Genomic DNA, 121,896 nt, shown 5'->3' with positions numbered 1-121,896 from the left:
TGGCTTCACCCTGCCCCAGTGCTGGCCATTCCAACCACGTGGGGAGCGGACCAGCAGATGGAAGATCGATCTCTCTCTATTTCACTCTCTCTATAGGAATCTTTTGAATAAATAAAGCTTAAAAAAAAAAAGAATGAAAATTGATTCAACTGTTTTAGAAACTATTTTGTCAATATATATCCAAAGATTAAAATGTTCATACAGCTTAAATAACTCCATTTTTGGAAATCTGTACCAGGGAAATGATCAAAAATATAGAAAAAAATTTTCACATAGACATTTAAATGTACATAGCTCTCTTTTTCTTTTTTATAAGAACAACAGTGTTGGAATGACTTAGTAAACGCTCATGCGCCTATGAAGTGAAATCTGCAGCAGATTTCAATATTATCAAGAGTGTGTAATAATGAGAAAAGGTGCATTTTATCTTACTGTATTTTCAGGAAAAAAGAGTAAATTTTATGTGTCGTGTGAACTCTATACAAAAACATATGTTAAAACAGTAAGAGAAATCAGTGTATATCAAAAAGTTTACAAAAGTATCCCAGCATCATGAGAACGTAGGTTAATTTTCACCCTTTTTTTACTTTCTATATTTCCAGGATTTTTACCAGTAAAGGTTTTGCTTTGATTTTCTTACTTTGTTTTCAACATGACTGCCCTATCTTCAGTGCACAGGAAACCCACAGAGGAAGAAAAAATAAAATTATATTTACTTATTCCATTTCTGCCAAAGTAAGCAATGATTTAACTTCATACTGTAGAATACACTGACTTTTTTTTTTTTAAGCAGAGTTACAGAGAGGGAGAGACAGATCTGTCATATGGTTCTCTCCCCAGTGGCCACAATGGTGAGGACTGGGCCAGGCTGAAGCCAGGATCTGGAGCTCCATCCGGGTCTCCCATGTTGGTGTCAGAGACTCAAGCACTTGGGCCATCTTCTGCTGCTTTCCCAGGTGCATTAGCAGGGAGCTGGATTGGCAGTGGAACAGCTGGGACCCTAGCTGGCACTCCTATAGAATGCTGGCATCACAGAAGCTTGTTATGTCGCAATGCTGGACTGAATCTTAGAAAACTGCCATTATAAAGTAAACTTTATCTGAATGGTACTTACAAAGACTCAGCAATTATCTTTTTCCTTCCCTGCTCATGGACCAAGGATAGGGGCACTTGACCAAGATGCCAAGATCTGGAAGTGGAAACCCTAAGAGCCCCAGGAAGCAGGCTGGTATTCTGTACTGACATTCACACCAGGTTCCCCTCCAATGTGTGACCTACTTCCTTAAAGACCTTGAGAAATACCTCCAGTCTGTGAGAACTGTGTCCTGAAATGTAGAACAGGTAATTATACTTGCCCTAACAATTTCACAGGGTTTCATTGAAAATCAGATGGTGTAGAAAGCACTTTGAAAATGATGCAATACAAAAATATATTTAAGAATGCATTATAAAATATCCTACCAAAGCCTTCAGTTTCTCCATTTTCCAGTGGGTCTGATAGTGTTTAAGTCCCTGCTGTTTAGGACATGGTAGCACATACACAGAAGGAACCCAGAACAGAAAACCAAACTGGCCATATGCAGAAGGAAACATAGCCAGGGAACCCAAGAAACCTGACATATATTATTTTATAGTGCTAAAATAAATAATTGGGAGGTCATTCAACTGATGCTGCTCCCAGATCCTGGGTTCCTACTTAAGCAAACCAAAATCCAATTGGGTGTAAACATAGAATGAAATTTAACCTATCAGAAATTTTGAACGAACAACTAACTGGGGGCTTTCCAGTGGAGTGATCAAAATAAAGCTATGAGCACTTCAGTCAATCAAATATTTCCCTTGTCAGGCTTCCATAGTAAGCCTACAAAAGCCTTCCTCTGGTGCCCCCTCAGAGGAGCTCCAAACTGCCAGCAGCTTCAAGCTCTCAAGTCTTGAACCAATGTCTGCTCAAACTCTTTATTACTTTAATGTGCCTTATCTTTTATTTATTTTTTTAGATTTATTTATTTGAAAGAGTTACTCAGAGAGAAGGAGAGGCAGGGAGAGGCAGAGAGAGGAGAGAGAGAGAAAGAGAGAGAGAGAGAGAGGCCTTCCATCCGAAGCCAGGAGCCAGGAGCTTCTTCTGGGTCTCCCATGTGGGTGCAGAGGCCCAAGGACTTGGGCCATCTTCTACTGCTTTCCCAGGCCACAGCAGAGAGCTGGATCATAAGTGGAGCAGCTGGGACTCAAACCAGTGCCCATATGGGATGCTGGCACTGCAGGTGGTGGCCTAACCCACTATGCCACAGCACTGGCCCCCTTAGCTTATCTTTTAACAAGGATAATGAATGAACACAAAAGCTTTGGAGAGGTATCAGTTATGATTCAACATTCACTGACAATGCTTCGGACTCAGAGCTATGGTTTTCATCAGGTTTGACGCTGTTGAAATGGCAATCCTCACAGAAGTACTAAGAGGCAGTCTGACTGTGGTCACAGCTGGAACCTGCTGCAGGTGGGGGAGGGAGAGAGACCAGACAGTTTAGACATACACATGATGCCTCCGGTCCCTTGCCATGTGATGTGCTTCATCTTCTAAGGGTCGGCCAGCAAGGAGGTGATCACCAGATGCAGGCCCTCAAACCTCCAGAACTATAAGCAAAATAAACCTTTTTTTCCTTTTTAAGATTTATTTATTTATGTGAAAGGCAGAGTTACAGAGAGATGCAGAGGAAGAGAAAAGTCTTCCATCCACTGGTTCACTCCCCAATTGTCTGCAACAGCTGGAGCTTTGCTGATCCGAAGCCAGGAGCCAGGAGCTTCTTCCAGGTCTCCCATGCGGGTGTAGGGGCCCAAAGACTTGGGCCATCCTCTACTGCTTTCCCAGACCAAAGCAGAGAGCTGGATCGAAAGTGGAGCAGTGGGGACTCAAACCGACGCCTGTATGGGATGCTGGCACTGCAGGTGGCAGCTTTACCTGCTACGCTACAGCGCCAGCCCCGAAAAATATTTTTAAAAGGCTTAGTTTATTTATTTGCAAGGCAGAGTGACAGAGTGAGACAGAGGTCTTCTATTTGCTGGTTCATTCCTCAAATGGCCACAATGGCCAGGGCTGGTCCGGGCCAAAACCAGGAGGCAAGACCTCCATCAGAATCTCCCACATGGGTGGCAGGGGCCCAAGTATGTGGGCCATCTTCTGCTGCTTTCCCAGGTGGATTAGCAGAGAGCGGGATCAGAAGTGGAGCAGCCAGGTCTCAAACTGGCACTTGATATGGGATGCTGACATCGCAACCGTATCTCAACACATTGCGCCTCAACACCAGCCTCTGAAAAATAATTATTTTTAAGAAACAAAGGATATAAACATAAAGAAGTCTAAAATTATTTCTTTAATTACAGAAGTAACTATGACCGCAAAGAATTGAAATATATTGACACAAATTTCCAATGCTTATTTCTTTAATGCAATTCATGTTCCAGCATCACACAATTTTCTAAGACAAATTTTTCATTCCTGGAATCTTGCCTTGGTACTAACAAAAATGGTGAAATGTGGCCAGCACTATCGTTTGGATGTTGACTGTCTTCCAAGAGCGCACATGAAAAAAGGCTTGGTCCCAGTGGTGGCACTGTTAATAGGTGGTGAAATCTTTAGGAGGTGGGGCCTGGGCACACATCCCTAGTTCACTGGGGTCAAGCCTTCAGGAGGCGGTTGTAATGAAAAGCAGGAGTTGGGCCCACCCACTCCTTCTCTTTGGGGCTTGAGCTGTGACCATTCGCTCCAGTACATGCTCCCACCACCATTACCACACAGCAAACCAATGGCTCACCTGATCTTGGACTTAAATCTTCAAAATTGTGAGTCAAATAAACCTTGGCTCTTCATGCTCTTCATGAAGTTAATTGCCTTGGGTATTTCATTGCAGTGATGCACAGCTGACTATATGGCCAGAACAATAAGAGATTTCAATTCTCAGAACAATTTCCCTCCCATCCTCTCTCCTTTCTATGCGAACCACTGAGCCAGCTGTATTATTTTAGTGTAGACACTAGTGTTGGGGAGAAGACTTAAGTTCTCGTCTACCCTTCTGGGACCTTTGGCTAGATCTAAGAAGTGAATCAACACAAGAGATTAATAGAAGAAAGGCGCTGAAGTTTTATTAATTTTTAAAGGTATACGGGGAGTAAAGAGCTGAGAAATGGCCAAAGCAGAAGGCTTTAAACCTCCAGACAAGGGAATTAGTGAAGTGACAAGACAAAGCGGTTTGGACTGGGGCAGTAAGTTGTGAAGTCACCAGGAGATTAATTTACTTTTCCTATTTCCCCCCAGCTCTACCAAATTCTTTCTTGTTCCTTCAACATCGTTTTCTCTTGGAATGTCAGTGCCGTTCCTCTGCTTTCTCGATCTCTCCAGCTAATTTCTGTCTGTCCTTTGAAGACAGGACATTTTGCCAATGGTGCCGAATCTCCTCAAACACCAGCCACAGTGCTGCCATCCTAGTTCTCAGAAAGCCCTCAGACTTGCAAACACAGACCTCCTTTCAAGCTGTCGCTACACGACTTTGAGTAAGGTATTACACGTTTCGTTCTTCCGCTTCCTCGTCGATAAGATGGTTGCAATGATGCGAGCTATTTCAGAGAACGACGGCAACGCGGTAAATGCGATCATCTACGGGTAAACCAGCACCTGGCACTAACACACCTGCTCCACAAACAGTGCTGCTATTGTTGGAATCCTCTTCCTCGCTCCTTCCCTCCCTGCCTCATTCTCTCCAGGAAGTTCTTTAAAAAGAGGGATGGTCTCAAGTTCATCCTTTTACTCCTAACATCTGACACACTGCCTGGCAACCTGTAGACCCCAGAATTGCGGAAAAACTAATTAACGAGATAGGTAACTTTTCCAGAATTACTGCAAAGAAAGAAGGGTATAAAACCAAGGTCCGGGACGGTACACAATGGTTCAGAGAAGAATCAGCTTTAACAACGACTGCAAGAGACTGTTACCACAACGACACAGAAGACGCACGGGAAACGCACAATCCGAGAGCTGGGGCGCCGCCAGCAGAACGGACGCGGACGCTGTACTCTCCCAGCGCGCGCGGGCCCATCGCGGCACCCAGCACCCGCCCAGCACCACAGCGCTGTGGGGTTTTTAAGGTAGCGCCCTCGTCTCGGAGGACTGAACACGCAGCTGGAGCTCAGAACAAATGAGGAGGCACCAAAGGAGGCGGAGCAGCCCGGCAGTCCTAGTGAATCTAGACGCTGTCTAGTCTCTGCGCAAAATAATGGAAACGTTCGACCCCAGGGGAGCAAGCTCGGCACCCCCAAACCTGGGCTTCCTGCCCCGCAATCGCAAACAGCAGAGGGATACGTCAAAGATTCCTTCTTCGGGTTTTGGTGATTCCCAAACCCGGCGTGATAACAGACTCTAGCTACACAGCGCCAAGAGTACACTAACGCCTCATTACAACCTCGGCTCGGAAGTGGGCGAGAAGCCACGCCCCTGACTCTAACCATCCAATGCAAGCTGCCAGACTCAGTAGCGCGATGTCTTCTGGGACTCGTAGGCGCCTGAGTTTAGGAGCTGCCAGACTCAGTGGCGCGGTGTCTTCTGGGACTCGTAGGCGCCTGAGTTTAGGCCTTCCTTCGGATGTTGACTACAATTCCCGGAGGCCACTGGGCTCCAAGGCCAGCCCTCCTTTTGGGGGAGGAGCCCCGAGAGCCCGGGGGCGGGGACGGCGGGCCGTCGCCTCTGCGCTTGGCGTGGACGGTAGTGGTGGGGGAGAACTGGCTGGCGAGTCTCACGTGGTGGGGTCTCAGCCCGGGTAGCAGGCTTCGATCGTGTTTGACTTCCCGGGCCCTTGGTTCCGATTCCTGCCGAGATGCCGAAGGTTAAAGCGGGAGCCAAGCGGCGGGAAGAGCGCCGGGAGCTGAAGAGCGCCGGAGGTGCGACTGCCGGGGGGAAGCAGGGCCGGTCGGCGTCTGCCGGCGCTCGCCGAGGTCCGAGCCGCGGCCGGGGGCTGCACGGGCTCCCGGGGCGCCGGGCCCGGCCTGCGCGCCGCAGCCGGCATGGACTGGGAGTCGTTCGCCAGCCCTGCCCCGGACCCGTCGAGCTGGCCTCTCCCGGACGGCCTAACGTGTCATCCGCGCTGGGCAGTGAAGGCTGCGTTGTGTTTTCTTCCAGGACTCATGTTCAACAAGGGGATCGGGCAGCACATTTTGAAAAATCCTCTGGTTGTTAACAGCATTATTGAGAAGGTGGGTGTAGAAGAGGAAGCGGGCAGCGTCGTTCTGTTGGTCTCATTCTTAGGAATATTTAAGCCCAGATTGTGCGCCTGGCCCGAGCTAGATGCTAAGTCTTCATTGAGTGAATTCGAGGATTGTTTAGGATTCAGACTCTTCTGCAGAGTGTGCCGTGGGTCTGGGTGTCTCCCGACCCCAGTTCTCTCTCTGAGAATTACCTGCTTCACAGCTGGACGTTTGTACTTGGTCCATTTCAGATTCTTCTGTTCCTGATCGCTTTCCTGGGCACCCTATCACTGTTAGCTTTTATTTACCCCGGAGTTTAAAACATAGGGTTAAACCATGCATTAGGAGGTTTGTTCCCCAGAAGAAACCACCCAGCTGGTAGCATGCAAGTTATTTGGAGTCTTTCTTCCTTCTTTAAAGATTTATTTTATTTATTTGAAAGATAGAGTTACAGAGAGAGGTAGAGACAGAGAGGTCTTCCATCCGCTGGTTCACTCCCCAGATGGCTGCAACGGCCAGAACTGAACCCATCCGAAGCCAGGAGCCAGGAGCCTCCTCCGGGTCTCCCACATTGGTGTAGGGGCCCAACGACTTGGGCCGTCTACTACTGCTATCCCAGGCCACATCAGAGAGCTGGATCAGAAGTGGAGCAGCCGGGTTCTCTAACTGGCGCCCATATGGATTGCCACTGCTTCAGGCCAGGGCTTTAACCCGCTGCGCCACAGCACCAGCCCCTGGAGTCTTTCTTCCCCTTGGGTTACTAATATGCTCCCCCCCCTTTTTTTTTTTTAAGATTTATTTATTTATTTGAAAGTCCAAGTCACACAGAGAGAGCAGGAGAGGCAGAGACAGGGAGAGGTCTTCTGTCTGCTGGTTCACCCCCCAGTTGGCTGCAATGGCCGGAGCTGTGCTGATCTGAGCTTCAGAGCCAGGAGCTTCTCCGGGTCTCCCATGTGGGTGCAGGGGCCCAAGGACTTGGGCCATCTTCTACTGCTTTCCCAGGCCATAGCAGAGAGCTGGATCAGAAGTGGAGCAGCTGAGTCTCGAACTGGTGCCCATATGGAATGCTGACACTGCAGGTGGAGGCTTTACCTGCTACAACATGGCACTGACCCCTCTGATATGCTCTTGTTGGTACAGATGGTTGGGTGCTGGGAAATGAAACATAGGTTGTGCACATTACTTTTATGGTTATAAAAGAAGCTTTTTGGGCCTGTAGAAAGAGCATTCCAGAAGATCTTTTAAAGATTTTTATTTGAAGCTGATGCCGTGGCTCAATAGGCTAATCCTCCGCCTTGTGGTGCCAGCACACCGGGTTCTAGTACCGGTCGGGGCATCGGATTCTGTCCTGGTTGCCCCTCTTCCAGGCCAGCTCTCTGCTGTGGCCCGGGAGTGCAGTGGAGGATGGCCCAAGTGCTTGGGCCCTGTACCCCATGGGAGACTAGGATAAGCACCTGGCTCCTGCCTTCAGATCAGCGTGGTGTGCCGGCCATTGGAGGGTGAACCAACGGCAAAGGAAGACCTTTCTCTCTCTCTCTCTCTCTCTCTCTCACTGTCCACTCTGCCTGTCAAAAAAAAAAAAAAAAAGATTTTTATTTGAAAGGCAGAGTTAGAGAGAGAGAAAGATACAGAGAGATCTTCTGTCTGCTGGTTCATTCCCCAGTGGCTGCAGCGTCCGGAGCTGCTCAGGTCCGAAGCATGTACCAGGAGCTTCACCCTGTCTCTCATATGGGTGACAGGGGCCTTAGCACTTGGGCCATCTTCCACTGCCTTCCCAGGCACATTAGCAGGGAGCTGGATTGGAAGTGGAGCAGCTGAGACTTCAACCAGCATCCATATGGGATGCCAGTATTGCAGGTGGCAGCTTAACCCCATTAAGCCACAATGCCAGCCCTCAGAAAGGATCTTGTTAGATGTAGTGTCATTTTTTTTAAAAAAAGATTTATTTATTTATTTGAAAGGCAGAGCTGCAGAGAGAGAGAGGTCTTCCATCTACTAATTCACTCCCCAATTGGCTGCAGCCACCAGAGCTGAGCCAACCTGAAGACAGGATCCAGCTTCTTCTGGGTCTTCCACTTGGGTACAGGGGCCCAAGGACTTGGGCCATCTTCTGCTGCTTTCCCAGGCCACAGCTGAGAGCTGGATCAGAAGTGGAGCAGCCAGGACTCGAACCGGCGCCCATATGGGATGCCAGCACTGCAGGCAATGACTTTACCCACTATGCCACAGTGCTGGCCCCAGACTTAGTGTCATTTGTGCAAGGAGGGTTGCTGTAGCTTTTTAACCTTTTAAGCTCATGGATTCCTTTATCTGATGAAACCTGTGGACCTACAATATCACAGTTGTGTGCACACACATACCCAGTTTTCTGTACAATTTCTCTTACCCTTGTATCCCTGAAACTGTATGGCTTGGGAATTAAGAAAATCTGGTCCAACATGCTGTGATTCTCAGAGAAGTTCATTATATATAGTTCTCCAATTGAACTTGTTGATATGAACCGATTTGGTAGCAAGAAGCTATTACAATGATTTCCAAGACAGAAAACAGTGTCAGTCCCAGAAAGAACTGCTGTTGAGAAGTATCCCCTATTTTAGGAGGGCTCTTAGGTTTTCATTTGCACCTCTTGTTATCAGGGTGATTTGGTTAGCCACATAAATCAAGATGAATTCTAAAACTGGAACCAGGTAAGGCCTCAGACCCCAGAGCTTCAGCTGTCAGTTATGTGTTCAGACGTGCCATGGGTGTTAAAATAAAGTGTGCTTGCTTTTAGGCTGCCTTAAGACCAACGGATGTGGTGCTAGAAGTTGGACCTGGAACTGGCAACATGACTGTAAAGTTGCTAGAAAAGGCAAAAAAGGTACAAAGGGATTTAATGTTTTGGTATTACATTAACTGAATAGAGGTTGAACATCCCTGATCTGAAAATTTGGCTTTCAGGGCATTTTGGATGTTGAGTTTTTTTTTTTTTTTTTTTTTTAAAGTTTATTATTAATTTTTGATTATTTGAAGTCAGAGTGATAGAGAGGTGATCTACCTGCTGATTCATTCCCCATGTGGTCACAACAGTCAGGACTGAGCTAGACTGAAGCCTGGAGCCAGGAACTCTCTCCTTGTCTCACATGTCGGTAGGAGGGACCCGAGTACTTGTAGCCAGTATCTGCTGCTTCCCTTGGTGCCCGTTAGCAGGAAGCTGGATTGGAAGTGGAGGCGGGACTTGATCCCAGGCCCTCCTGGAACAGAGGCAGGAAGTGATTCTAGGTGCTCAGGTGTGGGATGCAGGCATCCCAAGTGGTAGCTTAACCCACTGCACCGCAGTACCTGCCTCAGCATTTTGAATTTTCGATTTTCAAATTAGAGATGCTTAAAATCTGAAACACTTCTAGTTCCAAGCATTTTAGGTAAGGTACACTCAGCCTGTAGTAATTCTTGATCCCTTGCTCAGAGTTTTATGTTAGAAAGTATGAGGTGTATCAGTCAGGAAAACAGACCACATCAGGTTATTTTGATGGGGAATTTGTTATTTTTTCATAGTCTTTACAGTTTTCTTTATTTGACAGAGACAGAGAAAGAATCTTCCATTTGCTGGTTTACTCTCCAGATGCATGAAATAGCCAGGGCTGGGCCAGGCTGCAGCCAGGTGCTGAGAGTTTAATCTGGTTCTGCCACAGTAACAGGCACCCAAGTACTTGAGCCATCAGTTGCTGCCTCCTAGGGTGCACATTAGCAGGACGCTGGAGTTGGAAGTGGAGTCAGAACTTCACTCTGCTGTGAGATGCCAGCATCCCAAGCAACGTCTTTTACTCACTGTGCCGAACACGCACCCCTCAATAGGGAATTGAATACATGGGACCCGGTTACATGTTTGTTAGACAACTAAAAGGGGAAAATGGGAACATTAACAAAATAAAACTGCAAGCAGTGGCTGCCAGCTCCAGGCTGGAGGGAATAAAGCAGCCTGGAGTTACTGGAACCCCTAACTTTGGAGGAGGAGATGTTCAGGGCTGGAGCCCAGGCCTCGAGATGTGGGTGCCAGCCTGGCCACTCCTGATGTCCTTTTTGTGTCTTGGTTGACCTGGCTTCCAGTTAAATGGAGACGCTGTGTCCCTGGTGGAAGCAGGCAGCATATATAAAAGGGCTGATCTGAGAGTTTAATTATGTCTGGGGGTAGGGTTAAGGGAACCAGCATGTGTCAGTGAGTCACTGGGGACTAGTGCCAGCGGGAAACAGGAAACATCCAGGCAAAGGGAGAGAATTCTCCAGAGCCCAGTGAGCGGGAGCCCCTGAAGAGGGGCACTCATGGCAGAACGCAGCCACTATGAAAACTGCAAGGCAAAGGCTAGCCATCAGGAAATAAACGCCCAGCCTAGCACTCTGCGTCCTGCAGTGCCGGTGCCTTTCACTGGCTGATCCCAGCCAGAAGTAATGGGGCTGCCTGTGTTTTCTGTGGGGCACAGAGAAAGTAGAGCACGGATATGGAAGCCAAACAAAATAAGCAGTACGTTTACCCTGTGTCAATGAAGCCTTAGCTAATATTGCAGTAAAATCACGTTCTCTCTTTTTTTAAAAAAGACTTATTTGTATGAAAGGCAGAGCCATGGAGAGGCAGGGGCAGAGAGAGAGAGAGGTTCTTCATCCTCTGCGCCCTAAAATGGCTGCAACAGCTAGAGCTGCGCTGATCTGAAGCCAGGAGGCAGGAGCTTCTGCCGAGTCTCCCACACAGGTGCAGGGGCCCAAGGACTTGGGCCATCTTCTACTGCTTTCCCAGGCCATAGCAGAGAGCTGGATTGGAAGTGGAGCAGCCAGGACTCAAAGCGGCACCCATATGGGATGGCGGCACTGCAGGCAGAGGCTTTACCTGCTATGCCACAACACTGGCCCCATCATTTTCTCTTACTTAAGAAGTTATCCATACTGTGTGTTCTGGATCTCAGTTGATGAAAGGAGCAGTGTACCCTCCTAAGAACTGACAACACAGACACATTGTGTATTATTTTCATCATCTGTTCAGTTACAAAACATGGAGACAGATGAAGCATGGTAACTCTTGGTTATTTTGGGGGGACTCTCACATAATCTATTTTTCTGGATGGTGGTTTTCATTGTTTGAAATGGTAGAGTACAGTGGAAAAAGAAGTTTAAACCATGTAAGAGATCATATAAAGGTTTCTATTGGGATAACAAGAATAAATCTGTACTCTGTAATTAACCTAATTTTTTTTTTTTTAATTCAGGTCATCGCCTGTGAACTTGACCCAAGGCTAGTAGCCGAACTTCATAAAAGAGTTCAGGGCACGTGAGTAAACATAATAAAATTAAAGTGTATTTCAGTCTCATGAAAGAAACATTCTTAAATTTCATCCTTTTTACTTTCTTATTGTCAGGCCCTTGGCGAGCAAACTCCAGGTAATGGTGGGTGATGTGCTGAAAACAGAGTTACCATTCTTCGATACGTGTGTGGCCAATCTGCCTTATCAGGTACGTCCTCAGATTGTCAGGAAGTCAGACTGTGTTTCTGGTGTGTCTGTCTCGGTAGTAACTAGTTAATTCTCTTCCAGATCTCTTCTCCCTTTGTCTTCAAGCTGTTGTTGCACCGACCTTTTTTCAGGTTTGTGACAAGAGACCAGAGTTACTGCCAAATTTGTGAAAGACTGACAGCTTGGGGTGTGAATACAGTTGAAAATGAAAGTCAATTGGAAAAGTATTGGAAGAATTTTTGTAGAAAATATTGATTTGTTTGGACTGATGTCTCTCCCTCTCTATCCTCCCCACTCCCTGCTCCCTTCCCCCTATTCCCTGCCTTCTCCCCAGAAGTTATTTGGGGACGGTATGGTCTACGTTCTGTTTCAGAGACTAGACAGTATTTCCCTGTTTTCCAACCCTCTTGCCATTGCCTAGGTCTGGTTTTTATGACTGTATGGACAATTGCAGTGGCTTGCTAACTGGTCTCTAGTCATGCCAGTGGCTTTCTAAATGCAAGTCAAAAACACCTCAGTGGTTATAAAATATACTTAGTGAGTCATGACCATCCTATTTTTTAAAATGTTTATTTTTGTGAGTCATGACCATCCTATTTTTTTTTTTTTTGGGACAGGCAGAGTGGACAGTAGAGGGAGACAGAGAGAAAGGTCTTCCTTTTGCCGTTGGTTCACCCTCCAATGGCCACCGCGGTAGGCGCGCTGTGGCTGGCGCACCGCGCTGTTCCGATGGCAGGAGCCAGGTGCTTCTCCTGGTCTCCCATGGGGTGCAGGGCCCAAGAACTTGGGCCATCCTCCACTGCACTCCCTGGCCACAGCAGAGAGCTGGCCTGGAAGAGGGGCAACCGGGACAGGATCAGTGCCCCGACCGGGACTAGAACCCGATGTGCTGGCGCCGCAAGGCGCAGGATTAGCCTACTGAGCTGCGGTGCCGGCCTAACCATCCTATTTTTTAAAAATGTTTATTTTTATTTATTCGAAAGGTAGAGCAGGCCGGCACCGTGGCTTAACAGGCTAATCCTCCGCCTTGCGGCGCCGGCACCCCGGGTTCTAGTCCCGGTGGGGGCGTCGGATTCTATCCCAGTTGCCCCTCTTCCAGGCCAGCTCTCTGCTATAGCCCAGGAAGGCAGTGGAGGATGGCCCAAGTCCCTGGGCCCTGCACCCGCATGGGAGACCAGGAGAAGCACCTGGCTCCTGGCTTCGGATCAGCGAGATGCGCCAGCTGCAGCGGCCATTGGAGGGTGAACCAATGGCACCCTCTCTCTCTCTGTCTCTCTCTCACTATCCACTCTGCCTGTCAAAAAAAAAAAAAAAAAAAAAAGAAAGAAAGAAAGAAAGAAAGAAAGGTAGAGCAACAGAGACAGAGAAAAAAAGAGTGATCTTTCTTCTGGTCCACTCTGCAGATGCCTGCAACAACCAAGGTTGGGCCAGGCTGAAGCCAGGAGCCCAGAGATCCGTCTGGGTCGCCCACATGGGTGGCAGGGACACAGGAGGGACTCCGTTATTTGAGTTATTATCTACTGCCTCCCAGGATCAGAGCAGAAAAGGTGGACTGGAGGAAGAGTGGGTGGGACTCTAACCAGGCACTCCCATTTGCTATTCTGATGTCCCAAGCAATGACAATTCCTGCCCCCCCTCCCCTTAATGACATGGAATGGAACTTACCAGAGGGCATTACATAGGGTCCTAGTGGAATTTCTGTTTGAGGTATAGAAACATAGATACCTACAGGTATTTGTCAAATCTACATTTTGTTGTGATTCATCGTCAAAATCCTTTGAAAGTTGAAGGCATCTCTGCAGATGCTTTCCTGCTCACCAGCCTCCAGAACGCCTCCGAGTGGCACTGAGGAAGAAGTCTGTGTCCCTTACCCCGGACACCAAGCGTCACCTCCTCCTTGAGGGTGTTTGCTGCTTCGTGAATGGATTCTGCTCGAGTTAATTTTGCTTGTTTTGTTCTTGGAGGAAGGGTGATGGACTGACAAGAGCTGATGAGAAAAACTTTCTCATCTGATCTCTGAGGGCTTGTATTTGCAAGGCATCTTTCTCATGGTTATAAAACAAAACCAGCTGTCTCATTTTGTGGTGATAAAGACTGAAAGTTTTCTGCCTTCTAACCAGCTGAGTGATCATTAGTAACATGTTGAAAATTCAGTACAGATAAAATATATTTACAGTTCAAAGTGACCATTTCCCTTGCATGAAAAAAATACATATTTTTCATACTTGAAAGAGGTACAGAGAGCAAGCGAGCACTTTTCACTGACTTGCCAAATGCCGACAACAGCCAGAGGTGGAACTCCGTTCAAGTCTCCCATGGGGGTGTCAGGGGCCCTAGCACCTAAGCTGTTATGTGCTGCCTCCCAGGGCAAATTAGCAGGAAGCTGGACCAGAAGCAGAGTGGCCAGGACTTGAACTAGGCACTCTGACATGGGATGCAGGCATCCTGTGTAGCAGCTTAAACCGCGGTACTGCACCACTAACCTTTCTCTAGTTTATTTGTATTTATTCTTTTGAAAGACAGAGCCTCCCATCCACTGGTTAACTCCCCAAATGTCTGCAACAGCTGGGATTAGGTACTCAGTCTCCCATGTGGGTGGCAGGGATCCAAGTACTTGAGCCATCACCTGCTGCCTCCCGGGGTGCAAGTTAGCAGGAAATGGAATCAGAAGAGAGGAATCAGGACTCAAACCCAGGCACTGTGATATGGGATGCAGGCATACCAAGTAGTGGTTGAACTGCTGCACCAAATGTCTCTTCTGCTTTCCTTTCAGATGTGCTGTACTTATGTTTCAACGAGAATTTGCTCTCCGACTGGTTGCAAAACCTGGAGATAAGTTGTACTGCAGACTCTCAATCAATACACAGCTGTTAGCACGTGTGGATCACCTAATGAAAGTGAGTGGTTTTTACTGAAACCACCTTTTATTGAAATTCCTCTTTCCACATGTAGCTGTCCCTTCTGGGAAAAGAGCATCTTTGATTCCTAATGAAAAGCTGCTTTGAGAGGATACTTAAACATTTTCTGATCCACAGGTGGGAAAGAATAACTTCAGACCACCACCAAAGGTGGAATCCAGTGTTGTAAGGATAGAACCCAAGAATCCACCACCACCTATCAATTTTCAGGTGAGGCTAAAGTACTAGGACATTTTGTAAAGGAAAAAGCAGTCCAGACTGGAAGACACTGTGTCCATAGAAGCAGAAAAATACTGGGCCAACCTCAATGTCCAAATGTAGGAAAATGTTCATTGTAGTAAGTGTAACACGTGATGGAGCAGATGAAATAATCTGACAAAGAACAGTTATAAAGACCACAAAAAAGCATGGAAAATATTTGTAAAAAGTAGGTTAAAATGCAGTTTATTTCCTTCAAACTTACAGTCATAGAAAACAGAATAAAATTTGGAGAGCAAGGTAACATGAAAATTGTTCAGAGTAATATTGTGGGTGACAATTTTCAAACTTCATTTTGCAGTTCCCACAGAAGCAAGCCACAGAGCACTTGGTTTAAACCCTGCTGCGGTCATGTTTGAAACACTAATGACTGTGTGGCAAAGTGCTGATAAACAGCCTGTCAACCACTCCATGGAGGAGGTGTAGGTGTGTTACATGGGCTACATCCTACACCATGTGTTTTTTAAATAGAGAGGTAGAGACAGAGAGAGAGGTCTTCCATCTGCTGGTTCACTCCCCAAATGGCTGCAACAGCCAGAGCTGCACCTATCTGGAGTGGGGTGTAGGGTCCCAAGGGTTTGGGCCATCCTCTGCTGGTTTTCCAGGCACATTAGCAGGGAGCAGGATTGGAAGTGGAGCAGCCGGGACACAACTGGCGCCCATATGGGATGCCAGCATTGCAGGTTGGGGCTTTAACCCGCTGTGCCACAGCGCTGGCCCCATGTCAGTTCTGAATCTTATTATTTTTTGACAGGCAGAGTGGATAGTGAGAGAGAGAGAGAGAGAGAAGGGTCTTCCTTTCTGCCGTTGGTTCACCCTCCAATGGCCGCTGCAGCTGGCACATCACGCTGATCCGAAGCCAGGAGCCAGGTGCTTCTCCTGGTCTCCCATGCGGGTGCAGGGCCCAAGGACTTGGGCCATCCTCCACTGCCTTCCCGGGCCATAGCAGAGAGCTGGCCTGGAAGAGGGGCAACCGGGATAGGATCTGGCGCCCCAACTGGGACTAGAACCCGGTGTGCCGGCGCCGCAAGGTGGAGGATTAGCCTGTTAAGCCACGGCGCCGGCCCTGAATCTTATTTTTGAAAAACAACTTTGATTTAAATAAGTACCGTATTCTTTGGTGAGATGTAGAAATTTTTTATAATTTTTCCAATTTTTAAAAAATTAAGGATGAAATACAGCCAGCAAGGTGCCTAGAAGTACAGAAGTCAAATATGTGTACATCTTACTCATGCATGTGTGCCAACCAACTCAAGATAGAAAATTTCATTATTCCAGAAGTTTCCCTCTAAGGCTTTAAAAAAACAACACCTAACAGGCATGGACAACAAGTTTGAGATGCTCAGGAAAATACCTGTCTTCTGTTCCAGGAATGGGATGGCCTAGTAAGGATCACCTTTGTTAGGAAAAACAAGACACTGTCTGCTGCATTTAAGTAAGTGTTTGACGCACTGAAGTCCAGTGACCCAGATACTGTGCTAGCATCTGGTTCTCTTCCTAAACAGCTATCCCGAAGCATAAAGATTATCCACTTGCCGATACACTTCACCTTTTGGACTCATCTTATACTGTAGAAGGTGAAAGAATTTAGAGAAGAGTTCCTGTATTTCAGAGTCAGATGGTTTTTAGCTAAAAGGAAAACTCCGAAACTCTTTTTTCTGTATTAAAACGTTTATTAATTTTGAGAGGCAGAGAAAGGGAGAAAGAAATCTTCCATGTGCCAGTTCTAAATGCCCAGAACAGCCCAGGCTGGGCCAGACCAAAGCTAGAAGCTGGCAACTCCATTTGGATCTCTTACATGGCTGGCAGAAACCTGACTACTGAGGCTGTCACCTGCTGACGCCTTAGGATCTGCATTAGCTGGCAGCTGCAACTGACAGTGGAGCTGGGACTGGAACTGAAGCACTGGATGCTGTTGTCCTCTAAGTGGCTTAACAACCTCTGCACTCTAAGCTCTTACCTACACATCTGTTTTGGTGTTTGTTGAAAACTGGGGTGATAAAGGACCTCTTCCATACTTGTGAACAATTTGTGCCGTCTTATTAACTTGGGAAAATGTAACACAGCGGGGGTAGAAGTGTGATGGCCAGTTTAAAGGAGGACTTCTAATTTAAAGGAGGATTTCTAATACGTGGGGGAGGGTCTAGGAGTACTCTAAGAACTAAGATGCTTATTAGGACTTTACTTTTAACTATGAATGTTTGTAAGTTTAAATGTTCAGCACTTTTTAATTCTTTAATTTTACCTCAAGTATTATGGACTTAATCCTGTACAAACTCAAAGGAAATTATGTATGATCAGTGATTTTGGAATAATAGTGATGTCACTTCTTTGTGCTATAGATCAAGTGCAGTGCAACAGCTGTTGGAAAAAAACTACAGAATTCACTGTTCGGTCCATAACATTGTAAGTAGGAAATGTTTCTGTAGTTTCTGTGTTTTCTTTTAATGTTCCCCTATTTTTTATTTTTCATCTGTCATTGAGATTTCTTGTTTTGTACATCCTATAGGATACTTAAGACAGTGTATACTGCACAATTAGGTAATTCTGACAGGTCAATGTTGTGTATTCTGTGAAAGAGCTAAGAGTAATCTTTATTCCTATACTCTCCTCTTTGAGTCCTAACAAGCAGATTCAAGGGTAGTTTATGGCCTAACAGTAAGACACTGGTAAAATGCCCATGTGTCCTATTGGACTATCTGGGTTCAATGCCCATGTCCAGCTCCTGACTCCAGCTTCCTACTAATGCAGACCCTGGGAGGTAGTGGTGATGGCTCAAGGAATTCCTGCCACTCACATAGGAGACCTGGACTGGGTTCCAAGCTTTGGCACAGTCCTGGTTGTTGCAGGCATTTCAGTGCATAGGAGCTCTGTGTCTCAAACAAATAAATAACAATTTAAAAGCATTCAGCTGAGTTGTAACTTCCTCAAAGTGGTAGACATGTGGTTTGTTCAACTTAAAATAACTGTGCACAATTTGGCTGTTTTCTGAATTTTCATCCTCCCTTGTTTGTAACAATTACTAGTTAACTGTTTTCTGATGCTCAGGAATTGGAATAATTAAAAGTATAGGGAGAATGGCAGATTTCAGGTTTTGAGTCTCCTGCCTCTTATCTGTGCAGTGCTTACAGGTATGGGTGCACCATGCACGTGCACATATCTGTGTCATGAACACATGATGTTTGCTAACTTTTTGGCTCTTTCAGTTTAATTAAAACTGACACAGGCAAATTGCTTTTCTATTTTTTTTTGTGACTCTGATCTCATTATGGTTTGATGCTCCAAAATAGAATCTCCACTATTATCTTCTATGGACAAGGAGTCATTAAATAGCTGCCTAAATTTAAAAAAAAAAAAAAAAATTAGCTTGATTAAGAAAAACCTTTACATAGATGATGTGAATTAAATATGAAACAATATTTTTGAGGATTAAGAAGTTAACACTCAGAAAAATTAGCTGGTTAGGTATAATGTATAATTTTGAAAGGAGTAACAATTGCTTTAAGAGTTTACAATTTTGTGAGGTCAGAAACTAAACTATTTGAGAATTTTAAAGAAAAAGCATAATGTACATGATTACTCACTCAAGGTATTCTGAGTGTTTGTTATTCAATAAAGATTAGCCACCTGCCTAGATATGTCATATCAGAATCATCAGGCTTTTCAAACTCATTAACAGATATGCTAAGATGACTATTTTATGACTTACTGAACTTAAAAAAAGAGTCAAAGTGACTTCATTAAAGATATGTTGTTCATTTATTCTGAATCTTATATTGATAGATAATACCAGAAGATTTCAGCATAGCAGATAAAATACAGCAAATCCTAACCAGCACAGGTTTTAGTGACAAAAGGGCCCGTACCATGGACATAGATGACTTTATCAGGTAATTACATTTTTCTGTTTTCCTGTTTACATTTCTTTACTGTGACACCTTCTGATTAGAGAGTTAAAGGCTTTAAAGCGGTATAAGGTGCTACTTGGGAGAGTTATTGCATAGCACTTCCATGGCATGGAATAGTATTTGGTGTAGAAGATGGAGGCTAGTCAGCTGCAGCAAAATGAGCATTTTTTAAGAACAGTAATAAAGAACAGTCCGAGCCAGAAGTTTGCCGCTGTGTTGATGTGTATAGTGATGCATATGTTCCTCCCCTTCTGCTCCCCTACAACTCCTATTCATTGTCTTAAGTCTTAATAGCTTGTGCCTCCAGAGTGGACAACTCACACTACAGAGTAGAAAAATTTGTCATATGTATTATTCATTTAATAGAATTAGGTTCTGTAGCCTAAGGCAGGTTCTACACATATCTAGTACATGGGTATCATGATTATCTGGGCATGTCACGCCAAAATGTATCTTCTCTGAACTAAGCAAGTAAGGCTTCAATTCACTGCCCAGGTAGTTATTCACCTGTCCTGTTTTTATTGGGACACTTTAGCTTTCAGAAGCTCCTGACTATTTAGCCAATTCATATTTAGAGTTTCCATGTTCTATGAGTAAACTAGAGGGCAGATTGTATGTCATTTGCTTTGATAAGGTAGAAACACAATACTATGTAACTAAGACAAATGGAGTTAACGTTTTCTTGGCTGGCTGGCTGGCAGTACCACTGAGTCTATGTTAGATAATCCTAGGAGTAGAATACTATTCTAAGTACCTGCTTTGCTTTTTCAACACTAATCCATCTGGACTTATTTGTATGGGCCAGGCCTAAATAGGAATATTTTATCTTAGTGTCCTTCATTCTCAATATATATTTTCTCAAGGTACATATATCATATGCAGTTGGCTACCCAGAGTTGGATAAGTACTTAGGTATGCAGAGAAACCATGTGTATCCAACCTCAATAAAAGTTAGGGGAAGAATGGGCACATAAGCTTGGGTATTCATCTGATTTCTGCCTTAATTTCCTAGAGTTTCTTGTAGAGTTACCATGTTGAAATGAACAAGTGTCAGTGAGCTCACAGGCCTAAGATAGGGGAAGTCTAAGATAATCAGTGTCACATTCATTATTGTAACTTATGATATACAGGCTGTAACCAAAGAAGTATTAGTAGAACCTGGTTTTAACCAATATAAACCTTATAAATTTAGTTGGGGATGAGGTTTCCCTAATGAGTAGTGTTAGAAGTGGTTGGGCTGAATTTTAGTATATTGATAGCTTCCTGTTTTAGAATTCATGATACAAAATATACATAATTAGGTGCTACAATGTTAGCTTTTCAATACCTTCCCTTTTTGGTTTCTTTTTTTTAGACTTCTACATGGATTCAATGCAGAAGGTATCCACTTTTCCTAGCTATTTGGAAAACAGAATAATTCAAGGTCAAGAAAAGAAGCAAATTATATATTTTTAATATTTGAGAAGATGAACTATGCTATTGCTCCTCTGGGACATTATCTGCATGATAATTTTTAATACTACTGTTGTCATCTTTTACTATTCTGAATCTTTAAGGTGGTCAGTTCTAAGTTCCCAAGTGTTTTGTTGTTCTTGGTTTGCTTTTAATATACGTCATAATATACAACATAATCTTCAAGTTTAAGAGCCGCAGATACGCACAACTTTACACTGAAATTTATTATTTCTAACAGTTTATTGTATGAAGATGTTAATAACCTTTTTTACTGTGTTATAGATGAGGCCATCTTTAGGCGTTAGCTGTCCCTTTAGTAGTAAAAAAATTAAAATATGCTTAACTAAACCACATAGTCCCTAAATCATTTCTTCTTGCCATTCATATGTACAGTAAAACAATTAGGTTTTTTTTTTTTTTTTTTTTTTTTTTGCTTCTCTCAACTGTTTCTCTGTTTATCCTATACAGTTTCTATTCTCGTTGCTTGCCTCTTTAACCATCCCATAGCACATAGTCTACATGAAGGTTTGGGTAAGCCTGAGTTTGCTGCTGCCATGATGCAGTGCCAAACATATTCTGGGCAGGACTCAGGCCGTAAAATGACGAAGGTTAAGTAGAATTAAATTAATTAAATAAAGTATAGAATTACATGCTTTCTTGGGGAAATAATCATAGACATAGCAAAATTATATATCAAAGCAGGTTTTAAAGTTAAAATCTCTACCTTCAACCTCATTAAAACAAAACACCCATTTTCCAGTGTTATTGGTTCCCAGTATTCATATGACATCGGGATAATTAAAATTTCCAGTACTTTTTCATATACCTGATGCTTAGTTTAAGCTATTTTTAAATTGTCAGAGAATGTATAAACAAGGTTAATTAGCTACTATGTTTAAATCTGTGCAGTACCAAGTATTGTTAACATATTTTAATAAAGCTATAGTAGCTATTTTGTTTATATAAGAAAATCAATAAAAATATCTTAATTGATATTTGGCTTTCTGTATACATGCCAATAGGAGAGATTACACTTAATTTCGCAAAGGAACATTGAGTAAATCTAAAAGAGAAGAAAAGTTGTTTTTGCCCAACAGATTTTTCTGAATTCTAGCTTCAAAGCCATTCTCATATAGTAACAGGGACATATGCTTTCAGGTGTGAGAAAGTACTGTTTAATTCAGAACAAAAAGTTTGGCTACATTAAGCCAATTTTGTCACATGAATATTAAATATACTCAAGGGTAAATTTTTTTTTCTCTCATAAAACCGCTTCTCCAACATTCATTTGTACCATCTCTATACTTAGATAAAAATGTTAAAATTTAACTCTACTTTCTGAGGTTATTTGTCTTTCCCCTATGAAATGCTGAATTTACTCCCTTTTCTGGCCTTTACTCTCCTGTCTGTAAAGCTGAGGGAGTGGACTGCAGTACCTCCAATCTTTGCAGGTACTGGGCTTTTAAATACCTTGACTGCTGATGAGAAGGAAGTTGTCACAGTATAAGGCAGCACATTTGAGTGTAACAAAGACAGTAGCCATCAGTGCAAATACTAAAGCGCTATCTGCTGTGCTTTACAGTGAGCAAGTTCTCATGCCTGTGTTGCCCTTGGAAGACTGGTCATTCTCAAAACCCATCCTTTTAAACAGCCTCTCTACAAAATCAACAGTAACAGTTCTCCATTCCTCCTCTTCTCAGAAATAGAATGTACCTTAAAACGGAAAGAAAACCTGAGTCCCTTCCAAAACAATGGTGACTGTAGTGAAGTAAACTCTCAAACTCATTCCCTCATTTTATTAATAAGTATATTGTGAAAAATGTTTACAGAGCTTTCCAACTTGGTATTAGGATTTCCCACAAGTGCTCTGGGTTTTATGAGCAGTAACATGGAGACTCTGGCTCAGGTGACTGTCATAGCTCCCCTTTGGCCCATATGGATGAGCTTGTAGTTTCCTAAGGTAAACCAAAATGAGACACCTCTGGGAGATTTTTCATGGTCAATCTATTCCTGGACTCTATCCTGGAAACCAAGGGAAAACTAGAGAGATATAGAAATCTTTTAACAAAATATTTACAGGAAAAGTGGCCAGTTTCCTTGTTTGGAGTAGCAATCTGTAAAAATAAATGCTGCCATTTAAAAAGTAGCATACCCTACACCAATCTATTGGTGAGAATTTGGTAATTCTCACCAAATAGTTGTAAAACATCACATATCAGGTACAAGGTGGAGCTTGGAGTAGATCTACCTTTTTAGGCAAAGTCAATTATTTTTTTCAGCTTAATTCTTTCTCAAAGGAGTTTAGTACTGTCTACACTTGGCTTAAGCTAACTTCTATTATGGGCTACTTTCAATGTACATGTAAATGTTCATGCATCAGAAGCCAATTTCTTTTAACAGTACATTAAAAAGGTATGTTCTGGGGAGCTAATGGACATTTCAACTTAAGTAATGGTATTGGTAAGGATCAAATTGCACTATTAGTCTTGTTAATACCACACTGGCACACACACTGCATATATATGTATTCTCCTAAGATAAAACTCTTCTCAGAATTTTATTACTTTTTATTATACACCAACTAGTTTATATTTTAGTTCTTTACAAAGAAAAATGCTAAGAAAATTAAAATCACATGTTATATGGTTTTAAATCATAATTCCAGATTTCTTTACATATAAGATGGAATGGTCCAGCAGCTATGTCCACTGTCACAGACTTTAGTTCCGTTCAATGATATGGCACATCCTGCAAAATTAACTAGTCACACACAAAAATGTCTCAAATACAGTAAAAATGTACACACAATAAAGGTAATTTACAATGACGAGTAAGGAATGTAATTTATCTTGGCTGTGCTTCAGAAATTTAGGGTCAATAGCCTTAGTCAAGGCACAAAAGCAGGAAGAGGTGAGCACAGCTGTCTCTAGAAGTGGGCCAAATATGTACAATCACTGATGAGGTATGCATGCACGCAAAGGATTGAAAACTGCTCAGTCTTGCAACGAAAACTGAACTGAGTTAAAAGGAAATGCTGTGGCTTCCCCCTACTATCCACCTCTGGATCAAGTCCACAATTTACTTCATCATATAGAAAATAAAATTGGCAAGGATCTCCGAAAGTAAATCACTATTTGGGTAAATGAAACATAATGCTTCACTAATCCCAATTCTTGGTTGTGCCTCCTGGACTAGAAGCGTTTTGGAGACAGAGGTGTTTCACAAAATTGAAATGTCATTCAGGTGAAGGACAAGACATTTTCCACAGACACTTAAACTCTTAAACTTTCAAATGGCCCTTACAGCTAAACCATTGTACGTTACAGTAGTAAGGGTGCTGGGGGTCCTTTAGCAGCAAATGCCAATTTAAAGGGCACGGGGTCTCTTCGGGTTGATTTGCTTGCTGGCTTGTTCTTCTTCTTGTAGGGCAGCACGAAAAGATTTCACTTTATCTTGGAAAAAGAAAAGAAGAAGAAAATAAGTATTGCATTTATATGGAATACAGTGTGCAGCTAGCTTTGAGTCCTATCAAGTCAGCTTTCTTATTTCAGTAACGGTCACTCAGAAGTTTCCCTTTTGTTCTTTGTGGTCTAGAAATTCAGGAGTAAATCCAGTGCTCAATTACAGCAACAGTTTCATTACAAATTCCTGGAAAACACATTTTACAGTGTGTTTTCATTTATTTTACTTCCTTCTGGAGTACACACAGGCTTTATACATATAAAAATACACAATCATGTCCAAAGGGGAAAACACGGAGTCTCAGTGATTTTTGCCTCACAGGGGAAATGTGGGAGTGTCTAAAGACATTTTTGGTTATCACAATTGGTGTGGTGCCACTGTCACCTAGTGGATAGAGTCCAAGAATACTGGAAAACACTGTCATATACAGGACTGCATTCTCAAAAAATTGCCTGGCTCAGAACGTTAATAGTGCCAAAGCTACAAAACCCTACTCCATAATCTTCAGAAGGAAAGGAAAACAGAGCAAGAGTCTCAATTCCCTTCACCTTTTCAGAAGTGCATTGATCTTAAAAATGTAGGTGTTTAGGGACTTCTGAATTTGCTGCCTGCTAATATGACAGCTCTAAAACATCTATTAATCCAAAATTATCTCTGTATGGTAAAACATAAGTAAGGACTGAATAATGCAATATCTAGATGGCAAAGATGGGAAGTGCTTGATAAGTCTGAACTTTGAAAAAAATGGAAAAGAAATCAGGTTGAATACTATATATTACAAAAAAAAAAAAAAACAAGTGCATTACGGTCTCTTCTGAATAAAATGCACATACAAAAGCTATTTGTTGATTTTAGATTAGAAAACTGATCACTTTAAATCAAGGCTCACATATGAATATAAAAGACATATACTGCTGATTATAGGATGATTTTGTATGACCAACTTCATGAAGGGCTTAAAAACTTAAGGAGCTTATTTGCTACTAAAAACTACTCATTTAAATCTGGTTTCATGTTGCATTGTGTGTGCACATACATATGGATGCCTGCTAACACATAAATAGCCAATAATTTGCCAATGGCTAAGAAACCAGCACATATAAGAAAGAAGTATCTGAGCTAGAGAGGTAAGCCTATTAAAAACCACAAAGGCAGAGCATGCAGGTTGCCAGATGCTTCTCTTCATCTCTTTCATTTAAAAAGGAAAAAATGTAGTATAAGATGGCACAGAAGGGAGATACAGATAGAAGACATGAAAGATGACCCTGAATAGACCGGAACTGCGGGAAAAAGCCTGCCAAACCCAAGATCTAAAGGGCATATAAATACGTACAATTTGTTAAATCCCTCCTCTTTATCTTCCCAAAAGAATAAAGAAAACCTGTGATTAGAGAACTGGAAATGACACTCCATATTTTTAAAGAAAAAAACCCAAACCCAAAGAGTTGGTTTGTCTATTTGTGGAAAGGTGCTAACTGGTGTCCGTAATTTTCACTTAATATTTCCTCTTGAGATAGGAAAGCCTCCCACTAATATACATACCAATACCAATCAGATTTCAAATACTAAGAACTAAAATGAAAAGAATTACCCCGCAGCTCAGTTAAAATGTCTATTTTTTGCTCAAGAATTGCTTCAAGTTGTGTAGCATATGAATCTACATCATAATCTACTTCTTCAGTCATCTCTAGAAGAGCCTTTTCGTCTTCTAACCACCGAATAGATTCCTAAAAGAACAAAAATTCAACAATCCAGTAAACTCTTTGTAAAACAAAACAATTTATAATTGTTAAATATAACCCAATGTATTAAGATGGACTCTCTAAAATATTAATAGACAAAACATCTTTATTCAGACAGTAAAAAAAAAAATTCAAACAGGAATACATGTATAATGGTGGGTCAAGCAAGATGGGTTTCTCTATTTTGACTCTATCTCAAGTGGGAATTTGGGGAAGGGAATGAATCAAACACATAAACATCACTGAGCGGAGTAAGTTTCAAAACCTTAACGGCTATCCCTAAAAAAAGGGAAGAATAGGCATAATTAAACTACTGAGCAATCCCAACTGGGGCTATAGTAGCCTAAAATTTCTAATCTATCTGGAAATAACAAATCCACTTGGGCCTCAGAGTGGCTGGGCCAAGAGGGAACTAAATTCTTTTTTTTTTTTTTTTGACAGGCAGAGTGGACAGTGAGAGAGAGACAGAGAGAAAGGTCTTCCTTTGCCGTTGGTTCACCCTCCAATGGCCGCCGCGGTAGCACACTGCGGCCGGCGCACCGCGCTGATCCGATGGCAGTAGCCAGGTGCTTCTCCTGGTCTCCCATGGGGTGCAGGGCCCAAGCACTTGGGCCATCCTCCACTGCACTCCCTGGCCACAGCAGAGAGCTGGCCTGGAAGAGGGGCAACCGGGACAGGATCGGTGCCCCGACCGGGACTAGAACCTGGTGTGCCGGCACCGCAAGGCAGAAGATTAGCCTATTGAGCCGTGGCGCTGGCCGAGGGAACTAAATTCTAAACACTAGCTCTTTAAAATTACTGTAAGGGACCAATGAATAGCCATTATTATTTTTCATTTTTACTTCTATTTTTTTCATTTTATTTGAAAGGCCTAAGAGAGCCATACAGAGATATTCCATCTGCTGGTTTACTCGCAAAGTGCCTGCAACAGCCAGAGAAGGCCAGGCCAAAGCTAGGAGACTGGCCCAAGCTGTAACTCCATCAAGGTCTCCCATGTGGTGGGAGCCAGGTACGAGAGCTGTCATCTGCTGATTTCCACGGTATGCACTGGCAGATCGGAGTACAGTAGCTGGGATGCAATCCTGGTACTACAATATGGAATGTGGGCATCTCAAGGGGCAATTTAACCACTGCATCACACGTCTGTTCCCTAGTTGATTTTAAAAAAGATTTATTTATTGAAAGGTGGAGTGAACAAGCAAGCGACCAAGATCTTCCATCCACTGGTTCATTTTCTAAATGGCCACAAGGGCCGAGGCTGGGCCAGGCTAAAGCCAGGAGCTTCTTCTGGGTCTCCCACATGGCCTCCCACTGGAGCCCTAGCACTTGGGCCATCTCCCGCTACTTTCCCAGGTACATTAGCAAAGACCTGGATTGGAAGTGGAGCAGCCAGGACTTGGAATTGTTTCCTTATGGGATACCAATACTGCAGGCAGTGGCTTAACACACTACTCCACAGTGCCAGCCCCCAACCAGTGTCTTAACACCTACACCACTCACTTACTCCACAGGTGTCCATTCTTAATTTAAACACCTAAACCTCTAAAGAGATTCTCACCAAAAGAGTTTGACTAAAATTATTTTAATGAATGCATATCTGAATTCAAATTAAAGTGTTTGCTCTAATGTTTGAGCCCCGGAGTTTCTTAATTTTGCTTGCAAATAACAAGATTTCTTCAACGTTAGAGAAGGAATATAGACAAGTTATTGTTTATTTTTTCTCAAGAAGTATTCATAATACTATACTATAGGAAGCAGAAGGTGTGGTAAGAAAAGTAAAATAAACCAATTACACACAGTCTCCACAAAAATATCCAAATGATACCTTCACTTCCTCATGAATATCACCTAGATATTTAGGATAATATCTTGTTGAAAAATAATAAGTTGAAGACACAATGGGATGAATGCCGAAGGAGTTATTGCTACAGGCAGGAACTTTTAAACCTTTCTCCCAGTTCAGAGCAGTAACTATCTCCTGAGGAAGTCTTTTTTGCTTACTGCCATCAAATAAACAGGAGTAATGATGGGCAGAAGTTCAACTCTTCTCTAAAACTGGACAACTGACAAAAACAAAGTAGAGGGGCCGGTGCTGTGGCATAGCGGGTAAAGCTGCTGCCTGCAGTGTAGCATCCCTGGTTCAAGTTCCGGTTGCTCCACTTCTGATCCAGCTCTCTGCTATGGCCTGGGAAGGCAGTGGAAAATGGTCCAAGTCTTTGGGCCTCTGCACCCGGGAGGGAGACCCAGAAGAAGCTCCAGGCTCCTGGCTTTGGATTGGCACAGCTCCGGCCATTTGGGGAGTGAACCAAAGGATGCAAGACCTCTCTCTCTCTGCCTTTCAAATAAATAAATAAATCTTGAAAATACAAACAAACAAACAAACAACAGGGTCAGCGCTGTGGCACAGAGGGTTAACGCCCTGGCCTGAAGCATCGGAATCCCATGTGGGCGCCAGTTCTGGTCCTGGCTGCTCCACTTCCGATGCAGCTCTCTGCTGTGGCCTGGGAAAGCAGCAGAAGATGGCCCAAGTCCTTGGGCCCCTGCACCTGCGTGGGAGACCCAGAGGTAACTCCTGGCTTCAGATCAGCGCAGCTCCAGCCGTTGGGCCACCTGGGGAGTGAACCAGTAGATGGAAGACCTGTCTCTACCTCTCTCTGTAACTCTTTCAAATAAATAAAATAAATCTTAAAAAAAACAAAAAAAAAAAACAAACAAAAAAACCAAAAAACAAAGGAGAAGCGCAGCAAATAAAGCAGATGCTTTTACCATGAGGCACAGAAATGCTATCTGCATCCATCAATCATTCTATTAAAATCTATCATGCTTTTTGCCACCTAAATATAAACATGCACATATTTTTTAAAAAAAGAATAGTATGAAAGTAAAAGAATCATGAAATCAAATTCATATCCAGATTTCATCATTTTTCTCTAGATATTGGTGGAAGGGCCTTTCTTTATCTTTTTTCCTTTGTTCTTCAAAGGTGCTTTCTTACTTTACCTGGAACACTGCTCTGTGATCTTCCACAACTTGTTCTTCCATTTCTACCATTTGTGAAACAGCTTCGTGGAAAGTAAACAACTGTGGAGAAACCTCTTCTTCCTTAAAATAAAGACAGCATAAAAATTATTACATAAAGCATGCATTTTAAATGTTTTAAAATTAGTTTTTCAATGTCATTTTGAATTTGAGGAAGCCTGAATGGTAAAGACAACTAAAATACAGATGGCTTAACTTTTTTTCTTAAAAGAAATGTAAAATAAAAGTCTTTTATGATTGTGATTATCAATTAGTGTTCTGAGGGACTCAACTCTTAGTAAATCTGAATTTCCTAATTACAATTTGCTTGCCAGTTTTATGGAAATATCACCTGATAGTTCACAACTTTATGTCACTAGAAAGAAAAAACTCTACACACAATCTTGTACTTCATAATGAGGTTTGGTTGATGATCATATATGATGATGGTCCCAAAAGATAAAATGGAGCTTAAAAGTCCCTAAAGTCCCTATCATCTACTGAAGCTATAGCCATTCTCCTGGGGTAGCACAACACTTCACTCATGTGTTTGTAATAATGCTGGTATAAACAAACCTATGGTGCTTTCAGTTATATAAAAGTAAATAAAGCACTTACAATTATGTACTGTAGATAACACAATATAAACCATATTACTCATTGATAGATTATATTTTATCATTATTCAACTTCTCTATATAAGAAAGCTTATTATACACCTTTTATGATTGATGCACAACAATGAAATTGTCTGATAAATTTCTCAGAACATTTTTGACTATATATACATAACACATTCGTATTTTTGGTCCTACATTGAGTTAAAACTTCTCTGGCTTAACTTTCTTTATGAGCCACTGTGTCTAATGACTTCTTTATTTCCAAATCTTTAGTTATATAGGCAACCACGTAGGCTACGTACAATTGTTTAAAAAAAAAGCAGAAAATTATTTTTCAAATAAAATACATGATTCTAAGCATATACACATATTTTCATTAAATAATTAAGTACACATTTGACTCTTTCATCAATAAATTTTATATAGTCAAGTTAGCTGAAGAATTATTTTATATTCTTTTCAGGAAAGTATGTACTTATTAACACGATATGCTGGAATTTTCTCAAATTCTCTCTCTCCTTCTGACATACACACAAATATACACACTCATACATTCTGACCACCTCTCCCACCAAGCCCAGAATATCCTTTCTTTCCCTTGCTTCAAGATTCTAGACAAAGTTCTATTATTTCCAAAAAGTCTACTCCAAAATACGTTATTTTGCACAAATTTCTTCTATCTCTGAAATTCCAATACACTGGATTATCCTCTAATTTGTCTACCAGTATTAATTTTATCTCTACAAAGGATGTTTTAGATACTATTCTAATCTTCCCTGTTAAGACTTAATATCACAATAAGAAAATGTACACTTATACCAATTCTTAACTAAAAGCTAATATTGAACCATCTCAAGATAGTCTCCTGAGAGTAGCAAAGCTACTGTCTCAAACACAGAGCTTGCAAGAATGCATGAACTCCTTGATTAGTTTTGCACCTAGCCAACCTCTCAAAAATAAGGTGTTAACAGAGGCCCAACAGATGTTCAGAATAAAAAGGGAAGCTATACAATAGGAAGTGCCTGTCTTGCTCTGTATTTCTGTATATTTAGGAAGTACTTTATCTAGGTGCAATGGGTGGGAGGAGAGGTTTGCTTTAAAGAATCTAAGAGTTGGGAGTGGGCATCTGACAAATGCCTGCATTCCATATGGGAGTGCCTGGTTTGAGTCCAGGTAACTTAAAGTATATTTACTTATTTGAAAGGCAGAGTTATGGAGAGGCAGAGGCAGAGAGAGAGAAAGAGAAGTCTTCCATACACTGGTTCATTCCCCAAATGCCTGCAACAGTTGGAGCGGGGCCAATCCGAAGCCAGCAGTCAGAAACTTCTTCCGGTCTCCAATGTGGGTGCAGGGGCCCAAGGACTTGGTCATCTTTCACTGCTTCCCCAGGTGCATTAGCAGGAGCTGGGTAAGAAGCAGAAAAGCTGGGACTAATGCCCCTATGCTGGCGCTGAAGGCAGTGACTTTGGCTCTGGTTCCTCCACTTTTAATTTAGCTTCCTGCTAATGAATACTCTGGGAAGTAGTGGATAACAAAGTACTCGAGTCCTTGCCATCCACGGGGGCGATCCAGATGGAGTTCTGGGCTCCTGCATTTGGCCTGACCCAGTCCCAGCTGTTGTAGACATCTGGAAAGTGAACCAGTGGATAGAAGATTTCTCTGCCTCTCCAATAAAGTGAAAATAAATAACATTCGAAGAGCAACTAGTCTCCTTCAAAACTTCTGGAGACACATGACAATAACTGAGGTCAGGATCTCATTTTCAGTTCTTCATCATCTATGGTTCTCTTTATCTTATATCAGATTTTCCTAGTCTTGGAACTATGGACATTTTAGGGTGTGTGTGGATGGGAGAAGCAATGTTGTGCACTGTATGATGTTTAGCAGCATCCCTGGCCTTTATCTACTAGCTGCCAGCATGATATCTCAGTTGTGACAAATAAAAATGTATTCATGTGGGGGCCAGTGCTGTGGCACAGTGGATTAAGCCCCCGCCTGCAGTGCTGGCATCCCATATGGGTATCAGTTTGAGTCCCAGCTGTTCCACTTGCAATCCAGCTCTCTGCTGTGGCCTGGGAGAGTGGTAGAGGATGGCCCAAGTCCTTGGGCCCCTGCATCTGTATGGGAGACCTAGAGGAAGCTTCTGGCTCTTGGCTTCAGCTCCAGCCATTTGCAGCCATTTGGGGAGTGAACCAACAGATGGAAGACTCGTTTCTCTCTCTGCTTCTGCCTTTTAAATAAATGAATAAATCTTAAAGAAAAAAATGTATCCATACAGGGGTCAAATTACCCCTGGCTGAGAACCACTGCTTCAAACTCTGCTTTAGTAATAGTGATTTAGAACAAAATAACAAAAAGTAACTATGCCCATATAATGCATACCTTATTTCTTTAAAAATATATTTATTTTCATTTTATTTAATAGGCACAGAGATAAAAAGATCTGCCATTCATGAGTTCACTTCCCAAATGGTCACAAATAGCTAGGACCGCGCCAGGCTGAAGCCAGGAAACCAAACTCAATCCAGGTCCATGTGGGTAGCAGGGACCCAAGAATTTGAGCTATTAGCTGCAAGCCTGGGTGCACATGAGCAGGCAGGTGGATTCAGAAGCAGGGCGGAGACTTGAACACAGTCACTGCAATGTGGAATGTGCACAACCCAAGCGGTGTATAACTGCTGTGCCCAAGTCTACCCCTACAATATTTTAGACTTACGATCAGCTAGAAAGTATTACAGCTAAAGTTGTGCATCTGCAGGTTTCAAAGAATCTTGCATTGCAAGTAGCAATAAGTTTAGCTGACACAGATTTGGCTCTGGGTTTACAAAGATCTGGGTTTAAACCCTACCTATGTCACTCACTACTTGTAAAATAATCTTGGTCAAGTTACTTATACCTCTTAGGATAAAACAAAGAAAACCACAGCACCTACCACACTGAACTGTGAGGATTAAATCAATAAGCAAAATACTTAGCAAATGAACATCACATAGTAAGCAACTAATAAATGCTACCTTTTAAGCAACTAATAAATGCTACCTTTTAACATTTTGAGAAAATGTCATGAGGGGTGTCCTAGTGTGAAGAGTGATACGAAAGTACAAAAACATTTTAAAAATGAAGTTTAGTAGCCGGCGCCGTGGCTTAACAGGCTAATCCTCCGCCTTGTGGCGCCGGCACACCGGGTTCTAGTCCCGGTCGGGGCACCGATCCTGTCCCGGTTGCCCCTCTTCCAGGCCAGCTCTCTGCTGTGGCCAGGGAGTGCAGTGGAGGATGGCCCAAGTTCTTGGGCCCTGCACCCCATGGGAGACCAGGAGAAGCACCTGGCTCCTGCCATCGGAACAGCGCGGCGCGCCTACCGCGGCGGCCATTGGAGGGTGAACCAGCGGCAAAAAGGAAGACCTTTCTCTCTATCTCCCTCTACTGTCCACTCTGCCTGTCCAAAAAAAAAAATAATGAAGTTTAAAAAACTACATAATTTTTATATATCTCACAGAAAGGAACCCTCTCAATACATTAAAAGCAATTTTGTGAAAGTGTGTAATATATAGCTTTCTGTCCTCATAATGGGCATATGTATCATTATTATTTTTTGAGTAATTGGGGAATCAAATTTTTAAATTAGGAAATACCATTGAACATCTCAAACACACAGAAAACAACCAAATTTAACATATGTTAGTATTCTGCTGTGTTTACATAGTTTCATTCATCCTTTTAATACATATATATATAACCCAGTTTCTTTTTTGTTAAGCTTTATAAATGATATACTAGTGGATGAATAAGCAAAATTCTTAAATTTGCTTTTACCCATGCTATTTTAAAAATTCCCAAATTTTAATACTGGCATAAACTCTGGAAAAACAACAGTTTACATCAGAGGATCAGAGAACCTGATAGTATACATTTTGAGTTCATGAGTCATACATTCTGTGACTACTGTTGTGCGAAGTATCCAGACTACTATACGTGAATAATCACATCTGTGTTCTAATTAAACTTTACTAATAAAAACAACGAATGACCTACAAACTATCATTTGCTGACACTTGATTTAGATGATAATTATCAATCTAAATCAGTAGTTTTGTCACTCATGAAATGAACCCAGATTAGATCAATCACAACTATATTAAGTCACTCACGTTTTGTTCACAAAGAAGTTTTAGATCATCTCTTTGAGGGGAACTCCCCACACCCCACTGTGTCTCTAAATCATCAATCTGGTTTGGTGGATGGTGTATTATTGGACGTACATCACCAGCAGCAGTTGGATCTACAGTCAATTCTTTCACCCTATAAATATATAGGAAGTATCTAAGATTAACAAAGACTAGTGAAGAAGAGTAAGAAAATACAACATATTTAATAGAAAGCCAATTCAATTAGCATACTATGATTAATGATGTCACCTTTATAGGTCTAATTTAACATAAATCTGTGTTAAAACACTTAAGGGGATGTTGGGTTGTTTAATTTTGGGAATTTACTTCAGCAACTTTATAATTACTTCAAATATAATCACTCTACATAACAAATGATAATTAGCAAAGTACACAGAGTCAGTATTTTAAAAAAGTGTTTTTGCAATTAATGGCATTTAGGTCAACAAATGGATCACTGCTGATACACACTTTGTAAATTTCTGGTAGTAGTGATATTAATTAAGATAGTTCTATGTGAAAAAAATTTATTCCTGATATAAAGTTTTTACATTCCATCACTTAAAAAAATGTTGACTCATTATAGTTAAATTTAAACATTTGGGCAACAGTACAGTTTCTTAGTTAAAAAGATGCTTGGTTTTTCCTTGCAGACAAAGAAATTTGTAAGAGCATACATAATAAAAGTAAACTCTTCATTTTAATCAAGACAATTTATCTTTCAAAGGTAAGTATGCAAAAGTGACATCATATTTAAAAAATATGAGGGGGACAAGAAGTCTGAATTCTAACAACACTTTAAAGCAAATAAATTAATAAAGGACACAAAAATGCAGATCATGCATTAAAACCACCACCTGTCAAATGAAATGAATATGAAAAATAAAATGGCTTAGGACGAAAGTAAATGAAATGTTTATATATAGCACAATTCAAAAGAAACTATTAAAACAAACAGCTTATGTATAGAATGAAGTAGACCTGGTAATCGAAGGAGAAAAGTCGTCATACTCATAAGAAGGAGAGAGATCGGGACGACTGCCACTACCCTGTGAGAAGGGAATGTCTGATGGACTAATTCCAAACTCCTTTACTCTGCAGCACCAAAACAGCAACAAATTAAAAGAAAAATGCTCTTGTAAACACAGCAATGCACAGTTCACGTTTTCATTTAGTATTCAGTTTTGTTTAGAAAATGATAAGCGTTGTGTAACAATGAATTTAGAGTATCATTTTACAGATAATGAAGAGTTATGAACCACCTGTCCTACTCTATTAAAGCCTTCCTTTCTCGTGTACTTTCCCCTTCTCTCTCAATCTTAGAAGCTTAACTAGGCTAGCACCTCAATCTGGAATGTCCCTTATTCTAAGTATACGACCATCCAAACTATTTTCTTCACGTGGTCAATTCCATGAATATTTTGTTTATTAGCATTAATCAACACTTTTGCAGTCTCTCTCAATCAGTATTTGAGAGAATTAAGTTTCAATGTCTTAAGTCATTCAATGTACCGAATTAATTTTTTTCCTGTGCATCTAGAATAGTATTAGCTGTGAAACATCCTTGGGACAAATGAGAAAATAGTCACTCAGTTTTCTGTGGCTGCTGATTTAGATGAAGAACCTACATTGAGAACAGTCTTTGGCAATGGAATTTACTTTTGCTAATGTTTCCAATGGTTATATTTAACCAAGTTACGACTTTTCTGAACTCATCTATGTGAACTCCTTACTTCCTTTTTGGTTCAATCTCATTTCAGAGCAGTAAGTATTTATTAAGTACTTACTGTATGTCAAGATTAGTAATTTTTAGGCATTATATTATGTAGTCTTAATAACATCTTATAGTATCATCTCCATTTTAAAGACAAGAAAACTGATCCAGAGAAAGGCAGTCTTACCCAAGGCCATTCAACAAGAAATATGGCTTATGAGGTTCAAACTAAGCCCTGAGTACAAATCTTATGCTCTTTAAGCATTTCAATATACTATCCAAATTATGTTTTTCTCCTTACTTCTCTAAAGTTGACTAAATGGGATTTCCTTTCTTTTATATGTCAAAAAGTCCAACAGTAATAATTCATACACATTAAATTAAAACAAGAGTATATCTTCCACTTAAAATAGCTGACTCATTGGTAATATCTACTGTCAAAGGTTCAATATTACATCCACATATCATTTAGCCTTTAAAATAGTCAATCTAAAAAGTTTATTTTACCACATGCATTCTTAAAAAATCTAAATTTCTTTTTCTTTCTTTTTTTTTGACAGGCAGAGTGGACAGTGAGAGAGAGAGACAGAGAGAAAGGTCTTCCGTACGTTGGTTCACCCTCCAATGGCCGCTGTGGCTGGCACGCTGCGGCCGGCGCACCGCACTAATCTGAAGCCAGGAGCCAGGTACTTCTCCTGGTCTCCCATGCGGGTGCAGGGCCCAAGCACTTGGGCCATCCTCCACTGCCTTCCCGGGCCACAGCAGAGAGCTGGCCTGGAAGAGGGGCAACTGGGATAGAATCCGGCGCTCCAACCGGGACTAGAACCTGGGTGCCGGCGCCGCAGGCGGAGGATTAGCCTAGTGAGCAGTGGCGCTGGACAAAAAAATCTAAATTTCTAATACTAACTTAACTCTCAGCCCCATTTCTTATCTGCTTCAGAATCTAATTTGCATACTTTTAGTCCCATTCACATATTTTTCTTCCATCCAAAATCTTATCCAAGGTAAACTAAATTATATCCAGGAACTGTACTCCTCAAATATGCTATTAAAAAACTCAATGATTCTTCTACCTAAGACTACAACCCCTTCCGTTACAAAAGACTGCAGCCTCAGGCACGTGCTGTGGCTTAGCTGGTTAAGCTGCCACCTGCAATGCAGTGCTGGCCTCCTGTATGAGAGCACCAGTTCAAGTCCTGGTTGCTCTGCTTTCAATCCAGTTCCCTGCTCATGCACCTGGGAAGGCAGCAGAAGATGGCCCAAGTCTTTGGGCCCCGGCACCCACGTGGGAGACTGGGTTGGACTTTTAAGATTGGTCCAGTCCTGGCTGTTGCAATCATTTGCGGAATGACTGATGTAAGATCTCTTTCTGTGTGTGTGTGTGTGTGTGTCATTCTGCCTTTCGAATAAATAAATCCTTTTTTAAAATACATAATTACAAAAAAGATTGTATTCTTTGCTTCAGGACAGAAGCGACTATGTTTCTGACTTTTACTTCTTTATGGGACAACTACTACTTCTGAAGGTTTTGTGCTTTACTTCCCTCTAAAATATTTCAGTTTTCTCATCTGATTTTTGTTCAAAGATTTATTTATTTATTTATTGGAACAGAGTTACAGAGAAAGACAGAAGTAGATCTTCTATCTGCTGGTTCACTCCCCAAATGGCCCCAACAACTGCTGCTGGCCCACCTGTCAATAAGAGCCTGAAACTCCATCTGAGTCTCCCATGTGGGTGGCAGGGGCCTGAGTGCTTGGACAATCTTTTGCTATTTCCCCAAGCACATCAGCAAACTGCCTACTGAAGTAGCAACATAAATAATGATTAATGCACTTAAAATATTCCAAGCACATTATACACAAATCCATCCCTTTTCATCCTCAAAACAATGCTTTAAGATGGACATGATCATTAATCTCTGCGTTCAAACGATAAGCAAACAAGGGCACAGAAAGGGTAATTAACTTTCTTGAAGCTTTTGCTACCATTAAGTAGTGAAGGAAGTATTAAACCCATTTGGTCTTGAGAACTAAAACTCTTCAATCACTATGCTGAGTCTTAAATCCAAACTGTAAACAATTAAGAGATTTCCTAAAGAGGAATGGATTCTCATTAATTATAAAAAGAGATAAAGAAAGAGTTATTCACTCTTAATGTTATAAAACATTGCCATGAAATTATCAAGGGAAGGTGAATATCTTTATTCCTAAACATATGGAAGTAATTTTTCCTAGATGGTTAGTCATATTGAGTTACATTATGTGATAAAAGTTAAAATATTTTACTTGGACCCAAACAAACTAGACAAATATACAGCTATAGACTGATCATCCCTACTCCAAAAATATAAAACCTTAAGCTTAAAATCCAAAATTTTTTGAGTATCAACATGATGTCACAGGTGGAGAATTCCATACCTGACCTCATGTGAAGAGTGACAGTTAAAGTGCATATGCACTAAAAATACTGTATAAAATTACCTTCAAGCTACGTGTATGAGGTGTATATGGAACAGAAATGATTCTTGCCTTTATATCTGGGTTCCATTCCCAAGATACTTTACTATAAATATATATGAGCATTCCAAATCTGAAAAACACGCCTGGTTCCAAGCATTCGAAGAGATACTCAACTTGAATAATATTTTCATATTAGAGGTAATCCTCTGCAATCTGAAGTTTTAAAACACAGAGGGCTTTTGTTTTAGTTCTGTAATATATTTTACTATACTAAGCCCTTCATGTTTCCCAGGAAATATTTAAAAAATAAGCAGCATTTTACATTAATGATAAAAAAATTCCAATCATCAAAATGAACAGAACAGTTTACAGCCAGGTGCTCATAATTCAAACTTAAAGAGAATAAATTTTGAAAATGAAGTTCTATCACATTTTTAAGGAGTATTATATTTTAATATCTTTTAACAAACGGTCAATAGGTCTACACTTTTCTTCAGTATTTACTACCATTCAGAATCTCTTTAGTTGAAAACAAATGCAGCAAATATAACAAGAAAAAGGGCATTTAAAAAAAATTTATGTTAAAATCCATGTTGTTCAGGATCTGTGCTCAGGAAGGAACACAAGAGAAGTTTCAGGAGCAGGTAGGCTGGTAATGTTCTATTTCCCAATGTGATGACAGGAATTTTTTACTTTTTAACTATTCAATAAATTATTCACTATGGTTCGGGTATTTTTCTGTATGTGCATATATTTCAAATTAAAAAAAAAACAATTTGGTTATTAAAACAAAGAAATAGGAAAATATTTTTGTCTAGCAAAATTAAGAAACTCTCTATACTAGAACTGAATATTACAAAGAATTTTATCTCTAGACTAAAATCACAAATGTTAACATGGGAAAATAGAAATTTAAGATTATATAGTCACCCAAAACGAGCACTGGGGAGAACAAATCTATAGACAAAAATGCCCATAATAACCCAAGTTGTTATTTTTTTTTTTTTTGGTTAGAGGAAAGGTTTATTGTCAGGTGGGGGAAGCCTGACAGGCAATAACCCAAAGTTTTAAGGGTATTTTCTGACTATAAGGAATAAACTGCTTTAATAATGTATAAAATATTTTCTTTTGTTACATCTGTAATGTCCCAGGTATCTAATTATTAAAATTGGCAATACTATTAACATGAGAAACAAAAGTAAACCATTCAACACCACCACAAAGAACTGTGTGTGCTATTACTTCCTACTCAAACCCTAGACTCCTGATACATAGCATTTAATATTATCAGCAGTAATTTTTAGCATATACCACAACAATTAAAGGAATACAGACTGGCCCCATCACTTTCACTTTTTGCAGGGGTGGGAACCAGCCTGCTGGCCTTAAATCATTTGCTCTGGCTCTGCCAAGGCAACTGCAGGCAGGACTTGAAATTCAATCTATACCAGGCTAGCTTTTAGCTTGATAACTTTGTATGGTCTGGGAATTAGGTTATAAATATCCAAAGGGCTGTTAAAAGAAAAAATGTTTTCCCAACCCTGCTTTAGAGTATTAACATAGTAGGAAGAATCTGCATGATTTAATTATAATAAAATATTATAAAATATAACTTGGTTGAAATGGATAGAAAAAACAATTTTACTAAAGTTACCTATACCTCTCCCCAAATTATAAAGCACATTTTCACTTATTGTTAGAATCTGACAAAAATGATTCTAAATATTATCTGAAAGAATTAACATGCAAAAAATGTTTTTCAAAAATTGAAAGAGGGCTGGTGCTGTGGTTCAGTGGCTTAAAACTGCGGCCTGCAGCACTGGCATCCCTCATGGGCACCAGGTCCAGTCACAGCCGCTTCACTTCTGATCCAGCTCCCTGCTAATTCAGTGGAGGGCGGTTTAAGTCCTTGGGACCCTGCACCCACATGGGAAACAATGGAAGCTCCTGGCTTTGGCCTGGCCCAGCCCTGGCCATTATGGCCATTTGGGGAGTGAACCAGCAAATGGAAGATCTCTCTCTGTCTCCCCCTCTCTGTAACTCTGCCTCTCAAATAAATAAATAAATCTTCAAAAGCTTTAGAAAAATAAAAGACCTACAAAAAATTTGAAAGAACAATGTAGTTAAGGTTTGTTCTATGAGATATTAAATTATACTATCCATCACATTAATCCTTTCAAATCCCAAACTGAAGAATCACCACTCATACCTATTTGCATATCTTAATGTATTGAGAGTATTTTCACAGGATGCCATTCCTGGAGAGATTGTGGCAATCTAGGAAAAAAATCCAAAAATTAAGAAAGGCTATAAAAATGATCAAGAGAACAATACTAACAAAAAACTTATATAGATAATCCTACCATTGTTATTTAATAAAAATAAAGAGTAATGATGTCTAAACTCTTAAGATAATTTGCCATCTCATATCCATAACCAGATAATAAACATAATGACTGGTTGATACTTAAGAAACTATCTAAAGGCATCAGCAAATAATAAAAACCCAGCAGAAAAAGAAGAAGGGAACAGTATGAGGGACTGCCCCTCACCTATCTCTTACACTTGGAAATGTAAGAACGTATTACAGCTGCAGAATAAGCCACCCCCAGATGGACAAGGGACTACATCTTAAGTATTACTATATTTCTCACAATAGGAGTGAAACTATTGTCATTAATATACTTTATAACTATCTACAGATATTGTATAGTTCTTTCTTCAGGATTAAAATGAAACAAACTTACCATGCAGGTACGAGAATTTTCACCTATGAATGAATCTCTTAACACCTGAGTGAGTTTACTTGCTCGGAAGGGAGTATGAGGTTTATTTCTACCTAAGGCTCTGATGCACTCCTGAAAATTAAGAAAGCAAGTCACACAATTAGATTTTCTTAAAAAAGAGAATCCTAGTTAACATAGTTTAAGAAGTCTCTTAGTACAATTGTTAACACTGAAGGTATGTTCAGGTCTGAAAATATGAAAAACTGTTTTATAGCATAGTAAAGATATTTCCAGAAATGCTAATTCAATAAAATGAACAACAAAACCAGCTTTATTATTCCAAAAGATAATTCTGGAAATGACTAGTGTTTAAAAGTGGCCAGCAGTAAGATAATTGTAAAAAATTAAATTTTAAAAGTGGCACTCCAAAAGAAGAAAAAAAGAATGCATTATTGTGATTTTTTTTTTCAACTGTTTTTTTTGACAGGCAGAGTGGACAGTGAGAGAGAGAGCGACAGAGAGAAAGGTCTTCCTTTGCCGTTGGTCACCCTCTAATGGCCGCTGCGGCCGGCGCACCACACTGATCCGAAGGCAGGAGCCAGGTACTTCTCCTGGTCTCCCATGCGGGTGCAGGGCCCAAGCACTTGGGCCATCCTCCACCGCACTCCCTGGCCACAGCAGAGAGCTGGCCTGGAAGAGGGGCAACCGGGACAGAATCTGACACCCCGACCGGGACTAGAACCCGGGGTGCCGGCGCCACAAGGTGGAGGATTAGCCTGTTGAGCCACGGCGCAGGCCCCAACTTTTGTTTTTCTAGGTAAAAGAAGAGATATAATGTGTGCAAAGAAAAACTCTAGGTACAATAAAATCTATAACCACAAGAACAAATGACTAAACTTTAAAACTTCTCTTTTTAACTAGGTAAAACTACTCTTATTTTGAAAGTGAGTAAACAAAATTAAAGTCAAAAGTAAAAGACCTTTCACAATTGAATACATTTTACTTACCTTGAGTGCTAAAAGGCTTTTATTAATTTCAGCACCTTCAAGCCTCGTTTGCCTGTCTGCACTGGAAGTATCAGCTCCTCTTTCATTTCCAGCCAAATCAATGAGAGAAAATTTGCCATGTAGTTTTCCTTTCCTTCTAAGAATAATCTGAAACACCGCATGGCTCCGAGATGAATGTGCATTTGCAGATGTTTGACCAGATGTTCTACAATGCGATCAAGGACATCTGATATGTAAGAGCTTTAATTTACATGTTCAAGTCATGACAGTTTTGTTCAAATAAAAAGCAACATGCCCCCTCCCCCATCTAGCCATTATTTTTTTTTGGGGGGGGGGGGCAGGCAGAGTTAGAGAGAGAGACAGAGTGAGTGAAAGGTCTTCCTTTTCCGTTGGTTTACCCCTAAATGGCCGCTACAGCCGGTGCACTGCGCCAATCTAAATCCAGGAGCCAGGTGCTTCTTCCTGGTCTCCCCTGTGGGTGCAGGACCCAAGCACCTGGGGCATCCTCCACTGCCTTCCTGGGCCACAGCAGAGAGCTGGACTGGAAGAGGTGCAACCGGGACAGAATCTGGCACCCCAACCGAGACTAGAACCTGGGGTGCCTGCGCCATAGGCGGAGGATTAGCCAAGTGAGCCGTGGCACCGGCCCATCTAGCCATTCTTAATCATTAAATACAGAAGAGACTCTAACTTAACATTAAATACAGCGAGATCAAACAATTTAATCTGACATACTTCAAATATATTTGCAGTATATTATCAATATAATATAACCCACTCTAGTTTACATGTAAGGTAAGTTTTTAATATTTTTATTTCCAAGATGTGTTGAAGAATATATTTGCCTTGTTTTTTATGCTATACCCAAAGTATTTAAAGTGAAGTTTCTCTTTCTTAATCAAAGTGAGACCTACCTGCAGCTGTTGCCTATGTCAATGAGTTTCAGTACATCTTCAACACACTTGACCTCACGTTCCTGTAATCCCACCACTTGAACTTGCTGTTTTCCATCTTCTAGAACTCTCAATTTTGTTTTCCTATTTAGCAGGTCAAACACCTATGAAAAATCATATTCAAGTTAGGAAAAAAGAATCCGTTTCATAAAAATGAATCATCAGAATAAAAATTTCATAATGAAAATAATGGTTAGAATAATAATGAAGTTGAGTTTTAAATTCATTTAAAAAAAAAAACACAACATAAAATTCTAACATAATATTCCAGATAAACATAAAACATTTGTGTGGGACCAGTGTTGTGGCATAGCAGGTTATACTACTGTGTATAATATAGGCATTCTATTTCAGAGTGCCAGTTGAGCCTCAGCTGCTCTGCTTCCAATCCAACTTCTTGTTAGTGTTCCTGGAAAGGCAGCAGAAGATGGCCCAACTACTTGGATCCTTGCATCTATGTGGAAGACCAGGATGGTGTTCCTGACTCCTGGCTTTGGCCTACCCCCCACCCTGCTGTTGCAGCTATCTGGGGTGTGAGCCAGCAGATGGAAGCTTACTCTCCGTCTCCTCTCTGTCTCTCCCTCTGTTGTTCTGCCTTTCAAATAAATAAATAAATAAATAAATCTTAGAAACAAAAGTTTTGTAGTAAAGGCTGCACAACAATGTGAGTGAACTTAATGCAACTGAATAGTATACTTAAAATGTTAAAATGGTTAAATTTTGTATGTATATTTTACTACAAAAATTAAAAATTCCCATTTACCTTTCCACTATAAATTTCAAAAAAGGTTGCATATACTTGAAGTTCTAGCTTCTTATAGTTTGGTTTCTTTAGCATTAAAAAGACATCTCGAGCTGTTAAGAATTTCATATACAGAAAGTTGTTAAATACAGCAATATTCTTTTTAACAAAACAATTCATATTTTCTATTTTCAGAGAAGTTACTCTTTATCTAGGAATATAGCATTTATGATGAAAAACGAAGACTAAAGTGAATATTAATTTTACCAAAAAGTAGGAGTAACAGTAGCTACTCTCCCTTATACTCATAAAAGTATGCTACTATTTATTCTTACAAATAACATAAAATTATAGGTAGTAATAATTATTTTCATTACTATGCCAAACAGAATCTTTTTACATTTTAGCGTTTTGACAGTTAGTACTAATCAACAACATACCAGACAGACTACACTAACATAAACAGCATAGGACCTCAAAAACTTCATGGATAAATAGAATTAAATGTTTATTCTGGTAAAAAAAAAAAAATTGATGAGGCTGCTATTGTGGTGTAACAGGTTAAGCGTCTGCCTGCAACACCAGCACCCCATACAGGTGCCAGTTCAAGTCTCAGCTGTTCCACTTTCAATCCAGCTCCCTGAAAATGCTCCTGGGAAAGCAGCAAAAGATGGCCCAAATTCCTGGGCCCTACACCCATGTAGGAGACCCGGATGAAGATCGTAATTCTTGGCTCCTGGCTTTGGGCTGGCCCAGCTGTGGCCATTGCAACCATTTGAGGAGTGAACCAGCAGATGGAAGATCTTTCTATCTCTCCCTCTCTTTATAACTCTGCCTTTCAAATAAAGAAAGTAGGTCTTAAAAAATTTTTTTGAAACTTATGCCTAGTTTTGTTATAATATGCATTTTCCCAGGAACTCTGAAAAGCAACGTCATATAATGAAAATTTCTATCCCCCAAAATTTAATCTTACAGTTCTTTTTAAGCAATGGATGAGCTAACAGTGACATAATAAATAGTAGTAAAGTATTACAGTTGCTGGATAATATCTTAAAGTCTTTATTTCAAGCTACCTGAATAATGTCCAAGAATATTACCAATTATATAAAAAAAGGACAGTTACCTGCTAATGCATAAATTCCTTTAGAACAATCTTGATTCTTTCCTGAAAAGTCACCACCCATGGTCTGCATTTGAACAAGAGAATAAAGAATAACAGTCATTACTCAGGAGTAAGTTTTGAGAATTCAGATCTTAGAATTAAGCTGTAAGAGAGAAACTGCAGCTTCATACCAGGATGTAACATGAATGAATTACTTACATGAGTTTTTCCACTTCCAGTCTGCCCATAAGCAAAGCATGTAGCCATCCCCCTTTCAAATATAGTTTCCACTAGCGGTCTAGCAGTAAACCTTAAAAACAGAATGCAGCAGTCAGAACATGTTGCCAGTATTTAAATAAAAGATAAAAGCAATACCAAAAATATAAAGTTTATGTTATTAATACATAAAACTTACAGCAAGATTTTTTTTTCCTCTTTTTTTTTTTTTTTTTTTTTGACAGGCAGAGTGGATAGTGAGAGAGAGAGAGACAGAGAGAAAGGTCTTCCTTTTTGCCGTTGGTTCACCCTCCAATGGCCGCTGCGGCCGGCGCATCGTGCTGATCCAAAGCCAGGAGCCAGGTGCTTCTCCTGGTCTCCCATGCAGGTGCAGGGCCCAAGCACTTGGGCCATCCTCCACTGCCCTCCCGGGCCATAGCAGAGAGCTGGCCTGGAAGAGGGGCAACCGGGATAGAATCCGGCGCTCCAGCCGGGACTAGAACCCGGTGTGCCGGCACCGCAAGGCAGAGGATTAGCCTGTTAAGTCACGGCGCCGGCCAAGATTTTAAACAAATCTTTCTGAAAAATTTTAAATAACCAAATGGGGTACTTAAAAAAGTTTGTAGAAAATGGAATTTAAAAGTTTATTTTGGTGCAAAAAATTTTGAATGCACATAGGAGAGGTCTTCAAAAAGTCTAAGAAAATGCATATTAAGAAAAAAACTATGCATGGATTTCAAAACTTTTACACAAAAGTAAACATATCTTCTAATTCCATTTTTCCACCAAGTTTCTGACATACCCTCATATCTGAAAATTGCTTATAGACACTTAAAGCATTTCAAGTAATAACTTCAAAATAAAGAATGGTCATACTAATAATTTATATAAAATGAAAACAGAAAGTATCAATTACAATTCTGACAGAAAACAAAGAGTAGTTAACTTCTTCAAAAAAATTTTTTTTTCCATTTTATTTGAAAGACAGAGAGACAGAGAAAGCTCTGTTTCACTCTGATACCTGCAACAGCCAAGAGCAGACCAGGCTGAAGTTAGGAGCCCAGAACTCAATCCATGTCTCTCATGTGGGTGGCAGGGACCAAAGGACTTGAGCCATCATCTGCTGCCTTTAAGGATTCACATTAGAAAGAACTGGATGGGAAACAGAGTACCCGATACTCAAACCAAGGACTATGATATGGGATGTGGGCATACCAAGCAGTGTTGTAAGCTGCTGTGCCGAATGCCTCTCCTGGAGTGGCAGTTATTCAATGTATTCTAAACCAGTAGAAAAGTGATGATGACTTTGAATATGCATATGCACAGGTAATTTATACTTAAGGGAAAAGAATATAAATAATGCTTATAGGACACTGAATCTGAGTTGACAGTTTTGATTCAAGAAAAGGATGGCTAACTATTATCATTAAGTTTTCAAACATATTGGTGTAATCCACTAGTAGAGTTGAAATAAAAAGGTACACAGGGGAAAGAAATACGACTTCAGAATGCAGAGCACTGAAAATTATATACAAAACAAATCTACCACTCCAGTTGCCCCTCTTCCAGGCCAGCTCTCTGCTATGGCCTGGGAAGGCAGTGGAGGATGGCCCAAGTGCTTGGGCCCTGCACCTGCATGGGAGACCAGGAAGAAGCACCTGGCTCCTGGCTTCGGATCAGCGCGGTGTGCCGGCCGCAGCGCGCCTACCGCAGCAGCCATTGGAGGGTGAACCAACGGCAAAGGAAGACCTTTCTCCCTGTCTCTCTCTCTCACTGTCCACTCTGCCTGTCAAAAAAAAAAAAAAATATATATATATATATATATATATATATAAATATATATATATAACTAGTACTCCAACAGTATTTTTTCACTTTGTGTTGCTACATGGGGGCAAACTGCTGAAATCTTTACTTAATATATACTAAACTGATCTTCTGTATATAAAGAGAATTGAAAATGAATCTTGATGTGAATGGAAGGGGAGAGGAAGCGGGAAAGGGGAGGGTTGCGGGTGGGAGGGGAGTTATGGGGGGGGGGAGCCATTGTAATCCATAAGCTGTACTTTGGAAATTTATATTCATTAAATAAAAGTTTAAAAAAAAAAACAAATCTACAGATGGACCATTTTATATAACTTCACTGATTTTTTTTTTGACAGGCAGAGTGGACAGTGAGAGAGACAGGGAGAAAGGTCTTCCTTTGCCGTTGGTTCACCCTCCAATGGCCACAGCGGCCGGTGCACTGCGCTGATCCGAAGCCAGGTGCTTCTCCTGGTCTCCCACGGGGTGCAGGGCCCAGGCACTTGGGCCATCCTCCTCTGCACTCCCGGGCCACAGCAGAGAGCTGGCCTGGAAGAGGGGCAACCGGGACAGAATCCGGCACCTTGACCGGGACTAGAACCCGGTGTGCCAGCGCCGCAAGGTGGAGGATTAGCCTAGTGAGCCGCGGCGCTGGCCTAACTTCACTGATTTTTAAGACAAAACTGGAGAAGGTACAGAATAAAAGGAGAAATTAGAGAATTAGAAATGAGTTTGCAGGGCAGCTAACACCAAAGAACGTGTAACTCCTCAATCCACAAGTTAGTCTAAGAGATAAAGACAAATATTAGCAAAAAAAAAAACCCCATAAATACAGGGTGAGACACAATGCTTACTAAACCTTTCAGATATGCTGAAACTTACCCTTATTTACAATGAATTCTTGAAAACTATTATAAAAGTCAAACAGACTGATATTTTATGGGGCAGAAGTAGAAGGAGGAGGTGTGGAGGGACAGGACTCTATTCTCAATAAACTAAAAAAAATGCACAATTTACAACTGTAATCCTATTTTCCATATCATTTTTCACAGCACCTTTACGGGGCAGCCATATGCTAATTGTGCTTTTTTTTTTTTTTTCCAAACTGAACTCCCAGTTTACTGGCAAAGCCCACTGAAGTTGGTCTCAACAGCATTTCATGTGGTTGTTGCTTTTATTCAAATTAATAAAGGAACAGTGGTTTTTCTACTTATACTTGCTGAATTATTTATTTAATGGCAGGTTTAGCTTGTGATTATAAAGTAAATTTAAAGCATGTCATTGTAAAAATTAAAAGGAGTAAAGGAGGGAGGGTAGGGTAAGAAGTATCATTATGATCTTAAAACTGTATTTGTGAAATACATGAAATTTGTTATCTTTGTATAAATAATTTTTTAAAATTTCTTTGAGAGGCAGAGAAAAGAGAGAGATCTCTCCAATCTGCTGGTTCATTCCCCAAAAGTCTAAGAGCCAGAAACTCATTGTCTCCCACATGGGTGGCAGTGTCTCAACCCTTTGAGCCATGCATCACCTGCGCATTAGCAGGAAGCTAGAGCTGGAAACAGTACTGGGATCCCAAACCAGGCACTCAGATATGGGAAGCAGGCGTCCCAAGCAGCATCTGAACCACCACACCAAACACTAGCTCCAGCAATATTTCACATGTAACACCTTCAGTTACAAGGATTTTTATAAATTTTTGTAAGATTTATTTTATTTATTTGAAAGACAGTTACACGGAAAGAGGTAGAGACAGAGAGACATCTTCCATCCACTGGTTCACTCCCCAAATAGCCACAAAGGCCATAGCTGAGCCAATCTGAGGCCAGGAGCCAGGAACCTCCTCCAGATTTCCCATGTGGGTACAGGGGCCCAAGCACCTGGGCCGTCCTCCACTGCTTCCCCAGGCACATCAGCAAAGAGCTGGATTGGAAATGGAGTAGCCGGGACCCGGAATGGCACCTACATGGGATGCTGGTGTTGCAGGCTGGGGCTTTAGTCTGCTGTGCCACAGTGCTGATCCCTTTTATTAACTTTTAATGTTTGGCTTTCTAGTCATTTTTATAAAATAAAAGAGCAGTAAAACATAGCACAAGTAATTGTAAAGATACTTCTAGGTGGATTAAGATAGCAATGCTGCTAAAACAGATCTATTATAATATCAGAAATGAATATTTATAAATTGAATAAAATCTGAAAAAAAAAAATGGGATATCCATGTTTAATACATGTAAGGCTGGAATTGTTTATAAATTGAATATACAAGCATAAAAAAAAATATCACGTACTAAAACTGTCCCTAAGTTTAAGGATGATAAAAACTAGGCAAAATGCAAGAGGATTTACAGAACTTTTTTACTTTAGATGGTTGTACATGTTAAAAAGACTTAGACAAATAGTGATTAATGTGTACCAACAGGTATTTCAAATTTCTTTACTAGTAGAATGATTACAACATAAAAACTAAAATCCTCTACCTACTACATCCCAGTTATATTAACATTTTCCATAAATTTCTTATCCAAATATATGGTGCACATGTGATACATATACGTTAATCAACAACTACCAATGAAAAAACTATGATTTGGGGGTTGCACTACAAAGAATAACTATTAACATTCACTTAGCATTTACTACAATTTCTGCAATTTAAATTTACAATGAAGAAGTTTATTATATCTCCAGAGAGCCATACCAAGAAAACATTGTTTCAGTATGAGAACAAAACTCAGATTTAAAATGAATTTACCTACCTGTAAACCATTTCATTAGGAGCTGAGTCATCAAAGGCATAATCAAAACGAAATGTTTGGTTTTCTAGGTACCTTGTTAAATCTACTTTTTGTTTTGGTTCATGTACCATCACAACATCTTTACTAGGGATTGTGATTACATCAAGATCTTTCATTTGAGTTTCTGAAAGAATAAATGAAAATCAATGCTCAGTGATCTTCACAGCATTTGACTTAGTGTACAAAAATTATTTTAAGAACAATTCAAATACAAACAATATATTTTATAAATGTAAAATCCACAAAAATGCCATTCAGTAAGACAGAATATTTCAATAACAAAGTAAAAAAAAAAAAGTTTTTTTTTTTTTTTCTTCTAAGTGTTTGAAGTTGGGTCCCAGTGAACCACTCTTCCCAGTCCCCACTCACATAGACTCTGACTTATTTTAATCAACAGAAAGTACACATAACTCTGGGTCTCAAGTCTTTTTTTTTTTTTTTTTTAAATAGGCAGAGTAGACAGTGAGAGAGAGAGACAGAGAGAAAGGTCTTCCTTTTTGCCGTTGGTTCACCCTCCAATGGCCGCCGCGGCCAGCGCATCTCGCTGATCCGAAGCCAGGAGCCAGGTGCTTCTCCTGGTCTCCCACGCGGGCGCAGGGCCCAAGCACTTGGGCCATCCTCCACTGCCTTCCCGGGCCATAGCAGAGAGCTGGCCTGGAAGAGGGGCAACCGGGATAGAATCCGGTGCCCCAACCGGGACTAGAACCCGGTGTGCCGGCGCCGCAAGGCGGAGGATTAGCCTGTTAAGCCATGGCGCCGGCCAAAATCAAGATTTTTATGAAGCAAGAACCATGAGTGGAAATAATTCATAGCACTGACAAACCAACAGGTCTAGCCAAAGAAATGTGTAGAACAGTCACGTACATATGAAATGAAAGGACTTATATTTTAACTGTTCCAAACCAACTTTATTTGTGCTAATATCAAAATACATTATGAGTAAGATAAAATCAACCTTGTGTTAGAACGCACTAAGCAGCATACCTTTTTTATTGAGTGGTCGTTTTCTCACACAAACACATATCCTATGTTCATCAATCTAGGAATAAACGATATTTTATTTCAGTGATTATCAACAATTCTATTAAATCCTAACACCTGCCTAACAGAAACGTATTTTTGGTAACTGACACACATTCTTATTTTATTTCTTCTTTTTTCTTTTGCGAACAGTTTTAACAGAGTCAGAACTAAGGAAGAGAGAATAGTTTTATTGGAGTTGGCTAGAAAAATGACAGAGTCACCAATTAGACAAAACTATCAAAAGGGAATGCTGCAGGTTTTAAACAGATTCTGAAGATGATTTCAAAATATGAAAACCTCACTGCTTTAACAAAGGCTCAGATTCTACTTCTGTCACGGGAGAAAAGAGCTTTAGAAGCTGTGGGGTTCTTGTCTTCACGCAAGAAAGAATTCAGATGTGAGACAAAGAATGAAGTACTAAGGTTTTATTGGGGACAGGGCATCCGTCAGAACAAAAGGCACAGATAGAGAGCTCCCAGTCACTCAGACTGCAGGAGAGCAAGGTTACATGGTTGAATGGAGGGAATACACCTGGGGAGGCCAGGCGGCCAGCTCAGCAGAGAGCAGAGGGCTAAGTGCACTAACACACGTTCTATTTATGCTGGGTCAGATGGATTATCCATTCTGAGTACCAATTACTCACAAAAATATCCCCGGTGTAATCAATTCTCATTTTTTAATAGGAAAGGAATTGAGCAGTAAGTGAGAAAAGCATTTTTCCAGCAGGTCTTTCATTCACTGAAGTCTTCAACAACCATCATTTACTACTGAAAGTTAGAAAAACATTTATTTTGAATAATAAGTTAATTAATAGCAAACTAGAACAATGGTAGGAGCTACAGTCCAAGCCAAAGAGGAGATATATTTGAAATTCAAATTAAAGTACAAGTGGTGGTCAGAAAGTATAAGTGGGTTTTCTGACGTGGCTCCTTTAAAAAAGGGTTGATCTTCCCTTCCAAAGGAGGTTTTGCTCTGAAAAGGATGTCCATATCCACTTTTATGCTCTAATATATCAAATTATAGGGGATAAGCATAAATATGTAAGTTTTCTTGATCTTAAAATTTGGGAAATGAACACCCATAAGGAAGGGGAAACTATACAGCTAAAAACAATATAAATTTAGTGAGTATAAGACACGTTATTATTTAGAGCAAAAAAAGAGTCCCAAAACAATCATTTACAAATTAAAGAATCTTACAGGATCTGCTGTTGTTAATGGTCTATAATCCAAACTTCCTCTAAAGTCTCTGATCATACACATAATTTCATAATTCGGATTTGTAGCATCAACATCCTATTAGAAAACAGAATTGATTATAATAATGCTATATGTTGCATTTATGTCATATATGATCTGAAAATTAAAATTGTGGCATTTCTCATGACCAACCCAAAACTCAAACTGAAGGTGTGATCCTATTAACTACAAAAGAAAGATTTCTGATTAAAGCTATCCTCTACCTATTTTAAAAACCTATCTGTTATACATATACTTTAATTATCCTAGAAAATGAAGGAAAAATGGGACCAGTATTGTGGCACAGTGGGTTAAGCTTCTGTCTGCAACACTGACATCTCATTCACAGATGGGCACTGGTTTGAGATTTGGATGATCTGCTTCTGATCTAGCTGCCTGCCAATGCAAGCAGCAGAAGCTGGCTCAGTCTTTGTATCCCTGTACCCACATGGGATACCTGGATGGAATTCCAGGCTCCTAGTTTTAGCATAACATAGCCCTGGTCATCATGGCCATTTGGGGAGTGAATGAGTGGATGGAAAGTATCTTTTTTTTTTCTAACTCTGCCTTTCAAGTAAAGAAATAAAGAAATAATTTTTAAAAAAAAAGGAAAATGGAGAAAAAGAAATAGTGCTCATTTAAGACTGGCAAAGAACTCTAGAAAAGTGGAATTTCTAGAAAAATTCATTTAGAAAAATTCATTTAATCAGTCTTTTTTCAATTTCTTAGACCAGTGTTTCAGCAAAGGAGAAACACAGATTCAGTTGTGTTCGCTTCCTATTTTTGTTGGTCAGTTGAAAAAAAATGTAAGGCATGGGGCTGGCACCATGGCTCACTTGGTTAATCCTCCGCCTGCAGCACCAGCACCCCATATGGGCACCGGGTTCTAGTCCTGGTTGCTCCTCTTCCAGTCCAGCTCTCTGCTGTGGCCCAGGAAGGCAGTGGAGGATGGTCCAAATGTTTGGGCGCCTGCACCTGCTTGGGAGACCAGGAAGAAGCACCTGGCTCCTGACTTTGGATCGGCGCAGTGGCCATTTGGGGGGTGGACCAATGGAAGGAAGACCTCTCTCTCTCTCTCTCTCTCTCATTGTCTGTAACTCTACCTGTCAAATAAACAAATAATATCTTAAAAAAAAAAAAAGTAAGGCATGGTGAAACAGCCCTAAAGTAACAGGAGACAGAACTTAAGGGAAGCAAATGCCAAGATTTTTTTTAAAAGATTTACTTATTTACTTAAAAGTCAGAGTTACAGAGAGGGAGAGGCAGAGGCGGAGATAGAGAAGTCTTCCATCCACTGGTTGACTCCCCAAATGGCTACAAGGGCCAGGACTGGGCCAGACTGAAGCCAGGAGCTTCATCTGAGTCTCCCACATGGGAGCAGGTACCCAAGGACCTGGGCCATTCTCCACAGCTTTTCCAGGCACACTAGTAGAGAGGTGGATTGAAGTGGAGCTTCTGAACACAAACCAGCGTCCATACCTACTATGCCAGATCGTCAGCCCCCAAGTTAATTTTTTAAAGCCTTTAAAGTCCCTGAATGCTAAGATTTAATTTTTTGCTTCAAAACTGAGAAAATGTACTATTAAGTAACAAATAGTAATAGTCAATAGCCTTTCCTAGCCATGAATGAAAAATTACTGAACACTTGAAGAAGCTGTATTTTTTGCACATATTTAGATTTGCTCTGAATGTAAACTAATCAACACTGTTATTGAAACTTACTTTCAATAAACCTTCTTCTAAGAAATATTTCCAACTAATTCTATTGAAAAACAGAATGTGAAGTGAGACTTAAGTGGTCACCAGAAGTCAAAGTATGATGAAGTACCCACAGGAAACACCAGGTGGCATCTGTGCTGACCTATTTTATGCACTATAAAAGCTGATTTATTCAGGTTCACTATTACAGTGGGTACACAACTGAATAACATGACATGTGAACTAGCAGTTTAATACGGTTAAGGGCATTTGAACATATTACTAAATAAACAACCTACGTTTTATTACAGGAAACAAGTTCTAAGAATATAATAGATACAATATTAGCAGTAAGCACAATGGAGGATTTATATGAACAACAAAACTTCTACTATGTGAAGACCTGTAAACGGATTTAAAAAACCCAGCTGTCTCTCCAATTTTTCTATTCTATTAAAACTTTCACTACCACCTAAAGGGAATACTACAGGGACACAATGGAGATCACCTCTCACTATCCAGGACAAATCTGAATTCAAGAATTTCTCCCCTTCCTTTTGACTTTTATCACTTTCTCTGATAGTCTCATCTTTGATTGATGCATGAACAAAAGTAAACACATGTTTATGTTACACACCTGGGCTCTTTTTTCTCTAAGTTCTTGCTGTTGCAGTCTCCTTTTTTCTCGTTTTTCTTGTAATTTTTCTACTTCTTTCACACAATTAGATTTTCTACGTGCTGAAAGAAAAAGATAAGCTATAGAAGTACAAGTATAGTTTTCTTTGTAGAGTACTGTACTTACAAACAAACATTTTATGTGTCACTTCACCACATAGACCAACAAAGAATACAGTGACAACGCATGACTTTAACAATCATGTGAAATTACTTATGAGCTGCTTTTAACAAAACTGGGAACAGGACAGTATACAAATGAGAGTCAAGAAAAAATGACTCAAACATACTGATACATGTCATCTCTTGGTTTGGGATCACAGATTTTTCATTGAAAGGAACAGGAAACACAAGATTTTCTTCTATCTCACTTGAAAAATTATCATCTGGCCAGAATTTTAAATTCAAAGCAAGTTAAATATTCTAATTTTATATTTACAATTTTTTCTCCAAGATGCACATTTGGAAACTCAATTAACAGACTAAGGTAATAAGAAAAAAATTAAATTTTTCACAGTAGTAAAACAAAATCTGCAATCAAGTTTGTAAATGATTCTGTTTACCATTTGGGGACTTTTATATAAAGGTGACCAAGAGAGAATACATGTATGTCTAAAATGACTGAATTCTTTTTGATATGTAATTTACATACAAGGGGGTCCAAATTCCTTTTTTGCAGCTTGAACTGGAGATATATCTGAAACACTACCATTCTGTTGTGCAGAAGAAGACTGTTCAGGAAGCTGACTAGGCCGTGCACGTGCAGAACCAACCACTGTGTGTGAAAAAATTTAAATTAAAGAACAGAAAATTAGTAAAAGTTGACCTTGGTAAAAAGAAGTCACACCTAAAAGAATCTGAAACTTAAATGCTGCATTAGCAGACTGCCAAGTTTCCTACTTATATATGTGTTAAGAGAATATAGGCAGGTTCTGTCCAATAAACTAACATAAACTGAAAGAGGTTTTCAAAATACTATGTGCAGACTTACCTTCCACCAATGCAATTTTAGCTGTAATACTCAACCTGAATAATTTACATAAAAACCAAAGTCAAACATGATTTTTAATAAGCACTTAAAAATTGAGTGACACTATTTAGATATATAGGACACAGAACTGAAAATTCCTTCATTGCTTCCTATATTCCAATTTTATTCTTTACTCCTCAAACATAAATCTTCAGTAGAGAATATAGATATTTCCCAATGTAGATGTTATAAAATTGGAAAAAGGAACCTAAAATTAAATATAAACAACACATTTTACAAAGAAATACAATTTTTCAGAAGACTCAGATAGTCTTTAAAGGAAAGACTTTCTCCTCTACCTCTAAGGTCTCCTCTACTCCCTCTGGCAGTCCTGTTTGATTAGCCAAAGACACACAGAAACATTATCAGAAAGGGTACTTCTGAATGGTTAAATGTAGAAATCAATTACGCTTTACATCTTATGGCTGAATACGGAAGACTTGTAGTTAACTACAATTTATGCCAATCAAACTTCTCTGTAACTGATTCCAAAGCTAACCATTATCCTTTTTTGGAAGCCCTTTAGCCAGAAAATCATGGCAAACGTGAAGATTAAATACATTCTTGGAAAACCTATCAACTGACTCCTTGCCAACTGCTTTCCTTCTCATACACTCTCTTCAAATATACTGAGTAGTTGAAATTAATAAAAGATTACATTTAATGGGGCTTATATTCATCACAGACATTTGTAAGTCATCTTTTGTTATGGACATCACTGCATTAGGATATCAGGAAGATACCACATTTTAAAATGAATCACAGAAATTTAAATGAATAACAACATCAAGAATGTTTTAAGTAATTTTTTAAAATTTACTTTTATTTATTGAAGGCCAAGAGACAGAGAGAGGAAGGCAAAAGAGGGAAAGAAGGAGAGAATGAGATCCTAAGCAACATTCTGAACTCTGTGCCACACACCTATTCCAATATTTACTTTTGATTTCCCTTGTTAAGGACATACTAAGAAGCAGACACGCAACATTAAGAGATAAATTTTTACTTTACCTCTGTTATCTCTTGGGGGAGGGTCATTTTTAATAGAAGCCACAGTCCGTCGATTCTATAAAAGAAAAAAAGTTTGCTCTATTTTTTCCTCTTCATGCCTGTTTACACTTATGTCAGGATTTCATATTCTTTTAATTAAACAAAAAGCAGACACATAGTAAAATAAAATGAAATTGAAAAAAAAAAAAAAAAAAAACCCCACAAAATTTTCTGATGAGTTACTTCCACAGCTATCAAGTCAGGTTCCTTTATATATTTTTCTTCCTCCCCCACACCCAAATAACGTTCAGGAATTAATATGAGCCAGGCCCTGTTCTAAGGACTTATTATTAACTGTGCTTGTGGCGCAGTGGGTTAAAGCCCCAGCTGCAGCGCCAGCATTCCATATGGGTGCCAATTCGAGTTCTGGCTACTCCCCTTCAGATCCAGCTCTCTACTATGGCCTGGGAAAGCAGTGGAAGATGGCCCAAGTCCTTTGGCTTCTGCACCCGTGTGGGAGATCTAGAAGAAGCTCCTGGCTCCTGGCTTCAGATTGGTGCAGCTCCAGCCATTGAGGCCAACTGGGGAGTGAACAGCGGATGGAAGACCTCTCTCTCTCTCTCTCTCTCTTTCTGCCTCTCCTTCTCTCTCTGTGTAACTCTGATTTTCAAATAAATAAATTAATATTTAAAAAAAGCAAACCAATGAATCCTTTAAATCTACTCTTCACAGCATACCAATCTCAAAGCAGTGCACATGTGTACACACACACACACACACTCCTTCCTCTAAATTTCATCACACCAACCTTTACAATTTTGTTTACTTTGGATGAAGATGTTGGAGGTGGAGCCACTTCTGGACTGGGTTCAATTTCTTCATCAGGTACGAGGTCAGGGTTAAGTGAAAAGATGCTTTCCAGGTCAATCTATTTAAAATACATTGATATTGTAAAAGAGTATTTTGACAAATTAATCTTTTATTTTTGAAATAAATTTAGACAGAGTAATTCTTAAATGAGTCTAGCCTAATGAACGGCATTGCTTTGCAAAATAATTATTTATAGTTTATATATATTTAAAATATATCTCTTAAAATAGTACATAGTCTGATAATATAAATAGCTAACACAGTGACGAACAGAATCAATTAATTTTACAGTATCTTTCAAATGTTTTGAGTTGGGTTAAAACAGTATATTTCATCTAGTATTACAGGAGTGACATGTGCAATTACAAAAGGTATGTAAGAAAGAATCTGACTGAAAATTTTAATCATTTCAAAATTTTCAAGAAATTATAAAGAATACATATACTATATGAAAGTTACACATTTTTGTGTTTTCTTGACTGCAGGACTACAAATAAAATTTAACTCCATGATCATACCTCTTTGCCTTTTGTATCTCCATTTTCTATCCATTCAACAGTTACACTTTCATTATCTTCATTTAAAGATGTTACCATTGCTTGATGTATTCGGCCTAAGTTGGAATAAAATACACATTTTTAAAGCTACAAATTATGGCATTCCTAAACACTGTCAAATATATTTTTATAACTTAAAAAAATTATTTACTAAATGACTACAGAACACAGAAAAAATCATAAGCCAATTTAATACTATACTTAGATATTTTCACTCATTTTTAAAAAATTATTTTTTATCCTATACTGTGCAAACTGATGAGATTGTTTTATATATTCTCAAAATATTCATTTGAAAGGCAGTGTGACAGAGAGCTAGGTAAGAGACAAAGAACAAGAGATCTTTGATCTGATGGTTCACTCCTCAAATAGCCAGAAAGGCAGGGGCTGGGCTAGTCCAAAGCCATGAGCACCACCCAAGTCTCCCACATGGAAGGGGCCCCAGTACTTGGCTCATCTGCTCCTTTCCCAGGCATACCAGCAGGGAGCTGGATCCTGAACCAGGGCTTTGATATGGGATATCAGAGCTCATGTGCACCTTAGGAGGCACTAGGTGATTGCTTGAGTAACTGGGACACTGCTGCTCTTGTGTGAGACCTGAACTGAGTTCTAGGCTCCTGGCTTCAGCCTGATAAGCTTCAGCTAGCTGTTGTGGGCATTTGAGGAGTGAAACAGTGGATGGGATATTTCGGTGTTTCTGCCTTTAAAGTAAAAAATAAAATTTTAAAAAAATCAAATGTTCTCTTTTAGATGTCATCTATCTAAATCTATTCTACTCCTTACTTGCCTGACCACTCCAGTCTTAGCATCTGAGGAGACAAGATGTTAATAAACTTGGCTTTCCCACTCTTAAAAGACTGTATATCTTGGCCGGCGCCGCGGCTCAATAAGCTAATCCTCCGCCTTGAGGCGCTGGCACACCGGGTTCTAGTCCCGGTCGGGGTGCCGGATTCTGTCCCGGTTGCTCCTCTTCCAGGCCAGCTCTCTGCTGTAGCCCGGGAGTGCAGTGGAGGATGGCCCAACTGCTTGGGCCCTGCACCCGCATGGGAGACCAGGAGAAGCACCTGGCTTCTGCCTTTGGATCCTTCACCAGCCACAGTGGCCATTGGAGGGTGAACCAACGGCAAAAGGAAGACCTTTCTCTCTCTCTCTCTCATTGTCCACTCTGCCTGTCAAAAATAAATAAATAAACAAATATTTTTAAAAAATGATTGTATATCTTACTGGTTAACAACTATAGAGCTGGGACCAGTGCTGTGGCATAGTAGGCTAAGCCTCCGCCTGCAGAGCCCATATGGGTGCCAGTTCGTGTCCCAGATGCACTTCTCCCGATACAGCTCTCTGCTGTGGCCTGGGAAAGCAGTGGAAGATGGCCCAAGTGTTTGGGCTTCTGCACCTGCATAGGAGACCCGGAAGAACTATCTGCTCCTGGCTTTGGATTGGCCCAGCTCCTGACATTGTGGCCATTTGGGGAGTAAACCAAGCAATGGAAGACTTTTCTCTCTGTCTCTCCCTCTCTGTAATTGTACCTCTCAAATAAATAAATTTTTAAAAAATACTAGATAGCTAAATAATAATTTTAAATTATTACCTAATATTCCATTTCGTTTATCACAAGAATGTTAATCTTTTTGTTTTTAATGTTTTCAAGGTTCGTTCCCAGGAGATTTTTAATTATTATTATTATTTATTTATTTATCTGAGAGGGGGGAGAGAGAGAGACCCTTCCCAAGTGCCTGTATTTGCTAGGACTGGACTTGATTCAAAGCTGGGAGCTAGTAACTTGACCTAGGTGGTGGGAAACCAATCACTTGAGCCTTCATTGCTGGATTAACAGGAAGCCACTGAAGTCAGGAGTCAGGAGTCAGAAGCCACCCCTAACCTGACACTCTCATGTGAGACATGAGAATCTTAACTGCTACCCTAAATGCCCACCCTGCAATTTTTTTACTATTACATACAATGCTGTAAATTATCCTAAAGTAAATTATAAGTATCCTAAGGATTTCATTAGGAAATTCATATGAAAATTTCGTGATAAACATTTTATTAGGTTATATTGAAGATACAGATATAGACAGTTCCTCCTTTTGCTGACTGCTAAATAGAAGAATAAGTGGAAATTGATGAAATAAGTAAAAATGTACATGTTTATGGATTTGTTCTAAGGAAATAATTGACAAGTGTATAACAACAGATATATAGTAGTTTTCATTGCATTTTTTTTTAAAGATTTATTTATTTACTTGAAAGTCAGAGTTACACAGAGAGAAAAGGATAGAGAGAGAGAGAGAGAGAGGTCTTCTGTCCGCTGGTTCACTCCCCAATAGGCTGCAATAGCCGGAGCTGCTCCAATCCAAAGCCGGGAGCCAAGAGACTCCTCCAGGTCTCCCATACGGGTGCAGGGGCCCAAAGACTTGAACCATCTTCTACTGCTTTCCCAGGCCATACCAGAGAGCTGGATCAGAAGCGGAGCAGCCGGGACTCAAACCAGTGCCCATATGGGATGCTAGCACTATAGGCAGCAGCTTTACCTGCTACATCACAGCACCGGCCCCTGTTTTATTTATTTATTTTTTTTAAGAGAGGGAAGGCCTCAGCTATGCAAACCACTTTTTTTTTTTTTTAAGATAGATTTATTTATTTATTTATTTGAAAGGCAATGTCACAGAGAGGCAGGGTAGAGAGAGAGGTCTTCCATCTGTTGGTTTACTCCCCAGATGGCCACAATGGCAGGAGCTGGGCCAATCCAAAGCCAGGAGCTTCCTCTGGGTCTCCCACGCAGGTGCAGGGGTCCAAGCACTTGGGCCATCTTCTACTGCTTTCCCAGGCCATAGGAGAGAGCTGGATCGGAAGTGGAACAGCCAGGACTTGAACTGTCGTCCATAAGGGATGCTGGCACTGCAGGCGCTGGCTTACCCACTATGCCACAGCGCTGGCCTCAGTTAAAAAACAATGCAATGAATACTACTATATATCTGTTATTATACACTTGTAAATTATTTCCTTATTTCTAAGGAAATTAGAAAAATTATTCATTCAATTATTTCCTTAGAAATAAGGAAATAATTTCTGGACACAGAAAATCTTCACATCACAATGCAGATCTGAAATCCAAGAAAGGAAGGGGATTTGAAGCAGACTGGGTAGAGAAAGCCTCAGACCTTGATGCAGATCTGAGCAAGCTTGGCCAACCCAGCAGGGAGCTCTGGAGCAGACTGCCCCTTAGAGGTCCTGCACTGGCCAAATTGATATGCCCTCCCTCTTCAGCGCTTTGTTGGAGGCTTCCCAAGAAATGTAAAGCCTGCCCCTAAAAGCTAAGGATCCATAAGGCACTAACAGCTGGAAGCTGTCAGGTATCCCTACTCCCTGAAAATGATGTTCTTTCTTAGAGGGACATCGTAACAGCATATCCACATAGTTGCCAGAGAATGAAAAAGAATGAATTCAATTAGTAGTGAAAATGAAGGGTGAACCCCAAAGAGCCAGGAGAAACCCTATCACACTCTGTGAGGAGGAGCCACAAATGCTGCCTCAAATCCTGCCTCAATCATTTTCCGCACAACTTGAGGAGTAAGGCTGAGACCTAGCAGCCACCTTTACCTTTACCGCCTCAGTTACTTCCCAACAAGAACCAGCAGGGGACAAGACTACTGCAAGGAAGGTTTTGGGAAAAGTGAAAGGGATTAATATAAGACCATGATACGAATTCAACAACATGAAGGAAAGCATTTGAACCCAGGCTAAAAATATTTGAACATCAGATTAAATAATCCTCAGCAGGAAACTGAGAGGTGGTGAATGAGGCTGTTGAGGAAGAATGTGGAGATGAGTCCCCAGGCAATCAGCAAAAGAATTTCAAAGTAACAAGAATGAGGGAAACTGTGCAGATTCCAAAAGGCAAGACCATATCATTGCTACTCTTAGGCATTTACCACAGTATTCCAACCTTCCTGGGCAACCAGGAGTCACTTAGGATACTGATAATTTGGTGTGCAAAAAACGGTAGACCACTGGGGCAAAGTTATCCCTGAGAAATTGTAAGCTATGGTCTTGTATCCAAAGACAGCACAGAGAGATTGGTAGTGATAGAATAAAGAAAATCAAAGAGAAACCACCCCACTTGAGCAGTCTGTTCAACACTGGAACCTCCACAACTTCAATTGCCAAGGCAGACACCCAGAAAGCCTAACTACCATGAACAGGGTCAAAAGCAGCCTGATCCGCTAGTCAAGACTCAACTAAATAGATGCTGAGCAGGGGAGGACTGAGAATATGTTGTCTTATTTCTGTTAGAATCTAATCTCCAAGACCGGTGCTGAGGCACAGAAGGTTAAGGCTCTGCCCGCAATGCTGGCATCCCATATGGGCACTGGTTTGTGCCCTGGCTGCTCCATTTCTGATCCAACTCTCTGCTAATGAGCCTGAGAAGGCAGCGGAAGATGGCTCAAGTGCTTGGGCCCCTGCACGAACACAGGAAAACTTGAAGAAGCTCCTGGCTCCTGGCTTCGGCCTGGCCCAGCCCAAGCTGTTGTGGCCATTTGCGGAGTAAACCAGCAGATGGAGGATCTCTATCTGTCTCTCTTCTCTTTCAAATAAATCAATAAATCTTTTATTATTATTATTTTATTTTTTGACAGGCAGAGTGGACAGTGAGAGAGAGAGAGACAGAGAGAAAGGTCTTCCTTTTACCGTTGGTTCACCCTCCAAAGGCTGCTGCGGCCGGCGCACCGCGCTGATCTGAACCAGGAGCCAGGTGGTTCTCCTGGTCTCCCATGGGGTGCAGGAGCCCAAGCACTTGGGCCATCCTCCACTGCAATCCCGGGCCACAGCAGAGAGCTGGACTGGAAGAGGGGCAACTGGGATAGTATCCGGCACTCCCACCGGGACTAGAACCCGGTGTGCCGGCGCCACAGGCGGAGGATTAGCCTATTGAGCTGTAGCACCAGCCTGCGAGGATGTTAATAAGACTATTACAGATCTACAACTTAACTCAGAAACAAATCACCGTTGGAAATATCTTTTCTTAGAACCTGGGATAATCCTCCCATATACTATTCCTCCAAATACTATTCCATTTCTCTGGTACATTGGAGAAAATTCCTGTATTCTATCTTCACTAACTCACTGTCCTTTGGTACTCTGAGTCCCCATTTACTCTACTGTGAATTAAATCTTGTATTGCCTCATTAAAAAAAAAGAAAAAAAATCCCAAACACTTGTGAACCAATTACCAGCCAGGTTAAAAAACAATACTTTTAGACTCCATATACCCATCTCCCTAACTGAATATCCCTCTCAGGGGCAACTGCTACGCTATGTTTAAGGCACTATACTCTAGCTTTTCTTCAAATTTACCACCTATAAATGTACAGCGTGTGTGTGCCCATGCACGTGCGCGCACACACACACACAGGCATACACACACGAAACATAAGAGTTCACCTACTTTAAAAAAAATAGATGCTGGGCACTGCATCCACGTGTAGACCAAGAAGCTCCTGGCTCCTGGCCCAGCTCTGGAGCATTGTGGGCATTTGGGGAGTGAACCAGCAGAAGGAAGACCTTTCTTTCTTTCTTCCCCTCTGTAACTCTACATCTCATATAAATAAAATTAAAAAAAAAAAACAAAACAAAACAAACAAAAAAAAACACAACAACCCATGAACTAACATTACACAGATTCAAGCACTTGGGCCATCTTCTACTGCTTTCCCAGGCCACAGCAGAGAGCTAGATTGGAAGAGCTGCCAGGACTAGAACCAGTGCCCATATGGGATGCCAGCACCACAAGAGGATTAACCTGCTGTGCCACAGCACCAGCCCCAGACTTGTTTCTATCAACATTTTTTCTGAGATTCGTTGTATGAGTGTATAACCACTATATATAAAATATACATATATATATATATATATAAGCATAACTCATTTTACTACTGTATAGTATTTCATGGCATGAATATCCCAAAGTTTACTCATCTACTCCACTGTTGATGGACATTTGAGGTTTTTGTTTTGTTTTTGCTATTAAGAACAGTGTTGGGGCCAGCGTCTGGCACAGTGGGCTAAGCAGCTGTCTGCAATGAAAGCATCCCACATGGGCGCCAGCTGAATCCCAGCTGCTTCCTTCTTATTCAGCTTCCTACTAACATGCCTGGAAAAGCAGCAGGGGACAGCCTAAGCACCTGCTCTCCTGCACCAGTGTGGGAGACCTGGATGTAGCTCCTGGCTTCTAGCTTTGGCCTGGCCCAATCCCAGCCCTTGTGGCCATCTGGGGAGTAAACACGATATCTCTGTCTTTCTCTCTCTGTAACTGCCTTTCAAGTAAGTTTCTAAAAAATCTTAATAAGTGCCGGTGCTGTGGTGTGTAGGTTAAGCATCTGTCTAAGGCACCAGCATACCATATGGGCACTGGTTTGAGAGCTGGCTGCTCCACTTCCAATCCAGCTCCTGCTGATGGCCTGGGAAAGCAGTAGAAGACCACCCACACGCTTGGGACCCTGCACCTTCATGGGAGATCCAGAAGAAGTTACTGGCTTCAGCCTGGCCCAGCTCTGGCTGTTGCAGACATTTGGGGAATGAGCCAGAGAATGGAAGACCTCTCGCTGTCTCTGTCTCTGCCTCTTAAGTAAATAAATAAATCTTTTTTAAAAATTTAATAAAAAAAGTATTACAGGATTCCAAGATGGCCCCATAGGGAAAAGACATAGTGCTTTAGACAAAGGGAAAACATCATGAGAACAGTGGAAGAACTGCATCCCCAGGGGGGAGCTGGAGAGAACTATGCAGTGGAGCCGAGGAAGGTGCAGACATGGCGCAGTGAGCACGGATGCCACACGTGACCACTACGGTCAAGAGCTGGAGGACACGCCAGCTTTGGAGAGCGACGTGAGAAGACTGCAGCAGCCCTTGCCACCGGTGATACTGCCCGAGGGAGAGCCTTGCGGACCACACTCTCAGTCTGGCCTGGAGCCCTAACAGAGGGCAGGGTGCCCACCTAATCCAGTAAAGGAAAAGCACATTTCTTTTTCCCCAGCACCCAACAAGGGCACCTGTCAACTGATGGGGAAAAGGCATTATTTTGACACCAGTAGTGGCTATTGAAGCTCTTGTGCATGTGTGTGATCAGGGAGTTGTAACAGAGGGAAAAGTCTGCATTTCCCACTGACTTTGAGTCTGGCTGAGAAGGTTGAGAGGTGGCTGGGCACCCACTTAGGAATGTGAGGAGCCCCATCTTCTCAACATATCACAGGTTCTAGAGCTCACTCAAACTGCCAAGGCAGAGAATCCAGAGGCAGTTGGCTCTGGGAACATCTCTGCTCTCTGTGTGGTTGGAACAGGCTAGTGGGGCAAAGATCCTCTGCATCCCGTGTCTGTGGGAGCCTTGTGTGCTGTGATTGTGGGAACCCTTCACAACAGAGTGCATCGTGTAGTTGGATCTCCAGGCAATATTGGGTCCATGGCTGGAGACTCAGAGCTCCCTGCCTGCCTGGAGTGGATCACTGCAGATGGATCCATGTTCACACTGAGGACTGCACAGATCCTTTATGCAGTTCATGAGGCAGTGTGGTGAGTGCTAGACCCACTGTGAGCTAACCCCAGGCACTGATCACCTTGGAAGAGAGGAGGTGAGGGTGTGACTATGCCTACAGAAGTGATCGGACCCTCCCCACTGCAGACAATAGATGAGTTCTACCACGCCCAACTTAGGAGTCACCCTAGATACTCTGCCCACCCTAGATCACTGCCCAGAGCTCCCTAGACACACCCAGCACACACCTCTAGGTATTCGCAGAAGGAGTAGACACTCCACTAAGCTACAGAGGCATAGTTCAAAGAAAAAATACATCAAAGGAGAAAACCAAGTACTTCCACAAAAGCCTGAAAATAAACACAGAAATTCAAGAAACAGGAATAAGGAAGATAACATGACTCCCCCAAAGGAACACAACATTTTCATATTAGAATGTGAAGACGAAGAGATTGATGAAATGCCTGAAAAGGAGGAGGCGGAGGCAGAGGCAGAGGCGGAGGTGGAGGCGGAGGAGGAGAAGATTGGAAAGTAAGGGACATCCGAGTATACAAGGCACACAGAACTCCCAACAGACACAATCAGAAAAATCTCCACCATGACACACTGTAGTCCAACTTTCAACAGTAAAACATTTTAAAAAGATCAGAAAATGTGCACTAGAGAAATGCCAAAGGATCTTCAATTAAAACTTATAGCTGATTTTTCAGCAAAAACCTTACAGGCTAGGAGAATGAAGAGACATAGTCCAAGTCTCAAAAGAAAAAAACTGTCAACCCAGAATTTCGTACCCTGCAAAGCCATCATTTATGAATGAAGGTGAAAGAAAGACTTTCTGTAACAGAAACTGAAACAATTTTGTTACCACTTTTCCAACCTTATAATGCTTAAGGATGTGCTACACACAGAAACACCAAAAAATAGTCATCATTATGAAAGAATGTGAAGGCAGAAAATCTCCTAGAAAAGTATAAAGGAAATCCAAAGCAAACTATTGGAATATCTATGGAAAAATGTCAGGGCCAAGTAGTTACTTATCAATAGTAACCTTGAATATAAATGGCCTAAATTCTCCAATGAAAAGATAGACTGGCTGAATGGATTAAAAAGCCAGACCCATCTATTTGCTACCTACAAGAAACACACCTCTCCAAGAAAGACACAAGACTGAAAGTGAAAGGATAGTAAAAGACATTCCATGATAATAGAAACCAAAAAAGAGCAGGTGTAGCCATCCTAATATCAGACATAATAAACTTTAAAACAAAAATTGTTAAAGGAGACAAAGACAGGCATTATGTAATGATTAAGGGGACAATTCAGCAGGAAGATGTGACAATAGTAAATGTATATGCACCCAATGCCAGGGTGCCTGGCTGTTTAAAACAAATGTTGTGTTTTTTTTTTTTTTTTTTTTTGACAGGCAGAGTGGATAGTGAGAGAGAACGACAGAGAGAAAGGTCTTCCTTTGCCATTGGTTCACCCTCCAATGGCCGCTGCGGCCGGCACATCTCACTGATCCGAAGCCAGGAGCCAGGCACTTCTCCCGGTCTCCCACGCGGGTGCAGGGCCCAAGGACTTGGGCCATCCTCCACTGCCTTCCCGGGCCATAGCAGAGAGCTGGCCTGGAAGAGGGGCAACCAGGATAGAATCCGGCACCCCAACTGGGACTAGAACCCGGTGTGCCAGCGCCGCAAGGCGGAGGATTAGCCTGTTAAGCCACGGCACTGGCCAAAACAAATGTTAAAAAAAAAGTTAGTGGATCTAAAGGGAGACATGGACTCCAATACAACAGTAATGGGGGACTTCAACACCCCACTTTGATCAACAGACAGAAAATCAACAAAGAAACAACAGAGCTAAACTACACTATAGACCAAATGGACCCAACAGATATCCACAAAACTTTTCATCCCACTGTTGTATAATACACATTCTTTTATTATTATTATTTTTTGAAAGGTAGAGTTACAGACAGTGAGAGAGAGAGACAAAGGTCTTCCTTTTCCGTTGGTTCACCCCCCAATGGCCGCTGTAGCCGGCACTGCGCCAATCCAAAGCCAGGAGCCAGGTGCTTCTTCCTGGTCTCCCATGCGGGTGCAGGGCCCAAGCACTTGGGCCATCCCCTACTGCTTTTCCAGGCCATAGCAGAGAGCTGGACTGGAAGAGGAGCAACTGGGACTAGAACCGGTGCCCATATAGGATGCTGGCACCGTAGAAGGAGGATTAACCAAGTGAGCCATGGCACCGGCCCAAATATACATTCTTTTCATCAGTGCATGGAACTTTCTTTCTCTAGGACAGACCAAATGCTAGGCCATAAAGCAAGTCTCAGCAAATTCAAAAAAACTGAAATCATGCCATGCATCTTTTCTGACCACAAGGGAATGAAGCTGGAAATTAACAACTCAAGAATCTCTAGAAAATATACAAACACAGGGAGACTGAACAACACACTCCTGAATGTACAGTGGGCCACAGAAGAAATGAAAAGGGAAATGAAAAAATTCCTGGAACAAATGAAGATGACAAAATGACATATCAAAACGTGGGATACAGCAAAAGCAGTGTTAAGAGGGAAGGTTATAGCAACTGGTGTCTACATCAAGAAATTGGAAAGGTGGGGCCGGTGCCATGGCTCACTTGGCTAATCCTCTTCCTGTGGCGCCAGCATACCATATGGGCACCAGGCTCTAGTGCCGGCTGCTACTCTTCCAGTCCAGCTCTCTGCTGTGGCCCGGGAGGACAGTGGAGGATGGCCCAAGTGCTTGGGCCCTGAACCCACCTGGGAGACCGGGAGGAAGTACCTGGCTCCTGGCTTCGGATCAGTGCAGCGTCAGCCGTAGCAGCCATTTGGGGAGTGAACCAACAGAAGGAAGACCTTTTTCTCTGTCCCTCTCTCTCTCGCTAACTCTGTCAAATAACTAAATAAATAAAAAGGAAATTGGAAAGGTACCAAATAAATGAGCTATAAATGCACCTCAAGGGCCTAGAAAACCAACAATAAAGCAAACTCAAAATGTTAGGAGGAAAGGGATAATTAAAATTAGATAATTCCAATTAATAAAATCCAAGATGAAAAAGGAGATGCAACAACTGATACCACAGAAATAAAAAGAACTATCAGGAATTACTACAAACAGCTACATTAAAACAAATCGAAAAATCAAGAAGGAATGGACAGATTCATGGACACCAAATATCATCTACCAAATACAAGTTATGAAGACAGAAAACCTAAACAAACCAATAACCAAAAACAGAGATTGAATCAGTAATAAAACCCTCCTAACAAAGAAAAGCCCAGTACTGGATGCCTTCACTACTGAATTCTACCAGACTTGTAAAGAACTAATTCCAATTCTTCTCCAGCTATTCAACACAATTGAATGAGAGAGAATCCTCAAACACCTCCTACTGAGGCCAGCATGACCTTAATTCCAAAACCAGAAAAAGATACAACACTGAAAGAGAACTATAGACTAATATCACTGATGAATATAGATGTAAAAATTCTCAACAAAATACCAGCCAATCAAATCCAACAAAACATTAGAAAGACAATTCACCTGGACCAAATGTGATATATCCCTGGTATGCAGGGATGGTTCAACATACACAAATCAATAAATGTGATAAATTACATTAACAAATTAAAGAATAAAAACCATATAATGATCAATAGATGCAGAAAAAGCATTTGATAAAATAGAACATACTTTCATAATAAAAACCATAACCAAATTGGGTACAGAAGGAACATTTCTCAACACAAGGCAATTTATGACAAACCCACAGCCAGGATCTTATCAGATGGGGAAAAACTTATCCTATCAAATGGGGAAAGAAGTATTTCCACTAAGACCCAGAACCATACAAGGATGCCCACTTTCACCACTGCTATTCAATGCAGTCCTGTAAATTAAATTTAGCCAGAAGCATCAGGCAAGAAAAAGTAATCAAAGGGATACAATTTGGAAAGCAGGAAATCAAACTATCCCTGTTTGCAGATGACATGATTCTATATATAGAAGAACCAAAAGAGTCCAGTAAGAAAATACTGGAACTCATAAAAGTTTGGTAAAGTTGCAGGATATAAAATTAACACACACAAATCAATAGCTTTTGTATACACATACAATGCCATGGGTGAGAAAGAACTTCTAAGATCAATCCCATTCGTTCACAATAGCTACAAAAAAATTAAATACTTTGGAATAAAATTAACCAAGGAGGAAAAAGACCTCTATGATGAAAATTACAAAACATTAAAGAAAGAACTAAGTGGCCAGCATTGTGGCGTAGTGGGTAAAGCTGTCAGGTGCAGTGCTAGCATCCCCTATGGGCACCAGCAGTTCGAGTCCCGGCTGGTCTACTTCCAATTCAGTTCTCTGCTTTGGCATGGGAAAGCAGTAGAAGATGGCCCAAGTCCTTGGGCCCCTGTACCTGCGTGGAAGACCCAGAAGAAGCTACTGGCTCCTCGCTTTGGATCGGCGCAGCTCTGGCCATTGTAGCCATTTGGGGAGTGAACCAGTGAATAGAAGACCTCTCTCTCTCTCTGCCTCTCTGTCTCTCTGTGTAACTCTTTCAAATAAATAAATAAATCTTAAAAAAAAAAAAAAAAAGGAAAGGACTAAAAGACACAAAGAAATGGAAAAATCTTTAAAGTTGTAGATTGTTAGAATTTATATCACCAAAAGCAATTTACAGATTCATGCAATCCTAGTCAAAGCATCAACAACATTCTCAGATCTAGGAAAAAAATATGTTAAAATGCATATGGAAACACGAGAGATCTCCAAACAGCTAAAGCAATCTTTTTTACCCCGAGAAATGGGGGGGGGGGGGGGGAGGGGATCTTCCATCCACTGCTTTCCCAGGCCCCATCTAATGCAATCTTAAACAACAAAAACAAAGCTGGAGGCATCATAATACCAGATTTCAAGGCATACTACAGGGCAGTTAATATCAAAACAGTCTGATTATGGCACAAAAACAGACATGTAAACCAACAGAACAGTCTCTTCAACAAATGGTGCTGGAAAAATTAGATTTCCACATGCATAAGTATGAAACAAGACCCCTAACTATATCGTACACAAAAATCAACTCAAAATGGATCAAAGATCTAAATCTATGACCTGATACCATCAAATTTCTAGAGGAGAACATTGGGGAAACTCTGCAAGACATTAGCATATGCAAAGACTTCTTGGAAAAGACCCCAGAAGCACAGGCAATCAAAGCCAAAACTGACAAATGGGATTATATCAAGCTGAAAAGCTTCTGTACTGCAAAGGAAACACTCAGCGATGTGAAGAGGCAAATGACAGAATGGAAGAAAATATTTGCAGACTATGCAACTGATAAAGGATTAACATCCAGAATCTATAAAGAGCTAAAGAAACTCAGTAACAACAAAACAAACAATTAAGAAATGAGCAGTTTAAGAAATAGGCAAATGACTTGAACAGGTGGCATTTTTCAAGAGGAAATTCAAATAGCCAAAAGACACATGAGAAAATGCTCAAGGTCACTAGCCATCAGGGAAATGCAAATCAAAACCACAATGAGGTTTCACCTCATCTCAGTTAGAATGGCTCTCATACAGAAATCAATGAACAATAAATGCTGGGGACAATGTGGGGAAAAGAGTACCCTAATCCACTGTTAGTGGGAATGTAAATAAGAACAGCCATTGTGGAAGACAGTACGGAGGTACCTCAGAAAGCTGAAAATAGATATAGCAATCCCACTTCTGGGAATTTACCCAAGGGAAATTAAATCAGCATATGAAAGTTATCTATACTCCCATGTTTACTGCAGCTCAATTCACAATAGCTAATATACAGAATCAACCCAGAAGTCTTTCAACTAATTCCTGGATAAAGAAATTGTGTTATACATATATAGTATGGAATACTACTCAGCTGTAAAAAAGAAATCCTGCCTTTTGTAACAAAATGAATGCAACTGGAAACCATTATACTTAGTGAAATAAGCCAGCCCCCAAAAGACAAATACCCTGTTTTCCCTAATCTGTGGTAACTACTAGAGTACCTAAAATGTAATGTATAAGAGTGAAACTGACAAAACTCTACTTGTAAAATAAAAAAAGAAAAAAAAGAAAAGGCCGGCGCCATGGCTCATTTGGCTAATCCTCTGCCTGCAGCGCGGGCACCCCGGTACTAGTCCCGGTTACTCCTCTTCCAGTCCAGCTCTCTGCTGTGGCCTGCGAAGGCAGTGGAGGATGGCCCAGATGCTTGGGTCCCTGCACCTGCATGGGAGACCGGGAGGAAGCACCCAGCTCCTGGCTTCGGCCAGCCATGGCGGCCATTAGGGGAAGTGAACCAAAGGAAGGAAGACCTTTCTCTCTGTCTCTGTCTCTAACTCTACCTGTCAAAAAAACACAAAAAACCAAAAAAAGAGTGAAACTAACATTTTGAGATTCAATGATTATTTATAGCCCTCATCTCTATTGTTGAGGACAGTGTTTTTTCTTTTTACTATCTGTTGAACTCTCTACTTAGTGTAGGGTTAATCTTATGACTATAAAGTAAACTGAAAGTAAATCATTGTAAAAATTCAGAGGGAATAGAGAGGAAGGAGAAGGAAGGGTAGGGGCATGGGTGGAAGGGAGGGTAGGGTGTTATCACTATGTTCCTAAGTCTGTATATATGAAACACATGAAATGTGTTTACCTTAATGTTTTATAAAAATTAACAAAATATTTTCAACACATAACTAGAAAAAATTTTTTTCAAAATAGCAGCGCTATGGGCATTCTTATATATGTACTCTGGTACAAATGTACAAGAATTCCTCTGGGGTATATTAAAAAATAAATTCAGAATACTAGAATTTATACACATAAAACTTCTCTAGTTAGTTTCATGTTATTTCTTATCATGCTGAATGTACAGTGATTTGCAATTCCATTAGCAATTACCTTTCATCTACAATAATGCCTAATGGTTGTCAGATTCAACATATAGTGCTTGGAATTCCATTCAGGTCTCCCACATGGTGGCAGAGACTCAAGTACTATGGCTATCATCTGCTACCTTCCAAAGTACATTAGCAGGAAGTGCTAATACTGGTTCAAAAGCAGAGTTGTGGAGACTCAAATCAGGTACTCCATTACAGGATGCAGGTGTTGCAAGTGAAAGCTTAACCTGTTGTACTGTAATGCCTGCCCCAGGTTTGTTTATTAATACATATCTCTATTCTTGACCCAAAATTAGTCTTAATTACTATTACAACTTATTAATAAGCCTTGCTATCAGCTAGAACAAGACAACAACCATCCTGCCTTACTATTGTTCTTCTAAGTTTCTTTGATCCTCTTGGCCTTTTGCATATGTATGTGTAAATTTGAGAGGCAAAAAGAGACCAAGATCTTCTAACTGCTGATTTGCTCCTCAAATGCCCAAAATAGCCAGGGCTGGAATGGGCTGAAGCCAGAAGATAGGAACTCAAATCCAGGTATCTCAGTAACACAGTTACTTGAGTCATCACTGCTGCCTCCCATGGTCTGAATTAGGAAGAAGCTAGCATAAGGAGCTGCCCACGCATTCAACCCAGGTACTTCAATAAGGAGTGTGAGTGTCTTAACACCACACACACACATACACACTTTTTAAAAACATGTACATACATATAAGCCTTAGAATCAGCCTGACAAATTTCAACAAAACTAACAATAACAATACTAATGGAGATTCTGATTGAAACTGAGTTTAGTATTTTATTTTAGCTTTCAGCATTATTAAGAATACAACAGCCTGATTAGATTTTGCTGTCATGGTTTAGTCAGTGTTGTAAAATGCTTCTTTAAGGAGAATTTCTCCCTTTCCAAACTCTGCACTATAGTTAGTGTAAAATTAGTTTTTGAACATTGACTGTTTGGTAGGTATTGGTTAAAACCATTTTGGCTTTGGGCGCTGTGAGAAAATTCAAATTCCTTTAATTACAATTAATAACAACCTTTATTTTTTGAGTTTATTTTTATTTTTTAATTTTAGTTTGTTTACTTTTTAACAGATTCAATAGAGTTCATAGATACAATCCTAAGAATAAAATATTCCCTCCCTCCCTTCAGGTTTTTATTTTTAAGGTTTATTTATTTATTTGAAAGGCAGAGTTACAGAGATGGCAAGGCAGAGAGAGAGAGAGAGAGAGGGAGGGAGGGAGGGAGGGAAGGCAAGAAGGAAAGAGGGAAAGAGACGAGAGATTTTCCATCCATTGGTTCACTCCCCAAGTGGCTGCAACTGCCAGGTCTGGGCCAAGCTTCTTGCAGGTCTTCCATGTGGGTTCAGGGGCCCAAGGAGTCGGGCCATTCTCTGCTGCTTTCCCAGGCCATTAGCAGGGAGCTGGACTGGAAATAGAGCAGCTACGACAGCAACCAGCACTCATATGGGACACTGGGGTCACAGGTGACGGCTTAACCTGCTATGCCATGATGCCAGCCCTAGATTTCCAAATATCTTAAGCCACAGTAATTCTCAGAAAAAAAAAATCATAGTCTCTATTAAATCACCCGCCCAAAAAAGTCATTTCACATAGTCCAACCAATAGAAAAGTAAATTTCACCCCAAATTATATGTGAAAATAATTTAAATATATAATTTGCTAAATCAAAGAATATAAGTAATATTTTAAGACCATAACATTTATTTCAAAGTCATTTTATGTTTCGTTTGTATTATGTAAGTTTCAACTTTCAGTGTTTTTAGTATCTGTTGTAAATATTAAGAAAGACTTATTTAAAGAAGAAAATCACAAATGACTGATCAGAAGAACACATCCCAAATTCAAGTCATCTTTTCCCTAAAGAATAAAAACAATAAATAAATGGATTCAATAATTCAGGACTTTCTAATATTTAATATTAAAATGCTTACTTGAGATTGCTATTAGTGTTATTTAACTTGCAGTAAGAGCTCATACAGATTGAGCTGTCAAAAATGAGTTTTACATGGTTGACAATTGCCTTTTGGTCTCTGAAAACAGGATCCTATTATATGCTTCCTGGTTCACAGCTGAACTCACAGCAGCTGTGAAGCTAAGAAATGCCAGCAACCAATTAGGCTGGCATAAACCTTGTCTAGCATATAAAGTATAATTTGGTTGCAAATGTAAAAGATAAGAGCCAAAATAAAACAGCCAAGAATACTAATAAAATTTCATTACAAGTATTTAAAAGTCAGAATATTTAGTATGCAAGAAACATATATATTTTTCTAAAAGGATACAGTAATGGACATTAAGAACAAAATGAAAAGGCAGTTCTTTTCAGACCCCAGCAGCTTTTTAAAAAGTAAAAATACATTTAAAAAATAAATGTATCTAGGATTACAAATTCAATGTAATTTTTCTGGTTCTAATTACCTTAATCACATAGTTGAGATATATAAGAGCAGACATAGAATGTTAATGTTATTGTTCATTTTATCAGTTTTCCTGAGATGCTTCTTTTCACACTTTTAAGATATTAAGACTTTAATCAAATTTTCAAAACCTACTTAGGTAAGAGTAATACAACTAAAATGATTAATAAAGGCTGAATTTCAGCTACAAAACTGTTGGGGCTGTGACGTGTTGGCATGCCATATGGGCGCTGCTTCCAATCCAGCTTCCTGCCAATCGCCTGAGAAAGCAGCAAGGGATGGCCCAAGTGTCTGGGTCCCTGCACCCACATGGGAGACCTGGAAGAAGCTCCCGGCTCCTGGCTTCAGACTGGTCCAGATCCAGCTGTTGCAGCCATCTGGGAAATGAACCAGAGGATGGAAGATATCTCTTTCTAACCTTGCCTTTCAAATAAATAAGTAAATATTAAAAAACCAAAAACAATCAAAAAAGCATGCTACAAGCCTGTTACAATGGCAACTTCCAAACTCTCTGAATAGAAACTTCAGAAATCAAACCACAAATCTACAATCAACTTATCTTTGACAAAGCAGCTAAAATCAACCCCTGGAGCAAGGACAGTCTCTTCAACAAATGGCGTTGGGAAAACTGGATTGCCACATGAAGAAGTATGAAGCAAGACCCCTACCTCACACCTTACAAGAAAATTCACTCAAAATAGATCAAAGACCTAAATCTACAACAACCCAATACCATCAAGTCATTAGAGAACATTGGGGAAACCCTGCAAAACAGTTCTTGGAAAAGACTCCAGATGCACAGGAAATCAAAGCCAAAATTGACAAACAACAATATTACATTGAATTGAGAAGCTTCTGCACTGCAAAAGACACACTCAGCAAAGTGAAGAGGCAACTGTCAGAATGGGAGAAATTATTAACAAACTATGCAGCTGATAGAGGATTAATAACCAGAATACATAGAGATCAAGAAATTCAACAAAAAGACAAACAATTCAGTTAAGAAATGCACAAAGCACTTAAACAGGCATTCTTCAGGAGGGTAATCCAAACTGCCAACAGACACATGAAAAAATGCTCAGGATCACTTGCCATCAGGGAAATACAAATCAAAACTGCAATGAGGTTTCACTTAATCCCCCCAGCAAGGTTAGAATGGCAAGGATGTGGGGAAAAAGGTACCCTAATCCACTGCTGGTGGGAATGTAAACTGGTACAGCCACTGTGGAAGACAGTATGGAGATACCTCAGAAATCTGAATATAGTCCTACCACATGACCCAGCCATCCCATTCCTGGGAAATTTACCCAAGGGAAATGAAATCAGCATATGAAAGAGTTATCTGTGCCCCCCATGTTTACTGCAGCTCAATCCACAACAGCTAAGATATGGAATCAACCCAAATGTCTGTCAACTGAAGACTGGATAAAGAAATTATGGGGGCTGGCACTGTGGTGCAGCAGGTTAACGCCCTGGCCTGAAGCACCAGCATCCCATATGGGTGCCAGTTCAAGTCCCAGCTGTTCTACTTCCAATCCAGCTCTCCGCTATGGCCTGGGGAAGCAGAAGACGGTCCAAGTCCTTAGGACCCTGTAGCCACGTGGAAGATCGGAAGAAGCGAAGATGCGATGACTTTGAACAGTCCTTCTCTTGACTACTGGGGAACAAGTTGTTGTTGTTGTTTTTTAATATTATTTGTTGAACTTATGTGTATAAAGTTAACTGAAAATAGATCTTAGTAAAAAGGAAGACTGGGGGCAGGGGGAAGGCCGGTGTTGAGGCATAGAGGGTAAAGCTGCTGCCTATAGTGCCAGCATCCCATATGGGTGCTGGCTCCTGGCTGCTCCACTTCTGATTCAGCTCTCTCTTATGGCCTGGGAAAGCAGTAGAAGATGGCCCAAGTCCTTGGGCCCCCACAGCCATGTAAAATGACCCCAAAAAAACTCCTGGCTCCAGATCAGCGCAGTTCCGGCTGTTGAAGCCAACTGGGAGTGAATCAGAGGATGGAAGACCCCCCTCTCTCTCTCTCTCTGCCTCTCCTTTTCACTCTGTGTAACTCTGACTTTCAAATAAATAAATCTTTAAAAAAAAAAAAAAAGAAAGACTGGGAATAGGAGAGGGAGGAGGAAGAAGGGTGGGATATTCCTAAAGTTGTATTTATGAAATGCATGAAGTAAGGCTAGTGCTGTGGCATAGCCAGTTAGCCACTGCCTGCAACACTGGCATCCCATATGGGTGCAAGTTCAAGTCTCAGCTGCTCTACTTCCAATCTCTCTCTCTGCTATGGCCTGGGAAAGTAGTAGAAGATGCCCCAAGTCCTTGGGCCCCTGCACCCACATGGGAGACCCAAAAGAAGCTCCTGGGCTCCTGGCTTCAGACAGGTCCAGCTCTGGCTGTTGCAGCCATTTGAGGAGTGAACCAGAAGATGGAAGACTTCTCTGTCTCACTCTGCCTCTGCTTCCCTGTACTTCTGCATTTCATATAAATTTGAAAGAATGAAAGAACAAAAGAAGGGAGGGAGGGAGGAAGGGAGGGAGGGAAAAAAATGCATGAAATTTGTATAGCTTAAATAAAAGTTCTCTGGGGGGAAAATTCTGGTCTTGTTTAAGGTATGATAGATTTTCAAATATTCCCAAATTAATTTTTTATAATTATAAAAATATAATTATAAAATTTTTAATATTTTATAATTAAAAAATATAATTTTAAAACATTGTACACATATTCTGAAAAGGCTAGTAGTCATCACTGATGATTCATGTGTATGCAGCCATGCAGTGAAAACTAATGTAGGGACCAGTGCTGCAGCATAGTGGGTAAAGACGCCACTTGCAGAGCCGGCATATCATATGGGCTCCAGTTCAAGTCCCAGCTGTTCCATTTCTGATCCAGCTCTCTGCTTGGCCCGAGTCTTTGGACCCCTGCACCTGTGTGGGAGACCCGGAAGAAGTTCCTGGTTCCTTGCTTTGGATGGGCACAGCTCTGATCATTGCGGCCAGTTGGGGAGTGCACCAGAGGATGGAAGACCCCCTCCCTTCTCTCTCTCTCTCTCTCTCTCTGCCTCTCCTCTGTGTAACTCTGCCTTTCAAATAAATAAATAAATCTTTAAAAAAAACTAATGCAGGCCGGCACCGTGGCTTAACAGGCTAATCCTCTGCCTTGCGGCGCCAGACCAGGTTCTAGTCCCGGTTGGGGCGCCGGATTCTATTCCGGTTGCCCCTCTTCCAGGCCAGCTCTCTGCTATGGCCCGGGAAGGCAGTGGAGGATGGCCCAAATCCTTGGGCCCTGCTCCCGCATGGGAGACCAGGAGAAGCACCTGGCTCCTGGCTTCGGATCAGCGAGATGCGCCAGCCGCAGCGGCCATTGGAAGGTGAACCAACGGCAAAAAGAAGACCTTTCTCTCTGTCTCTCTCTCTCACTGTCCACTCTGCCTGTCAAAAAAACAAACAAACAAACAAAAAACAACAAACCAAAAAAACTAATGCAAAAATCTAGTTTGTTACAAGCCCAACTCTTTTAGATACATAGTTATCAAGTGTATTTGTACTTGATACAGCCTCTATCAACCTCCTCAATTCATAATTTAAGAGTTTTTTGGACTACCCCTATGGCATAGCAGGTAAAGCCACCACCTGCAGTGCCAGCACCCATATGGTTGCTGGATCAAGTCCCGGCTGCTCCACTCCCAATCCAGCTCTCTGCTATGGCTGGGAAAGCAGAGGATGCCCTAGGTTCTTGGGAACCTGCACCTACATGGGAGACCCAGAAGAAGCTCCTGGCTCCTGGCTCCGGATCCACGCAGCTCCGGCCATTGCGGCCAACTGGGGAGTGAACCAGCAGATGAAAGACTTCTCCCTCTCTGCCTCACCTCCTCTCTCTACATAACTCTGACTTTCAAATAAATAAATAAATCTTAAAAAAAAAAAAGTTTTCTTATAGGCTCTGAAAAACACACTAATAAAAACTAGTTATATCCTCCGTATCTTTCAAGCAGCGATTAACAAGGAAAACGTGCGTAAACATGCATTCTCGGAAGCAAAGTAACTTTCATAATCATATTTTCAGACCAAGTGCCTGGAATAACAGCGTCTCCAGAGGGTCAGTAAAATATATAGGCAGAGGCAAAATATTTGGTAAACACAAGTTTGGAAAGAAGCATTTTCTTCCACATCAGTCCTTACCGGAAGAAAAACCTGATAAATCATCAGGTAACACATTGATCTCCAAACTTTTGTCACTTTATATATATATGATTGATTAAAAACTGTCTTAAACAGTTTTCTCATTTCTCCTTAAGTAACTAAATACTGTATGAAGTACAGACTATAATCAACTAGATATTTATAGTTATAGATAAAAAAATTTTAAATTTTTCAGTCATAACAAAACACGTTACACTAATTACCTTTTGTTATCTAAGGAATTCTGATGGATGCTACATCAGGAACATGGAAAACTCAATCTTTAATTAGCAATACAGTGACTTAATATTGGAGTAAAATGGAAAATTCCAGAAAATCAAGACTGCCAAACACTTCTTTAAGATAGACTAAACACAACAAAGATACTAAAAAAAAAAAAAAAAAAAAAAGGCATTGTTTAGAAAATGGAAGATGCAGTTATTAAGCAGTAATAGTCACACATTAATTTTCTGTCATACTCCTCAAGACAGTATCTAATTTATTATTTATAACCTTGCTTACATTAAACGTCAATCTGTTCTTAGATGCCAGAGACCAATAAATGAGGACAGAAAGGAAATCTGGTGATTTGTGAGAGATCATATTGGCAGACCAGTAATAGATCCAGCAGAGTCAAACTCTCAAATTCTGATATCCAGGTTTTGTTAGCTAATCTAAGCACTGATGAAAAGAATCCTTAATGAAGACTATGTAAGCACCACACCTTCTTCAATGGCTTTGATGGAACAAGAAGCCATTACAGAAGGACACAAATAATGCCTCAGCTGACACTGTGAACAGTGCTGCTGCTGTTTAGCAAATCCCTGGGGAATGTGACTTTGCCAAACAGATCTTTGTTTAGGCTTATCACACTTAAGATGTTACTGTTTATAACTAAATTAAAAAGTTCTAGCATTCTCTTCTTAGACCTTAAACACAAAGTTAGACTTCTGACATCAGAGAAAAAAGGTGAGATTTTCATGAATACAACTTAAAAATGGGATAAACTTTACCCATATTGCGTACAAGCTGCAAATTTTCAAATTCTGATCTCATCTGTCCATGTTTTGAAACTGGATGTGTAAATGTAATACTGCTCAGTTCCTTTGGGTTGGCCAGAAAGCTTCAGATGTGTTGGGGCTTTTTTTTTTTTTTTTTGGGGGGGGGGGTGTGATGTATGAATTGCACTGTATAGTAACAATTTGGGTAAAAATATCATTGAAATTTGCATTAAAGGCAATAAGTGAAACATCATAAAAGGGGCTCTATCTTTAGAAAATATTTAATCACTATAGTTTTATAGTATTACTTTACATGTTTGGTATAGGGAGAATGGGAGATTAAAAAACTGCCTGAGGGGGTAGGACTGGTGCAAGTCCTGCTTACACCTTCCTGCTAATGCACTGGAAAGGCAACAGATGAGATGAGCACCAAGTACTTGGGTTTCTGATAACCACAGGGAGGTCTGTGGAGTTCCTGGCTCCTGGCTTCATCCTAGCTGTTGCTGGCACGAAAAGTGAACCAGTAGTTGAAAGACAGCTCTCTCTGTCTCTCAAATAAAAATAAATAAATCTTAAAACAAACAAACAAACAACAACAAAAAAAAAAACCCACCTGTAACCACTTGTAGAGAATATAAAAACCAAAATTCTAAAATCATAATGTTATAGAATGATAAATCTAGCTAATAGTAACACACACACACCCCAAAACGCACACCATTGTACGTTTATTCACTTGTTAAAGAATTAAAGTTGTTGGGGGTCAGCACCGTGGCGCAGTAGGTTAATCCTCCGCATGAGGCGCCGGCATCCCATATGGGCACCAGTTCTAGTCCCGGCTGCTCCTGTTCCTATCCAGCTCTCTGCTATAGCCTGGGAAAGCAGTGGAGGATGGCCCAGGTGCTTGGGCCCCTGAACCCGCATAGGAGACGGGGAAGAAGCACCTGGCTCCTGGCTTTAGATCAGTGCAGCTCCAGCTGTTGCGGCCATCTGGGGAATGAACCAATAGAAGGAAGACCCTTCTCTCTGTCTCTCCCTCTCACTGTCTGTAACTCTACCTCTCAAATAAATTATTATCCAGAATACCAGTTTTACAGTGATAGTGTTGAAACAAGTCACTGATAATCCAGTTTTTAAAAACTACCTGTCATAGATGTTCAGCTCCATGGATTCAGCAATGTTATTTAACTGCTCTCTGGCTTAAATTATTCACTCAAAAGAGAATTCCATGGGGCTGGCCCTGTGGCATAGCCGGAAAAGCCACAGCCTGCAGTGCCAGCATCCCATATGGGCACCGGTTCAAGACCCAGCTGCTCCACTTCTGATCAAGCTCTCTGCTATGGCCTGGGAAACAGTAGAAGATGCCCAAGTCCTTGGGCCCCTGCACTGGCATGAGAGACCTGGAAGAAGTATCCTGGCTCCTAGCTTCAGATAGGCCCAGCTCTGGCTGTTGTGGCCAACTGGGGAGTGAATCAGAGGATGGAAGACCTCTCTCTCTCTGCCTCTCCTTTTCTCTGTATGTAACTCTGACTTTCAAATAAATAAATAAATCTTAAAAAAAAAAAAAAGAGAACACCACTACTCACATAGCTGCATTTTTATATGAACTTTTCACAGCTACATGTGGCTATCATCTGCTATTATTTTTAAATATATTCTAACACAAGAAAGGGATCTCAAGGAATGCTTTACAATAGTCAGTGTAACATCAATACTTCCTCCAAGAATTTGATGCTACAATCTGTGATCCATTTTACCTATGGAAGCCTATTATGGGAGCAGCTCTGAAACGGAAATTTCTACTTCCGACACCTGGCCTATCTAAGAGAAAACATCCTCACCAGTTTAGGCTCCTTGTGGTATAGCAAAGTCATTGTGCCTAGAACAAAAGGTACAAAGAAAAAAAAAAAAAGAGTGGAGGCATAGAACCTCAGTGTGGAAAGAAGGGCTAATCTCAGACACCATGAGGGGGGTTTTGAACACATTAAGTTTGAGATATCTATCTAGTATAGATATCAAGTAGGTTGTCTGATATGCTGGGATGGTCCAAATTGAACAGGGCCGGCGCCGCGGCTCACTAGGCTAATCCTCTGCCTTGCGGCGCCAGCACACCGGGTTCTAGTCCCAGTCGGGGCACCGATCCTGTCCCGGTTGCCCCTCTTCCAGGCCAGCTCTCTGCTGTGGCCAGGGAGTGCAGTGGAGGATGGCTCAAGTGCTTGGGCCCTGCACCCTATGGGAGACCAGGAGAAGCACCTGGCTCCTGCCATTGGATCAGCGCGGTGCGCCGGCCGCAGCGCGCCTACCGCGGCGGCCATTGGAGGGTGAACCAACGGCAAAAGGAAGACCTTTCTCTCTGTCTCTCTCTCACTGTCCACTCTGCCTGTCAAAAATTTAAAAAAAAAAAAAAAAAAAAATTGAACACAGATTATCAACATACAGACCACACATTCTCAATTATCAACATACAGATCACACATTCTCAATAGGGTTGATATCACCCACACAGGGGTGAAAACTGGCTCTTTGTAGGGGGAGACCTTAGCTATTACAATGGTTTGTGGCCCTTTAAAGGGTCCTGGGACACAAACAGATACACAGTATTTCTGTGGCATTAAAATTTCAGTGAGAGGCAATGATAACGAAAAAACATAGAAGAAAAGAAGGCTCTTGAATAGAATAGTCGTGCAACATGGTCTTTAAAACACTGATATAAACAGTATTTAAGGCAATGAAAGTGGATGTGATCACCAAGAGAGTAAGGGTAGAAGTTCTGGTCTTCAATGTATACAGGTCAAGGAAACAAGATAACAAAGGAAATCAAGAAGTCGCCAGAGAAAAAGAAAAACTAGGAAAGTAATCCTAGAAGCCAAATGAAGAAAGTATTTCTAATAGAAAGTGAATTAACTGTCCAATGCTGTCAAGTCAAAGCAGAGCAATGCCTAGAAATGAAAGCAGGGGCAAGAAGTCAAAATGGAAGAAATATCAAGTAAGTTAATGAGAATTCAGTAGAGAATGAAAACAATTAATGATGCAACACAGAGAGATCTACTAAAGTGATGACTTCTGGCACTTGAAAGGGGTTAAGATTTAGTGCAAAAGAAGAGGAAATAGGCCTAAAACAGAAACAATGTACCCATACCAAAGGAAGGAAGGCAGAGATACAAACATACAGGCAAACAGGCTGCTTCTATTTCTCAGTGGTATGATAGCAAGCAAGGTCATCGAGGGAGAGAATATATGTGAGTCAGTAGCAAAATTCTTCAAGAATAAAAGGAAAGCTGGTAATATCTACCAAGTATGTTGCAAAACTTGGTAACCAGTGTATCCATTAACTACTATACAGAACACAGAAGTACAAAATATAGGAATAAAGTCAATGGATTTCATTTTTATGTTTAAGACATTGGCAGAAAATCCATGTGATAATGTCTTGAAGGCAGATCTGAAAAGGGAAAGGTTAAGTACGACAGAGGCATTTAAAAAAGTGACAGACAGAGATCTTCTATCTGCTGATTCATTCCCCAAATAGCCACAATAGCCAAATCTGGGCCAAACTAAGGCCAGAAGTGAGGAATTCCACCCTAGGCTCCCAAGTGGGTAGCAGGGGCCCAAGTACTTGGGCCATCCTTTACTGTTTTCAGGTGGGTAAGCAAGATGCTGGATCAGAAGCAGAGTATATAGAATTCAAACCAATATGGGATGCTGGCAACACATGCAGTAGCTTAACCTGCTGCACCACAATGCCAACACACAGAGGAATCTTTTCAGAATAGTTTTTCTTTTTTTTTTAAAGATTTTTTATTTATTTATTCGAAAGTCAGAGAGTTACACAGAGAGAAGAGAGGCAGAGAGAGAGAGGTCTTCCATCCGATGGTTCACTCCCCAATTGGCCGCAACGGCCAGAGCTGCGCCAATCCGAAGCTAGGAGCCAGGAGCTTCTTCTGGGTCTCCCATGTGGGTGCAGGGGCCCAAAGACTTCGGCCATCTTCTACTGCTTTCCCAGGCCATAGCAGAGAGCTGGATCAGGAGAGGAGCAGCCAGGAATAGAACCGGCACCCATATGGGATGCCGGCGATTCAGGCCAGGGCATTAACCCGCTGCACCACAGCGCCAGCCCCGAGAATAGTTTTTATAAAAAAATTTTAAGAATTATTATAAAAACTTATTTACCTTCATCAATTTCCAATACGTAGCCATCCTATTGCCATTCCCACCACCAACACTGAGTTATTTTGAAGCAAATCCCAGAGATATGAGACCAACTCCCCCATATTTAATTCAGTATATATTTACTTTTATGGGTTTTTAACATTTCCCTTTTTCAAAGAAGTCAATTTTAATGCATTTATTTTCCATCTTTTCCAGGATGTTATGGCACAACTGGTGTATTTTTAGATAACTGAAACACATGCATTTTTTTTTTTTTTTACAGGCAGAGTGGACAGTGAGAGAGAGACAGAGAGAAAGGTCTTCCTTTACCGTTGGTTCACCCTCCAATGGCCGCTGCAACGGCCAGAGCTGAGCTGATCCAAAGCCAGGAGCCAGGAGTTTCTTCTGGGTCTCCCATGTGGGTGCAGGGGCCCAAGGACTTGGGCCATCTTCTACTGCTATCCCAGGCCTTAGCAGAGAGCTGGATTGGAAGAGGAGCAGCCGGGACTAGAACTGGCACCCATAAACTGCAAATAGCAGTTGAAAGATTCTAAACGTTGAAATGACATTCAGAATCTTGAAGATGAAAAGGGAACTAAAATGCCAGCACAGAAAAAAATAGGCCAAAAATAAGAGCAGAAAAAATTTAAGGATGGAGCAGCTGCATTTCAAGAATCAAAAATACTTCAACCCTTAAAGAAATGAATTCTTTAAGTACTCAGTTTTCCCTTCCCATCATGTCCTAGGAATTCTGAGATGGTCTTGGCTCAGTCTTAGGAAGGCAGAGTAATGGCCAGTGCCAGGGCTCACTAGGCTAATCCTCTACCTGCAGCGCCGGCACCCCGGGTTCTAGTCCCAGTTGGGGGGCCGGATTCTGTCCCGGTTGCTCCTCTTCCAGTCCAGCTCTCTGCTGTGGCCCGGGAGTGCTGTGGAGGATGGCCCAGGTCCTTGGGCCCTGCACCCACATGGGAAACCAGGAGAAGCACCTGGCTCCTGGCTTCAGATTGGCGCAGAGCACCGGCCATAGTGGTCTCTTGGGGGGTGAACCAACAGCAAAAGGAAGACCTTTCTCTCTGTCTCTCTCACTGTCTAAACTCTGCCTGTCCAAAAAAAAGAAGAAGAAGAAGAAGAAGAAGGTAGAGTAGTTACCTATAGCCTAAGTACATTCCCACTGCTTATAAATATTTGTTGAAAGGGACCCATACCTTCAACTCACTTAATTTCAAGACACTAGTGGCAAAAACTATAAGCTGCCTGAACTGGATGCTCTCTTTGACATTACACTGTATACAGGCTCTCAGGTTCTCTACCCTGCGTTCATGAATAGGATTAGCTTGATTAAACAAAACTGAAGAGATTTTACAACCTAGACTCAGGCTCTCCAAATGTGAAGTCCATTCCTTTCCACTCACTTGTCCTTTATTTGACACAATTAGTGCACCTGCTATATAACATCCATTCTTTCTGCAATGTGCTCTGCATCTCATCTGTTTCTTAACCACTGCTAACTCCCCTAGACTGATGCAATCTGTCCACATTAGCTCTCATTTTGAGTACTACTATCCCTCTAGTCTAATCTATCACTAATCACTGGCTAACTCCAATTACTGCTCTTAGGAGATTAAGTCCTACAGTAGTTTCCAAGTGTCCTAGAAATTAATTCCAAGATCCTTACCTTTATTTCCAAGTATTTAATAAGGTGTCCCAGATTACCCCTCCTACCTCATCTACTACCCTCCCATCTTCATTTTTTTTTAAAAAGTTTTGTTTGTTTTTATTTGAAAGGCAGTGCAAAAGACAGACAGACACACACAGAGATATTCCAATAGCTGGTTCACTCCCTAAATGCCTGCACCAGCCAGGGATGAGCCAAGCTAAAGTCAACAAAGAGCATGGAACTCAACCCAGGTCTTCCACATGGGTAGCAGGGATCCAACTACTTGAGAGTCACCAGCACATATTAGCATTCTGATATGGGCTGCCCAGGGGGTGTCTTGTAGCTGCACCCAATGCCCATCTCTGTCTATTTTAAATGCCCTTTACCTGACAGCCCTCAACCTCCAGCTTAGCAATTTCTCACATGTTGTGCCACAGGCCTGGAACACCTCCTTCCCTTCAAGGCAATCTACTGTTCATCTTCCTCCCCTCACTTAAACTTCAGTCTCCAGTAAGTCTTACCAGAATGTTTCACTAGGCCATGCTGGGTTTCTTCCTAAAATAATGGATCACAACCTTAGATATATAATGTAATAACCAGTGTGTGTGTGAAGTTAGGTTTCACCAGTGTGTGAGGCATTTTAAAATAAAATACTGTGTACTCTGAATATACTCATATCACATCCCTAAAATATATTCAGCCACAGTCTTTTTTTTTTTTTAAAGTTTATTTATTTATTTGAAAGTCAGAGTTACACAGAGAGAGAAGGGAAGGGGGGGGTCTTCCATCCACTGGTTCACTCCCCAGATGGCCACAACAGCTGGAGCTTCGTCAACCCAAAGCCAGGAGCCAGGGTCTCCCACGCGGGTGCAGGGGCCCAAGGACTTGGGCCATCTTCTACTGCTTTCCCAGGCCATAGCAGAGAGCTGGATTGTAAGTGGAGCAGCCAGGACTCAAATCGGTGCCCATATGGGATGCCGACACTGCAGGCGGCGGACTTATCCACTACGCCACAGCGCTAGTCCCTAGCCACAGTCTTGATCCGTGCATATAATCTAAGTAAATGAAACAGCCTTCATAAATCTTGAACATCTTCCAGTGTAGTTTTATGATCTGAGCATAAGGCTCCTCTTTTATAAAATGGTTCTACCTTATAGGGCTGTCATGAAAACCAAAAAAGATACTACACATTCAGCAAAGCAACTGGCTTATTAAAGGCAAAAACATTACATCCCTTCAGGTATGGGACTAACACCTGGATAGACTTTTAATGAAACAATTCACGTGGCAACGTGCAAGATAATCTTGGCTATCTGAGTGAGGATGACTAGGTAGCTGCTGGCCAAGAGTTATGATTAAAAGGGCCACTCATAGAACAGCGCAGACACATAGCAAATATCACAAGTATGCTCCCCTCCTGATGTGTCTTTCTTTCCTTTTACAATGTTTATTATACAGGTAAAATTTGATACAAGTTAATGCCAAAACCCATAAGTACCTGAAAATAAAATCTTTGGAAGTAAAAGCCTAGGGAGGCACCTGATACTCTGGCCACAACTGCAAGGCCTTGGCGAGGCTAAAGCCAGGAACTTGGAACGCCATCTCAGTTTCCCAAGTGGGTGGCCCAAACACTTGGGCCACCTTCTGATGCTTTTCCCAGGCCCTTAGCAGGGAGCTGGATCAGAAGTGGAGCTGTCAGGACTTTAACAGGCGCTCACTGAGATACCAGCATCGTGTTTAACCTGCTGTGCCACAATGCCAACCCCAGGGCACCTGAGTCTTACAGTCCCTTGACCATACTATATAGAGGTTAGTCCCAAATTACACATTAGTACCACTAACTGGTAAAGTAGCTCTGCTTTCATGTCACTTCCTTGGTCTCCATATTTGTAAGCACTCCAAAACAGAGTTACATAGAGAGAACTCTGTTGTCAAGGGTTGATCTGCCAGAAACTTAAAACTGAACAAATCTTACTCTTTTATATATTCTAATTGTGGTCACAAATTATCAAATGGGTATTAGTGAATACAAAATAGGCCAACAATACATTGCCTGGAGAGTTGCCCGGTAAAATATCATTCAAAGTGGGGTACCTGCGGGTATAGAACTGGGATTTTCTTCTTGCACTATTCAGAATTGCTGTTTTTCAAAAAATATAATAAGCACAATAAAAACAATGAAGCTAGTAAAATTACTGCAGAAAAGTCAGTAATGAAAAATAATACCAATTTCAATTGACTGGCATGAGCTATCAGCACTGATAACAGTGTATTAAGAATTTGTCAGGAAAGCACAGCTTAAGGGATAATAGATGTTGGTCACAGTAAGAGGCAAGAGGGACAGCATGTATGACATATATTTTCCATCCAGAGGACCATAACTTTAACAGTCTAAGTTCCTATCAGTACTAACCACATTATAAATGAATCATTCACTTATTTGAAACCCATAACTATTTTTGCCTTATTCTTTTTGGTACCTTAGCACCTATAAGAATGCCAGATACATTTAGGGGTGGGCACCGTGGCATAGCAGGTAAAGCTGCCGCCTGCAGTGCCGGCATCCCATATGGGCACGGTTGGTGTCCTGGCTGCTTCACTTCTGATCCAGCTCTCTGTTATGGCCTGGGAAAGCAGCAGCAGATGACCCAAGTCCTTGGGCTCCTGCACTCATGTGGAGACCTGGAAGAAGCTCCTGGCTCCTGGCTGCAGATTGGTGCAGCTTTGGCCGCTGTGGCCATCTGGGGAGTGAACCAGCAGTTGAAGACCTCTCCCTCTTTCTGCCTCTCCCTCTCTCTGTGTAACTCTGACATTCAAATAAATAAATAAATCTTAAAGAAAAAAAGTGTATTTAATGAAGTCTGCAATAAGGAAAGAGAAAGGAGGCCACATAATTTTGATATCCACAATTACTTAAGGTCTGTATTCCAAAACATCCCACACTCTAGGAAATAACCATCTGAATCACAATTTTATTACAAAGAGTAACGAGGAAAATAGGTAGTACCAAAAAAGAGAAAGGAAAGGTTTGGTTTTAAAAAATATATATATGCTTTTTTTTTTTTTCATTTATTTGAGTGGCAGATACAGAGATGGAACATAAAACAGACTGGGAGAGAGAGAGAGAGAGAACTTTCACATCTGCTGATTTACTCCCCAAATGCCTCCAAGAACCGAACCAGGTCAAAGTCAGGAGCCAATAACTCAATTTATGTCTCCCATGTGGGTGGGAGGAACCCAATCACTTAAGCCATCACTGCCCATGGTCCACATTAGCAATAAGCTAGAGTCAGGAGCCAGAGCTGACTAATGAACAAGTGCTCTTATGTGGGAGGCAGGTGTCTCTTTGTTTAAAGATGTATTTATTTATTCAAAAGGCAGAGTGACACAGGGAGAAAACAGAACATCCATCCACTGGTTCACTCCCTAAATACCCACAATAGTTAGGGACTAGGCTGGACCAGGCCAAAGTCAGGAAGCTAGATCAGAAGCAGAGTAGTCAGACCTCTAACCATCCGATCAATATGGGATGCCAGCTCCCCCTCTTTCAAAATAAATTAATTAATTAAAAAACATAAAAGGGGGCCACCGCTGTGGTTTAACAGGTAAGCCGACGCCTGCAGTGCTGGCATCCATATAGATGCCGGGTCATGTACCAGCTGCTCCACTTCCAATCCAGCTCTCTGCTATAGCCTGGGAAAGCAGTGGAAAATGGCCCAGGTGCTTGGGGCCCCTGTACCCACATAGGAACCTGGAAGAGGTTCCTGGCTCCTGGCTCCAGATTGGCCCAGCTCCGGCTGTTTGTGGCCATAGGAAAGTGAACCAGTGGATGGAAGACTGCCCTCTCTGCCTTTCAAATAAATAAATCTTAAAGGAAGAAAAAAAAAAATGGAAAAACAAAAGAAAAAGAAATTGGCACTCAAAAGTGAGATATTGCCAGAACAAAATTCTAAAAAAATTTTTTTTAAATAAAGAAAAAAAGGACACTTCCTCCTTCATTTCACTTTTGGGAAATAGTAACAAAATGCTAATAGGGTGATATCACATTTCATGTGTTAAGTTTCCATCATGCAGAATCTGAATGACCATGAATTTGAATTTACTTAGTTGCCTAAATTAACTTGAATGCTATGCCTGGAATAGCAACTATGTGTAATCAAGTACTTAAATATTTAATATGGTGAAATTTTAATGCCTATTTCTACTTACAAGAGGAGTATCCCTTATCTGAAATGCTTGGAAGCAGAAGCATTTCCAATACTCCCCCCTAAAGACTTCAGAGTATCTGCATATACACAATGAGACAGCTTGGAGATGACACTCAAAATTCATACCAATATAAATACAAAATCCACTTATGCTTCCTAAATACTTTATGAACACAGTCCACAGGTAATTTTACATAATATTCTTAATGCACTTGCATTTTGACTGAGATTTATCGCTTGAAGCCAGGGATAGAATTCCTTCACGAGTGGCATCAAGTTAGCACTCATAAGTTTTGGATATTGGATCAATTCAGATTTCAGAATTTTGGATATGGGATGCTCATTCTGTATAATATTACCATCACGTTAGCTAAAAGAATTGACATATGATAGAAGGGCAATCTAACTGGTATTTGCTCTAAAACTGGACTGGCAGGGCTTAAGAGTTATGTATATTCTGAATCTAAGAATGATGACCTCAAAATAAGTACCTTAAAAATTATTTTAAGTTATAGAACAGAGGTTATAAAAATCAAAGTGAGTAGCTGAATCCAAGAAGTAAGCCAAGAAGTCAGCACTGTGGAACAGCAGGTTAAACCGCGCTGTGGTACAGCAGGTTGACACCCTGGCCTGAAGTGCTGGCATCCCACATGGGCGCTGGTTAGAGACCCGGCTGCTCCACTTCCGATCCAGCTCTCTGCTATGGCCTGGGAAAGTAGCAGAAGATGGCCCAAGGCCTTGGGCCCCTGCAGCCACATGGGAGACCCAGAAGAAGCTCCTGGCTCCTGGCTTCAGATCAGCGCAGCTCTGGCCGTTGTGGCCAATTGGGGAGTGAACCAGCGGATGGAAAACTTCTCTCTCTCTCTCTCTCTCTCTCTCTCTCTGCCTCTCTGGCTTTCAAATAAATAAATAAATAAATCTTTAAAAAAAAAAAAAAACCACCACTTGCAATGCTGGCATCCCACATGAGTGCCAGTTCGGGTCCCAGCTACTCTACTTCCGTCCGATCCAGCTCCTTGCTTATGTGCCTGGGAAAGCAGTGAAGGACTGCCAAAGTGCTTGGGTCCCTGAACCCGCATGGGAGACTAGGATGGAGTTCGTGGCTCCTGGCCGAACCCCAGCTGCTGCAGCCACTTGGGGAGTGAACCAGTGGATGGAAGATCTCCCTCCCTCTCTAACTCTGCCTTCCAAATAAATAACAAATCTTTAAAAACAAAAAGTAAGCCTGCAAATGATTAATGAAATACTTTGACTAGAATAAATGGGTTTGCACCCCCCATTCTGCTCTGGATTTTTTACTCATACCCCTTTCCCTAGGGTTAACTGGCTCATTGCTATTTTATCTAGCATCTTCCTTAACAACACAAAGAACTTCTCCATAAAGTTCTAAAATTTCTGTCATAAGAATCAAGTGGTTAGGCAATGAAGACAGATTCCTGGCTTTCTTTGGTATTACTGAAAGCAACAAGTGAGTGACTATTGAAAAAAACTTGAAAACCTTAGAAATAAACAAGCAAACAGAATGCTGAATTTTTTCTTATGTATTTTACTTATTTATTTAACTTGAAAGGCAGAGAGACAGAGATATCCTCCATCTGCCAGCTCACTCCCCAAATGCCTGTAACAGCTGGGGCTGGACTAGGCTGAAGCCTTCAGGTGGGTAGCAGAGACCCAACCACTTGAGCCAAGACTTGCTGCCTCCCAGGGAGTATATAGCAGAAGATGGATCAGAAGTGGAACTAGGACTTGAACCCAGACACTAGTTGATATGGGATGACCAAATGTCCCAAGTGGCATCTTTTAAAAAAAGATTTACTTTTTTGAAAGGCAAAGTTACAGAAAGAGAGGCAGAGGCAAAGGGAGAAGGAAAGATATATCTTCCATCTGCTGGTTGACTTCCAAAATGGCCACAACAGGCAGGGCTGGGCCAGGCTGAAGTCAGGAGCATAAATTCCATCTGGGTCTCCCACATGGGTAGCAGGGACCCAAGTACCAGAATTATCATTTGCTGCTTTCCCAGGTGCATTATCAGGCAGCTGGATCAGAAGTGGAGCAGCCAGGACTAGAACCAATGCTCATATGGGATGCCAGTAGCAACTTAACCCACTATGCTACAAACCTGATGGCCCAAGTGGTTTCTCAAATGCTATGCCAAAATTACTGAATTTTGATGTTTATGATTGATAAAATGTCAGAATTTAATCTGATCTCAACAATTTGGGCAATTTAACCTATGTTATCAACTGTAGGTTTTCTGAATGAGCCTCTTTGGTGGTGGTGTAAAGAATTTTACTACAGGGGCTTGTATGTCTCAAAAAGGGGGGGGGGGGGACAGCACTATGCACAGCGGGTAAAACTGCTGCCTGCAGTGCTGGCATCCCATATGGGCACTGGTTCGAGTCCCAGCTGCTCCACTTCCAATCCAACTCTCTGCTATGGCCTGGGAAAGCAGCAGAATATGGCCCAAGTCCTTGTGTCCCTGCACCCACGTGGGAAACCTGGAAGAATCTCCTGGCTCTCAGCTTCGGATCAGTGTAACTCCAACTGTTGCGGTCAATTGGGGAGTGAACCAGCAGATGGAAGACCTCTCTCTGCCTCTCTTCCTCTCTCTGTGTAACTCTAACTTTCAAATGAAATAAATAAATCTTAAAATTTAAAAAGAAAAAATTAATCCAAGTGCCAGGACTCCTAGCTGCTTCACTTTGGAACCAGCTTCTTGCTAATGCACCTTAGAAGCTAGAGGAAGACGGCCCAAGTGCTTGGGCTTCTGCCACCCATGTGGTAGACTAGGATAGTGTTTCTGGCTACTGGCTTTGGCCTGGCTCCAATCTGGCTGTTGTGGTCATTTCGGTAGTAAATGGAAAAATTCTTATTTTTCTCTCTCTGTGGCTTGCCCTTCAAATAAATACATCTTTTTTTAAAAAAATTAAAATACACAAGGTACACAACTTCCTACCACCATCTGCAACCATTTGCCATTATTCAGAGAAGTAGGAATGAATGGGTCTAGGCTTAGGCCTGGTTTTATCATTTTTTAAAAAATTTATTTATTTATTTGAAAGCCAGAGTTACACAGAGAGAGGAGAGGCAGAGAGAGAGGTCTTCCATCCAATGTTCACTCCCCAGTTGCTGCAACGGTCAGAGCTGTGCCGATCCGAAGCCAGGAGCTAGGAGCTTCTTCTGGGTCTCCTACACAGATGCAGGGGCCCAAGGCCTTGGGCCATCTTCTACTGCTATCCCAGGCCATAGCAGAGAGCTAGATTGGAAGTGGAGCAGCTGAGTCTCGAACCGGCGCCCATATGGGATGCCGGCGCTTCAGGCCAGGGTGTTAACCTGCTGCGCCACAGCACCGGCCCTGGTTTTTTCACTTATTAATAATATGATCTTGGCAAGCAATCGAACGTCAAATTCTTCTCCTGTAAAATAATGAAATCTGCCACCTTCCTACTAGTACTGCCCACCTCACAGGCTTTCTGTGAGAATTCAACATGTCTGCAGCACTTGGAAAACTATGAAGACCTAACAAATACATACATGGAACCATTATTGTTCTAGTCACCGTACAAAAGGAAAAATTTTTTAAAATATTTATTTATTTTTTTGAAAGTCAGAGTTACAAAGAGAAGGAGAGGCAGAGAGACAGAGAGGTTGGTCTTCCATCCGCTGATTCACTCCCCAATTGGCCGCAAAGGCTGGAGCTGTGCTTATCTGAAGCCAGCAGCCAGGAGCTTCTTCTGAGTCTCCCATGCGGGTGCAGGGATCCAAGGACTTGGGCCATCTTCTACTACTTTCCCAGGCCATAGCAGAGAGCTGGATCGGAAGTGGAGCAGCCGGGACTTGAACCGGCACCCATATTGAATGCCGGCACTGCAGGCAACAGCTTTGCTCACTATGTTACAGTGCCTGCCCCACAAAAGGAATTAATCCACAAATTCCCCATTCCATCTTACCCCCATCATCAGTTACATACTTATAACTAAAGAACAACTGTATTGCTATGTGATTCATTTTTATTACCTATGTTCAGACTATTTTTCAGAAGCTATATAAATGACATGTTAAGGTAAACTAGCAGAATAAAGTGTCTAAGTGTATAAGGGTTAGGTCATTTAAAAATATTTTCTAAAAACTGCCTGCCCTGAATTGCAAGATTCCTGATGAATAAATTGAAAGTTGGTTTCCTCTGGATTTCAGAACTTTAATGAAGACACCCATTTTATCAACTTTGAGAAACAATATTTTCCTCCTACAATTTTTGGTTTTGAGACCCAAATACCGCATCACTTTTTACTAATGAACATTCCAGTAAGTCTCTATAATACTACTCTCTGGTGCTTTTCCAAGGGCAGGAAGTCATTTTCTACATCTTGATCAGGCTGTAGAAAGCTGTATAAAGGTCCAAAATAACAGAGAATTCCTCCCTTACTCTCATAGTTCTTGATAGGCAGTAGTAGACAGAGGGATCTCACTTTCTAGTAAAATTTCTATGCAACGGTTAATGAAAATAATGTTTGAAGACCAAAAACAGGGGCTGGCACTGTGGCGCAGAGGGTCAATTCACCACTTGCAATGACAACATCTCATATGGGCACTGCTTCAAGTCTTGGCTGCTTCACTTCCGATTCAGTTCCATGCTAATGTGCCTGGGAAAGAAGTGGAAGATGGCCCAAGTGTTTGGGCTCCTGCATCCACATGGGAGACCCAGATGAACTCCTGGATTCAGCATGGCCCAGCCCTGGCCACTGTGGCCATTTGGGAGCCAGGAGATGGGAGACCTCTCCCTTTCTCTTTCTCTCTGTAACTCTGCCTTTCTAATAAATAAATAAATAAATCTTAAAAGAAAGAGGGAGGAAGGGTAGGAAACCAAAAATCCAGTAATGGAGAGAGATTCACTTAAAAACTACACGCAGGGGCCAGTGCTGTGGTGTAGTAGGTTAAACCTCTGCCTATGGTCCTGGCATCCTATATGGGCACCAGTTTGAGGCCCAGCTGCTCCCCTTCCAATCCAGCTCCTTGCTAATGGCCTGGGAAAGCAGTGGAAGATGGTCCCAGTGCTTGGGCCCCTGCACCCACATGGGAGACCCGGAAGAAATTCCTGGCTTCATAATGGCCCAGCTTCAGCCGTTGTGGCCATCTAGGGAGTAAACCAGTGGATGGAAGACCTCTCTGTCTCTCCCTCCCTCTGTAATTCTGCCTCTCAAATAAATTAAAAAAAAAAAAAAAAAAAAACTACACGCAGAGTAGTAGTGGTGTGTAGACTAAGACTGCCTGTGATGCCTGTATTCCATATGAGCACCAGTTCATATCCCAACCACTCTCTGGTCAGCTCTCTGTTATAGCCTGGGAAAGTAGTAGAAGACAGCCCAGGTGCTTGAGCCCCTGCACCTTCATGGGAGACTCGGAAGAAGCTCCTGGATTCTGGCTCCTGATGGGCCCAGCTCTGGCCATTGTGGCCATTTGGGGAGTGAACCAGCAGATGGAAGATATTTCTCTGTCTCTCCCTCTGTAACTATATCTTTCAAACAAACTTTAAAAAGAAAAAAAAAAACACTACATATAAAGAACTCTGCTAGGCACTTTGGGGAAATAATAGCGATAAATTAATTGAGGTTTTTAAAGAATCTATTAGCTAACTATTATAATCCTGTAATATCTTGGCTCTGGTTGAAGTGGGTGTGGATAGCTGGACACCCTTCCATTGCATTCCCTATACCACTTCTTGCCCCAGTATAGCTTGAAAACATAACACTAAGAATTATGTATCCAAATATTAACTTAAGGAAATATGCTGTCTCATGAATGATACAGGATGACTTAGGAATTTAGAGGCTAACAGGCCATCTGGTTTTAGTAATCAGTGAAGATTTATCAGCTTTTGCTTTTTTTTAGCAGGATCTTGAAAGACAGGAACAACCTCATTTTGGTTTACCTGTTTGCCCTTAGAATATATTTTATTGATAAGTGAGCACTACTGATGGGAAAAGCGTGGTCTGAAACAGAGACAAGGATCACCACCAACAGGAAAGCAGAGAAACATCTGCACGGTTAATAGCAGTCCTTCACTCCCGTGATTTTCATTGTTTCAAATACTTCATCAGTGTTCATCTAACCAGGAAGCTTACTTTTGTTACAATAATCACCAGTATTTTATCCAACACAGATCTATTGCAGAAGTGGGAGGAAGTAAAACAGCTTCTTTAAGTGAAAAAGGGAAAGGCTGGGGGGAGTCTCCTAGCTGTTTTTTCTGTGAAACACCGCCATCCCAGCAAATGATCATTTCCACCTTTTCAAGTCCTCCACCTACTGTGTGCCTTCCACCAACTCATCAGGCACCCAAGGCGCATCAATGTTTACACTCCTATGTCTTAGGGTAATATACTCTATAGTGATGTCCATTATTTCTCTGCTTTCTAAACACGGATCTAAGCTACTGTCACTTACACAAGAACACAGAGCTCTTGCAGGTGAAGGCTGAAAGAGTATTATAAACTACTTCCTAGACAACCCCCCAAAAAACCAAAACTGGTTCATGTCCAGGAAAAATTAAAACATAGAAACCTCTTGAATATCACACACTAAATCTGACAAAATTTTATAGTTAACACCTATCAGTTAAACGTTTTCAAGAACGTAAAATCATGTCTTTTGGACCTAAGATTTTAAAAATATACAAATCCTACTTTTGTTAGTATACAGAGAATTCACCTAAAGACGAAACAGAGCTGGCAGCAATTTGAAGAGGAAAAAAATAAATACAAGAAATCCCAACCCAAGTACAGGAGAGCTCTCTCTTCCACTAGTGTTACTGTTAACTTCTAAGCCTCTAAGTAGTTACGACTTTCTTCACATATAGGACAATGCTGCTTCCAGCTGGTACCACAAGTGACCTCACATACTCACATATAAGGGGAAAGAACAGTCTAACAGGGTCTTCCAATGTGTCACAGAGACAACATGAAAATCAGGGTGGTTTCACGAAACTCGGTCAAAGTCGGTAAAACTGAGAGGGCGTGGATGTGACAGCAACGTTACTACTGAGCTAAAGGACAACAAATAAGCCCTAAATAAAAGGAACGGGAGTGAAAAGGACGGGGGTCAAGAATACGCATGAGTCTAGATACTACATATCTCTGTTACTGAAAGGGAAAAATCTCCCTCTGCGCATTTTCTCATTACAACATCAATGATGTGCAGATCTGGCTGGCGTACCTCACTCCACACCCCAAGCGAGTGACATAAAACATCTTCCCCCAGAGGAAGCAACAAGAAAGATACATGAGCCTAAGGCTGTAAAAAGGAAGAAGGGCTGGGGTGGGGGGGACGACTTAGGCTCGTGCCTGCACCTCTCCCGAGGGTGTGAAAACATCAACATCCGGCCGCCCACCCCCACTGCCCGGTCGAGCGGCGCCTTGACCGTGTCCATCCTCCCCCGTCACCTCGGAGCGGCTCGGCCCCGACTTCTCCCCACCCTGCTTCATGGCCAAGCGCGACATTCTCTCCATCCCTCTCCCAAGGAAGACTCGAGCAAAAAAAAAAAAAAAAAAAAAAGCGTGCTCGATCGCCTAAGGCGAGGAGGCCTGACAACCAGACGCCAGTGTAGACCGTAGACCAACCGGATTGGCCCTCGCCGGCGCTCGGCCTCTCGCCGGTGGTCGGCTCCCTAAGCCCCGAAATCCCTGCTTCGCACGCCCCCCACCCCCACCCACCCCGCCAGGTCAAACCAAGAGGCCGGGGCGGAGCGCGAGGCAGGCTCATCCCTAACGAAGCCCGCTCCCTCCCGGGCTGGATGTCCCCCCAGGGGAGGATGGAGATCCGGGGAGCAACGAGGGGCGGCCGCCCCGGGCCCCCACAGGCTCCCTCGGCCCGCGCCCCCCGCACTGCAGCGGCGCCCGGGCGGACCCCACGCCGGCCTCACTCGCACACACGCCACACACAAAAGCGCCGCGGCCGCCGCCTTCCCGCCCCCACAGCCCGGCGGAGCAATCAATGAGGCGGCCGGCGCCCGCGTCCCCTCGGCGCACACCCGAATGCGGGGCCCGGCCAGCTGGACCGGCGGCGCGGCTCACCATCGCTCCGCTTGATCTCCACGTAAATCCCGATCTGGATCTTGCCGAAGTTGGCCGTTGCCATCACCTCATCTGGAGCAGAAGCAGCGGGCCGAGGGAGGGGGACGGGAGGGCGGAAAAGGCGGGGAGGGGGCGGGGTGGGTGCGGGAGGGGGAGCGGTTGCCCGCGGCCGCGCCGGCCCGGGCGACAGCGTGGACGCGAGCGGGGCCGCGAGGAAGAGCGGCGGGGCAGCAGGCGGAGGCCCCGGGCCTGCAGGCCGGCGGGAGGACGCGCGCGCGCCGGGGCTGAGGGGTGAATCGAGGGCCGGGGCCGCGAGGCGGCGCGGGGGAGAGTGGGAGGGCCCGCGCCGCCCGGCCGGGAGCCGACGCTGGGGAGGCGGGGCGCCGCGCGCCTGCGCAGAGCGCGTCTCCGGCGTCTTCCTCCTGGACCCGCCTGCGCCGGTCGCCTGGAGGCGGCCCCGCCCAGCTCCGCGGCGGGCGGGCGGCGGCTGCGGCTTGGCCAGCGGAGGCAGCGGAGCGCGCGCGGCCCGGCCCCCAACGAGCTGGCGTCGCGTTTGATTTGGGCGCGCGGCCTGGAAGACGCGGGAAGCGGCCGGGCCGGTGCCTGTGGTCCTCTGATTTTTTTTCTGGATCGGCGCTGTTGCCGGCATGGATTAAGGGCCGCGCGGCTGGCTTGCTTTCCGTGCCTCCCGCGGGTCTGAGCGAAGTGACCTGCCGTTGACAGTATTGGTTCGCTTTCGCCATCTGAAGGTGGCTCCCGTCTTGCCACCCCTCAGGGGCGACTGGCCCAGGTAGTCCTCCCAGGTTTTCCATCCTATGGAGGGAGGGAAGAAGGCCCTTTGAGGTGTCGCCCACCCCAAGTCGGAATGAGGATCCGCTTGTGTGTGGCCTTGGCCTCACAGCTCAGCTCCACTCAGAAACGAGCCCTGCCGTGGGGCGGCCGTAACTGTTCAGTTTTGGATGCATCCGGGGCTGCTGTCCTGTTTGTGCTGTGGGGGTCAAGACCTGTGTGCCCTTGGCCTGGAATGGCAACACTATGACTAGCGATGTCAGGTTGACTAAGGAATGTGCCGTTTGCAGTCACTTGACGAGTCTGACGACATCAGCAAGGTAGAGCCGGAAGGCCATGTGGGACAAGCACCCGACAGGCGTGGTGGAGACTTCACAGCGCCGAGTAAAAACATCCAAACCTGACTCTTGCCCCAAGTCTCGGGACTCAATTCGGAGGGAAGAAAACACTTTCCATGCTCTACCTTCCCTAGTTGTCAACCTTCCTGTAAAAAATAAAGTTTTAAGAGTTGAAAGCTGGCAACTGGACTTATATGAGTGTGTGTGTTTTCAACCTAATTAAAGTACTAAAGTAGATCCTAAAAGAAGTTGTTAGAAAAAAGTCAAGTAGATACTTAAAAAAATTGTTACAGCTCTGTCTGTAACTCAACCATTTTAAAAGGTATACTTGCAAAAGAACAGCCTTTTAAATCCCTCCTAAAGTAGGCAAAAACACAGGGTAGGCAATGCAATGTATAAAGTAACTTCTGCTTTTACATTCCAGGAATGATGTCACACTTCATGGCTTTTCTGTTTCAAAACAAGGCTGGACAAAACCAGGTTTCCGTCTTTGTTTTGTTTTTGTTCTGTACTCTTTTTTTTTTTTTTTATCTGAACTGGGAGCTGCTTGTAGAATTTATTCTCTGATCTCTCTGTAATTGAGATACAATGTATCATTTATTTGCTTGCAAATTCTTTAAAGAATGCAAAGAAGTCCAGCTGCACAGCTCTGAATTTTAAATTGCCTCATGATGTACTTTGTTTTATTATAGTTGCTGACACATACCTTTACTCTGTTGGTTGTATAACTAAGAAGTCCTAACCTTTAATCCATATACAAAGGCGTTTTAAAAATATGTGCATCATATTGTCCCATAAAAATATATGAGACATGACACTTGTCAAACACAAAACATAAAAACCTTTCCTTTATGTCATACCCAAGAGGCTTATGATTTTTGGTACACTCCAGCATAATATTTACCAAGACTTGTATTATGGGCTTTGTATGCAAGTGGCCTTTTGAACAGTAGCTATAAATGCATGCAGTGTAGCTATGTTTCCATCAACACGTAGGATTCAAGTCTCCAACTCTGACTTAGGAATTAGCAAGAAATATAACCCTAACTAGAACTACTGTTATTAAGCGCCTCAATAACTAAATACCATGATATATAAAGGTACTTACAAAGTTCATGGAAATGGGTGTTATGAAAAGATTGTGATTCCAAATTCTTTTGCAACAAAATTTCATTTTTTTCTACGAATTTCTTGAAGTACCTTCATTCAACTTAGCTAAGAACTACATTAACAGGGGCCGGCGCTGTGGTGCAGTGGGTTAAAGCCCTGGCCTGAATTGCCGGCATCCCACATGGGTGCCAATTATAGTCCAGGCTGCTTCTCTTCCAATCCAGCTCTCTGCTATAGCCTGAGAAAGCAGTAGAAGACGGCCTAAGTCCTTGGACCCCTGCACCCGTGTGGGAGACCTGGAAGATGCTCCTGGCTTCTGGCTTCAGATTGGCACAGCTCCAGCCATTGCGGTCATCTGGGGAGTGAACCAGTGGATGGAAGACCTCTCTTTCTGTCTCTACTTCCCTCTATAACTCTGTCTTTCAAATAAATAAAGCAGATCTTAAAAAAAAAAAAACTACATTAATAAATAACTAAGATATAGAACCCTACTAGGAACTACTGTTCTAGTTAGGATTGCATAGTAGGCATTCAGGCATTTGTTCAATGAGTTATAATGAGTTATTTCTTTTTTTTTTTTTTTTTTGATTTTTTGTTTACTTGAAAATCAGAGTTACAGAGAGGCAGAGAGAGAGAGAGAGAGAGAGAGACTGCTGGTTCACTCCCCAGTTGGCCGAAACAGCCAGAACTTAGCCAATCCAAAGCCAGGAGCCAGGAGCTTCTTCCGGGTCTCCCATGCGGGTGCAGGGCCCCAAAGACTTGGACCATCTTCTACTGCTTTCCCAGGCCATTGCAGAGAGCTGGACTGGAAGTGGAGCAGCCAGGACTAACCTGGCACCAGCCCCCTCAATGAGTTACTTCTTTGATCAACCTGGAATTGCAACTTCCTTTCTGTCAGTCACAGAAAATGTTTGTGAGGATAAATGAAATAAAATGTGATAGTGCTTTGATTTTTTTGTAAAAGATTTGTTTATTCATTTGAAAGTCAGAGTTACACAGAGAAAGAAGGAGAGGCAGAGAGGGAGAGAGAGGTCTTCCATCTGCTCGTTCATTCCCCAGAGGGCTGCAACGGCAGGAGCTATGCTGATCTGGAGCCAGGAGCCACTTCCAGGTCTCCCATGCGGATGCAGGGGCCCAAGGACTTGGGCTATCTTCTGCTTTCCCAGGCATATCAGAGAACTGGATCGGAAGTAGAGCAGACAGGACTTGAACCAGCGCCCATATGGGATGCCCGCATTGCAGGCAGCGGTTTTACCCACCATGGCACAGTGCTGGCCCCAGTGCTTTGATATTTATAACAAGTTAAAGTAACAGCATCCTATAAAAAAATAGTCTAGTACTGTATTAGAATCCTCAAATAATTAAAATTTTATGTGATATAAAATTAAACACACATTAGCAATTTGGCTCTGGCCCTCACAACCTCACATCAAGAGGATAACAACTTTACAGATCTGTTTGTATTCTTTTACCCACTCTAGTCTGTTCACTCTACCCTTAACAACAAAAAACCTTTGGGGCCGAAGTGTACTGGATAAAGTTGCTGCTTGCGAGGCTGGCATCCCATATGGGTACCACTCATGTCCTGGCTACTCCACTTCCAATCCAGCTCCCGTCTAATAGCCTGGGAAAAGCAGCAGAAGATGGTGCAAGTGTTGGGGCCTCTGCCATGCACATGGAAGACCTGGATGAAGCTCCTGGCTCCTGACTTCTGCCCCAGCTTGGGCCATTGTGACTACCTGAAGAGTGAACAAGCAGGAGGGAGATCTCTCTCTGTCTCTGCCCCTCTCTCTCTAACTCTGGCTTTCAAATAAATAAATAAATTTTGGGGAAAAAAATGAATTCTGAGTTGAAAAACTATTTTTTAAAAATCATAGTTCTGGGCCGGCGCCGCAGCTCACTAGGCTAATCCTCCGCCTTGTGGCGCCGACACACCGGGTTCTAGTCCCGGTTGGGGTGCCAGATTCTGCCCCGGTTGCCCCTATTCCAGGCCAGCTCTCTGCTGTGGCCAGGGAGTGCAGTGGAGGATGGCCCAAGTGCTTGGACCCTACACCCCATGGGAGACCAGGAGAAGCACCTGGCTCCCAGCTTCGGATCAGTGCGATGCGCAGGCCCCAGCGCGCCAGCCGTGGCAGCCATTGGAGGGTGAACCAACAGTAAAGGAAGACCTTTCTCTCTGTCTCTCTCTCTCACTGTCCACTCTGCCTGTATAAAAAAAAAAAAAAAAAAAAAAAAAATCATAGTTCTGGTAACTCAAACAAGCTAATCTCTTTTTTAAACATAGATCATTTAAAAATCTTCCTTTATTGGGACTTTCGGTACCTAAGCTTTGAAAAATCAAAAACCTTTTCTCCAAGGAAAGGTTGTTAAGTTAGTGAGTGAGGTTTGAGGCTGACAATGACATCACCTTACCAGGTACCTGCTCCTCTGTGAAAGAGCAGAAATACAGCTTAGCTCCTCTTCTAGTTCAAAGTATAGTGGTTTGTACCCTGTGACTTGAAACATTGCCATTCAGTTTTCGCACCTATTCTGAATTATTTCCACAAAATTCGTGAGTCTGCGGTGGAGTAGAGAAATTCAAGAGTAGGGCTGGCTGGAACTTCTTTTTCCTTTATTGTCCACTTTATGCTTTTAACTTTTTTTTTGAGAGTTTGTGATTCTAATTTCTATGAAATCTATCCAGATTTCCATTAGAATTAAACTGGTATAAGCATGCTGTAACTTATTTTAGTTCTAAAACAAATACATTAAAGAACACTTGAGAAATACAAATCCTAATTTTACCCTCTCTAAAATATCCCCTCTCTTCTCTGTTGGATTCCTCTCCACTGCCTGCAAACATATTTAGGCTCCCTTCTCCGGGAGGAACAAAAAACTACTCTTGATCCTGCTCTTCCTATTTAAATTCTGTTCTATTTTTTACTTTCTCTCCCCTGCCAAGTTCTCAGATGAGTGCTGTCTGGTCTATTTTATGTTGCTGTGACAGAATACCTGAGGTTGGGTGATTTATAAAGAGAAGAGATTTATTTCTCATGGTTCTAGAGAGTGGGAAGCCCAGGAGCAAGGCACTGGGATCTGGTAAGGGCCCTGTGCTGTGTCTTCAAGTGGAGGAAGGGAAAGTGGGTGTGTGAGGGAGAAGAAGTGGGACCAAACGTACCCTTTGCACCATAACTCACTCACTCCTATGATAATGATATTAATCCATTTATGAGGACAGAACTCTAACCTAATCACCTTTCTAAGGTCCAGCCTCTTTTTTTTAAAAAACAAGAGTTCATCTGTTTATAAATTATTCATTTATTTACTTTCATTCTATTTGAAAGTCATTGAGACATACAGAGAGCTCTTCTAGCTATTGCTTCACTCCCCAGATGCATGGAACAGCCAGGGCTGGGCCAGGCGTAAGCCAGGAGCCCAGAACTCAATCTGAGTCTCCCATGTGAGTGACAGGGACTCAGCTACTTGAGCCATCATCTGCTGCTTCCCAGGGCGCACATCACCAGGAAGCTGGATTTTTCATGATGGAGGAGCTGGAACTTGAACCAGGTACTGTCAAATGGCGTGAGTGGAACTGCTGGCCAAGCAAATACCTGCCCATTTCTTAATGCTGTTACAATACCAAATGAATTTTAACATGAATATTGGAGGGGACATTAAAACTATAACAAGTGCTTTAAATACCCACTGGTTTGATTCCCCATCACCCATTCAATTCCTGTCCCCAAAATCTGAATTCAATCCCCTACTAAATTGTATTTTTAGAAGTCAGCAATTGCTTTTTAAGTACCACATGCAGTGGACACTTTACCTTTTTTATCTGGGTTAAATTCTTTGTGGAGTGGCCCACCTACTCTTTTCTCATGGTAACTTGCCCATTCTTGTCTCTCCCTCAGCAACTGGAATGATTTGCCCTCCTCTTTTCCTCTCTGCCTATTTACAGCCTTCCCAGCTGGCAAGGCACAGCTGAAATCTCCCTTCTTTATGAACTTCCTCCACTCAACCTGATCTGTAGTGATTACCCATGATAATCAGAATTACCCAAGAAAGTATTTTTTTTTTTTTTTTAGTTTGACAGGCAGAGTTGGACAGTGAGAGAGAGAGACAGAGAGAAAGGTCCTCCTTCCGTTGGTTCACTCCCCAATGGCCACCACAGCCGGCGCTGCGCTGATCCGAAGCCAGGAGCCAAGTGCTTCTTCCTGGTCTCCCATGCGGGTGCAGGGACCCAAGGACTTGGGCCATCCTCCTGTGTGCCTTCCCAGGCCACAGCAGAGAGCTGGACTGGAAGAGGAGCAATTGGGAACAGAACCCAGTGCCTACATGGGATGCCGGCGCCGCAGGCAGAGGATTAACCAAGTGAGCCATGGCTCTGGCCCTAAGAAAGTATTAAAAACAAATACAAGAGGCACAAACTCTGCCCCAGGCCTACCAGTTTCAGATCTTTGGGAGTAGGGTTTAGGAAGGTCCAATTTTTAAAAATTCATCAGAAAATTCAGAGATGTATGTCTACCTTGTCAACAACTGTTAATTAACCCTGAATTGTTAAAATTCAATATTTTCAGTACATTTGCTGCTTAGAAACTGGGCACCAAATAGTAATTGAATATTTTTCTAATTCACCTTCTTTATTATGATTCTGTCACACTTCTTGATGTGTACGAAGTCTTTTAAGGTTATATTGGACTTAGATTTACTCATATTTACTTATTGTCTATACTCGAGTGTTCTTCATCTCTGTACTTATTAATATAATGCTTGCTTTAATTTTAATTTACATGGTTAATTCCTCTGGGAAAGTATAAAGATTTCCGCCTTATCCTAGATTTTCAACAATTTGATAAATATCAACTCAGAAGTAACTGAAAGTTATCTTTTCACCTTTTGTGTAACTTATCAAAAACTAAAACCATTTGTATATCCTTACAACAGTGCGGAAGCTTACTCACCTGTGTTGTAACGTTGTCACAGAGCATCAGAGATGTAATACAAAGTGCTTGCCGATGTGCTGTACGTCCTTATTATTTTTAAAAACCATGAACGGTGTTAGTTTTCTGTCTAATGCAGTCAGTTCCAACTCAAGCCCAACTAAAGAGAATGGGTTTCAGGCTCTTATTACTTTTTATTAAAGGATAGCACTTGATTTTTTTTCATTGTGGATTTAAGCCACTATATAGAATGCAAAGTTTCTAATAAATATGAAGCTCTAAATCAGATGGCATTTTTCTAATTTTTGTAAATACAAATATTTACTTATGGCTGCTTGACTTTCTTTTATAAGTTAAAAAATGTGTGTTATATAATGTCAATGGATAGTAGGTAGCACAGAGTAAATACACTTTAGAACAATATAAATATAGTAAAAAATGTAGAATTAGTTCTCTGTTAAAAGATGTTATTTGGCTGGTGCTGTGGCTCAACAGGCTAATCCTCCGCCCTGCGGCGCTGGCACACTGGGTTCTAGTCCCAGTCAGGGTGCCGGATTCTGTCCCGGTTGCCCCTCTTCCAGGTCAGCTCTCTGCTATGGCCCGGGAGTGCAGTGGAGGATGGCCCAACTGCTTGGGCCCTGCACCCCATGGGAGACCAGGAGAAGCATCTGGCTCCTGCCTTCGGATCAGCGCGGTGCGCCGGCCGCAGCGCACTGGCTATGGCGGCCATTAGAGGGTGAACCAACGGCAAAGGAAGACCTTTCTCTCTGTCTCTCTCTCTCTCACTGTCCACTCTGCCTGTCAAAAATAAAAATAAAAAATAAATAAATTAAAAAAAAAGATTTTGTTTTGGTTGACTTCATTTTTGAGAGTGTATGTATTCTGTAATATTTTAAAAATTTGGAATATGCAAATGTTAACTTCTCTTAAAACAGGGTAGTCCGGAAGTGAATCTTGGTTATAATATTCATTACATTTATTTTTGTTTACCTGATATTCTCTTTAAAACTATTTAGTACAAATTAAAACATCCTCCACTGCTTTCCCAGGTGCATTAGCAGGGAGCTGGATCAGAAATGGAGCAGCTGGGTCTTGAGCCAGTGCCTATGGGATGCCAGCGTTGCAGGCAGTAGCTTTACCTGCTATGCCATAACCCCTGCTGCACATTTTCGTGTTTTATAATCCAAGCACATAATGTTTAACAGTCACATACTATTCCATATATTTACAAATCCTTTTTTATTCACTTGTACATTCACTGTATTATTGGGTTGTTTTAAATTTGCTACCAAAATAAAATCCTCATTATGAACCTCTTTGTGAAACTTATTTTCTTGTGGACAGATTCTGCCAAGTGAAAATAATCTGGCCAAAGGCTATGAAAGTGATCACTTAGAAATGCAAAAAAAGATTACCATTTCCTTCTTAAAGTCAATCACTGACGTCCTAGAATAAGATTTAAATTCTTTACAGAACTGGATATGATCTAGCTCTGGCTTCTTCTCCAGCCTTATCTAGTGCCTGTCTCCTGCACACCCTGCTGTGTTCTCGAAGAACTCCTTTCTGTCCTTTAGAAGGTCATGTTCTTCCCCCAGATTAGGACTGTTCCTTCGGCTTGGCTTTTCTTTTTCTTAGATATGTTTATTTATTTTGAAACTGCAAGTTACAGAGAGAGAGGGAGAGACAGTGAGAGATCTTCCATCTGCTCTTTCACTCCCCAAATGGCCACAACGGCCATGCTAGGGCAGGCAGAAGCCAGGAGCCAAGAGCTTCGTCAGGGCCTCCCACCTGAGTGGCAAGGGTCAAACACTTGGCCCATCTTCTGCCACTTTTCCAGGCACATTAGCAGGGAGGTGGACCAGAAGTGGAGCAGCTAGGCACCTATATGGGATGTGGTGTTGCAAACCCTGGCTTTACCTGCTGGGCCACAGCGCTGGGACGGCTCAGCTTTTCATGCAACTAATTCACCTTTTAGGTCTCAGTGAAAAGTCACCTTCTGAAAAAGCCTTCTTTCACCCCACCCCATCAGCTCCCACTTCACACTCAATCACATCACCCTGTTACTTACCACAATCTGCCATTAACTTTAGTGCAGTTATTTACATTTTTTTAGACATTTATTTATTTATTTGAAAGTCAGAGTTACACAGAGAGAGAAGGAGAGGCAGAGAGAGAGGTCCTCCATCTGCTGGTTCACTCCCCAACTGGCTGCAACAGCTGGAGCTGTGCCAATCTGAAGCCAGGAGCCTCTTCCGGGTCTCCCACGCAGGTGCAGGGTCCCAAGCACTTGGGCCATCTTCTACTGCTTTCCCAGGCCATAGCAGAGAGCTGGATCGGAAGTGGAGCAGCTGGGTCTTGAACCAACACCCTTGTGGTATGCCGGCACTGCAGGCGGCAGCCCAACCCTCTAAGCCACAGCACCAGCTCCAAGTTATTTACATTTTAAGTGCATCTCCCTCCTCTCCCTAAAGTGATCACCTTGTCTAATATTCTTCACTATATCTTTGGCATACAGAAAACAGATGCTCAATAAATATGAAATAAATGAAGAAAACATTTGATAACTTGCTATGCATTGCCAAATTCATAGCCTTTGATGGTCTCCTTTCTCCCCCTGAATGAGCTAAATTAGTAATGTATGCCCTTATTTGCATGCCCCAGATAATCACTATTGAACATTTCTGTCTTCTAAACATCAAAAATCTCTAGTAGATCTGGATTATTACATATGCAATGAAAGTTTATAAAAATTTTAAGCCACAGAAGAGTATAAAGAAAACTCCCTTGCCTCCAAGTCCCACTCTCCAAAAGTCCCATGGTAACTCAGTTCCTCTCAAAATTTACTGGGCGGAGCTGGTGCTGTGGTGCAGGGGGTTAGCACCCTGGCCTGAAGCGCTGGCATCCCTTATGGGTGCCGGTTCTAGTCCCGGCTGCTCAACTTCCAGTCCAGCTCTCTGCTATGGCCTGGGAAAGCAGTAGAAGATGGCCCAAATCCTTGGGCCCCTGCACCCGCGTGGGAGACCTGAAAGAAGCTCTTGGCTCCTGGCTTTGGATTGGAGCAGCTTAGGCCATTGCGGCCATCTGGGGAGTGAACCATCGGATGGAAGACATCTCTATCTCTCTCTCTCTCTCTCTCTGCCTCTCCTTTCTCTGTGTAAATCTGACTTTCAAATAAATAAATAAATAAATAAATCTTTTAAAAAAAATCTACTGGGCATGATATTCACCTGAGTTGACTGTGGTTCAGATTCTTGTTTCCTGTGACCAGAAATGTGATTTGGTATATGTAACCTGAAGTCTAGGAATGCACATTTTTTTTTTGACAGGCAGAGTTAGACAGTGAGAGAGAGAGAGAGAAAGGTCTTCCTTCCGTTGGTTCACCCCCAAAATGGCCACCACAGCCGGCGCTGTGCCGATCCAAAGCCAGGAGCCAGGTGCTTCCTCCTGGTCTCCCATGCAGGTGCAGGGCCCAAGCACTTGGGCCATCCTCCACTGCCTTCCCGGGCTACATCAGCGAGCTGGACTGGAACAGGAGCAACCGGGACAAAACCGGTGCCCCAACTGGGACTAGAACCCAGGGTACCGGTGCTGCAGGTGGAGGATTAGCCTAGTGAGCTGTGGTGCCAGCCTAGGGATGTGCATTTTTAACATGTACATCAGATGACCTTGATACAAAAGGTCAGGTGATGATGCTTTGGAAAATATTTTTAAAATTCCATTACATTTATATAAATTTTCCCGTGAAATTTCCTTTTCCAATTCTCCACCATATTGTGATGCAGTCAGGGGGGTGAGGATGGGGGGCCTTGCCAGATACCATGGTCATGCTGTTTAGATTTCCAGCCACCAGAATCATGAGCCAAATTAATCTCTTTTCTTTACTAAGTACCCAGCCTCAGATAGTTTGCCATAGCAACACAAAACAGACTAAGCCAATCTCTAAGCAAATTCTTGGGCTTGACAGCCTTGTTCCCACTTACAGCTCATGTACAAACCCTTTCTCAGGACTTGCTCCAGACCCCTGCTCTAAATTCACCGTCCAACTTTTTTTTGCAATTTTCCTGGACTAGCTTTTTTCATACCTGCCTTTGTGATCATCAACTCTGTGAGTCCACGCCCTATCCTAGGTCTCCATAATGTAATTCCACCCACATCCTGTCACCTATTCTAACACATAAAGAATAAACAATACAAATAATATGTAATTAAACACTAATTATGTGGTACAGGCTTTAAGTGGAGAGTAGACAAAAGTCAATAAGAATAAGAGCAGTTGGGAAAGGTTTCCTGGTGCTAAATTCTTTTAGTGCTTTTTTATGTTTTGTATATGAGTTAGTAAAGACATTCAATTTCAAAAGGTCACACTTTGATGTGACCATTTTGATTCCCACAAGGACAGCCCAGGTAAGATATAAAAAGTACCATTATTTTTTTTATTTAATTTATATGTTTGAAAGGAATAGTTACAGAGAGAGAGAGAGAGAGAGAGAGAAAGCAGGAAAGAGAAAGATCTTACATCCACTGGTTCACTCTCCAGATGGCTGCAATGTCCAGAAGTGGGTCAGAATGAAGCCAGGAGCCAGGAACTTCTTCATGGTCTCCCACATGGTGCAGGGGTCCAAGCATTGGGACATCTTCTGATGTTTTCCCAGGGACATTAGCAGGGAGCTGGATCAGAAGTGGAGCAGCTGGGACTTGAACTGGTGTCCATATAGGATGCCGGCTTCACAGGTGGCAGCTTTGCCCGCTATGCCTCAACAGCTCCCACCACTGCTTTTTTAACTAGAGTAATGCATGCAACCTGACAGTATGACCCAAATTTCACCCCTAATGCTCACTGCAAATGTGATGGACTTCCATTTTCTACTTTAATTATTTTTATATTACTTGGTCTCTAGGTTAGTATGGCTGAAGTGCTATCATAATCATGATTTTTTTTCCCCTCAAAAATGTGGAATAATGAATGTGGGCACATTTACAGGAGGCAGACTGAAGAGTCATAGTTGATGACAGATGCACCTGTTGAAAGTAGCTGGAACAATCATTGGTTGGATATAATTATGGTAAGCCTTAAAAGCCAGGCAGAGATGTTTACCCTTGATAGGGGCATCAGGAGGAAACTCATTTGAGAGCAGCCATGGCATGAGGTCATCAAACTATAGCATGACATAATGGAAGGAACACAGGCTTTGAAGTGTGACTGACCTGGTTTCCAGTACCAGTTTTGCTACTTATATGTGTGGCCTTGGGCAAGTTACTGACTTTTTTCCATCTCATTTTGTCATCTTTAGGATGAGAATAAAACCCATGCTACAGAGTTTTAGTGATGATTAAATAAAATGAAGCAGACGGGTACATATAGTAGGTTAAGCTACCTCTTGGGATGCCTGCAGTCCCATATTAGAGTGCTGGTTAGAGTCCTGGTTACTCCATTTATGATCCAGATTCCTGCTAATGCAAACTGGGTGGTGGCAGATGATGGCTGAAGTGCCTGGGCCCCTGCTACCCATGTGGAAGACCAGGATGGAGTCCTGTGCTCCTGGATTCAGCCTGGCCAAGTCCTGGCTATTGCAGGCATTTGGTAAGTGAACCAGTAGATGGAAGATTCTCTCTCTCTCTCTCTCTCTCTCCCCCCTCTCTCTGCCTTTCAAGTAGATGAAAATAAGCATTTTAAAAAGTAAAGCAAGGTAAGAGCTATAATTCACTTGGCACAAAAGAGACCCTTCAAAACAGTCTCTATAATTATTCTAAAAACGTTAGTAAAGAAATATTTTGCCAAATAGATTTGATGGAGATGAGTTTTATATTAGGACAGTGAGTAAGGAGGAGACTTGTGAAAAATCCAGGCAGAAAATACCAAATTTGAATTAGTAGGATTGCAGGGAATAAGACAAAGAACCAACAGACATAAATGTAGAATAGAAATATGATTTAGAAGAATAGAAGAATAGAAAATGATTACCTATGAAACCTAGGGGATAAAGGAGAGTGATATAAATAATCCTTTCTTAAAACTGAGAAGATTGTCACTATCAGATGTTGGATTGCTCTGTTGTACAGTTATATGGAGTAGGAAGTAGTCTATATTGACATCACTATAAAATGTGGTTTGGGAATAAAGAACCTGGAAACATAGAAGTCAAAGAGTATATACATATCACATAACTTGGAGGAAGATGATAAAGATACAATTTCAGAGGGCAAGATTTTGTTGGAAACTATTATTCTGGTTTACCTACATTACCCAATTCAATACCTGTAAGAAGAAATTTCCTACCAGTAACAAAAGGCAACCAAAGTGTATCTTCACCGAAAACCTTTTTGAGAGTTTAAATTTATAGACTACAAAGCAAACCCCAAATTACCTGAAGCTATATTTCACTTTGTGTTCTATCCTGATAGAAAGCCCAAGTAGGGCTTGTGGCACAGCAGGTTAAGATGCCACCTGTGATGCCAGCACATCGTATGATCACTGATTCTGATTTAGCTCTCTGCTAATGTGCCTGGGAAGGCAACAAAAGATGGCCCTAGTACTTGGACACCTGCCACCCACATGGAAGACCCAGATGAGTTCCAGGTGCCTAGCTTTGACCTGGCCATTGCAGCCATTTGGGGAGTGAACCAGCAGATGGACAATCTCTCTTTCTGTCTCTCACTCTCTCCCTGTAACTCTGCCTTTTAAATAATTAAATAATTCCTTGGGAAAAATAAATCCCACATAGGGGTGGATGTTTGGCCTGATGGTTAAGACATCAGTTAAGATTCTTGCATACTATCTTGGAATGTGAGAGTTCCTGTTGTAGTTGGCTCGCGATTCCAGCTTCTGCTAATGCAGACCCTAGGAGGCAGCAGGTGATGCTTCAAGCAGTTGGATCCCTGATACCTACGTGGGAGACCTGATCCAAAGTGAACCAGCAGACAACAGTTCACTGTCTGTTTCTCCCTCTCTCTCTCTCTCTCTCTCTCTCTCTCTCTCTCTCTATCTCTATCTCTACCTATACAATGATAATTAAAAAAAAAGAAGAAAGAAAAAAGAAAGCACCAAGTCAGCCAATTTGAATTTAGTAGTATAGCAAACATTTGTCTTTGTGTTTTCCACAATTCCTCTCTCTTGCTGGCCATACTTTGAATTTCTCAATCATGGGATCTGGGTAGAATTGGCCTGTCCTCCAAGAATGGGTCCTGATTAGCCAATGAGAGTATTTCATTTGTCCTCTTATCCCAATGATTGGTTCACAGTTGGAATCATAACCCACTCCAGGCCAATAAGGTGCCAAGAGTCTCAATCCTCAGAGTTATTCTTGAGTTATGGAGGATGCAAATTCCCTCTTTTATACTAAAAGTTGGACCTGGAAGAAAGTAGCTCCATGTTGCTGGTAACCATCTTACGACCACACGGACAGGGCCTGTCTGGTGAAAATGGAGTCAGCACCCACGTGGGAGTCCCGGATGGAGTTCCACGCTCCTGGCTTCAGTCTGGCTCAGCCCCAGCCATTTTCAGCCACTGGGGGAGTAAACCAGCAGATAGAAGTTATCTCTTCCTCCCTCTCTCTTTCTTTCTCAGTTTCTCCCTCTCGCTGTGACTCTGCCTTTCAAATAAATAATAAATAAATCTTAAAAAAAAAAAAAAGAAAAGAAACAGAAAATGGAGTCAGCTTGGAGAAGCAGAGCCAAAAACTTGGGTAAATACTTGTCTAACCCAAAAATTGGGTGGGTACTTGTCTTAATTCTGGAGCTCCTTTGGGAAACGAAAACTCATTTGAAGTTAAATCTATCTTTAAAGTTTTCTGCAGCACAATCTACAAATTTACTTCAATGTTTTATCTGGTTTAAACTGGATTTCCTGCCTAACCCCACAATCAAAATATTTCCACTAAAATAAGTGCTGAAAGATTTATAGATGCCAGTATTGTCAATATCATACATCATCACAGTAAAAGGAGTTGTCTGTGCTTTGTCGGGATTTATGGTAAAAGCTGAAATCACTGAGGTGCCACTTTCCGTGGGATGTGGAAACTTTAACAGAATTTAAAGTCATCTTGTTAGTAGATACACTGCAAGCCAACTTCTAGGAATAGTTTCTGAAGTTGCTTATCAAGTGTTGTTTTACTATTTAAGTGAGTACTAGGAGAGAAGATGCTAAAACTGAAGCAACCGGAGTGAACTTCAGTTTCTTTGCTAACCTCTTCATGAGAAGTATTCGTGCTACATTTAAGTGCGTAAAAAACGTACGACTTTAGTTTTCATTTTGAAATCAACTCCCTCAGTTTTCTATAATATCCCAGCTACAATCCAAAGATATAAGGTGCTATTTGAAGCAAGCCGTTGAGTAATGAATTTGAGGATTTGGGAAAATTTTTCAAAGAAGTGATTTTTCTAAGGGTGTAAATGCATTTACCTGTGACTCATATTAGTCCTGAAGGGAATGTAAGAGTAGCCTCAAGCCTTGGGACATTTGTAGGAGCTGGGTGCTGTGAAGGGCTAGCCTGTGCAATGGTTAAAAAGGGCATAACTAAGAAAATGGCTGAAGACCATCTGCAGAAAAGACAAGAAAGCACAAGAAAACCAGCAGCAGCTGTCAGAGAACCATGAAGGCTGAGCTTCTGGTGTGGAAGTTACCTGACTGTAACTGACAAAGTCTATCACACCCATTCAAAAAGAAAAAGCCAATGAGTCTTGTGTGCTATGCTTTGACTGTGTTCCCCAAAGTTCCTATGTTGGAAACTTAATCTCCAATTTCATATGTTGATGATATTTGAAGGTGGGGCCTTAAGGAAGGTTATTAGGTCATGAAGGTGCCCCCAGCCCGCGGCAAGATCAGTGGTTTTATAACAGTGACTTGAGCTTGCGTCTTTTTACCTGCTTCCTTGCCATGTGATGTCCTCCGCCCCGTTATGACACAGCCAGGATGTCCTTAACCGTTGCCAGCACACAGACTCCAGAATTATAAGAAATGTCTCTGTTGTTTACATAACTTAGATATTATAGCTGCAGAAAGCAGACTAAGACAATGTGCGAATTCTGGGAAGATGGAGCATTGGCATGACCAATCACTGGGACTGTAGGAAAAGTCTTCAGTAACTGTGTGGAATTAAAAGAACCATAAGGGGCTGGTGCTGTGGTGTGGTGGGTAGAGCTGCCACCTGCAGTGCCAGTATCCCATATGGGGGCCAGTTTGAGTCCTGGTTGCTCCATTTCCAATCCAGCTCTCTGCTGTGGCTTGGGAAAGCAGTGGAGGATGACCCAAGTGCTTGGGCCCCTACACCATGTGGGAGACCCGGAGGAGGCTTCTGGCTTCGGATCAGCCCAGGTCTGGCCATTGCGGCCATTTGGGGGCTGAACCAACAGACAGAAGACCTCTTTCTTTCTGCCTCTCTGTGACTCTGCCTTTCAAATGAATAGATAAATCTTTTAAAAAAAGGACTACAAAAATGTTTTTGAGGAACAATTGGAGAAATCGGTACACATTCTGAATATTAATATGTTAACATATTATCATTAGTTGAATTAGATATGATAATGATGTTGTCTTTCTGGTCTTTTTAAAGCCCTTATTTGTAAATGATAAAAAGAATAACAAAAAAATAAAAACCAAAAAAAACACCCCAAATCCTACAGAGGCTTTTATTGATGTGGAGAGAATGTAATTCTTTTTGAATCTTTAATAAAGATTTAATAAAGATGGATTTCTTAATCCTTCTAAGTTGAAGGATGGTGGACAAATGTCACAGGTCACGGACAACGGGAGATTTGAAAATCAAAAGTATTTCACGAATGTGCAGTGGAGACCTGCCCTGCTCATCAGCCTCACTAGGTGGCCCTGGGACTGAGTACTGGCTAATGAAATGTTAGTGGAACTGATGGGTGCCTTCCAGGCATTTTTCTCATTTCCTTTCTTCATTGGTCAGTTGAGGGACAGGACTCCTAGGAAAAGGTGGAGCCAAACATTGGAGAGTCTGGATTCCTGAATGTCTGGAGCCACGTCTGCCACACTGCCCCCCCCCCCCCCCCCCCCACCGCCCATTGAACTGCAATGTACTCTGAGATAAATAATGAAAGTTTTAGGTTATTAAATGATAACTGAAAGTGATCGTGTGATTGAGATTGAAATAATTCTCCCAGGTCAAGTTTCCCAGAAACAGACTCTGAAATGGAGGTTAGCACATAGGGAATTTACCAGGAAACGGCCTTGGGGGCAACATTTGTGGAAGAATAAAAACAGCAGGAGTGGGCAAAAGGAGTTAAATTGTGATAAGAAGCTTATGTTAAGATGTTCTTTCAAAGCTGTCTCCTGTTGAGATAAAGGAAAATTCTACCAATACACATGGGTCAGTTTTTGGATAGGAGTACACATGGGAGAGAGGAGTGGATCTTGGGGGAAGTGGACAATTCCTAAAGAGGAACTGAGCTGTGGGCCCTCAGTAGCCAAGCGTCCTACAACTGGACAAAACAGTGCCTTGGTCTCAAAGGTGGATCTAGGCAGTGAAACGCACATCCACTTCAGGAATATTTCAGAAGTTGGCTCCTGAGTGGTGATACACTTCTGTTGAGCAGACCAAAGAGCTATTTATTTTTCATGAAAGAAGACTGTCTATGGAGGCCAAGGAGTAAGTGATGTCTGTATTCCTTGCCAAGGGATTTGGGGGAGATAATTAATATGAAGACACTAGAGGCTGGTAGATGGAAGAAGTAAGAGACTCTTCCCTGAGGTCCTAACTGAGGGAGAGATCTGGCCAAAGATAACTGCATGGCATAGAACTGAGTGTGAGGCTCCAATGGTGTCTTATCCATTTGATGATACTATTCAAGTTTCATGGAAAACTAGTTGGAGGCCAATGAAGGGCACATGATCAAAATGAGCTCACTGAGGTTTTTAAAACCTAATTATTAATACCTTTTTAAAGAAGGTAATCTTTCTCTTAATGAATCTTTATTATATGTTAGAGAAAAATATCTTGAAAGCATAGAAAGTTACCCAAAGATAAACCCCATTTAGAGTTTAAGTCCAATGTTTTTAAGCTCTATTTGCTTCACTGAGACTAAATGAGTGTTGGTAAATTAATTGAAACAACATTGCTCCAAGAGTAACAAAAGAACTTCAGTGACGGATTATCAGCATTTTTTCCTTGAAGTTATTAACATATCCAAAAAGTAAAAGAACAATACAATTAATATCTGTAGCCCCACTATCCCTCATTAAGAACTAATCATTAGTTAAAAAATAATTATAAATATTTTCTTCATAGACCAATGATCTTTTTTACTTACAAATCTTTTAAAATTAATTTTTCTTTTTTTAATAAAAACATTGCCTTGAATTATACTCAACCATGATTCCCTTTCTAATTTACATAGTGACATTTACATAACCTTTGCTAATTCCTCAAATGATGAAAAAAGAAACTTGCCCAAGGGAGGAAAGCCCCTTGAGAATTTAGAGCTACACAAATAAATCCTTTGGGTAACTCCGTGGGTGCTTGGTTGATGTAGTTCATGTTTTCATTGGAGCGTTGACTTCAAAGGAAACTTCTTGAACCTCCCAAATACTGACCTCTTTCAGAAGCTGGTAATATGAAGCAAAACAAAGTTTCCAACAACTCTTGTTGCAATGAATTGTACTTGAGAACAGACGGTTCCTGTTAGAAGTAACTGTACCCTATAATGTAACCTAGCAAGCTGTCCTGGATCACCACATTTTAGAATTTCAGGTTTGCTTTTTCTAAATTTCCTGTTTTAGGTAAAATCACTCTTTCCAATGGATACTTCATTGAAGCAGAAGCAATAGGCCTTACCTGTGAAATAAGGCATCTTCATAATTATGGGTGTGTATGAATATAGATAATAACAGAAATAATACAGAGCACTCCATAAAAATGACTACTCTCTTGTTACTGGATATTATAGTTTACAAACTATACAGTGAATCTGCTGCCAAAGAATTCTTTCCCAATCACTTTTGGGGTTGAGGGTCCTGATGAGTGAATATCTATAAAATTATCCTTAGAGAGTTGTTCATTCATTCATTCAACACTTACTGAATGCCTGCCATGTGCCAGGAAGGTATCACCATAGGAGCATGGGATGTGTCAGTACACGGAGCAATGGTCTCTGTCCTCATGGGCCTTATTATATCCCACTGGGGGAAAAGGAGAGTCAATAAAAACATAATAAATAAGTGACTACATAATAAAGCATATCAGACACTGGTGAGTTCCTGGAAAATGAAGACAGAAAAGGCAAAACAGATGAAGGAGATCAAGAGTGTTGGTGGGGCAAAGAGTCTACGGTACTCAAATAGGTGGAATGGGCAGGCTCATGGAGAAAGAAAGTTTGGCACAAAGACCAGAAGGACATGAAGGAGATTAGCTCTCAGACCACTGGGCAAAGAACACTGCAGCGGAGGGAACAGCCACACGAAGGCCTGTCTTTCTGGTCTGAGGACCAGCAGGAGCAGGCAGAGGGAAGAGTCAGGCTGTGATGCAGACATAATAGCAGCCTTGGCCAACCCTACGGGGCATTGGAGCTAAAACAACCCCTCAGAGGTGTTTGAGTTGGGCAGAAATGGCCAAGCCTTTCTGTCATTAGATATGGGCCCCTCTGACATGGGTGTGGCCTTGAACAAGATGGCTTCCTGCAGCCACAGGGGACAGGAACTGTGGAGCGTCCCCTGACATCACTCCTGGCAGCCTTCACTGAAGGGAGAGCTGGTAGGCACATCTCAGTATCAATCCCTGTGGCCTGCTTATTTCCAAGTTCACCTGTGCTCCAAGATAGCTACTCCAACTTGAGCAGCCACATCCTGTCCACCTGGAAGAAGGCAAAGACAGAAAAGAAACCATTCTGATAGTCACATGTACTGCTTCAGCTCACAGTCTGCGGCTAGAATCTAATCATATTGCCAAATGAACCACGCCTGTCTACAAGGAAAGCCAGGCAATGCAGTCTTCATTCTTGGTGGCTTGAGACCAGCAAACAAATGAAAAAGATTCTGAAGTTTCCAGGAGCAGTCTCTGCCACTATTCTACTCCCTAACTGTGTGGGAAAGAGGGCTTGGGTTCACCCACGTGGAAGAATAAATGAAATGCAGTCCTTTTAGCTCATCAGGATTTTTCTTTGGGGGGCAATGAAGCATCACAATGCAGCCAAGAAACAATGTTGTCTGGAAGGACTCATACAAAAGGAGACTCTGGGGGAGAAGGGTGACAGCAATTACACAGATGGGGAGCTGAGCCTGTGAAGTTGGGGATTCACGTGATGATATTTGTATCCGTAGGCTGGTGGGGCTTCGTGTCCATCAGGTGGCCTTTATGTAGCAAATATCATTGTAAAACTGCTTCTTTCTTGAACCCCTCCCTCCTCGAGTCTGCCATGTTCTCTACTGGTTCTTCTTTCCCATTCCTGACCCTTTGAAGTTGATGTGCTCCTGGCTTCTGTCCTTAGTCATCTTCTCTTCTCACAGTGCACTCTCTTTACCTTTGTTGAGTGTGATACAGCTCTGAAAACATGAGGACCTTCAATGGAAAAAATAAGAAAAAAAATTGCTTATCTGGAGCATCACCAGGTTCCTGAACAGAACGAACCTGATAGGGTGTACATAGGAAACGTTTTGGTTTGTTCCACCTATCTGTCTTCAACTGTGCTGTAGCAGTTCTCCTGTACTAGATAGGTCCTTCACGATGTGTCAAGTAAACCCCAAAGTCAGTAGACTTTGATTAAGACTCTTACCACATCTCCACTCTCCCACCATCTGAGGGTTGACTCATGGTTCAAGCACCTTCAAAGTCAGCTTTCACTCTTTGCATCTCTCTTCTCCTCTACCAGGCTGAAGGTCACTTGTGGAAGGCAGGGATTGCCTTTTGCATCTGATCTCCCTTTGGCTGTTTCTGGCCCTGTCTCCCTGTGGCTGGGCTCTGCCAAGGGGCCGGTCCCTGCTTGACAGATGACGAGTAAGATTTTCTCTGGGTAATTCTGAGTCACCATGGCCCCTCTGGTGCTGACGACCCCCTGCAGCCTCTTCTCCCAGCACCCTCTCTGCAAGAACATAATTATCTCAGATGGTGGCTTCCTGGACAGCCTTACAGCTTTGGCTTTGTCCTCTGCTCTCCCCCAGCTCCTTCAATAGTTCGCTTTCTGCACATAGTTGCATAAACCCACAACACTTGCATTCTACAGACAGATCACAAAGAGGGGAAAAAAAATAAGTGAAGCTACACACACCTCCAAATTCACTTATCAGGTGATTCCTCTGGGTAAAGCTTCCTTGTTAGAAGTCAATTCTTTTTTGGGATATGCAAAGCTGTTCAGCATTTGGCCTCTATTATAACTCCACTTTTTAAAAAAGATTTATTTGAAAAGTAGAGCAAGAGAGATAGAGATACATATAGGTTGATAGAAGAGAAGAGAAGGTGATATCCATTGGCTCACTCCGCAGATAACCACAACATCCAGATGTGGACCAGGCTGAAGCCAGGAACCAGGAACTCTATCTTGATCTCCCATATGGGTGGAAGGGGCCCAAGCATTTGGGTCATCTTCCACACCTTCCTAGGTGCATTAGCAGGAAACTTAATTGAAAGTGGAATAGCCAGGCCTTGAACTGACAATGAGATGGCACACCAGCATAGCCAGCACTGGCTTAACCCATTGCACCACAGTACTAGCCCCATAATTCCAATTTTTTAATCCTAAAACCACCTCTTCAATTTGTGTGCTGGGAAGAACACTTTTGCTAATGAACTATTTCATGCTGCGTTGACTTTGACTATACTGCTTTCTTAACTTGGAGCATTTTCCTCCCCCAGCTCTGTTGAAACTCTATTTATCCTTCAAAACCTTATTAGAATGTTTTGTATATATGAAGGGACAGATGGACAAGGATGGATGGAAACCTGTGTTCACTCTTTTGCCTCTGATCTTTGGGATAACAGCATCCTGCAGAAGCAGGCACTCTTCAGCACAAAGATAAACATGCACATCTGGTCTAAGACTTGGAGGCACAGAGGGAGGATCCAGGGGGAGACAGAGAAGTTTCAGGTCCAGCTGCTGCTTCCCAGGAAAGAGGTGAGTCAGCAGATCAGCAACAATGTATGTGTTCAAAACAGAATGGCTGCTCCAACTCTCTCAAGTATCCTGGTGGCCCCATATAACTGAGAACACACAGGAAAATGAATGCTAGAAAATGTGTTTCTATCCAGCCAAGGTGACACATTACAAAGTTATCACACTGCTGGATTATCTATTTTAAGCAGAGTGGTCAGATCACATAGGTGAGGTGAGATTTGCCTAGCAACTAAAGTGAGAGGTTGGGCCAAGAAATGACTGGGGTGTAAAAGGCCTTGAGACAATAATATCAAGATAGGGGGTTCTGGAAATGGGTCATATATCTAATCCAAAGATCCAATTGAGTCTCAGGAATATGCAAAACTAAGGACCCTGACACCATTATGGCTTTCTTTCCACCATTCTGTTTTGCTCCGTCAGTTTCAGCCTTTTCCACTGCTGACTGGTTTTCTCCACCTGGTGTTAGCATGGTCATTGGCAGTATATGAGTTTTACATCCTATACTTTTGGCCATCAAAGCAAGACTATCTTGATGTTCTCTGTGATAGTTCATCAAACATTTGGAGAAAATTATTCATCGCCCTAACTTGAGTTAATTGTCCATCCTTGAACTCATCATGCACTGGTAGGATCAGGTAGAAACAATAATCTGTTCTTACAGAACCAACTACCCTCCAAGTTAACAGCTTTAACAATGATAAATGTTTATTATCTCTCACAGTTTCTGTGCAAAATGAATTTGGACACAGCACAGCTGGGTGGTTCTGTCTTGCGTATGGAAGGATCTCAGGTGAAGCTACAGGAGGGATGTCAGCTGGAGCAGAAGTCCTAACTAGACTGGATCTATTTCCACAGGCATCACTCACAGTCCTGGTGAGACAATGAGGGCTGTTGGCGGGAGGCCTCTGTTCCATTCCACATGGACATATTCATAAGGCTCCTTGAGTGTTCTCATGAGGCGACATCGGACTTCTTCCAGAGGGGCTCACCCAAAGGAGCAAGGTGGATGCTGTAATAGATAATGGAAGCCATGCTCTGTTTTTCCTTAGTAGCCCAAAAGTTACATAGGGCAGCCTCATTCAGTGTGAGAGGGGGCTACCTAGGTGTGTGAATAACAGCAGGTGAGAATCCTTGAGAGTCATTTTGGGGGATGAATACCAAGGCAGTGTCATTAGTTTGCATTAGTTTGCGAGCTCTTGGGGGCAGAGTGGAGGCAGAACAGAAAATTACATGAGAACATTCAGCTCCTTAGAGTGGATAAAAGAGGCACCACCGTGTGATGGAGAAAGTGAAGGGAAAAGTTGGGAAGTGTGCAGAGAAGATAGGTAGGTGTCTGTTAGTAGCTAGAGTGTTAACAACTCCCTTACTCATGCCTTGACAGTGATACTTTCTGGGACACTATATCTTAATTATTTGTTTATACATTTTTTAACCCCATAGATTTTGAGATCTCTTACTTTTTATTTTTGGGTCTGTATCATCAAGTACATTATCTGATAGAAATCAGAAAATAAAAAATGCGTTAACAGAACCAAGTTAAATTAAGGCCTCAGAGGATATGAACAGAGTTCTTGGATATGTAAATATACGGTTAGGTTGAATGCAAAATTAACGTCAAGAGTCAGAAGACATTTTTGAATTTTTTTTTTTTTTTTTTGACAGGCAGAGTGGATAGTGAGAGAGAGAGACAGAAAGAAAGGTCTTCCTTTTTGCCGTTGGTTCACCCTCCAATGGCGCATTGTGCTGATCCGAAGCCAGGAGCCAGGTGCTTCTCCTGGTCTCCCATGCAGGTGCAGGGCCCAAGCACTTGGGCCATCCTCCACTGCCTTCCCGGGCCATAGCAGAGAGCTGGCCTGAAAGAGGGGCAACCAGGATAGAATCCGGCACCCCAACCGGGACTAGAACCCGGTGTGCCGGCGCCGCAAGGCGGAGGATTAGCCTGTTAAGCCACGGCGCCGGCCTACATTTTTGAAATTTTAAAGATGTGCCTTTTATGGGGCCAGCGCTGTGCTGTAGTGGGTAAAGCCGCTGTCTACAGTGCTGGCATCCCATATGGGTGCTGGTTCGAATCTCAGCTGCTCCACTTCTGATCCAGCTCTCTGCTATGGCCTGGGAGAGCAGTAGAAGATGGCCCCAAGTCCTTGGGCCCCTGCACCTGTGTGGGAGACTCGGAAGAATCTCCCGGCTCCCGGCTTTCGATCAACGCAGCTCCGGTCATTGTGGCCATCTGGCGAGTGAATCAGCAGATGGAAGACCTCTCTCTCTCCCTCTCTCCCTCCCTCTCTTTTCTTCTGCCTCTCTGTAACTCTGCCTTTCAAACAAACAAATAAATCTTTAAAAAAAATGTGCCTTTTACAACTCATGACTAGAGCCCAGGGAGATTACTGACGCCATGAACAGGAGTGTCAAATTGTTAAGTCAGCAACAGGAGTCACTGTGTACTTACACCCAATGCGGGATCTGTCCCTAATGTGTCGTCTAAAGCCAAGTGATGCTATGACTGGTACTGAAACAGTATTTTTATACTTTGCGTTTCTGTGTGGGCGCAGACTGATGAGGTCTTTGCTAATTATATACTGAAGTGATCTTCTGTATATAAAGAGAATTGGAAATGAAAAAAAAAAAAACAACCTGGTGTTAAAATGGAA

At 41.9% G+C, this 121,896-nt stretch overlaps 2 protein-coding genes across 5 annotated transcripts; one reads left to right on the top strand and one right to left on the bottom strand.

Moving 5' to 3' along the window:
- Positions 1–5,702: 5,702 nt before the first annotated feature.
- DIMT1 (DIM1 rRNA methyltransferase and ribosome maturation factor) lies at positions 5,703–20,560 on the top strand. The gene is made up of 12 exons (XM_062212057.1): positions 5,703–5,925; positions 6,164–6,237; positions 9,002–9,088; positions 11,463–11,524; positions 11,613–11,706; positions 11,787–11,836; positions 14,479–14,602; positions 14,741–14,833; positions 16,252–16,316; positions 17,224–17,287; positions 18,665–18,771; positions 20,144–20,560. The coding sequence occupies exons 1-12, from the start codon at positions 5,862–5,864 to the stop codon at positions 20,184–20,186; spliced, it is 927 nt and encodes a 308-aa protein (XP_062068041.1). The 5' UTR covers positions 5,703–5,861; the 3' UTR covers positions 20,187–20,560.
- Positions 20,561–21,516: 956 nt separating this feature from the next.
- KIF2A (kinesin family member 2A) lies at positions 21,517–97,160 on the bottom strand. Of its 4 annotated transcripts, XM_062212056.1 has the most exons (21): positions 97,030–97,160; positions 56,809–56,903; positions 56,229–56,348; positions 55,442–55,496; positions 54,056–54,178; positions 53,366–53,466; positions 50,992–51,087; positions 49,754–49,808; positions 48,731–48,893; positions 44,175–44,265; positions 43,977–44,040; positions 42,875–42,966; positions 42,073–42,215; positions 41,159–41,363; positions 40,173–40,283; positions 39,635–39,702; positions 34,234–34,347; positions 33,235–33,385; positions 28,449–28,550; positions 25,298–25,433; positions 21,517–23,696 (listed from the first exon to the last, which is right to left on the bottom strand). In XM_062212056.1, the coding sequence occupies exons 1-21, from the start codon at positions 97,091–97,093 to the stop codon at positions 23,611–23,613; spliced, it is 2,235 nt and encodes a 744-aa protein (XP_062068040.1). In that variant the 5' UTR covers positions 97,094–97,160; the 3' UTR covers positions 21,517–23,610. The 4 variants fall into 4 exon arrangements, with proteins under 4 accessions (XP_062068040.1, XP_062068036.1, XP_062068039.1 ...); XM_062212052.1 differs by lacking the exon at positions 34,234–34,347; XM_062212055.1 differs by lacking the exon at positions 34,234–34,347 and having other exon boundaries at positions 54,113–54,178.
- Between the last annotated feature and the right edge of the window lie 24,736 nt (positions 97,161–121,896).

Source organism: Lepus europaeus, chromosome 15 (assembly GCF_033115175.1).
Source record: "Lepus europaeus isolate LE1 chromosome 15, mLepTim1.pri, whole genome shotgun sequence".
NCBI lineage: Eukaryota > Metazoa > Chordata > Mammalia > Lagomorpha > Leporidae > Lepus > Lepus europaeus.
Note: the sequence above shows the minus strand (reverse complement) of the source record. Positions and strands in the feature narration are given on the sequence as shown.

Excerpts from the sequence above, each read along its gene's own strand:
- DIMT1 (XM_062212057.1), top strand. The coding sequence starts at position 5,862 with ATGCCGAAGGTTAAAGCGGGAGCCAAGCGGCGGGAAGAGCGCCGGGAG. Across the intron at positions 6,238-9,001 it reads TTAACAGCATTATTGAGAAG|GCTGCCTTAAGACCAACGGA; the intron begins GTGGGTGTAGAA and ends GCTTGCTTTTAG. Across the intron at positions 11,837-14,478 it reads TTGCACCGACCTTTTTTCAG|ATGTGCTGTACTTATGTTTC; the intron begins GTTTGTGACAAG and ends CTTTCCTTTCAG.
- KIF2A (XM_062212056.1), bottom strand. The coding sequence starts at position 97,093 with ATGGCAACGGCCAACTTCGGCAAGATCCAGATCGGGATTTACGTGGAG. Across the intron at positions 56,349-56,808 it reads GAGATACAAAAGGCAAAGAG|ATTGACCTGGAAAGCATCTT; the intron begins GTATGATCATGG and ends TATTTTAAATAG. Across the intron at positions 48,894-49,753 it reads ACGACCACTCAATAAAAAAG|AAACTCAAATGAAAGATCTT; the intron begins GTATGCTGCTTA and ends TTATTCTTTCAG.